Source organism: Sarcophilus harrisii, chromosome 3 (assembly GCF_902635505.1).
Source record: "Sarcophilus harrisii chromosome 3, mSarHar1.11, whole genome shotgun sequence".
In the NCBI taxonomy this organism is placed as follows: Eukaryota; Metazoa; Chordata; class Mammalia; order Dasyuromorphia; family Dasyuridae; genus Sarcophilus; species Sarcophilus harrisii.
The window spans coordinates 608,927,735-609,062,217 of NC_045428.1; the positions used below are offsets into that span (position 1 = coordinate 608,927,735).

At 57.6% G+C, this 134,483-nt stretch overlaps 9 protein-coding genes and 1 long non-coding RNA gene across 10 annotated transcripts in view; 6 read left to right on the forward strand and 4 right to left on the reverse strand.

The window, feature by feature from the left end:
- LOC100935223 (zinc finger protein OZF-like) overlaps positions 1–6,686 on the reverse strand; it is a 10,636-nt gene extending 3,950 nt beyond the window's left edge. Inside the window, exons 1-2 of the mRNA XM_031964095.1 lie at positions 6,115–6,686; positions 5,714–5,809 (exon numbers count right to left, since the gene is read on the reverse strand). Of these exons, the coding sequence (XP_031819955.1) occupies positions 5,714–5,809; positions 6,115–6,250 (232 nt within the window). The 5' untranslated portion in view covers positions 6,251–6,686. The remainder of the gene's footprint in view (positions 1–5,713; positions 5,810–6,114) is intronic.
- Positions 6,687–30,413: 23,727 nt separating this feature from the next.
- On the forward strand, positions 30,414–37,969 carry LOC100934962 (venom metalloproteinase inhibitor DM43-like). The gene is given in 8 exon segments (XM_031964098.1): positions 30,414–30,524; positions 31,131–31,172; positions 32,256–32,531; positions 33,360–33,635; positions 34,147–34,443; positions 37,046–37,128; positions 37,131–37,338; positions 37,791–37,969. Coding segments are annotated over 8 exon segments (1,227 nt in total). The 5' UTR covers positions 30,414–30,490; the 3' UTR covers positions 37,802–37,969.
- Positions 37,970–44,917: 6,948 nt separating this feature from the next.
- Positions 44,918–47,159, forward strand: NR1H2 (nuclear receptor subfamily 1 group H member 2). Its single transcript, XM_031961830.1, is given in 9 exon segments — positions 44,918–44,998; positions 45,351–45,657; positions 45,660–45,735; positions 45,791–46,040; positions 46,142–46,196; positions 46,256–46,296; positions 46,385–46,484; positions 46,775–46,947; positions 47,022–47,159. Coding segments are annotated over 9 exon segments (1,221 nt in total).
- Positions 47,160–47,737: 578 nt separating this feature from the next.
- Positions 47,738–55,632, forward strand: POLD1 (DNA polymerase delta 1, catalytic subunit). Its single transcript, XM_031961831.1, has 21 exons — positions 47,738–47,782; positions 48,170–48,306; positions 48,451–48,680; positions 48,921–49,015; positions 49,413–49,702; positions 50,720–50,972; positions 51,106–51,281; positions 51,341–51,411; positions 51,575–51,777; positions 52,106–52,194; positions 52,268–52,384; positions 52,458–52,571; positions 52,653–52,800; positions 53,167–53,262; positions 53,369–53,506; positions 53,601–53,776; positions 53,850–54,002; positions 54,170–54,272; positions 54,648–54,847; positions 54,947–55,083; positions 55,232–55,632. Exons 1-21 carry the CDS (start codon positions 47,738–47,740, stop codon positions 55,630–55,632), a joined length of 3,372 nt encoding a protein of 1,123 aa, XP_031817691.1.
- Positions 55,633–55,991: 359 nt separating this feature from the next.
- On the forward strand, positions 55,992–59,969 carry SPIB (Spi-B transcription factor). Its single transcript, XM_031961832.1, has 4 exons — positions 55,992–56,089; positions 58,480–58,664; positions 58,795–59,007; positions 59,650–59,969. The coding sequence occupies exons 1-4, from the start codon at positions 55,992–55,994 to the stop codon at positions 59,952–59,954; spliced, it is 801 nt and encodes a 266-aa protein (XP_031817692.1). The 3' UTR covers positions 59,955–59,969.
- Positions 59,970–62,380: 2,411 nt separating this feature from the next.
- Positions 62,381–78,076, forward strand: MYBPC2 (myosin binding protein C2). Its single transcript, XM_031961833.1, has 27 exons — positions 62,381–62,512; positions 63,389–63,487; positions 65,599–65,685; positions 65,954–66,102; positions 66,596–66,730; positions 66,797–66,894; positions 67,554–67,756; positions 68,082–68,214; positions 68,595–68,719; positions 68,803–68,908; positions 69,067–69,239; positions 69,675–69,840; positions 70,460–70,566; positions 71,666–71,695; positions 71,912–72,051; positions 72,313–72,472; positions 72,546–72,650; positions 72,945–73,133; positions 73,216–73,350; positions 73,431–73,598; positions 75,523–75,611; positions 75,692–75,889; positions 76,090–76,182; positions 76,273–76,609; positions 77,061–77,197; positions 77,430–77,616; positions 77,925–78,076. The coding sequence occupies exons 1-27, from the start codon at positions 62,494–62,496 to the stop codon at positions 78,074–78,076; spliced, it is 3,720 nt and encodes a 1,239-aa protein (XP_031817693.1). The 5' UTR covers positions 62,381–62,493.
- A 1,130-nt stretch (positions 78,077–79,206) lies between these two features.
- On the reverse strand, positions 79,207–82,188 carry FAM71E1 (family with sequence similarity 71 member E1). The gene is made up of 6 exons (XM_031964107.1): positions 82,109–82,188; positions 81,402–81,535; positions 81,131–81,255; positions 80,559–80,565; positions 79,720–79,961; positions 79,207–79,631 (listed from the first exon to the last, which is right to left on the reverse strand). The coding sequence occupies exons 1-6, from the start codon at positions 82,152–82,154 to the stop codon at positions 79,391–79,393; spliced, it is 795 nt and encodes a 264-aa protein (XP_031819967.1). The 5' UTR covers positions 82,155–82,188; the 3' UTR covers positions 79,207–79,390.
- Positions 82,189–82,577: 389 nt separating this feature from the next.
- Positions 82,578–85,857, forward strand: EMC10 (ER membrane protein complex subunit 10). Its single transcript, XM_031961834.1, has 6 exons — positions 82,578–82,765; positions 83,069–83,126; positions 83,572–83,681; positions 83,767–83,962; positions 84,430–84,662; positions 85,710–85,857. The coding sequence occupies exons 1-6, from the start codon at positions 82,682–82,684 to the stop codon at positions 85,815–85,817; spliced, it is 789 nt and encodes a 262-aa protein (XP_031817694.1). The 5' UTR covers positions 82,578–82,681; the 3' UTR covers positions 85,818–85,857.
- Positions 85,858–86,446: 589 nt separating this feature from the next.
- LOC116423069 lies at positions 86,447–88,262 on the reverse strand. The gene is made up of 2 exons (XR_004233551.1): positions 88,172–88,262; positions 86,447–87,875 (listed from the first exon to the last, which is right to left on the reverse strand). It is a non-coding gene; the product is annotated as an uncharacterized LOC116423069 (long non-coding RNA).
- Positions 88,263–108,810: 20,548 nt separating this feature from the next.
- Positions 108,811–111,161, reverse strand: ASPDH (aspartate dehydrogenase domain containing). The gene is given in 7 exon segments (XM_031964100.1): positions 108,811–109,393; positions 109,395–109,479; positions 109,562–109,782; positions 109,862–110,011; positions 110,329–110,413; positions 110,633–110,777; positions 110,892–111,161. Coding segments are annotated over 7 exon segments (1,128 nt in total). The 5' UTR covers positions 111,001–111,161; the 3' UTR covers positions 108,811–109,060.
- Positions 111,162–134,483: the final 23,322 nt, after the last annotated feature.

Genomic DNA, 134,483 nt, shown 5'->3' on the forward strand with positions numbered 1-134,483 from the left:
CGCAGCTTTGTCTCCCATCTCCCCATTAGAGACACAAATCAAGAGTAGAGTGAGAAGGGGACCTGCACAGGAGCATGGCCCTGTCAGGAAGGAAGGGCTGGGAAATTCAGAAGGTATGAAGCAGCAATAGCATTGGGGTGGCTTAGACCTGAAGATCAAGGAAGTTCTCACTCCCAGCATCTAGCCCAGGGAGGTATCTCAGACTCCAGAGCCAACAATTCTGCAGTTTTGAACCCACAGAGCTCAGTGACAAGCTAATGGAGAAGAGTCATGCAGCAGTCACTTCTTACATAGATTGAACCCAGTTCATAGACTTGTTGAGCTCAGATGAGGTGGGCAATAGTCAGATTCTCCCCTAGAGAGAATACCGTGAAAGCCTACTGGTCTTTAGCTTGAGATGTTCTTGGGATACTTGAGTAACACAATGCCCAAGGCCTTTCCTCCCAAAACATGGCAGAGTTCAGACCTAACAGCAAATCCTACATCAGAAAGTAGGCTGGAAGAATGAGCAAACCAAAAAAAAAAAAAAAGTCCCTCAGAAAGAGCTGCTATGGTAGCAGAGACACTCAAGACACAAACCCAGAAGACAATGACTTCCAAAATACCTACAAGCAGAGCCTCCCAGAAAAACACATTTTGGGCCCAAAGAACAAACTTCCTGGGAGAGATGACACAAGAGTTTAAAAAAAAAAATCCAAAAATGTTTTTAAAAATAGAGTGAAAGTCAACTCGAAGGCTACCACAGAAGATGAAAAACTTTAGAGCAAAAATGGTGATGGAGACAAACAAAAGACCCAGTGAAATAATCAACTGGCTGGTGAGAACCAGACTGCTGGGAAGCAAGTGTCTGAGCATCCGCAGGAAGACCTGGAGCGGGTCTGCAAGCCCCTTCTACACAGTGCCCAAGTGCAGAGGGCTGCCAAGGGCACCCCGGGTGGCTTCCGGGGCTGGAGAAGCACTTCTGCAAAGAGGTCGACTAAACACCAAGAAGAGCCAATACGAAGGACTCAGATTTGTAGCCAAGGCAGCAGTGGTTTTAAAAGCAACAATTCAGCTACTGTGTAAACCTGGGCATTCTGAATCCTTGGGAGAGAAGCAAACGACATTGCACTTTATTGGCGCTACTGTAATCAACGAGGGAAGAGCAATTCTTGTCCTGGAGAATGACATCTATCTAAAATTGGCACCAAAAAAAAAAAAAAAATGGAATGAAAGTGCCTAAGGAAAAAATTGGAAAAGGGGTAAAAGCCCTGGAAAAAGAGCTGGAAAGAAAATTAACAGTCTAGCATAAGAGAAACAAAATCTTGTCCTAGCAATGCGCACCCTGATCATCAGAATGGCCAAAGAGAAACCAGTGCTCCATGAAATAAAAAGGAAATTTAAAAACAAATTCAAAAGATCAGGGGAAAAAATTAAGAAATTGTGAGGTATTTTAGAGCAAAAAAAAAAAAAAAATCACCCAAAAACAAAATTGAGGAGAAAAAAATTAAGAATCGTTGGACTTTTTAAGACATTATTCAGTTATGTCCAATTCTTCATGACCTCATTTGAGGGTTTCCTAAGAGATACTAGGAACAGTTTGCTTCTCCAGCTGACTTTACAGATCAGGAAACTGAGGCAAACAGGCAAAGTGACTTGTCCAGAGTCACACAATTAGTAAACAATTAAGAGTTCCAGTAACTGTACCATCTAGCAGCCCCTATCATTGGACTACCTAAATGCAATGTCCAAAAAAAGCTAGACACAATATTAAGAAATTTTAAAAGAAAACTGCCCAGATCTCAAAGACAAGTGGAATAGAAGAACCTACTAGTTACCTCCTGAATGAACTCCAAAACAAAAACGAGATCATTGTGCCTGAAATTCAGTTTCCAGTTTTAAGAAAAATACCACAAGTGTGACTTAGCATGACTTAGCAGCCATCACTGTAAAAGAGAGGAGAACCTGGAAAGAAAATCTAAAAGATAAAAGAATATGGCTTATGGCCAAGGAATAAAACCTGGCAAAACTGACTTTACCAATAGAGGGGGAAAGGGACTTATATCTAGGGAGAGGCACCCCGGCCTTTCTGACAAAAGGACTTGAGCTGTCTAGAAACACAGGAGTGAAGAGAAGCAGAGAAACAAAAATAACCATTTACTAAGTTCCATCTTCGGGGCAAAGTGCTGTGGTAGGTGCTAAGTATGAAGGGGCAAAGGACAGCCCTTTCCCTCAAGGAGTTTGGGCTCTAATAAGAGTCCCATACAAATAAATAGGAGCAAACAAGCTGTATACAGAGACACTGGGAATAATGAACAGAGGGAAGCACTAGGATGGGGGGTTGGTGAAGGCTGTGGGAGCAGGGATTCCCGCCAGCAAAGCCAGACACTGAGGGGGAACCCACTCTGGAGTGGGGAGCAAACAGAGACTATAAGGGATATATGGCCTCGAGCTGGAGTGTGGGGAAAGCCAGACAGAACCAGAAAGGGAGGAAAGGGCAGCCTGGGAGGGGTCTGAAGATCAAACAGGAAAGCACCGGAATGTGCTGAACAGTGGGCTCAGAGCTATGGCATCACTCTGGTGGCTAAAGGGAACATGGCCTGGCTGGGGAGAGACCAAGAGAGCAGGCAGCTCCGCTTCCACCGGCCCTGTAAAGGGCAGCATGATTGATTTAAACAAGGTGTTAACTCAGTGGAATTGATAAGACAATGGTTATCTAGTTTAGCATGTGAGCTCTCTAGGTCAGTACATGTACTTAGTACTTAGTATAGTTCCACAAGTCGACACCTATGATGATGTACTTGTAATAGAGGATATAAGAGGCAACAAAAACTGGGGGGCACTCCATCTTTGAGCAGGCTCCTGGTGGTTCTCCTTCATTTTACCACTGAGACCAAGGCCCATCTGAAAGCCTCCAGAAAGCTAGCCGGGCCCCCGACAAGGAGACAGACTGTGAAGGGGACAATAAAGAGTTTGGACTTTATCCCTGGTTATTCTTCTGGTGATTACTCTGCTGAAACAAAGGCTGGTCCCAAGACCTCCAGAAAACCAACCAGAGCATTACACAGCCCAGCCGCTGTGGTGATGAGGTCGCTGTCTGAGGGGACACCCACAGGCCCTGGACCCATGGAAGGTCCAGGCCAAGGCAACTGCTAGGCTGAGAGAGGGAAGGAGAACGACTCCTGCTGTAGTCAGAGAGCTTGAGACGACTCTGGGATTTCCAATACAGGCCTGGAGGCCTTCGGAGGTCCTGGGGGAGGGCAGGGCCATCTGAGAATCCCCAACAGAGAGATGGCCATTGGGTCCGTGGGAGCCGATGGGATGGCCAGGAAAAGGGGGAGGGGAAGAGGGGCTTGCAGACCTGGAACGAAATGTCTATCAAGGAGGAGAATGGCCAAGAGTGGCCAAGGCTGCAGAGGCCGGAAGGACGAGTCCTGAGAAAAGGACTTGAGAAAGAAGTCACCATAAGGGAAAAGGACCCCCATGGGCAAAACAGAGTGGCTGCCCATTGGCTGAGGAATGGCTGAATATGTAACAGTATCTGAATGTTATGGAATATTATTGTTCTGTAAGAAATGACCAGCAGGATGATCTCAGAGTCCCGGAGAGGCTGACAGGAACTGATGCTGAGGGAAGTGAGCAGAAGAGATCATTGTACACGGCAACAACAAGACTATTCGATGATAAGTTCTGATGGGACGGGGCCCTCTTCAACAATGAAGTGATTGAGGCCAGTTCCATGGTCTTGTGATGGAGAGAGCCATCTGCACCCAGAGAGGGGACTGTGGGGACTGAGAGGGGACCACAGCATTCTCACTCTGTCGTTTGCTTTTTCTTTTGCATTTTTTATCTGGTTTTTCTTGTGCAGCAAGATAATTACGGAAAAATGGAACGAGGAATTGCACACGTTTATCCTATACTGGATCGAGGTGAATACTAAACTATGCTAGGTTTTGAAAATAAAAAGCTTTTTTAAAAAGCGCTCCTCTGGGGATTTTGGAGAGAGTGACTCAGGTGGAATGAGGAGGTCAGGAGCTGGATTCCAGGTGTGTAAGAGAATGAGAGGAGAGGTGCTCGGGGGCCCAGAGTGGGCGGATGGAAGGATCCAGTGAGACCCTGCAGGCGGGGAGACGCGGGCAGGTTTGTAGACAGAGAGGAGGAGAGACTGAAGAGTCGGGGAGTCTGCTGGAGGAGGCTGGCCTCGGTCGGTGGGAGGCTGCCTCTGCGTGCACATGGGGGACCAGGGACAAAGGGCAGCCGGGATCGGCCGCGTGGGCCTGTGTCTCACATGGCCTCCGCCAGTTCTGTAAGACAGGAGTCAAAGAGAAAGGACTGACCAAAGAGAAGAAGCTCCCCTCCCCTCACGGGACAAACCGTCATCATCAGGGCTCAGAGAGAGAGCCCAAGGGGGCCTGAGTGCAGCTTTGGGGTGTCTTAGTGGTGCTCAGAGAGAAAGGGGGAAACAGGGGGGGGGGAAGGAAAACAAACAGGGGATTGGTGCACACGGGGGGGCACAATAGGACCTTACTCATCCCCACTAAAGAGTAGGGGACGTGCCCAGAAACACCCACATGGCCCCCACAACATACAGCCCCACACAGATAGAACACACACAACACCCCCACAACATGCACACATACATAACATACAGCACACACACCCCACACACGACCACATCAGATGCATTTTGCCCAAAAGAACAGAACAGAGACGCATTTGCCCAGAAAGATGGACAGAGGCACCTCCTGTTGAGGAAACGAAGCCGTGGGACTCAAGAGTGTCTGAATCGGGGCACAGGGGACAAGGCAATGGAACCGGATCGAGGCAGCCCTTGGCCGGGCTCAGCAGCGTAAGGGCCTGCTGGGGATGGGAAATATGGGGGGGGGGGCCTATGTCTCCCTCCCCCCAAGTTCCAAAGGACACACAATGGAGGAAGGCCGAGGGCCAGCTCAGACACCCAGGAGATCCCAGGGACAAGGGCCCCTTGAGTGTGGGGACACTCTCGGGGCTCAAGCCAGGGAAGCAGAGGGCTCCCTGCAGGGGAGAGACCTGGGGGCGGCGAACCCCCAAAACAGAGGGGCACGGCTTATGCAGAAGGGACAGGAGGGAGAAGTGGAGGCAGGGGGGCAGCAGGAGAATTTGGAAAGGTCTATTCATGAGGAAACATGAAAGGGAAAAGCTTATGGGGGGGAACCTGGTGGAAGGTCCAAGGGGGGAGAAGGCCCCCATTCTGCCTCAGGAGTCCAGTGCAGACCACCTGGAGAGAGAAGGAGCCTGGGAAATGGAGCAGGAGGCAGGAGAGCGCAGGGATGGGGGCACCGGGTCTGCCCAAAGTGGGCAGCTCGTGAGCTCCTGTCTGGGTTCTCTCCTCCACAGCGGGGCAACCAAAGGGAAATGCTGCTCTCCAGCTGATTCTCCAAAACTAGGGGAGAACGATGGGACCCTCCTCCTGGGTGAGGGACCCCCTAAGGGGTCAGAAAAAGGCTTCCCCCCCCCCAAGTGGGGAGGACACGCCCAGCAATGAGGTTCTGAAAGCACCAAGGGAAAAAGTCTGAGAAAGCGGCTCTGGTCACCTTCATTTCTCAGTCCTGTCTGACTCTTCTTGGCCCCATGTGGGTTTTCATTTACAGAAGAGTAAACTGAGGCAAGCCAGCTTGAGAGAGAGCTGCCTGGGTCACCCAGGCAGCGAATGAAGCCAGAAGAGGCACAAGGCCGGGCACTGCGGCTCACTCACCTGGGCAGGGGCCTCGGGGGACTCCAGCCGCGGGTGTCCACGGTGCTGCCCCTCTCTCCAACAGGCAGATCACCTCAGGCTTGGCCATGGGAAGCCCTGGGCATGGGGAGAGAGCAGAGAAAGGGCTGAGACCCCAAGCCCCGGCAGTCCCGGCCAGCCTCCTCCTCAGGCTGTGGGGAAGGGCACAGGACAAAGGGCCGCCCGCCCCTGTGGGGTTCGGCCACGGGGAGTAAGGCTACGGGCTCCTGCCAGGACGGGGCACCTGGGCACTCCGGATGACTCTGGTCTAGGCACAGGAAGCCGAGCCCCAGGGTCAGCCCGGGGAGTTGGGGGGTTTCCAACCACACAAAGCAAAGGCCGCCACCCCTGGGCCCTGAGTGAGCCGCGGGGGCCGCGCTTACCTACGGACACCAGGTTCTCGTAGGTCTCCAGCATCACGTCCCGGTACAGGGCCCTCTGGGCCGGGCTCAGCCGCCGCCACTCCTCCCATGAGAAGTCCACGGCCACATCCCTAAAGGTCACCGGGAGCTGCAACATGGAGCACAGCCCTGACTGAGCAAGGGCTTCCTGTAAGGGGTGGGGGGCCCAGGGAGGGGACTTGGGGGGGGGCAACTCGTGCTCATGCTTCACTACTGAGGCAGTGGGAGAGGGGGGGGGAAGGAAATGGGAGGTGGGAACCCGAGAAGGCCGGGGAAGTAAAGGGAGAGAAAGACACGGGGTCTGGGAGGGAGAGCTTGGCTACATGTCTGTCATGTGTGGGAGAGCTCAACAGAAGTAGCCAGATGGGCACCGAGGGCTGGGCACCAAGGGCTGGGCACCAAGGACCGGGCACTGAGGGATGGGCACCGAGGGCCGGGCTGGAAAGAGCTTTGGGGCCAAATACAAGGCGGAGGTCACAGGCCACGGAAGAGGCCCAGGATGGTCAGCAAGTGGGGAGAGGGGGCCTCCGTGGCCTGGGAAGTGGGGCAGTGACACCGTCCCAGGAGGAGCAGGGCCCACCCGCCCCCCCTCCCCCCCTTCCCCCCTCCACCAGGGGAACAAGAGTGCCCACGGGACCTCCGAGCAGGCGTCTCAGGCCCAGTGGGAACGACCCCACAGGGAGCCGGCTCTCTTCGGAGCCTTGGAAACAGCAAAGGCACCAAGCCCTGGGGCACCTGGGGGACCATGGGAGGAGGCTGGCCCAGCAGGCATAAGCCAGCAAGTTCACCCTGCACGGAGCCCTCGAGGCAGGCACGGGACCCCAGCCCGCAGCTGCTCGGCAGCCCCCCCGAGGGCTGGGGAGGCCAAAGACCGCGGCTGCCTCCACTTCCCCTTTCTCACCTCCCCAGAGTCCGGGTACAGCGAGTCACCCCTTCCCCAGGGGCCCTGATGGCCCAGCTCACCCCTTCTCCGCTCCCGGAGCCTCCCCTTGGGGGTCCTCTGGGGCCCTGTCTCCCCTCCCGCCTCTTCTCCGAACTAGGGGGGGCACAGAGCCTAAAACCAAGTGGCTCCATCCGGCTGCCTCAGTTTCCCCAAGCATGGAAAGGAGGCAAGCACCTGCCTCTGCAGACCTTAGCAATGGCTGCCCCTCCGGCCACGTGGGGGGCTGGGCTTGGGACTGACCAGGAAGGCCGCCCCCAGGGCCCAGAGCCCAGCTCCCCGCCAGCACCTCCCCTCCCCCCCTCCCCTCCCCCCCACTGACGGAGGATGGAGCTGGGAAGGGCCATGGACAGCCAGGGCCCAGGACAGCGCAGAGTCCTGGAATAAGGGGCAGAACCAGGGTCCCAAAGCCCCGCATCTCCTCCGGGGGCCGGCCCGGAGAGGGGTGGGAGGGAGCTGGTCCCCAAGGAAGGGGCTGGGACCAAGCCCGGAGCAGAGGGGGGCCAAGATCCCCAAGGGACAAGAGGGCCGGGGCGGCCCCCGGTTCACCCAGAATCTAGAGGGGAGAAGAAAGGAGCCGGTCCCCAGCTCCCAAGTACCATCTCCGGGGGGCTCCGGAGGGGAGGCCACAACAGTTACACCCCCACCCCCCAACGGGGGGCAGTCGGGCAGTCACCCCCCAGGGCCCGCAGGCCCCTCTGGGATGACTCCTTCTTGCCTCGCCCTCCCCACGGAGCGCTCCCTTCAGATTGTAAGCTCTTTAAGGGCAGCTCCTCCTGCATCCCTAACACCGAGCACACAGTAGGCAGTTTCCCCAAGCTCCGTGCCCTCCCCCACCTGGGTCCTTCAGGCCTCACTCAGAAATGTCCCCCACCCTCAACAGACCTTTCCCACCCATCTCGAGCCCCCAGAATCCCAGAACCATGGGGGAGGGAGGAAAGGGACCAGAGGCCGCGCATGCTCAGTCTCGCCTCCATCCCAGGCACCCGACAGAGGGCGCCCCAAGAAGATGCCTGCCAAGCCCTTCGGGGTCAGCCTCTGCGCATGCTCGGTCTCCTCGGGAGCCCTTTTCCCCAACCCCCCCACTCCTTCCCTGATGTGTCCGCAATCCGGGCCTCTGCGCAGGCGCAGTCTCCCACGTACATCAGGGCCCCCACGTACGCCCAGGCCCAGGGGGGCGCTGCAGCTCCCGCGGGCCTGCGGCTGTGCGCGCATCCCCACATCCCCCCACACACGGAGATGCCCGGGCGGGCTCCCAACGCCCCCCCTCCCCTCCCGCAAGGCCACGTCCCCTGGGCCCGGGCCAAAACGGGGCCCGCCCGGCGCTCGCGCTCTGTCCGGGCCTCATCCCCTCCCGGGGCGCGCGGGCCCCGGGGCTCCCGGCGCGGGGCGCGACAGACTCCCACCCCCAGATTTGGGGAACCGGGGGCAGACGGGGAAAGGGACGGGCCGGCTCTCGCCCATACCATCCGGCTCCCTGACTTGAATCCGCTCACCTCCCCCCTCCCCAGAGAGACCAATCACAAGCCCGGCTGCCCTCTCTGCCCCGCCTCAGCCTTTAAACCCCCCCCGCTCCGCCTCCCGGCGGTCCCCCTCCCGGGGTTTGAGGGCCCCCAATCAAACCGCCCCGTCCCCCCCTCAATCACGATGGACGCCCCCCTTGGTCCTGGCCCTGCCCTTTGTTGTTCTGTCCCAATCCTCCAATCGCAGGCCCAGCTTCCTAATCCCGATCATAAACCCACGTTCCTGATCCCCAATCCCAGGCCCGGCCCCCCAACCTCCAATCCAAACCCGATTCCAACCCCGGCCAGGTCCCCAATCCCCAATCCCAATACGTTCCTAATCCCCCAATCCCAGGCCCGGCCCCCCAATCCCCCAATCACAGGCCCAGGTCCCCAATCCCAGCCCAGGTCCCCAATTCCAGGCCCGGCCCCCCAACCTCCCAATCACAGGCCCAGATCTCCAACCCGGCCAGGTCTCCAATCCCCCAATCCCAGCCCACGTTCCTGATCCCCCAATCCCAGGCCCGCCCCCAACCCAATCCCAGGCCCAGATCTCCCGCCAGGTCCCCAATCCCCAATCCCCTCGTTCCTAATCCCCAATCCCAGGCCCCCCCAATCCCCAATCCAGGGGTCCCCAATCCCACCGTCCCCAATTCCAGGCCCCGCCCCCAACCTCCCAATCCAGGCCCAGATCTCCAACCGGCCAGGTCTCCAATCCCCAATCCCAGCCCGTTCTGATCCCCAATCCAGGGGCCCCCAACCTCCCAATCCCAGGCCCAGATCTCCAACCCGGGTCCCCAATCCCCCAATCCCAGCCTACGTTCCTAATCCCCCAATCCCAGGCCCGGCCCCCCAATCCCCCAATCACAGGCCCAGGTCCCCAATCCCAGCCCAGGTCCCCCAATCCCAGGCCCGGACCCCCAACCTCCCAATCCCAGGCCCAGGTCCCCAATCCCCAATCTCAACTCTGAGTTCCTAATCTCTCTTCCCCCTCCCCCCTTCCCAATCCTTCCCCCATCCCCGCTCCCCATTCCCAACCGCCCCACTGTCTTTCCCTGTCCTTCTGATGGTGCCTTTGGACCCCGAGAATGCTCTGCTCCTTTCCCTGTTTCCCCCTCAGACCCCAGCCTCCCCCCAGGCCTCCTGCCTCCTTGCCCCTGGTCTCCCCCTCCAGGCCTTCCATGCTGCCCTCAGCTGCCAGAGATGGAGCAGCCAGGCCCCCTCCCCTGCTCATGGAGGCCTGAATTCCCTATTCCCTCCAGGACTGGGAATAAAACAGGGCCTGGGCTTGGCCGGCAGTTAAGGCCCACCGGATGGACAGAGATCCAGGCTGACTTGGGATGACCAGGGGGGTTAAGAGGATCAATGAGATGGTCACCATAAGGTGGCCCATGGTAAGAGCCATGTAAAAATGAGCTATGCTCTTCTTGATGAAAGTAACCCTCCCCCCTCCCCCCGTCCCTCTCAGTACTCCCTCTCTTTCCCCAGTCTGCCCCCACTCTGTCCCCCCTCTGTCTCCTCCCTCTCAGCCCTCCCTCTCTTCCCCCCCTCTCCCTCCTCCCTCTCTGTTCCCCCTCTCTCCCTCCTCCCTCTCTGTTCCCCCTCTCTCCCTCCTCCCTCTCTGTTCCCCCTCTCTCCCTCCTCCCTCTCTGTTCCCCCTCCCTCCCCCTCTCTTTCCCCCCTCTCCCTCCTCCTCTCTGTTCCCCTCTCTCCCTCCTCCCTCTCTGTTCTCCCTCTCCACAGTGCAGGGCCGAACCACCCCAGCCTGACTGCAGTACTTCCCTGAACACCTCCATTTCCCAATGCCACGCCCTTCACCATCTGTGCCCCCCTCCAGTTATTCTCTCCCACTTGTTTTAAGGCTCCCTCAAATGCTTCCCTCAGCAGGGGGGTCTTGAATCCCTGTCTCTCCAGATTCCATTTTAAGGACATGTACGTACCTTGTGCACACATGGGCATGAGTGTGTTGCGTGTGTTGCGTGTGTGTGCACATCCTAGGTATCCATTAATTTATGGGTTGACTGACATCCTTGAAGACAGGGATTGCTCTCATGTTCTCTTGAATCCCTAAGAGCACAGAGCCTGGCATGTCATCAATGCTGAATACACTTGGGGCCACCTGGAAGTGAAAACTGGCCTAGCTGATGGCTTAGAGGTCACCTAATGCCACGGGGGTTACCATGGTTCTCCCCTTCTCACATAAGTGTATCTTATACACTTTAGTGTAAGTGTCTCTCTGTGTGTGTAAGTGTGTGTGTGTGTCACTGTGTGTGATTAGTAACAATTTGGAGGAAATCGTGCCCCCTTGGGTGAGACCCGAAAAGCTTGGGCTTCCTGGGTCACCTGGTGATATGCTTCCCAAAAGGATTCCCAGGGTTCCAGGTCAGCTCTTAGTGGGTCCCCTCCACTAGAAGCGAGCCATTTACTCGGGGGAGGGACTTGGGCAATGGCAGAATCGGGCTTCATCCCGCTAGGATTGATCCGCCCTCCACGGGTGTAGCCCCAACACGTAGTGAGGCTGGAGAAGCGGCTCACGATTGTTCTAGCAAAGCAGAGGGCCACGTGGTCCCCCACACGGCGCTGCCCAGAATGGGGCTACCGTAGCCTAGTTTGGGGTCATCCCCCTCTGGGTTGGAGAGAGGGAAGCCCAGGTCTCTTTGGCCACACCCTGAAGGGGCATTTTCCCCATTCACACCCAGAACCAGAGCTCCCCAAAGCCTACCCTCAAATAAGAAATCCATCCCAGGCGTGTTTCCAGGGGCTGCTTAAAGGGACCCCACGTGACCCGGGGGGAGAGCACACGATCTGAGTTCTTCGTTCTGGGGTTACATGGCCCTCAGGTTTGTGTATGTCCCTCCCCCCCCATCTCACTGCGGCTGGGGGAAGTCCGTGTGGTTTTCTGTGAACAAGGCGCTCTCAGGCTCAGTGTTTGTAGCGCTCGCTCTTTTGCGCCTTTCCTCCCAGTCTCCCTCCATCCCCCCCCCCCCCCCCCCCCAGGCCGACGACCACGCCCCAAGCAGACTCCAGACGGTTTGTCCCGGCTTTCCTCAAGAGGGGCTCCAGGAACATGCCTCGTGTTTCAGCACCACCCCCCACTCCTTCCTGCCCGGACACCGCACGGATCATCCATCTATTTCTTCTCACGTTTGATTCCGAGCAACCCTGTTTGGCTCATTTCTGGTGGGATTTCTTCCCGACCTCCTTCGCACAAGCCTTAACTGTGGGTTTAGGTCTTCAATCCCAGCCGACTAGGTCACTGCGTTATCAAAATGTACTAAGACCCAGGCGAGGGCCCCCAAACAGCCCGCGGAGGTCCCTTCCGATGGGCAGGGGCCAACCGTCCCAGGCCGAACAGGTTGTGCCTCAGATGACGGATCTCAGGGGCGCCCCGACGGCCGCCTGGGCTTCCTGGAGCATGAGTGCTTCAGGCCGACCTCTGCTCATCCCCCTTGGCCGCCCACCTGTTACCCCCTTCACCTGGAGCACACACAACAGCCACACCCTGATAAATCACCTGCATAGACAAGCTAACCCAAGGTTGAGAGTAACCGAGAGGACAACGGATGGTACGCTATCGGTGATGAAGTGGGTTGAGGGGGTTTCTACCCCAAGCTGGTGAAGAACTCCCCAGTCAAGTGGGGAAAGGAGAACGATTTATTCCAACAGCCCTGAGGGAGATAGAAGCAGACCCTGTAGGGACTTGGAGCTTGGTCAGACCCCAAAGACCCCAAGGTCATAACTGCATCCCAGGCCATGGCCAGAAGTCCTCATCTCTGTCTCGCCACCGGACTTCCACAACTCGGGAAGAGAGAATTGAATCTCTCTGCCTCACTTAGATTCAGTTCACATACAAGCCAAGTAGATCACTGGTCCTCTGAAAATGAAGGGAGAACAACAATAACAGGCTGGGCTGCCTCGCTTTCTACTGCCATGGGAAGGCTCTGGCCACCCATGGTCCAATCCAGCTTGAATGCCATATGATCTCCATAGTGAAACTGAGTGGATCCTTCAGCCTCAGACCCAGATAACTTCATACCATCTGCTCCTCTATCCCATGACCAAACCACTTACCCAGGAATGGATCTCTGGTTGGGTGGGTGATTTTTTCTGTCTGTTTTCTTCTGCCATATGGCTAATATGAAAATGTTTTTCATGACTACATATATATAAAATCTGTATCAAATAGCTTACCTTCTCAAGGTGGGGGAAAGAGAAGTAGAGAGAAAATCTGGAACTCAAAATTAAAAGAAACAGTTAAAATTGTTTTTTACATGTAATTGGGGAAAAAAATAAAAATTTTAAATTAAAAAAACTACCACTGTAATTATGAGTGATTTGGAGCCTTTTTCACATGGTTATTGAGAGCTTGGATTTTTTCATTTAAACCCTGCTTATTCATATCCTCTGTTCATTTACCTACTGGAAAATGATTGTCTTATAAACTTGAAAAACTTTTTTTTCCTTTATTTTACTAGAGAAGCTTATCTGCAAAAAAATTTTCCCTTCTAATTTTAGTGGCCTTAGATTTGTTTGTACAAAACCATTCAATTCTATATAGTCAGTTATCTATTGTATTTTGTAATTCGCTCTATTAGTTGTTGCCACAAATGTCATGCAGCCATAGATCTAGTAATTTCTTCTTTAAACTTCTAACTTGCTTAAGACATCCTATTAAGTCAGCTATCCATTTGGAGTCTATCTTAGCATATGGTGTGATGTTGATCTATACCCAATTCTTGTTCAAAATAGTTTTCCTGAAAGTTTTTCTCCATTGGTGGGGCTAAGGCCATTACTTAAAATCTTTGGGTTTATCAAACACCATAAATTTGTGTTCATTTACTTTTGTATGCTGTAGACATAAATATTCCTTGAGAAACATATTTTAACTATTTTATGATGACTTTTAACCATTGTGATTGTTTTGTAATATACTTTGATATCTAATATTTATAGACAGTTTCTTCCAATTTTTTTCCTTATTACCTCTTGAGTTTTTTGACATTTTTCCTTCTTTTTTTTTTTTTTAAATTTAATAGCCTTTTATTTACAGGATATATGCATGGGTAACTTTACAGCATTAACAATTGCCAAACCTCTTGTTCATGTTTTTCACCTCTTACCCCCCACCCCCTCCCCTAGATGGCAGGATGGCCAATAGATGTTAAGTACATTAAAATATAAATTAGATACACAATAATTATACATGACCAAAATGTTATTTTGCTGTACAAAAGAATCAGACTCTGAAATATTGTACAATTAGCTTGTGAAGGAAATCAGAAATGCAGGTGAGCATAAATATAGGGATTGGAATTCAATGCAATGGTTTTAGTCATCTCCCAGAGTTCTTTCTCTGGGCGTAGCTGGTTCAGTTCATTACTTCTCCATTGGAAATGATTTGGTTGATCTCATTGCTGAGGATGGCCAGGGCCATCAGAACTGGTCATCATATAGTATTGTTGTTGAAGTATATAATCATCTCCTGGTCCTGCTTGTTTCATTCAGCATCAGTTCGTGTAAGTCTCTCCAGGCCTTTCTGAAATCATCCTGTTGGTCATTTCTTACAGAACAGTAATATTCCATAATTTTCATAGACCACAATTTATTCAGCCATTCTCCAACTGATGGACATCCATTCAGTTTCCAGTTTCTAGCCACTACAAAAGGGCTGCCACAAACATTCGTGCACATACAGGTCCCTTTCCTTCTTTATAATCTCTTTGGGATATAATCCCAGTAGTAACACTGCTGGATCAAAGGGTATGCACAGTTTGATAACTTTTTGAGCATAGTTCCAAACTACTCTCCAAAATGGTTGGATTCGTTCACAACTCCACCAACAATGCATCAATGTCCCAGTTTTCCCGCATCCCCTCCAACAATCATCATTATTTTTTCCTGTCATCTTAGCCAATCTGGCAGGTGTGTAGTGGTATCTTAGAGTTGTCTTAATTTGCATTTCTCTGATTAATAATGACTTGGAGCATCTTTTCATATGACTAGAAATAGTTTCAATTTCTTCATCTGAGAATTGTCTGTTCATAACCTTTGACCATGACATTTTTCCTTCTATATGAATTTTATGCCCCCTCCCAATTTTGTAAATTAATCTTTTGATAGTTTTATTAGCATAGCACTGAATCAGTAAATAAATTTATGTAATATTGTCATTTTTATTATACTGGTTCAAACTATGCATAATTATTTCTCCAATTATTTAGGTCAATCCTTACTTCTGAAGTGTTATTAGCTGGAGTCTTATATTTACTGAATGCATCTGAATAGATACATTTCCAAATATATTGTCATCTTCTATAATGGTTTTGAATGGAATTTTCCCTTCAGATTATTCCTCCTTCCCACATCACACCTATAGGATTGGTTAAGATGACAAGAAAAGATAATGATAAATATTGGAGGGGAGGTGGGAAAACCACTAATACATTGTTGGTGAAGTTGTGAAATGATCCAATCATTCTGGAGAGCAATTTGGAAGTATGCCCCCAAAGCTATAAAATTGTGCATACCCTTTGATCCAACAGTGCCACTACTGGACTGTATCCCAAAGAAATCAAAAAAGAGGGAAAAGGACCCACGTGTACAAAATGTTTGTAGCAGCTTTTTTTGTGATGGCAAAGAACTGGAAAATGAGTAGATGCCCATCAATTGGAGAATGGTTCAATAAGTTAAGGTATATGAAAGTAATGGATAATTGTTCTGTAAAAAATGATAAACAGGCTGATTTTAGAAAGGCCCGGCAAGGTTTACATGAATTAATGCTGAGTGAAACAAGAAGGATTAAGAAGACACTGTATACAGCAACACAGTAAGAGTGTGTAATGATAAACTATGATGGATTTGCTTGTCTCAGCAGTTCAGTAATCCAAGGCAATCCCAGTAAACTCTGGATGAAAAATGCCACCCAAATCCAAATTCAGAGAGAGAACTATGGAGACTGAATGTAAATCAACACATGCTACATTTATTTCCTCCCCCCCTTTCTGCTGTTTTTGTTTCTCTTTTGTGTTGTTTCCCTTTTGTTCTGATTTTTCTCTTTCAACATGATTCATAAAGAAATATGAATGTATAAGCAAAAATATGTAGTTTCTATATGTAACTGGGGAAAATACCAATCTTAAATATTAAAAAAAATAAAAGATTATTCCCTCCTAGGTTTTTTTGGTAATGTATAAGATGACTGAAGATTTCAATCTATTTATTTTAGATCCATATCTTTACAGAACTTATTTCTATTAATTTTTGATACCTAGGAGTTTTCTAAATAAATCATATGTTCAAAAACTCCTAAGATTGTTTTCTCTATTCTATGTCTATTATCTTGATATTTTAAGAGTACAGTTGAAGCATAAAAGATTTACTCTAGAGGACTTCTGGCCAAGATGGCGGAGAGGACACACACATCTACTTAATCTCCATCTTTGCTCTCAGAATTTATTTCATGACAAGCCTTGGAGTTAGTGCTTGACTGGGAAAAAACCCCCCCACAAATAATCACCAACAGAAGACATCCTTGAAATTCACCAGAAAAGGTCTGTTTTTGCTCTAGGGTGGGGACAATTAGACCAGGCGCAGTCTGAAGGCAGGTAGTGAGAGCATGGCAGGCAGCTCACACTGAGCAGACCAGAGGGGGTAGGATGTGATCTCAGCCGTTTCTGCGGGGAGAACCTTACCACAGTGTGGATACTTTGCCCTGTCAGCAAGCCAGTAGACAAGCAGAGAAGCTAAAAACACAGGGGGTAAAGACTATAACTCCCAAAAGCTAGGGTATCTCTGGACCTGGCTACACCCACCCGGAGTGTCTCAGCCTGCTCTCAGAGGCTCAGAGTTTCAGAGCGCAGATGCAGTGCAGCCATTGCTGTCCTGCTAGTGCCTCATTGCTGCCCCCTGCAGTCTGCAGAGGAAATTCTGTAATACCATCCAGCCCCCCCCCCCCCAAAAAAAAAGCAGACTACATTTGTTTTTTTGCTAGTTTGTTTTCTTTGACTCTTCTTTGACAAAATGAGTAAAAAATTAAAACGGACTCTAATTATTGATAGCTTCTATATGGATAGAGAGCAGACTTTAAACCCTGAGGAGACTAAAAACAAACTGTCTCCAGATGAATCTCCAAAGGGGGAATATGATCTGATCCTCAACACAAAAGACTCTCTAGAAGAAATTAAAAAGGCTCTCACAAGAGAGCTAGAAGAAAAATGGGAAAAGGAAAGGGAGGCAAGAGAGTCTGGATAAGTCATCCCACTCATTTAAACATAGAGTGGACAAAGAAATCAAATCCTTGAAAAACAGAATTAGTGAATTGGAAAAAGAAAATAGCTCTCTAAAAAATAAAATTGGCGAAATGGAAAAAAATTCCATAGAACAAAACAACTCACTTAAAAACGCAATTGGACGATTAGAAAAAGATATTAAAAAAGTGAGTGAAGAAAATAATTCATTGAAAATCAGAATTGAACAAATGGAATTCAATGACTCGAGGAGACAACAAGAATCAATCAAGCAAAACCAAACAAATGAAACAATTAAAAAAATGTCCAATACCTTCTTGGGAAAACAACAGCTCTAGAAAATAGATCTAGGAGAGACAATCTGAGAATTACTGGACTCCCTGAAAAATATGATGAAAAAAAGATCCTGGACACTATTTTCCAGGAAATTATCAAAGGGAACTGCCCAGAAGTTATAGAAACAGAGGGTAAAATAGACATTGAAAGAATTCATTGATCAGCTACTGAAAGGGACCCTAAAATAAAAATTCCAAGAAATATAGTGGCTAAATTCCAGAACTATCAAACCAAGGAAAAAATACTGCAAGCTGCTAGGAGAAATCAATTCAATTATAGAGGAGCCACAATAAGGATTACCCAAGATCTAGCAGCATCCACATTAAAAGATGAAGGGCCTGGAATCTGATATTCCAAAAGGCTAAGGAACTTGATATGCAGCCAAAAATAACTTACCCAGCCAGAATGAGCATTTTTTTCCCCAGGGAAGAAGATGGACATTCAATGAAATAGGTGAATTTCATCTATTTCTGATGAAAAAATCGGAACTAAACAAAAAGTCTGATTTCTTTTCCTTTCCCCACCCTCAATCGCCTAACTCCATCCCTCTCTTCCCTGCCTCTACTTCTCCAATCCTAGGCCAGACTCTGTCTGGGCCAATCCCTCTGACCTGCCCCAGCCCTCTGTTCACTGGCCGGCATTGCTCTCACTGACCGCCACCCACTATCAATCGTCCAGCTTGTGGCTGTCAAGGCTCCATAGGCAGACCACGTGTCCCTGCTGCACTCAGCTGCATGAGAAAGTGGCTCCAGCACGATCTCAGCCTCAGTACTCTAGAAGCTCCTGGGGCTCCCTGTTACCCCAGGATGGAAAGGGAAATGTGCTCTGTTCTGCGTTCTGGCTCTCTCCTCTCTTTCACCTCCATACTGTCTAGGCCATCCGTGGGCCAAGTTGCTCCATTTCCCAAATCCTGTCCTTTGCCTTAGCTGTGCTCCACACTCGGGATCTAGTCCTGCCTCAAATGCGGCTTCTGGGCGTCCCAGCTGGCTCCAGGTCCAGTCCCATCCCCCACTCAGCCAGATTACCATCCATTTACCCTGGATGGATGGTTGAATGGATGGGTGGACAGACAGATTACTCAGAAGGAAAGCTAAATTCCTGAACTTCAGGCAGAGGCAAAGTCAGTTATAAAATTAATGTGGCATAAAATCAATTACATTATAGAATCAATACAGAAGAAACTAGATGTAATTTTAATTCTGATCTTCTCAAAAGAAACCTTACAGCTTACCACAAAGGGGATTAAACTCAGGAGGTCCTGAGTTCAAATTTGATCTCAGTGAGTTAACACTGCCTAGCTGTGTGACCTTGGGCAAGTCACTTAACCCCAATTGCCTCAGCAAAAAACAAAACAAAACAAACAAACAAAAGAATACCAAAACAATAGACAGGGAGAAAGAAAGGTGGGATGGGATGAAGTGAGGTGGGGTGGGGTGGGGAAGAGGGAGAAAAAGAAAAAAAGCTCCTAAGAATGCAACAGCCAAAGTTCAGGACTTAGCAGCCAAAAGAAAAATCTGGGTAAGCAGCCACAAAGAATCCAAGTACTGAGAAGCTACCCAATTTAGCAGGCACCAGTGAAAACAAAAAACAATTTTGGAAACTCCATTTTGTGCTTTTTTACAGCACATTAGTATCTCATCACATTTACATACCAAATCGAGCAAAACCGAGCATAAGCATGGAAGAGAAAAAGTGGATTACTACTGACATGGATCAAGGCTTCTTAAACTTTTTCCACTCACGACAATCCCTTTTGGCCTGTTGGATTTTTATGTGACCCCGGGGTACAAACCAAACATTTACTGATAATAAATCAAAATTTCAAGATCCCCAAATTCATTTGGGGTCATAACCACAGCTTAAGAAACTGAGGCGTTGAAGACTTCCAAGCATCCCTGATGAAGAGACCAGGGAGACCAGTAGAAATTTGGAAATATCAATACAGAAGTCAGATAGAAACGTAAAAAATATGAAAGAACAGTCATAAACTAAACAATAGATCGCCTAGATTCTACTATGGCAAGATGCTACATGTGTCTCCTCTGAACCATCAAGGGCCATAGAAAGAGTCTGGTTAGACAAAAATGGTTCTGGAAGTGATTCTGCCATATCTTGATGATCTTAAAAAAAAAGAAAGACAAGGAAGAGGAAGAGAAATAATAGAGCAGGAGAAGGAGAAGGGAAAAAAGAAATAGGGAAAATTATCTTGATATTCAAATTAGATAGAAGTCTATTCAATTAAGGAGGAAGTTAACACTTGACTTTACCCTCATCTGAACAAAATAAAGGCGAACACACAAACACGCGGGACTGAGTATAGAAACATTTCACTCAACAGGGAAATAGGGAAAGGAAGATGGAGAAATTGAGGGACGAGATTAGGGGAGGGATTTGTCCTAAGCAAAACAAACTCTATGTGGCCATAGAAAATATATATGACTCATTTCAAGATGGCAAACAATTGAAATAAGAGGGGGTGCCCATCCACTGAGGGATGGCAACTATGGGATACATACATTTCATGAGATACTAATATGCTGTCAGAAATTACAAAGGGGGAGATTTCAGAAAAGCCTAAGAAAACTTATACGAACTGACACAAAGAGATGTGAGCAGGAAAGCATTATAACATCAAGATTTTAAGGTTAAGGCTGTGCTGCCCTCATTGCCATATGCCCATGAAAGCTGAACAGTCTCCCAGTGCCAGAACTGAATGGCTGCCATTTGAATTGTCTTAGGAAGATTCTAAAGAATCTGAAGATCATCTGTCCCTTTGCCAAACTGAACTGCCAAGCAAGGTTTCAACGCTGGCAGAGGGCGCACTCCATTGGGCTGGCACATCGTACACATGGCAAAAGTATGTTGGGCTAAAAGACTGTTTTGTGGAGAACTCGCACAAATTCACATAAAGCAAATGCTCCCCAGAAGGTCCTTCTGAAGAACCCTGAAACTGATTGTGAGACATGGGAGACACTGGCACAAGACTACCCAGCATGGCGTGCCCTCATCAAAGACACTGCTCTACTCTCTGGACAAAACAGAACTGCAATAGCTTAAAAGAAATATTTGATGGGCAAATTTAGAGACAGCTCCACTCCAAATGTTTGTATGAGTTATTTGTGCCCGACCTGTGGTAGATCTACCAAAGGCCCCATGATGAAAATGTTATTGTTGTGCCACAGTTCTCTTTTATTGTCCTGACTCAGTTTCCCTGAATTGTTCTGCCTCAATTCCTAATTGTTCTGTTCAATCCTGCAACATCACTCCTCCCTCCTAATCATGATGATCCAGATAAAGAGAAAGACCTTCTATCTTAGACATCATCAGAATGTTGGGTGCCTCTCCCCACTCCGTAATCCCAATTTATCAGAATGTCCTGTGCCCCCCCCCCCCGCCCTGTCAGAACCAGATTGATCATTCACTCTCATCACTCTCATTGTTCTGACTCTGCCCCTGCCTTGGTCTACCTCTGTACCTGAGCCACCTGTATGTATGTGTATATATATATATACACGCATATACGCATATATATATATGTCATTGAGAACTCACATTGCTGAGTTGCCTTGGACATCAGCCCGGGGGGCAGCATACCCCCAGCACAATCTCTCCCTTTCAAATAAAATATTAAAAACTCTCTAATCTTTATCTTGCCTCAGTTTCTCTGACATTACATTATCTACCTGCAGAAGGAGAACAGGTGAATTCTAAATGCAGAAGCAAACTTTTTTTTTTTTAAACTTTCTTTACTTTTCTTTGTGTGTATTTTATTTTTGCAACATGGCTGATATGGCTTCACATGTATAATCAATATCATATTGTTTGACTTCTGAATGGGTGGGGAAGGGACAGGAAGCAGGGAGAGAATTTGGAACTCGAAATTTTAAAAAATGAATGTTAAAACAATTTGTACGTGTAATTGGGAGCTATTTGATCACACACACACAAGAAGGACAGAAAAGCTTTTAAAAAATGATGAGAGAGATGGTTTCTGAGGGTCTTGGGAAGACCTAGATGAACTGATGCAGAGGGAAGAGAACACAAACAAGAGAACAGAATATACAAAGAAAAAAATATAGAAAAAAACAACCTGGATAAACTTGAAATTCTGATTAGCACAATGACTAACCATGAGTCCAGAGCACTTATGTTGAAACATTCCACCCACATACTGATAGTGAGGTGAGGGTCAGAGTGCAGAAAAAGACCATTTTTGGATATGGGTAATTTGGAAATTTGTTCTGCTTAACTGTTAGATATGGGTTTGAAACTATACAGGATTTTGTTTTTCTTTCTCAATTGGAAGGCAGGGAGGGAGGGAAGTCAGGTTTTTGCCAATTAAAAAAATAAAATTCAATAAAAATGATTTTATTAGGAAAAAGCAAAATGAGAGTATTAGACTAGATTAAAAAAGAAAAAAAAATCCTATTCAATCTAACAGGGAAACAGGAGGGAGCAAGGATAGGAAAAGAGGAGGAAAGGGGCTGTGGGCGTAGAGAGTAGAGCAAGGAAGTAATTACTCAAGCTCACAGCAAGGAACAGGGGGCTAAATGGGGAAGAAAAAAAGATAGAAGGCAACAGTGGTAGAGATGCACCAAAGCATCCCTGACTCTACCTCCAGAGGAAGAATCCTGGCTAGCCACGCTCACTTCAAACTCAGCTCCACATTCGAAAGACCACTTGACCACCTCTGTCCCAGAGGTTCCTCGTGTCTGAAACGTACAACCTCATCTCCCAGAACTTCCATTTGGGCAAGGACCCACGCTAGCCATGTTCCTTCTACCCCAGCTTGGCCTCTGATTCCCTAGCTACTTTCCCACAATTCTTCCATCACCAATTTCATCTCTTCTTTCTGGCTCCATTTTGTGGGTTACCTTCCTCCATTAGAATATTAGCTCCTTGGGGGCAGGGGCTATCTTTGCTTTGAGCTGTATCCGTGTCCTGGTGCTTAGCAGGTTGCCCATTGTAATAAAGCTTTATCTGTGTTTTTGGAGTCAGTTCAGAACATCTCAACCTTAGCAAATCTCCCATAGAAGGACCATTTGAGAAAAAATTCAGAGTGAGAATGTACATGTTTTTAATTCATGACAGAAATTTGCAATATGCTTGAAGAGTGACTCGACCTTTCTGAAAGTGATCTCAAACCCGATGCTCTTGTGGAGATGAAAGCCCTTGGGAAAACCATTTCCAAAATCTTTGTAGATGGCATCCTTATGGAGTCTCTCGGTCTGTATACCTCAACCGTGCTGATAGTTCAGAACGATAGGAGGGTCCACAGGGGCAGAGACTATTAGATGTTGAACAGGAGAAACAGAATGGATCAGTACCCCATACCATGAGTCCCTGCTACCTGAAACTAGTAGCCGGGCAGCCTATTGTTTTCAGAGTAGGACCCACGTTGCGGATACTGTCAGATCAGACTCTCAGAGTAATAGAATGCAAAAATGGGCTTGTGTTCAGCTGGAGGCTCCCAGTTTGACTGTAAGTTGTCTCGGAGATGCCTGCCTTCCTTCAGTGGTATATGAACAGGATGGGCACATGGACTATTTGAATAGGTTGTTGTGTCATCACCGTTGGGAAGACCAGGAAAGAGTGGAAGAAGACAGTAAGTGCCTTCCATTGGTCAGGTTCCATAGATGCTGGTCCAAAGCCCTCCAGAGCTTTGGTCACGCATGTAAGTCACACTGTGTCAGACAGGGAGATGGAACTGAACCAGGAAGGCTAGATGCTCTCAATCAGCTGGCTTTACTCAAAGAGTATTTCTGACCTAGGACTTGTCCCTGCTATCAGAAACACACAACGGGTTGTACAGTCATCAACTAAGACCTTCAATTCTCGCACTCATGTGACTAGAAAGGATCAGACCAAGAGGTCAAGAAAAGCCCTTGAATAGCTATTGGAAGGTAAGTAGGATAAGAGCAGTATTGAAGGCCCTTTTCAAAGGCCCCAATAAGAAATCAGCTTTGGCTCACAACAAGAAATGGCTCTACTGATAGTCTAGAAAGCAGACTTGTTGCAAGAAACAGTGGCCAGAAACTATCACGGAGAGGGACAGAAGTCTCAGAAGGAGGTTCCTTCTCCTCCACTAGAACTGGTTTGGGGTGTAAAGGGAGCTGTCAGCAAGTTCTCTGAACAAGCATATTGTCGCTGACCATAATCCATTGATACATTCTGAGCAGAGCTAAGTCAACCTGGACTCTCTTCACTGGGGAAGGTTAAATGGGTAAACATGGTCACTGTTGTAACTTATATTTGCAGATTAAACATCAGGGGGGTGTTTTGTTTGTGTGTGTGTGTGTGTGTGTGTGTGTGTGTGTGTGTGTCTGTGTGTGTGTCTGTGTCTGTGTGTGCCTTTACCTTTAATGAAGACAAGCTGCTCCAGGAACACTCTGGTCTCCTTATGAAACCAGCTGGTCAATCTAACATAGCAATTATTATCTATCTACCATCAAGACCAGCCAAGCTGGTGGAGTGACAACACAATCAAGTTCTAGAAAACTCAAAAGGTTCAACCATAATCAGTAAAAACCAAGATAAAAATACTCATATTTCAAGGCAGCTAGGTGGCGCAGTGGATACAGCACCAGGCCTGAAGTCAGGAGGACCTGATTTCAAATTTGACCTACACCTAATACTTCCTAGCTGTGTGACCCTGGACAAGTCACTTAATCACAATTGCCTCAACAAAACAAACAAACAAAAAAACCTTGTATTTCCAGCCCAAGTTGACAAAGGAAGACAGGGAGATCTGTGAACACTGGGGACCAGCTATAGCCAAGAGCACGTCTATGCCCTCAGAGTTTTCAAGTTCAAAGGTCGGGGGCAAGAAGAGTTCCGAGATTGAGCCAGAGACCAGACCTGATGCAGAGAACTAGAAGCTCTGTTGCTCTCTTTCATACTCTGAAGCTGGACCACAGATTCAGCACAGGCTGAAAAGGGGACCTGCCGTGGAGATTGATCCTGGGCAGGGAGCAGTGCCACAGGGAGCAGTGCCAGGCGCAGGCTGGACCACGAGCAAGAAGCAAGTAGAGAGCGCTAAACCCTAATCCCAGGAGCAGAGTGGGGTCTCACTACCAGGCCGGCACAATCTGAAACCCACAGTGGAATAACTAGCGCGGGGATTCCAAACCCGAGGGGAGCCCCCACTTCTCTCACTGAGCCTGCAGAACTTTCCAGCTGGCGACTGAGTCCGGAAACCAACTATTAGGACTATAAATAAGGGCAAGCTCCAAGTGTTGGCTGGACCCAAACCCAGCTCAGGAACCTGCAGAGCTCAAGCACTCCGACTGCCTCCTGACGGGATTGCTTCGGGAGGTCCGAAAGCTTAGCCGTCCGGGTTCCGAGTCCCCGTCCTTGAGTAACACTGCTTTCCACAGGCAGCAGCAGAACACCAGAGAGCAAACAGGCCCGAGACTCCCTCCGGCAGTGAGCAGATCCTGGTCCCAGCATAGCCCCCTGTGGGAGTCCCGATGCGTGTGCTAATGAAACTAAGGTGCACGAGCGGCCGGGATCTGTCCGAGCGCTCCATTCACTGATCTGAGAGCCAGAGCTTATGTTCTCTCTGAGCCCAGGCCACCATAATACCAGGATGCGGCTAGTGATGCATTAACACCGCCTGTCTCCAGGTGGCGCTGTGTACACCCCAGGTTCCCGCCTATCCCACACTTGGACATTTCAGTTTGTCATTAACTTTAAACAGTAACTCGCGGTAGCAACAATCCTAAGTAGCAGTAACAATGTACCTGATCCTAAAAGGGCCGTAAACAGTGTAGTTCGGGGCGCCTTGGTCCTGTGGAAGCAAGAGGACTCCGTGTCCCCCTGATCTTTGCGGGAGGTGGGCCGGGCTTAGAAAAATCCGGAATCTCAACCCCTCCCAGCCTCGGTGAAAATTCCTCAAAAGATCCCCAATCAATCTCAATCTCTCCCCTCCCTCCCACTTGGTTTCAGGGAAACTCCCATCCTCAGTTGATCTGGAAATTAGTCTGGCCTGGGAAACAACAACCACCCTTTACTGATCTGGAAATTAGTCCCTCAAATCACTTCCTAGCCCCGGCCATCGAAAGCTAAATAAAATCAAAACTCTGTACCCCAGTCTTTGCTAACTTCCTAATTAGGAACTAGCCTACCGAGACGAAGAGCTTCTCGAAAATAAACCTATTTTTGCCAAACCTCCCTTGGAGACTGGGACTGAGAATTCTTCTGCAAAACTGGCGACACCGGCTGGGGACCCCTAAATGCTGTTAGGGTATCTCACCCCTCAACACGGTCACATGCATTCTTCACCAAGATTATCCTAAAATTATCTAGAACATGTCTTTCATTCATTATTACCAGAGGTGAACCAATGCTTTGAACTGCCAGCCCTTACAGAGAGCAGATCTCAAGTAATACCTGGACTGGACACTTCCTGTACATGTACAGTATTCAGTACTGGCCCTCTACAAATCCCAAAGTCTTCTAACGGAAGAATACGAAAATAAGAAAAATTCCCCACTCAGAGAGCTATTATGGCAACAGTGATCTTAAGCTATAAATCCAAAAGGAGAGAATGATTCCGAAACACCTATTAATAAAACCTCAAAGAAGAATGTAGCTCAGGTACAAGTTCATGTAGAATTCCTAGAAAAAAATAAAGAAAAGACTTTTTTTTTTAAAAATGTAATATGATTTTATAAATTAAATGAATTGTAAAATATGGACTAGCTCCCTGGAGGGCCTCGGGGTCAGCCAGAGTCAGGATAAATTTAAGTCGTTGGTCTTTAGGGGGAGAAGTAAAGGAGGCAGACAAGCAAAATCCTGGATTCTGGAATCCAGAGTCATCAGCCTCTCTCCTCCTTGTCCTGCTGCCAAGTGCTTCTAGCCTCTCTCCCTCTACCCTCCAATCCTTGCCTTTGATTATCTTAACACCAAACATTCAGCCAGCATCAACTGTGAGAAGAGCCATTTATACAAATATACGTGAATAGAGTCATTGTCTCACATGGAATACGTAAGTAGTCTTAAGTGCTCAGTTGTCTGATTCAAGCACAGCTAGTAAGAATCTGAGATCATATTTGAGCTCAGATCTTCCAGACTCCGGGTCTAGTGCTCTATTTGTGATTCTACTTAGCTGCCTCTAAGGCATCCTTAAGATCCTTAAGAAAATAATTTAAAAGTAATATAGATTAAATGACATATTCCCTCAAACGAGTTTGTCAAAGGACATATATAAACAAAAGAAAATTTCACTAGAGAATATTACCATAGGGAGATAACATAGCATAATTTTTAGGATGTGAGGGAACACACTGGATAGAGGTACATAAGTGATCATTTCACTAGGGGTTACTCCTAAAATATTGAAAGCATGAATAATCAGCCACCCTCTGGGAACACAACCTGCCAGCACGATGTGAACTGGACCAGAAGCCCCGAAGAGGTGTAGACTCTTTTCAAACAAAGTGGATGAGAGCATCCACACACTAAAATTGCTAAGGATTCCCTATAAGATAGAATTTCAGAAATAACCTTATTCAGTGATTCCTTAATCCACATATGTGAGAGAACCGGTTTCTTCTTGCCCATAGGAAAGACCAAAAGGATGAACAACATGATTGGTCCCATCCATCAAGCATTTGAGCGAACACTCTAAAGAGTTTATCAAGCACTTTGTGTATCTGGGACAGACTCGACAAATGACCTGTACAGTCGGACTCAGATCTGAAAGGAAGAGAGAGGGCTGGATTGCTCTGGGGAAACTGCAACCCCTTTTAATGTATCCCATCTTTTTAATGCCGAGATATCGTGGATTTCAGCTATGTGAAATTTAACAAAAGGGTAAAGTGAGGTTGATTCTGAGTAAGATAAAATTTATGAGCAGGGCCATGCTACTCGTCAATAAGAGGGTTAATGACTTGCCTCCATTGATGCCAAAAACTCCAAACAAAAGGACGATTCTCCTTCTAGACTTTTTAGGGAGCTTAAAAAGCGTAGCCGACATCACGGGATCGGGGCAACATGATTAGTTCCAGAGTTGAGGTGCAGGGAACGACCCGATTGGTTAGACGTTTGGTAAAGGGGGAAGGGGGTCAGTAACGACCCCCCTCTCCTGGGAGAAATGCTCGTTGTTTGAATCCCTGGACTTCTGGACAGCAAACCAGAGGCCCTTGAAGGAAAACTTGGCCCAACTTCCTTGCTTTCATACACATTCTCCAAGGTTAACAGACTTCTCTGAAGCAAGATTCTATCAGTAATTAGCAGGGAGGCTGGATTTCTAAAAACAATCCATTGCTGGCCAGTTGAGAAGAAACTCAACTGTAAGTTGGATCGGTAAGAAAACCGTACAGGATCCATCTTAATCTTCTCAGAGGGTCTCAGAGCCATGGAAAGGCTTGTGGTGTTAGCGAGTGTAAAGACCAAAAAAGAAGCCAGAGAATAGGAATGGAAAACCCCATCTAGGCAGAGAGGTGGGGATGGGCACATGCTAGGTGGGGGATGACAGCTGGATAGTCAGAATCTCCCTGGAGATCAGCGGAAATCAGAGGTCTCCAGGACGCTCTTCCGGACTGTTCTCCATGAGCTGACCTGAATTTCACAGCATGGGCAGCGCCAAATTTGGTATCATGAGCCCAATTCTGAGGAAACTTCGCAGTGGAGATGGCGCCTCCCTTAGAGCATCTGAGTCTCCACGGCACAGTAACTGAGACATACCGAAAAGCAGATGGCACAAACGTGGCCCATCTGAGGGACTTCCTGTGAGCTGACGGCCGGGGGACTTTGGGGGTGTGGGGCCGACTTACATCCCGGCCTTTCCCTCTCCTCCTGCAACACACCCTGGATCCTGAGGAGGAGCACAGCTCCCCTTCCACCACAGCTCCCCTTCTCTTCGCGCTTCCCCCAAAACTTGGCCTTTGGAACCAGTGGGGCTCATTTACCAGGGGGAGCCTTTGCAGGCTGGGTAGGGACCCCCTACGTCACCCCGGGCCCGGTCACTTGGTTATTCTCAAAGCTGAGACGGCTTTAGCCGGACGCGGCCGTGGGGCACGTCCCAGCCTCTCAGAGCCACGGGGGAGAGGGGGCCTCGAAGGGAAGGAGCAGCACCCACGCCCCGCGGCTCCGGGCCCCCCGGCTTCTGCCCTCCTCGCACCTCTGGGTGCTGAAACACGGATTGGCGGCGGGCCGGGAGCGCCTTCCAGGCTTTTTGCCGCCCCCCCCCCCCGCCCCGCTGACACTGCCCCCCTTCTCCACCCTCCCTGCGGGTAACGCGCCTGCAAACACGGACTGCTCCGGGGCCGCGGCCCTCCCCGGGCCCTCCCCTAAGTGTGCTGGCCGTCAGTAACCTTTCTGGGACCGTGGTGTTCCCCAGTGCTCACTAAGAAAGGTGCCGCCCGGCGGCCGCCAGGGACGCTGCAAGTGCTGCCCGCCCGGGAAAGCCAGGAGGCCTTGGATGGGCAGCTCCCCCGGAGGGCCCCCCTCCGCCCCCCCACCCCCACCCCGGCGGCTCGCGCCAGCCCGCCCCCGCCGGAGAGTGAGCCAAGTGACTTCCTGCCTGCCCACGGGCTTCCGGAGTCAGGGGCGACGGCCGCTTCACATCCCTCACTCCGGGGCTGGGGGGGGGGGGGGGAATTGGCAGGTTCCCTGCGTGTCCTCAGCCCCCACGCGGGTCTCTCTGCCTCGGGCTCTGGGAGGCTTCCTTGTGGTTGTTCAGGGCCGTTTCTCCCTTTCTCTAGACTCTGAACGTTCCTGTAAAATCTGTGCCTCTTGCACAGACTGTGTGAGTGTATGTGAGAGAGAGACACAGAGACACAGACACAGAGAAGCCCCTCATGGTTAGAGGGTTCCAGACAGTCTGGGACCGAGTCTAGCTGCCAGCTCAGCCTGTCTCAGCCTTCAGAATGTCTCCATGGGGCCTCTGTCCTCCCTGCCTCTCTCTCAGACGCCTGGACCGTTATTCCCCTTCTCTCTCCAGTCCTTATCCCTGCTCTGACCCCCCCACCCACTCTCCCTCTCCAGGTGACCCTGCCTTGGACCAAGGCGGCTCAGTGGGTAGCGCCCTGGGCCCGAGTCAGGAAGACAAGTTCTTGTCTGGCCTCCGGCACTTTCACCTACGTGAGGGCGGGCGAGTCGCTTGCCTCAGTTTCCTCATTTATAAAATGGGGCTCATAGGAGCCGCTACCTCACGGGGCTGTCCGAGGACCAAACGGGACGGGTCTGCGGCCCCTAGCAGCGCCGGCCCCGGGTCGGGCTCCCCACCTCAGTGTTGGTTATTCCCGCCATTGCCGGCCCTGCCCCCCGCAGGACTGCCTGGCCCGCCGGCCCGGATTCCTGCCTTTTCCTTGCACTGCCCAAAGCCCGGGTCGCGGCTGCCTCCCAGCACCTGCCTTTGGCAGCCCCTCCCCCACGCTCCCTCCCCTTCCCTGCCCCCACCCTGGGGCAGACCCCGACCCCTCCCACAGCATCCGTCCTCCCTCCAGCAGCCACGGAAGGGGCTTCCCAAAGCCTGCTGTCTCCAGGCCCGGGATCAAAGACAACAAGCTCTGTTTGGCGTTCAGGCCCTTGTCCCCTGCCCAGTCTCCCTCCCCCTTCCTTCCCCCCCCACCCCATGCAGTGGGCCCAGCTGCCCCGTGGCTCTGGCCTCTAGCTCTGCTGCTGGGCGCCGCCCTCCCGCATCTCTGCCCCCGGCAGCGTCCTGTGGCCCACCGGGAGCGCCCCCCCCCTTCCTGCTCCTTCCTTCTGTCTGCTTGCTGCTTCTCCCGCACAGCCCCCTCCCCGGCAGCTTGTGACCGTCTGGGGGCGCCTCCTTCTGCACCCGGGGGCCGGCGCACGTGCTCAGGACTGGCGGCCATCCCGGTCAGCTCTGGGGACCCGCGACCCGCCTCTGGGAAGGCTGCAGGGGGGAGACGCATTAAAGCCCTCCCCCCTTCCCCCCCATCCCCGCAGCCAAGAAGAGGAGGGAGCCTCCAGTCCCCGGAAGTCTCAGAAGGGACAGAGGAGCCGAGGTCCCCGGGGCCCAGGCCCAGCTCCCTCTCCCACAGGCGAGGGAGCCGAGCCGCCCAAAGGGACTTTGGCCCTTGCACAATCGCAGCCTCAGGCCCGGGGTTGGGCAGCAACACCGAGGGGCTGGCAGGCGGCCCAAGGCTAGCCAGCCTGGGACAGCCAACAGCCATCGGGGTCACCGACCCCTCGTCTCTCAGTGACCCGAGGCCCACTGTCCCCATTGGCCACAGGAAGCGTGAGGTGGGCCTGGGGGCGGGGAGCTCCCAGCACCCGCTCTCTTAAGACTTGCCACCCATCCCCAGAGCCACAGCCTTCCTGCAGAGACACCCCGGGGCCCAGGCGGGGAGAAGGAAGGCGCCATGGTCTCCCGGCTGGCCATTGTGCTCCTTCTAGGTGAGTCCAGGGAGCCCTGTGGACTTCTGGAGGCTGCCCTTTCCTGCTCCCACGGCTTCCCCATCTTGGGCAGCCGGGGAATGGGTGACAGGCTGCCTTGTCCCCGCCGGGATGGGGCACGGCCACCTCAGCCTTCTCTCCTCAGCACCCGTGGCCCCACTCTGGCAGGGCCCCCAAACCGGAGTTCGGAGCTCCCCTTCCTCAGTCACCCCACACTCCCCCATCCCTGAAGCTTCGCCCAGGACGCTGTCCACTCCTCCGGCAGGCTCGGCCTCTGACCTCCTTTCTCCTTCCCGGGTCTCCCTCCTGCCCTGGGAACTTCTCCCCCTTTGGGAGTTTCCCAGGCCGCCTCCCCCCTGCTCTGCCCAGATCTCTCCCCAGGCTGGACACCTCTGGGGCCATCTGACACCCACTGATCTCACTCCCTAATTTGCTCTGGCTCAGTGCCCACCTCTAGGAACTCTGTCACCTGTAAAACGGGAAGATAATAGCCCCTGAAATGCGGCTCACAAGGCAGAACTTCCCATGCCCATCTGGCACCCCCCTCTTCCTGCCCTATCTTTTCATTCAAACTCCTGGTGACTCTGTTCTGTCCCATTCCCCCAGGGCTTTGGCTGGACCCACACCCGGAGGCGGAGGCAGCCTTATGTGAGTTCTTGAGATCCTGAACCACAAATGCAGGGGAGCCAAGGGGCACTGGAGACATGACGGGGCCGAGGGGGACAGAGGGACAGCGGGAATCGAGGGGGCCAGAGAGACAGAGGGACAGCGGAGGCCCAGGGGGACAGTGGGACAGAGGGTCTGCGGAGGTTCAGGGGGACAGAGGGATGGGGGGACTTGAAGGGCACAGAGGGCCTGGGGGGCTGAGGGAGATGAAGGAACGCAGAAGTGGGGCAGAGGGACAGAGGCACTGGGGGAGGGGCCCAGGCAGGGCTGAGGCCTCCCCTACGCGCAAGGGGCCCTGAAACGGGCTGGAGGAAGGCCATGTCGCTGAGCTGACCAAGAGCTTGGATATGCCTTTGACCCAGTAGAACCTGCAGCGTCGGTCCTTCTGTCCAGCCACCCTTTGACCCCAGACCTCCCCGCCCTCCAGACACGGCTGCCGTATTTTCCCAGACACGGCTGCCCCGGCCCTTGCTCCTAAGCAGCCTGAAACTCAGGCTCCCTCAGCTCCAAGTCACCAGGTAGCTCAGCGGCGGAGAGAGAAGGGGGCCCGGAGACAGGGGATCTGAACTCAAATTCGACCTCGGACATTTAAGTAACCGTAGGGCCCTGAGCCACTGGCCACCCTCTGCTCAGCTTCCTGGGAACCAGGGCCAACAATGGCGTCTCGCCTCCAGGGCAGTCCTGAGGATCAAGAGATGATTTTTGGAAAACAAATGCTCCTTTTCTTTCCTTCCTGCCCCTTCTGGCCTTCTGGGTTCTAGGTCCCCTCCCAGCTCTCTACCGAAAGGTTCCACGGGCTCTCACATTCTCTCGATTCGACACGTTTAAGGTTCCTGCTCGGGCTTGGCACGAAGCCTGGCATCCAGTCCCAATAATTATAACTAACATCAGATGGCGCCTACTCTGGTCCAGGCACTAAGTGCTAAACGCTTAACAAAGAGCATCTCATTTGATTCCCGTAACAACCTTGAGAGCTAAGTGCTGTTACTGTCCCCATTTTAATGGATGAGGAAACTGAGGCAGGCAGTGGCAGACTCTTAATCAATTCTCTGGGAAATCTTACAGATGTAGACCCAACTCCTAGGATCTGGATAAAGCCTGAATCCGCGTCCACACCCTGGGCCAATGTGACCATTCAGTGCCTGTCGATTAATTCTCTGGGAAGTACATTCGAGCTGTTGAGGGATGGGAAACCCTTCGCTTCGCTTCCTATCCTCGATCCCATTGTCATGTTCCCACTGGGGCCAGTGACAGCGGACAACAAGGGCACTTACCAGTGCCATATCCGAGAGAAGACCAGCTGGACTGCAACGAGTGCCCCAGTGGAGGTGACAGGGACAGGTGAGCGGGGACAGGGCTCAGGCTTAGGAAACCACTTCTAGACCCTGGAGCCAGGCAGGGGGACCAGTAACCGCAGGCTGCCTCCCACCATCCCCTGCCCCTTCCCAATCTCTTTTTCTCTTCCTGCTGCATCTCTCCTTCTGCCTCTGTTTCTCTGTCTCTCCCTCCTCTTGGTTTCTCTCTTTGTTTCTCTGTCTGCCTCCATGTCTGTCTGTTTCTCTGCATCCTCTTCTCTGCCTCCTGGCCTCTTTCTGTCTCTCTTCCTGCCCCCTTGATTTTTTTCTGCAGGAAAGCTGCATGATGTGAAGGAAAGGAGTCCAAGAGTGGGAGTGCAGAGCTCTGGGTTCTGGTTCTGGCTCTGTCCCAAACGCTGTATGTCCCCGTGACATATCCCTTTTTGTGCCTCAGTTTACCCGAGTGTAAAGTAAGAAGCTAGGAGGCAGTCAGATGTAGTCACTGTGTCGATTGGTTTGTTTCACTTGCTTTCCTAAAAGGGAGCGTGCGGAAGGAGCGGATAGTGCAGTGTGATTCCCACGCAAAGGGAGGGTGGATAACAAATCCCCAAATAGTGACCCCAGCTCGCAGCCCATGGGCAGAGATCTCTCTGTATGTACCCAGACAGCCACAGGCGGCCACCCGATCTCCTCCCCCGTCCTCACGATACAAAGGACAAGCAAGGGGGCGAGGGAGCGACCTCCAAGGAAGCTTCCCGCCTTCCAGTTCTTCCTCAGGCTCCTTCCCCCTTCGGTTCCCTCATCTGCTGCTCTAAGATTGTGAGCACAGACATTCTAGGTTCTCAGATATTCTGACGTTCTGTGATCCTCACAGAGCCCCTCCCGGCACCCTCCATCACGGCTGAGCCCGGACCTTGGATCCTCCAAGGGGTGAAAACTGAGCTGCACTGCCAGGGGACACTGCTGGGCATGACCTTTGACTTGTACCAAGAAGGAGAGCCGGAGCCTGTGGCCAGCTCCCTCCCCCCCCAAGCGGAAGCCATCTTTCTCATTAAGAGCCCCGGAAACTACACCTGCCGCTACCGAGCACCCACAGCGGCTCCCAGGGTGGGGTCAGCCCCCAGTCAGCCCCTCCACTTTGTGGTGCCAGGTAAGGGGAGAGCAAGGGAGCGGGGCTCGGGGCCGAAGACGCACACTCGTGCCAGGGAGCTGCTTTCCAAACCCAGCTGCTCCTGGGCAGGGAGCTCCCCAAAAGCCTGCGAGGAGTTGAGGCAGGGACTTAAAGGGAGCCACAGGAAGAGATACCGAGGGACCAGAGGGAGCAAGGCTAGCGGATACCTGGGTGGCTCCCTCGGAGCTTCAAGTCCCCTGAGACTCCCGGCTCCTCTTCACAGGCACATCTCCCTCCCAGCCTAACCCTGGCTACCCCACATGTCCCATCCGCCAGACTTTGCTGAGACTTCCCCTCCTGTGGCTTTTGGCCCCGTGGGGGCCACTCTGCCCCCCTCGGTTTCCTAGACCCCTCTTGTCTCTCCTCCCTCCACAAGGGCACCCTGGGGTCTCCTCCTCGTGCAGCCCCCCAGAGGCCCCGATGCCCGGCGGGGGGGGGGGGGGCTGAGGCTGGCGCGTGGACGGCATCGCCTGTCTGGTTTCCCATCCAGATTCCTTGCCAAAACCTTCTTTCCAAATTCGGGCGGATGATTTCATCTTCAGACCCGGAGCATCTATGATCTTGCGGTGCCGGGGAAAGTTCCCAGGGCTGAACTTCAAGCTGTACAAGGACGGGAAGGAGGTCTTTGTGTCCCGCATGTCTTCTACGGACCCTCTGCATGTCGACTTCCACCTGGACAACCTGAAACCCGGGGCCGGGGGCAAATACTACTGCCGCTACCGCTTCCGGGACGGGCCGTCCATCTGGTCGGAAGACAGCCCCTCCCTGGAGCTCATCCTGACCACAGGTGAGGGGGCCGGGGAAGGGCTCTGGGGGAGCCGGCATTTGGCTCCTCACTTCCTGACTACTCCATACTGATTAAGCACCTACTGTGTGCCAGGCACTGTGCTGAGCACCGGGGAAACAGAGGTAAGAGACACCTCTGCTCTAACGGGAGAACAACAAATAGTCGAGTAGACCCAGTCAGGGAAGGGGCTCACAGAGATGTCAGTTGTGGAGCTTGTGGAGCCGTACCCAGGGACAATGCATCAAACCCAGAGCCCAGGGCTCAAGACTCAGCAGCGAGCTGCCTCCTCACCTCTGCCATCCGGCAGTCCCTCTTTCTGAACCTCGTGCCCTCCCAGAATTCCCCTTTGAGCCCTCCCAGCATTCAGTCTGGCATTGCCTGCCCCAGCCCTTGGCCCCAGCGGCCAGCGATCCTCTGCCTGGAAGGGTCTGGATGGGTCACTGGTGTGGGAAGGAGGCCAGGTCGGGGCCCCGGGGCCCCAGGGCCCCAAAGTCTCGCTGGTCCCCACGATGCACTTAGGAACGGGACCTCGGTGGGATGGGTCGGCTTCTCCTCACCTTCAGCTCCCTTGCGGCTTCAGGGAGAGGTGAGCCGGCAGGAAGGGAGGTACCGTGGACAGCTCCACAGAGACCTCCCCTCCGCCTCCCCCCACCGGGCTGTCTGCCTCCACCCTGGAGGGGCCGCGGGGTTCAGGCCAGTATGTGTGTGTGGGGGGACGCTGCAGGTTCACCGGGCTCGGGGCCTCCCTCCCCTCCTCTCCCGCTCCCCCTGCCCCGGGGGATGAGCTACCTCGGCTCACTCCGCGGTTCCCCCTCTGACCCCCTCCGCCTAGCCAGGCCACCCACTTCTCAACCTCAACGTCCACCCTCTGGATGGAGGTCTCCTCTCCGGGCTGCTCATGATTCTCAAACAGATGGACACACACAGAGAGATAAAGAGACAAGAGACAGAGAGAGAGATAGAAACAGATGGACACACAGACATAGACACAGACAGCTAGAGACAGATAGAAACAGATGGACACAGACAGCTAGGCAGACAGACACATCGATAGGCAGACAGATGGATGAACAGACAGGTAGGGAGACGGATGGATGTATAGACAGACTTGTAGACAGGAAGAAGACAAAGATAGATACAAATAGAGACAGATATAGGCAGATAGATGGATAGACAGGTAGACAAACAGATACAGACAGATATGGATGCATAGAGTGACAGTAAGGCAGACAGGTAGGTAGACAGACAAACAGATATAGACAGAAACAGATGGATCTATTGATCGACAGATTATGACAGACAATCGGCCTCGGTCTCCCCTCGGAGCTTGTCATGCATCACGCCTCGGCTCCCTCTTGCAGCTTTTCCGCTTGTGCCAAAGGTCCTACCACCTTTCCAGGCTCCCAGGTTTTCTGGCTTCATCTCCCTCTCCCCTCACACCCTCAATTTGTTGCCCCATCTTGCCACTCTTGCCTTCCCGGCAGCTCTGTCCCACCTGCCCCCTTCTCTCCCGGACTCCCCTGTGGCCCTGGTCTTTGCCCCCGCCGGGGGCTGCTGTCCCAGCCTCCAGTCTCTCCCTGCTCCAGGCTGTCCCGCCCCTTGCAGCACCTTGCTGAGGTGCAGGTCCCACATGCGAGTTGCTGTTCAACCCGCCCATTGCTCTGAAGTCTAACGAGATGCAATTAGCTCTAATTAACACCCAGAGCCCTCTCTTCTCCTCGTAAGGCCCTTCAGAGACGGTCCCAAGGCAGCCCGAGCTGCTCCCTGCCATCCAGTCCAAGTGACCCCTTTGTCCCTCGCCAAAAGCTCCCCCCCCACTCCCGGGTGGCTTTGCCTTCCTCGACTTCCTAACTGCTGTGTCCGTTTTCCACGCTCGTCTCCTCACGGGAAGCAGGAGCGCTTTCATTCCCTGCCTGGCTGTAGTTCAGTGTTTGGCAGACAGTAGGTGCTCAATAAATGCTTGGTGATGGTTGATGGGGCTGGAATCAGCTAGAAACTGCGGTAGAGGGTATGATAACGCCAGCGCCCGTTTCCTCTGCGAATCGCTGGGCACATTATCTCATCCTTCCCAGAGCCCTTCGGGAGACAGCCCAGTCTGTAAGTGACTTGGCTAAGGGCACGCGTCTGGACTTTGTCCCAGGAAGCGTTCCGCCAGGCCCAAAGTCAGTGCTCTGTCGGCGACTTCATGCTGCCCCCTCCTTCAGGGGGACCAGGCATCCCTGGGCCTCTGCCCCCTCATTCATCAAAGGGGACGATGATGGAGAAGCAGAGCCCCCCCCCGTCGGCCCCAGGGCAGGCTTGGGCCCCACCCCCAGCTCTGCTGCGGATTCCAGGGGTCCCCCGGCCGTTTGCTGCTCTGTGAGACGGTCTGGATTTCGTTATCGGAACGGCCTTTCCTGACCTCAAAGTTTTATGTTCTAGGCTCCCTCCCAACTCTGTGACTTCTCTCCCCCCCCCCACTTTGCACGTTCTGTGTCCCAGCTCGCCCCCCACCCCCACCCCCACCCCCGTCTGACTTTGGTCGTCCGTGTGCTAGGGCCCCCTCCCCTTTGCCCCTCCCCCGCTCCTGCAGCTAACACCGTGTGGCCTTTTCTGCGTCTAGAGACCCTGCCCAAGCCGACCCTGCGGGTGCAGCCCCCGGACGCCGTGATCGCTCCCGGCACCAACGTGACCCTGCAGTGCCGGGGGGGGGCCGGCCCAACGCCAGGTTCGCCCTGCTGAGGCAGCACAGCAGCCGGCCCCTGCAGGTCCTGAACGCCCCCAGCCCGGAGGCCGACTTCGTCCTCCGCGAGGTCTGGGACTTCCACTCGGGCAATTACAGCTGCCTCTACTTCGAGACGGCCGCCCCCTTCGCCGGGGCCCCGCTGAGCGACTACGTGGAGGTCCTAGTCGACGGTGAGGGGGAGGGCCCACGTTTGCCAGGGCGTGGGGGGAGGGACGATATCTGAGGAAGCCAATGGGCGAGAAGGGGCGGGGTCCCTACGGCCACGCCGGCCGATAGAGTCTGGCTGCGTTCGAGGCCGGCCGGGAAAGCCTCCTTAAAGCTCGTCTCCCAGTACAGGCCCTTAAGGACGCCAGCCCCCTCCCCTGGGGAGGTCACCGGAGCAGGAGCCTGCGTGGGCCGGAGCTGGGGAGAGCCTCCTCCCCCCGCACTTCATCTCACGGCGGGCCTGGTCACGGCGGCCTGGTCTGGCCGGCCGGCTCCCCCGGCACTGGGCCTCCCGAGCCTCGGCTCGGGCCTCCCGGAGCTTCGGCTCGGGCCTCCCGAGCCTCGGCTTCCTCCTCTGTGAAAGGGGGGTCACACATGCTGCGGCCTTCAGGCTTGCTTGCTTTTTCTTTTTTTCTAGAAAAATCCTAGAAAAATTAGAACCTCGGGACGAGTGAATTATCGAGGCTGGAAACCGAGATCCCCAGAGCGCAGGACGGGCCGAGCCCCACAGATCCTGAAGAACAATGTCAAACACAAGAGCTTTCCCCCGGCCTATTAATCAGCCTCGGAAAATAAAAGTGATTTGCTGTGTCTAGACAGACGTGCTGAATTTTGGGGGGGTGGGAGTAGACCCCGAGGGATGGAGCCTAGTCCTCCGGGAGGAACTGAAATCAGCAGCCCTAGGCAGGGCCACCTCCAGGTCAGCAGGGCCAGCCCACGATATGCTCTCCAGCCAAGAAGCACTTATGCAGCGCCCACTGTATGCCAGGCACTGGACCCAGCTTGGGGGACACCCAAGGCTCTGGCCTGGAGGAGTTCATGATATAAAGGGGGGGCTTAGGCAAGGAGCCAAAGTACACGTTCAAAAAAGATATAGGGAGGATCATGGGGGGAAAGCACAGAGCAGAGGCTGGGATTCAAGGGTGTGAGGGGGCAGGCTTCCTGGAGGAAGGGGATTTTAGCTGGGACTTAGAGGGAGGTGAGTGGTTAGAGCACAGGAGGGAGAAGCATGGGGGAGGGTGCCAGAGAGATGCACACAGCCAGCAGGTCGGGTCAGTGTGGGCCAGCCTGTGGTGAGCAGCCAGGCAAAGACACTGGAAAGTGGGGGGCTCAGGCTGGCAGGGCCCCTCGGGCCAGAGGAGAGGCTGGAAAGTGGGGGGCTCAGGCTGGCTGGGCCCCTCGGGCCGGAGGAGAGGCTGGAAAGTGGGGGGCTCAGGCCGGGAAAGCTTGTATTCCAGAGCATCTGCGTTTGCCCTGCAGGGGGCCGGCCCGAGGCTGGGCCAGAGGGGATACCTACAGTTAGCATCCCCTTCGGGCCTCCCACAGCCCCGGGAGGTCGGCGCTCTATCAGCCCCATCCCATCTGAGAGGCCTGAGGCAAACAGGTCGCGCAGACTCCAGGCCCCGCGGGGGAGGACGGCGGAGGGACACGGCCAAAGGAAAAATCTACCGCCGGGCCCCTGCGGCTGAAGGCCCGCCCCTGCGGCTGAAGGCCCGCCCCTGCGGCTGAAGGCCCGCCCCTGCGGCTGAAGACCCGCCCCTGCGCTGTCACTCATCACCCTGGGTCACGCCCCGTACGGCCAATCAGGCCCTTCCCTGTTACCCCGGGCCCGCCCTTAATCTTTTTCTGCGCAGCCGCATATCACGCGAGCCACCGTGGGCGAAAGAGCTCCTCCCCGCCCCCGACAAAAGAGCCCTCACGCGCGTGCGCCGATGCCGCGCGCTCGTTTCCTAGGGAGCTCGCGGGGCCGCGGCTTCAGCAGCCTGTGCTGGGACCCTGAGCCGGGGCCCTGGGGAAGCCCGCCCGCTGTGGGCCCGGGTTTGAAGGGGGGTTGTTGACCCCGGGCCAAAGGGTCATTTCCCCTGGGACACCCCCCCCAGCCGAGGTGACTCGGTCCGACCTGCCCCCTCAGAGCTCAAGGGCTGGGGGAGGAGCAGGGAGAGACCTCCGCCGAGAAAGTGGGGGCGGGGGGGGGCCCGGGGACAGAGGGGGGGCTGGGGCAGTGAGGGCCGGCCCCCATGGCCAGACCAAAGCTGCAGAGGCCCAGGCAAGAACGGCCACACGCTCCCTGCCCCACCTCTGGCCTCCCTTTTTCTACCAGGGACAGGGGGTGGGAGGCCTTCTCGGGGTCAGGGTCCTTCTCGGAAGGCACTGGGCCGCTGCTGACCTTCCCGGGACTCGGTTTCCCCAAACGGACACACGGTTTTCCTGGGCTCAGAGGAGGGTCCTCAGCCCTGGGGGACTCCGTGGAGATTTCTCCGGCCCCACAGCCCCTCCCCAGCACCGGGGGGGCCCGGACCCGGGGCCACCTCTGACTGGTGTGGGGCGTGAGGCTGCGAGCGGAGATTGGGGGGCGCCTCCCACCAAGTGCTTCATCAAAGTTCTCATCAGGAGGGGGCCTCCCGAGCCCCCAAAAGGAGGAGCCGAGGGGGTTCCCGAGGCAGGGCCCCCAAACACACACGGACACCCCCTTCTTCCCAGAGCTTCATCAGCTTTATGCTTGGAGCCGAGGCCGGCCCACACGAGCCCTCCAGCCGGGGGTCTCCGCCCCTCTCAGACGGGGCCTTCCCGGGGTCCCGCGGAGCGCCGGCTCCACAGGAAAGCCCCGAGCCCCAAGCTCAGGATGCCCAGGATGCCCACGGCCCCGGCCAGCAGGGGCACGGCGGCGCCTGCAGGAGAGGGGGAAGGAGGCGGGTGAGCCCGAGCGGCCCCCTCCCCTCCCCCCAGCCCTCGGCCCGCAGCGGGCCCACCTGGAGGGGCGGCGTCCTCGGCGGGGGGGCGGCAGGGCGGCCCCCCGGGGGGCGGGCGGACCGGGGCGGTGAGCCGGCGGAAACGCCCCAGCGGGCACGGCGAGGGGCAGCCCAGGAGCTCCAGGGTCAGCGGGGGCCGCGAAGAGTCGTTCCGGTAGAAAAGAGAGACGGTGACGTTCCTGGAGACAGAGGGCGGGTGAGGGGGCGCCTGGGGGAGGGGAGGCTGCTCCACCCCCTCCGGGGCTGAGCCTGGCCAGACCTGGGCTCCGGGGCCAGGGTCTGCCTCAGACCCCTGCCCGGCCTCCCTGCTGCCTCCCATCAGAGCACAGGACACCCCAAGAGGGAGGTCTGCAGGAGGGGTGGCACCCAGCGGGCACGGGAAGCACCGGGGGCACGGGAGGCACCGGGGGCACGGGAGGCACCCAGCGGGCACGGGAGGCACCGGGGGCACGGGAGGCACCGGGGGCACGGGAGGCACCCAGCGGGCACGGGAAGCACCGGGGGCACGGGAGGCACCGGGGGCACAGGAAGATTTCAGGGGTCCAGGAGGTGCTCAGCACAGCCTGGAGCTCCCTTCTTGCCTACCCCTCCTCCTCCTCCTCCTCCTCCTGTTCCAGCTGACCCAGATGTTTCCAAAATTCAAACCCGAGGCAGGCAGCGTAGGGCGGATGGTGCCCATCATAGAGGCCCAGGGCGCCCTGGAGGGCCAGCAGCGTGCTGTCGTGCTGGGGGAGGGAGCCCAACGCTCAGTGCCCCAGACCTCGGCGCCTGGCCTCCCCTGCCCCCAGATTCCCTCCTTGGGTCCTCCTGAGACCCCTCCCTCCTCCAGGCCCTGCCTCAGAACCCCCCCACACTCAGAGCATGAATCCTGAGGGGCCCGGGGCCTTCCCCTGGGGTTGGTCGAATGGACGAAGGGACCGGGGACCTGAGTCCTTCCCCTCTGGCCCTGCCCCGCCCCCCCCATCACCTCCAGTGAGCTGGGCCTTCCTTCCCGCGGGGGCCCACGGGCCGACGTCCAGGGCGAACCTCCCAGAGGCCCAGACCGGGGTGGCCCAGGCCGAGGGGAGCCGGGAGCCTGCGGGGAGGAAGGCAGGGTGGGGGAGGGCGCCCTTGGGGTGGGGGCAGGGGAGGGGGAGGGGGTTTCCACCCTTTGACCCCAGGCCCGGGGTTCCCAGTTTCCCAGAGCCTGGGGAGTTTCCCCAGTCCCCGTGCCCCCCCCAGTGCCCCAGGGTCCCTCCCCCAGGGCCCCCAGGTCCCCTTCCCCTTTCATCTAGTTTCCTCCAGGGGTGTTTGGTATTTTCCTGCCATTTCCTCCAAAAGCTTGGTACTGGGGAACCCTTGGTCCGGGAACGAGAGTGAGGAAAGGAGGGAGTGAGGGGAGGGTGGTAAGGCCCCCGAGAGATCCCCTTTGGTCCCCCAGCCTCCCTTGAAAGTTTCCTGTTGGAGGTCCCTCCTTCCTTTCCTTTCCCTCCTCCTTTCCTCGTCCCCCCTTCCTCTTTCCTCCTCCCTTTTCCCCCTCCTCCCCTTTGGGTGCCTTGCCAAGGCCCTGTCCACCCCTGGAAGGACAGCACCCCAGTTTAGGGACGCCCCAAAGTGTCCTTGGGTTCCCCCATCCCCCGCCGGCCCCCCTTGTTTTCCGGGCCGGACCGGACGGACGGGCCCCCGGGGGGGAGATGGGAAGACCCGCCAGCCTGGGGATGCAGGGTCGGCTTTAAGCGTGTGAGGCAATGGGGGGGGGAGGGAGGCATGGGGCGGGGAGGCTGGGGGGGAGATCACTTTCAGGAATTCTGGGGTGGGGCCCAGGGTTCCCTTCCTTTCCCGGGGACGAACCCCTGGTCAAATGGGGCTGGGGCCCCCCCTTGGTGAGTCCGAAGTGGGAAAGGTTAATATGGGGCCACCCCCCAGTGTCCCTCACCTGGGTAACTGGACCCAACCAGGCTTTCCCGGTGAGGGTCTTGGGGTAGGAAAGGGGAAAGGGCCGGCGATCCCGGAGGGGGGTTGGGATGGAGGAAGGGTGGGACAAGGGGTTACCAGGGTCAGAAAAGAAGGGCCCCTCGGGCCACCTAAGGCCAAAGGGCCGGACAAGGGGCTTGGGCCAAACCCCATGGCGCCCGTTGGCCCGGGCAAGAGGGAATAGGCCCCCCCGGCCTCCCCCGCCACTTGTGCCCCCCACCCAGCTTACCTCCCCACAACCAACCCCTTATCAGCCCAATTTCCCAAGCCAGCCCCGGACAGGACCGCCCAACTTTCTCCCAGCCGCCTGAAACCCCCAAAACCAGACGACCAAAACCACGGGAAGGGCCCCAGGCAAACATCCAACGGACAAAAACCCAAAGAAAGGAAAAATGGACAAAAAATCACGGGCAAAAAACAGCAATAAACAAATTTGAGAAAGGACAGACAGAGAATGGGCAGAGGGAGAAAAAAGAAGCAGAAAGGGAACGACAGAAAATAAAAAGGGACAAAGATAATAAAAAAAAGACAGAAAGGGAAGGGGGAAACAAAAAGGGAAAAAAAACAAATGGAAGAAAAGGAAAAAGACAGAAGGACAAAATAATGGACAGACAGATGAATGGAAGAAGAAACGGCGGGAATGGAAAAGGAAGAAGGAAAAAGGAATGAAGGGAGGAAAAAAGAAGGAAAAGGGAAGACAGACAGAAGGGGAGGTGAATGGGGAAAGAAAGGGGAAGAAAAAAGAAAAGAAGGACAAAGGGGAAATGGGAAGGGAGAAAAATGGGGCAGATGGGAAGAAGGGAGAAGAAAGGGGAGAGAAGGGGCAAAGAAGGACAGAGAGAAGGGGAATTAGAATGGGAAAAGGGGGGAAAAAAAGGGAAAGAAGGAAAAAAATGGAAAAGGAAGAAGGGAAAGGGAAGAAGGAAGGGAAGACAGAAGGAAAACATGAAGGAAGACAGAAGAAGAATGGGAAGAAAGAAGGAAAATAATGGGAAAGAGGAGGAAATTGGGAAGACAGAAGAAAACGATGAATGGGAAGAAGGACAGAAGGACGGGAGGGAGGGAAGAGAAGGAAGAAAAGGAAGGGAAATGAAAGGGAAGAGAAGGAAAGACAGAAGGAAGAAGTGAATGGGAAGACAGAAGGAAAAAAGAAGGAAAAAGACAGAAGGGCAGACGGGGAATGGAAACAGAAAAAAAGGGCGGGAGGAAGGGAAGGCAGAAGGAAAGACAGGTGGGGGGGGGCCCGGGAAAAGGGCGATTGGCAGAAAAAGACAACCGAAGGAAGGGGGGGAAAGGGGGACAGAAGGCGCAAAGGGGCGGGGGAAGGTGAAGGGACCCGGGGAAAATTAAAGAATGGAAACAGGGGGACGCAGGTGGGCAGGGGGAGAAGGGGGGAAATTTGTGGGGGGGGGACGTGAAGGCCCCCGAAGGACAAACGGAAAGGGAAACGACGGGAACCGAAAATGGGAAACGGGACCTGGAATTTGGGGGACGGGACCTGAATGGGCAGGGAGGGAAACAGACAACAAAGGGAGCGGAATAAAGGGAAACAAAAGGGAAGGACGGGCGGGGGGAAGTGAATTTTGGGGGGAAGTGGGGGGAAGGGGGGGACAGAGGAAAGACAGGAAAAGGGAAAAAGGGGGAAGGGAAACGGAAGGGGCGCGAAGGAAGGGAAAGAAGAAAGAAGGGGAAGTAAGGGAAGGGGGGGGTGAAAACAGGGGGAAGGAAGGGAAGACAGGAAAAGGAAGGGGGGGAGAAGGGGCAGGGGAAGGGCGGGAGAAGGGGAGGGAAAAACCCAAAAGGGGGAAGAAGGACGAAAATGGACGAAGGGAAGGGAGGGCAAAAGGGAAAACCGAAGGGGGGGGGAAGACGGAGGGGGAGGGCTGGCCCAAAGGCGGGGGGGGGGTTCCCCCAGAGGGCGCTCGGCTCGCCCCTGGGTCAACGCTCCGCCTCCGATCCGGACCCGCGCTGCTTTTACCCCCCCCGAGATTCCCACGTGGCCGGGAGGAGGGCAAGGGGGGCAACTTTTGTTCCGCCCGGCGCGGGAACTGGGAGCCGGGCCTCCCCCTGACTCGGACCAGCGCACCGAGCGATCTTCCGGGACCGTCGGGACCTTCTTCCGGGACCGTCGGGACCTTCTTCCGGGACCGTCGGGACCTTCTTCCGGGACCGTGGGGACCTTCTTCCGGGATAGGGGCAGGGAGGGGGGGAAACCAGACCCCCTATGGCGGGGGCAAAACGCACTCTGTCCCAACCCGGAAGGACGCGGACCGGGCGGAAGAAGTGGGAAGTTACTTTGGGGGAGCTTGGGGGGGGCCTGGGGGGCGGGGCGGGCCGGAGGCAACGCAGGGAGCGAGGCCGAGGGCGACCCCCAGGGCAGCCGCGAGGGGGGCCCCCACCCGGACTGGAGCGGGCGCGGCAGCCAGCCGGGAGGGGAGGGGCAAGAAGGGTGGAGGGTCCAGGAGGGTCCGGGGGGCCCTGGGATCCCGGGGGGAGGAAAAGGGGAGAGAGCAGAGGAGGGGTTTGGGGGGGGGGGCAGAACCGAGACCGAGAGGGGGGCAGCAGGAAAGCAAAATTGGGGGGGGGGGACCTAGGGGGCGGGACCAGGACGGGAGAAGGACGAGGGCGGGGCTGGGATCCGTAGGGGGGAGGGTCCGAGCTGGGGGCCGCCGGGAGGGCGGGGCCCCATCGATCGGACGGGAGGGGCAGGAAGGCTGGCCCGGAGGGGGGGTGGGGTCAGAGGGGTGGGGGTCAGGGTCCGAGGCCCCCATGGGGAATCAAGACCTCTTCTTCCCCTCTGGGGCCGCCCCTCTCCCTCAAGGCTGGCCTGCGGTGACCCAGCATGGCTTCCCCCGGGATCCTCGGCACCCCCGTGGCCCCAGCCCCACGGGGTGTTTGGCCCGGCCCCCGGGAGCCTGCCCGGGTGAGGGGGTCCCCACCCTGGGGGCGGGACCCGGAGCCCCGGGGGGGACGGGATTTGCCCCGGGTGGGCCCGGGGCCCCGTGGCCCCCGGGGCCCCTCCTGGCGGCCTGCCGCTCCCTCCCTGGCTGCGGCCTCGGGGCGCCCCCCCCCAGGCCCTCAGGCGGGTCTCCCCCCCCCCCCCCCCTCCTCTCCCCTTCTTCCCCCCCCCCCCCCAAGGGAGGGGGCCCCCAGGAGCCCGGGACGGCCCCACCCCGGCCCCCGCCTGGGGGGGCCGCTCCCCAATGCGGGCCGGCCTCGCCTCACTTGTCCCCCCGGCCCTGGTTTCTCACCTCCCCAACCCCCCGCCCCCACAGCCTCTCGCCTTCCCTTGTCCCCCGGCCCACTCGGCCCTTGCGCCCTCCCCGGTCCCTGCTTGCCTCTGTCAGGCGCCCTCATCCCCAGCCCGGGCCTGCTCCCCCTCCCCGGCGCTCACACCCACCCTCTCCTCGCCCCCCACAGTGGAGGAGCCCGAGCGGAAGCGCAAGAAGGGCCCGGCCCCCAAGATGCTGGGCCACGAGCTGTGCCGCGTGTGCGGGGACAAGGCGTCGGGCTTCCACTACAACGTGCTCAGCTGCGAGGGCTGCAAAGGCTTCTTCCGGCGCAGCGTGGGGGGGCGCCGCCACCCTCCGGGGGCGGCGCCCCCATGAACGCCTTCATGGCGCAGTGCCGGGTGCCAAGGGGCAGGCGGATGAGGGAGCAGTGGGGGCCGGGGGCCGGGGTCCCGGGCCGCGCTCAGGCCCCGGCCTTCCCCCAGGGGGTCGGAGGAGCAGATCCGCAGGAAGAAGATCCAGAAGCACCAGCCCTCGGGCTCAGGGCCCGGCTCGGGGGCCACCCCCGGGGCTCCCATCCCCGGGCCCGTGGGCTCCCCGGCCGCCTCCTCGGAGGCCCCCGCCGACGGTGGCAGCATCCAGCTGACGCCCGACCAGAAGCTCATGATCCAGCAGCTGGTGTCGGCCCAGCTGCAGTGTAACAAGCGCTCCTTCTCCGACCAGCCCAAGGTCACGGTAATGAGTGTGGGGCTGTCGCAGGGGCGGGGGCCGGGGAGGGGCCGGAGGCGGGGGAGGGCCCCGGCCGGCCCCCGCCTCACCGGGCCTCTCCCCGCCAGCCCTGGCCCCTGGGAGCGCCCCGCCGACCCCGGGCAGCGCCGCCCACTTTACGGAGCTGGCCATCATCTCTGAGGGAGATCGTGGGACCCCGCCAAGGGTGCCCGGCCCCGCAGCTGGGCCCAGGGACCAGATCGCCTGTCGGCCCACCATTGAGGTTCGGCCCAGGGCAGGGCTCCCAAGGGGGAGGTTGGGTGCCGGAGGCGGGTGCCAGGCGCCTGCCCACACCCCCGCTGTCCCCCCAGATCATGCTGCTGGAGACGGCGCGGCGCTACAACCACGAGACGGAGTGCATCACCTTCCTCAAAGATTTCACCTACAGCAAAGATGACTTCCACAGAGCCGGTGCGGGGGCTGGGGGGAGGGGAGAGCCAAGGGTAAAGGGCGGGCCTCTGGCGAGTGCCCACTGTGCGCCACCCCCCGTGCGTGCCTACTGTGCGCAGTCCCTGGTGAGCCTTCCCCAGTGAACGCCTGTTGTGCGCCATCCCCAGCAAGCGCCCCCTGTGCGCTGTCCCTGGCGAGTCATCCCCAGCCATGCCTGGAAGGCTCCCAGGGGCTGCTGACCTTGGGGGACGTGTCCCCCCACCTCCCAGAATGGAGCTGGCCAGCAGGCCTGCCCTCTGCCCCTCCCCCAGGCCTACAGGTCGAGTTCATCAACCCCATCTTCGAGTTTCCAACCGCGGGCGGTGGGTCGGGACGAGCCGGACGCGCGCAGCCATCAACTCTTCCCCGCCCGCCCAACCGGGCCGGGGAGGCCCTGCAGCAGCCCTACGTGGAGGCCCTGCTCTCCTACACCCGCATCAAGATGCCGGGGAGTGAGCGCACGGGCGCCCCCCCCGGCCCGGGCCCGAGGCCGGGCCCCAACGGGCGCCTCTCCCGGGTCCCCAGGACCAGCTCCGCCCCCGGATGCTGATGAAGTGGGAGCCTGGGACGCTGGCCCGCTCACTGGGAGCAGGTGCGCCTGCCCCCAAACAAGAAGCTCCCCGGGCTGCGCCGGAGACTGGGATGTTCCCCCGGTGAGGGAACCCTTTGGCCCGCCCCCCCCCCCGCCCTTGGCCCGCCCTGGTCCAGCCTGGGCTCCGGCCCCAGGGGGGCCCAGGGGGAAAAGCCGGGAGGGGCCCGGTCCCGGCTCACCTGGCCCAGAGCCTCTGGGGAGGGGTGGCGGCCCAAACCTTACCATTGACCCCCGGATTACCTTTGTTCCCTGCTTCACGCAATGCATTTGAAAAGGTGCTTTGCCCGCCGGGGTCCCGGGGCCAGCCCTGTCCTTTTGGGAGGGAATAAAAGGGCCCTTCCCTCCACCTTTTATTTTCCAAACCAAAAATTAAAACCGCAGGAAGAAGTCTGGTCAGTAGTTCCCCGGCTGGGAGAGAGGGGCCCAGGGGAAAAAAGGCAGGACAACCCGGGGCCTTGTGTTTTGGAAAGCCAGAGGGGAGGAGTTACTGCCCCCGAGCCCAGGGAGGGGGGGGTGGCCCCCGCCCCATTACACATTGGCAGACCGAAAACCGTTTTCGGGAAGTTCAGGGCGTTTCTCCAGGGGAGCCTTTTTAGGTGCACGTATGCCCCCCCGGGGTCCGGGGCCCAAAGCGCCGTGGGCGATGAGGTTTAATCAGCCCAAACGGTCAACACCCGTTGCCAGCCCGGTGAGCCCCGCGAACAGGGAGGAAGCCCAGCCCTAAGGTGCCACAAGTTTGGGTAACGGGAGGGGGGAGCCAGATGGTGGCAAAAAGGCCGGAAACAATCCTCCTTGGGGTGCACTAGGGTGATGCCCATTTTGCAGAGGAGGCCACTGAGGCAAGCAGCCCCGATCACCCGGCCTCCCTGACCGCCCAAGGGCCCAGGACGGGGCTTCTCTGCCTGGGGATGCTGGGCTCGCTTTCCCAAGGCAGGACACACTCCTCTGGCTCAGCAGCCGAGAAAGGGGCGGGGGAACCCGGGGGGGTTGGACCCGGGGCGTCCCTGCCACGGGGAAGGCTGGTTTAGCTTCCCCACGCTCAACATGGCCTAGGGCCCCCCGCCCCCTAACATAGCGACTGCGCCTGCGCGATGACGGGGCGGCCAATCACCCCCAAACGCTCGGCCGCCGCCTGGCTTTCTGCGCGCCAGGGGTCGAAGACAAGGGCCGGGGCGGGAAACGCGAGCCCCGGGGAGGGGGGCTGCTCAGGGGGTGAGGGAGTTGGGGCTGGGGAGGAGGCGGGAGGGGGGGCCGGGGAGAACCGGGGTAAGAGGCGGACCGGAGGAACGGCGAACGGGAACGTTGGGGGCCGGGGGCCGGGACGGGCAGGGGGAGCCTGGGGCCACTTTGGGGAAGGGCCGGGGGCCAGTCAGCCAGGCCCCAAGGGCCGGCGCCGGCCCCCAGCGCCGGGATGCCCGGGGCCAAGCGCCCGCGTGGGGGTGGCGGGTCCTGGGCCGAGGAGGACGAGGCGCCCGCGTCCCAGTTTGAGGAGGAGCTGGCCCTGATGGAGGAGATGGAGGCCGAGCGGAGGCTGCAGGAGCAGGAGGAGGAGGAGCTCCACGTGCCCCCCGAAGGGGCTGCCATGGGTGAGGCCCCGCCCTCGCCCCCCCAGCGGTGGAACTTCCGGGGCTCGGGGAGTGGGCGCGCGAGCATGGGCAGCCCGCCTGTGTGCGGGGCAGAGGGCAGAGGGCAGGGGGCAGGGGGCAGAGGGCAGAGGGCGGCGCCTGCCAGTCACCCCGGCCCTGCCCTCTCTCCGCGGGACATGACCCCCGGGGACCGCCGGCGGGCACTGGGGAGCCACAGCGGGCGCCGTCTCTGACTTGCAGGGCAGCTCCCTGCCTCGGCCCGCGACGCCCGCTGGCTCCGGCCCGCTCCGCCGGCCCTGGACCCCGGGCAGGCCCTGGCTTTCAGAGCCATCAACGTGGGGAGTTGGGAGGGCCCGAGTTCCCCCGGCCCGGCCCCCTGCCCCTCCCCTGCCCGCCCAGGCTCCCCGCTGCTGCCGCCGCCGCCAGGGCCCCAAGCCCCCATCCTCCGGGGGTCACGCAGGCCGGAGCTCCGCTGCTCCAATCCCCCCGGCCCCCACTTCCCCGCCCCCGCCCTCTGGGAGGACCCCCCGCCGGGTCTTGGGGGCGGGCTGGGACGGGGACCCAGGCCCGCCCCTCCGCAGGCTTCGGGCCCGAGCACCTGGGGACCTCAGGGGATGAACCGGGCCGTGAGCCGGGCAGGGAGGGGCAAGGAGCTGGGGGCCGTGTGGGCTCACCCAGGAGGGGGGGAAGGGGTTCAGGGGGGCAGGGGAGGGGCTGGGGGGGCCGGCCCAGCGGGAGGGGGCGTGGTCAGGGCGGGGCACGGGGGCAGGGGCCGGCCCAGTGGGAGGGGGCGTGGTCAGGGTAGGCAGGGGGCGGGGCCGGGAAAGGCTCTCACCCCCCCACCCCCCCCAAGGCATGTACGGCTACCTGGGGCGCGGCCCCTCGCCCTTTCTGCGGGTGACCCTGGCGCTGCCCCGCCTCGTGGCCCCTGCCCGGCGCCTGCTGGAGAATGGCATCCGCCTGCCCGGCCTCGGCTCCCCCAGCTTCCCGCCCTACGAAGCCAACGTGGACTTTGAGATCCGGTGAGCAGCGGGTCCCCGCTGGTCCTTCACCAGCCCGGTTCTCCCCAGCATGTCTGGGCTGTCCGTCACTGCCCCGCGGTCCCCATCCTTGTCCCGGCTGCCCCTCACCGCCCCCACGGTTCTCCCTGGCCATCCCCGGCTTTGTCAGCGCCGCCCCCAGGCCGCTCTCCCCATCCGCGTCTGTGCCCCATCCCCTTGGTCTCTGGGGCCGCTCTGGAAGCCCCTTCCCCGGCAGGGGCCCCTCCCAGCTCTCACCGTCAGACCCCACGTTCCCAGCAGGGCTCCCCGGCTTTCCCAGATGGGGGGGTGAGTTAGGAGGGACCCACCGAGGCCCTGGGGCTCCCAGCACGCTCAGGCCCGGCCCCAAGGTCCCCCAAACGGGGCCGGGAGGGCCCTGGGACCCACCCTAAAAATTCCTGTTGCCTGGTGGAGGGAGACCAGTTGGATCCTGAGGCCCGCCCCGGCCCCACACCCCCACCCCAGGCCAAGGGGCGCCCGGGGCCTTTCCCGGCGGCCAGCTGGCCCAGGTGAGGGGCCCGGACGGTGGTGGCGGGCGGACGGGGCCCCGGGGCCCCCCCCAGGCCCCCTTGCCAGCAGACGGGCCCCGGGGTGGGGCCCCTTTGAGGCCCTCGAACCCCCTTCGAATGGCCCGGGGAAAGGGTTGGGCCCCTCCCTGACCGGGCTCGCGGGGGGAATTAGCATGTTCATGGGCCCCCCCAGAGAGGGCTCCTAGGGTGCGGCTGTCCCCACTTTGCAGAAGAGGAAAGCTGAGGCTGGGAGGGGAGACCCAGGGCCCCCCCCCCTTGCCAGAACCTGGGCTGACCCTCCTCCCCCGATGCCCCTGGTTTTCCCAAACCCGGGGGATCCTGATCCAGATTCCCCTGGGCCCGGTGGGGGCCAGGCCCCTGCGCCCGCCCCTGACCTTCGCCCCTCCTCTCGCCCCAGCTTAAGCGAGGAAAGCTTCCGAGGGACCCCGGCTCACGGACCCGGATCTCGACCCCGCACCCTTACCCTTTGACTTGTCACCCCGACTGGCCTGTTCTGCCTCTGGGGGGCATTCACTGGGGGGAGGGACTGCGGGGGTCCTGGGGGGCTGGGCTGGCCTGAAGCCTCCCCACTGACCCCTGGACCCGGCTCTTGGCAGGCCTGGGCCTCCTTCGTCCGCACCATGGACCCCGACGTCATAACGGGCTATAACATCCAGAACTTCGACCTGCCCACCTACTCCAGGGACAACCCTCAAAACCCCAGCCCCACCCTGGCTCATCAAGTCGGACTCTCGGCCCGGCCCGAGGTTCCTCCTGGGTCTCTTGGGGGTGGTCCGGCCTCCAGCTCCTTCTGTCCTTCCCCGGCCGCCGCCCTGGCCCCAGCCCGGGGGTCCATGCCCCTTTGTCTCTCCCCAGGTCTCGTCCTTCCCGTTCCTGGGCCGGATCTCCGGCCTCCGCTCCCAGATCCGCGACTCTTCCTTCCAGTCCAAGCAGACGGGCCGGCGGGACAGCAAAGTGGTCAGCATGACAGGGCGGGTGCAGATGGACATGCTGCAGGTAGGGGCCAGGGCCGGAGGGGGCACTGAGGCGGGGTGCCGAGGGGGCCCCACCTGGTCACGGCTCACCCAGACTCCTCCACTTCCCCCTTTAGCCGCCCCCAACCCTCCGCGGGCCGTTTCCACTTCCTGGGGGAGCAGAAGGAGGGGCCGGCCAGCATCATCACCCGACCTGCAGGGACCCCCCTCCTTCCTCCCTGGACCTCAACCCTTGGACGGCCTCCTCCCTGACCTCCTGATCCCAGCCCCCCCCTGCCTCCCAGCCTCACCCCCGACTTCCCAGCCCCCCCCCCACCCGCCTCCTCCCCACAGCCCTTTCTTCATCTCCCCGTCCCCCCAGAACGGGAACGACCAGTCCCGCCGCCGCCTGGCCGTGTACTGCCTGAAGGACGCCCTCCTGCCCCTCCGGCTGCTCGAGCGCCTCATGGTCCTGGTCAACGCCGTGGAGATGGCCAGAGTCACGGGCGTCCCCCTGGGCTACCTGCTGACCCGGGGCCAGCAGGTCAAGGTCGTGTCCCAGCTCCTCCGCCAGGTCAGCTGGGGCCGTGGGCGCGGAGGGGGGCTGGGCCCTGCCCCCGGTTCCTCCTCTTGGGCCTGCGGCGTTCAGGCCTCTGCGACCCGCTCCCCAGGTCCGGGCTCTGCCTCCGTCTGTCTCCTTCCTGAGGGTCCGAGTTCTGTCTCCTTCCTGAGGGTCCGAGTTCTCGCCGTTTCCTTCCCGCCCGGCCCCCACCTCCCCCAGGCTCTGCTCTGTGAGCTGCTCCTCAGCCTCTCTCTCCCCTCTCCTCGCTCCTCCCAGCCCCCTCCTCCCACCGTTCCCTAACTCTCCGCCCCCGCCCCGCACCCCCTCCCTCCTCCCCCAGGCGGTTCGGGAGGGCCTCGTGATGCCTGTGGTGAAGACAGAGGGCGGGGAGGACTTCACAGGAGCCACGGTGATCGAGCCTCTGAAAGGGTGAGCTGGGCAGGGGCCGGGGGGGGGGGCCAAGGCAAGGGCTGCAGCCCCCCTGACCTCCCGGCCCGTCCAGGTATTACGACGTCCCGATCGCCACCCTGGACTTCTCCTCCCTGTACCCCTCCATCATGATGGCCCACAACCTGTGCTACACGACGCTGCTGAGGCCGGGCACCGCGCAGAAGCTGGGGTACGCAGGCCGCCCGCGGTGCTCCAGGGCCAGGGCCGCGGCCTCCTGCTAACCCCGACCCCTCCCTCCACAGCCTGACCCCCGACGAGTTCATAAAGACCCCGACGGGGAACGAGTTCGTGAAGGCCTCCGTGAGGAAAGGGCTCCTGCCCCAGATCTTGGAGAACCTGCTCAGTGCCCGCAAGAGGTGGGCCCGGGACCCCGGGACCCCCGCCCCCCCCCCCCAGCCGCCCGCCCTCGGGCCGCTCTGACTGTCGCTCCCTCCCAGGGCCAAGGCGGAGCTGGCCAAGGAGACGGACCCCCTGCGGCGGCAGGTCCTGGACGGGCGGCAACTGGCCCTGAAGGTCAGCGCCAACTCCGTCTACGGCTTCACCGGGGCCCAGGTCGGGAAACTGCCCTGCGTGGAGATCTCCCAGGTGCGCCGGGCGGAGCGAGTGGGGGGTGCTGGGGGGGGGGGGGGCTTGGCCGCTCACTGACTTCCAGGGGGCCCCCCACCCCCCGAGGGGCTGTGGCCTTCTAGGCCCTGGCCCTGCCAGGATTTACACGGGCTGCTCCGGGGGGCGGGGGGCGGGGGGCGGGGGGCGGCAAGGGCCTCTGTGGAGGTGGGGCTCATGGCTCCGGCTTCCTAGTGGGACCCGGGCAGTGTGAGGGTGGTCGGGGAGAGACAGGGGAGGGGCCCCAGCGGGAGGGAGCGCGGGGGATGGGCCGGGGCATCGGTGAGGGGCATCCGGCCTTCCTCGCCGCCCTCCGTGGCCCAGCCCGCTTTCCTCGGTCGCCTCCAGAGCGTCACTGGCTTCGGGCGACAGATGATCGAGAAGACCAAGCAGCTGGTGGAGTCCAAGTACACTGTGGAGAATGGGTACAGCGCCGACGCCAAGGTGAGGGAGGTGTGGGGGGGGGTGGGGAGGGGGCCCGGATGGGCAGGGGGTATGGCAACCACCCTGGCCAGCCCAGGCCCCACCCCCACCTTGGCCCGACCCCCAGGTGGTGTACGGAGACACGGACTCGGTGATGTGCCGCTTCGGGGTCCCCTCCGTGGCGGAGGCGATGACGCTGGGCCGGGAGGCCGCCGACTGGGTGTCCGGCCACTTTATCGCGCCCATCCGGTTAGAGTTTGAGAAGGTACCGGAGGAGGGGTGGGGCTCCCTGGGCCTTGGGGGTCATGGGGGGGGGGCTCCCCAGCACCAGCAGCCTCACCCCCCGGGGTCTCCCCCAGGTCTACTTCCCATACCTTCTCATCAGCAAGAAGCGCTACGCGGGCCTCCTGTTCTCCTCGCGCCCGGACTCCCACGACAAGATGGACTGCAAGGGGCTGGAGGCCGTGCGCCGGGACAACTGCCCGCTCGTGGCCAACCTGGTCACGTCCTCCCTGCGGCGCCTGCTCATCGACCGGTCAGCAGCGCCCTGGGGGCCGGGGGAGGGGGGCGGCGAGGACCCCTGACCGACTCCCCGGCCTCTCCCGCAGGGACCCCTCGGGCGCCGTGGCCCACGCCCAGGACGTCATCTCGGACCTGCTCTGCAACCGGATCGACATCTCGCAGCTGGTGATCACCAAGGAGCTGACCCGGGCCGCGGCCGACTACGCGGGGAAGCAGGCCCACGTGGAGCTGGCCGAGAGGTGGGGGGCGGGGGGACCCGCCCTGGGCTGGGGGGGCCCAGAAATAGCCTCGGCCTGCCCGGCTGGCCCCCCCCCCCACTTCCTGCGGGGAGCAGCTGCACCTGCCTGGGGGGGAGGGCTCCGCGCCCCTGCGGCCCCGGCGTGACCCCCTTCCCGCCTCCCGGCAGGATGAGGAAACGAGACCCCGGCAGCGCCCCCGGCCTGGGGGACCGAGTGCCCTACGTCATCATCAGCGCAGCCAAGGGCGTGGCAGCCTACATGAAGTCAGAGGTCAGGCCCCTTTACACCCCCACCCCACCCCCCGCCACCTGGGCCCCGGCCTGGCCGCCCTCCCCACTCTCACTTCTCCTTTCCAGGCCAGGGAGGCTGGGCGCGGGCCGGGGGGCAGCTCCTCCCCGGGGGCCCTGGGTGGCTGCCCGGGGAGCCTGGAGCGTCAGGGCAGCTGGCTTCCCCGTGACCTTGACCTCTGCCCTGTGACCTCCCATCAGCTGTGCCCACCAGCTCTGATGGTTTGGTTGGTCCAGTCCCATTTGCTGTGGGGGAGGGGGGGCTGTGGAGGTTGGCCCAACACCAGCAGGATTTACACCCGGGCCCTTTGGCCGCAGAGCCCCTCTGTGCCCCAGCCCCCGCTCCTCCCGCCCCCAGGACCCCCTGTTTGTGCTAGAGCACAGCCTGCCCATCGACACCCAGTACTACTTAGAGCAGCAGCTGGCGAAGCCCCTGCTGAGGATCTTTGAGCCCATCCTGGGCGAGGGCCGGGCCGAGGCCGTGCTGCTGCGTAAGGGCCAGTGGGGAGAAGCGGGGGGCTGGGGGAACCTGGGGGGGGCCCTGGGGATCCTGCTGCTGCCCTGGGGGGGGGGCTGGGGGAAGCTGGGGAGAGGGACCTGGGGGGGGGGACCTGGGGATCCTGCTGCTGCCCTGGGGGTGCCCGTGCCTGGCTAAAGGTGTTCCCCACCAGGCCCAGCCACCCCCGCCGAGGCGGTGCTGGCGGCCAAGGTCGGGGGCTCCTGGCCCCCCAGCAGGGAGCAGCTCACCCGGCTGCCGGGCCGCCCCAGCCACCCGGTGAAGGCTCGGGGCGGGGGCAGGGGGGCAGGGCCGCCCCCGCCGGTTTCCCAGGGGGTTCCCCCCTGGGCCACCGGGCCCTTTCCCTGGGGACTTTCAAGGGGCCCCTGGGGGGTGGCGTCCCCACTTGAGGTCAGCCTTGCCCCTGCCAACCCTTCCCCCCCCAGGGCCCGGTGGCCAAGGTTCTCCTTCCCCGGGGGGGGCTTGCCAGAAGGGAGGGGGGAACCCGTGGGAACCCAGAGGAGGGAGGGAGGGGAGGGCTGGGCTCCCGGCCCACAGGCCCTGCAGCTCCCTCTGCCCCCAGGTAGCGCACCTGAGTGCACTGGAGGAGCGCTTCTCACGCCTGTGGACGCAGTGCCAGCGCTGCCAGGGCAGCCTGCACGAGGACGTGCTCTGTACCAATCTTGCCCCCAAGGGCCCCGGCCCCCGCCCGGCCCTTGGCCCTCCCCCGGTCCTGGCCAGGCGGGGCCGGGCCCTTCCCCTAAGGGCCGGGGCCCGGGTTTCCACCGGCCCAGGGGCGCGGGTGACAGGCGCCAGCCCCCCGCCCGGCCTTATCACCCCCACCTAGCAAACAAGCCGGAGCGGAGCTGGCCAGGGCGGGGCCGGGCTGGAGGGAGGCCAAAGTCCTGGGAACCCAGGAGGGCCTGGGACGTTGCCCGGGCCCCTGGGGGGGAGGGCTCCCAAGGGCAGGGGGTGGGGGTGTGGTGGGCAGGAGGCTGGGCCCCCCTCCCCCAGCCCGGACTGCCCCATCTTCTACATCCGGAAGGTGGGGACCTGGGCGGAAAGAGCAGCTGCTGGCCCCCAAGGGGCCCCCTCCTGGTAAGGCGCTGGGCGTCAATAAAACCTTCTCACAGGCCCCCCCCGCCCCGTGTGCTTCTTTGGGAGGGGAGGGAGCCCCATCCGACAGAACCGGGAGGGGCGGCAGGCATGGGCCGAGGCGCGCAGCCTGGGGCGGGTGGCGGAGAAATCTCCAGGGGTAGGGGCCCCTCGGGGGGCCCTGGAAGTGCTGTGACCCCCTGCCGTGGGTGAGGGCCCCAGGAACCACGCTCCACACGCCCTGGCATTGCAACTGGGGGGGGGAGGGTTTTGTCTGCACCCCCAGGGAGATGGGGGGGGCTGGTGCCCTTCCCCTGTCCCGGGAGCAGCCTTGCCGGCTTCCTCCTCTGCTGAGAGCTGGGAGAGGCTCCAGGGGTCACAGACCCTCCTGCAGGTGGAAGGGCAGGAAGTGGTTCCCCTGGGCACGCCCATTTTATGGATGGGGAAACCAAGGCAGGCAAGTTCTGCCCCTGCCCCCCCCCCCCCCCCTCCTGGCTAGGCTTGGGCCCCTCTCCCCGGGGCTAGTGATGTCCTGACCAAGGGAAGCCCTGGGGAGTCCACTTGCCGGATGGAGGCGCTCCCTGTGCGGGGAGGCGCAATGAGGAGGATGCAGGGGCCGGATGGTCCTGGGCAAGTCCCTCACCTGGGAAGGGAGGGGGCGGGGCGCCCATCGGGTCCAGAACTGGGGGCTTACCCCAACCCCCCTCCGCCCTCCTGGCGAACCCTCGGGCCCCCAGGAGTCCCTCAGGTCGGCATTGCCCTCCTCCCCCAGGGGCTTGCGCCCCGGTACTTCCCCCACGCTCCCAAGGAAGTCCACAGTTGAGCCCCCCCCAAAACAGCCACTCGTCCCCGTGGGGCCCTGGCAGCTGCCCCCGCGCAGCCTGTGGCGGGGCCTCCCCCCCGGGACCCCAAATCTGCCTGAAGAGCCCCTGGGGGAAACCCAGGCTCCCCCCTGCCTCCCAGTCCCTTCACGTAACCCGTTGGGCTCCCCCATCAGCAGCCCCTCCCCCGGGAAAATTTCCAGTGAGGTCACCGGGCCCCGCCCCTCCCGTCTATAAGGTGATGGGCAATGCCAGCCCAGAGCCAGTGCCCAAGAACCCCCCACCAAGCCACCCCTGGGGCTGCGCGTGGGTTTGGGGGCCGGCTGGCCCAGGCTGGCCCCTCTGGCCCGTGCCCCGCCCCCCCACGCTGCCTCCCCTCCAGCCCCCAGGGGCCAGGTCTCTGCTGCTCGATTCTCTTCTCCCCGGCTCCTGCCCTCTCCCCCCTCATCTCTCTTCCTTCCTCCTTCCCTCCCTCTCCCCTCCATCTCCCTCTCTCCTCTCTCTCCCTCTCCCCCTTCCCTCTCTCCCTTCCCTCCCTCTCTCTTTTCCCTTCCCTCCCTCCTGTCTCTCCCTTCCCTCCCTCCCTCCCTTTCTCCCTTCCCTCTCTTCTTCCCTCTCTCCCTTCCCTCCCCCTCCCTCTCCCGCTCCCACCTTTCCCCATCTCCAGACCGGACTGGCCCCTGGGTCTCCCATTTGGCCCCGTTACTTTCCCCGGGGCTGGGGCAGTTCCCCCCCCCCCCACCTTTCTCTCACTTTCCTAGCCGCCCCGCCCCCACCCAGCCAGCCCTCTCCCACCTCAGCCCTTGCCCATGCAAATCTCCCAGGATATTTCCTTGGGCTCCCTCCCCTTCCTGTGGGAGGCTGGGCCGGGGTGGGGAAGGAAAAAACTCCCCCCTTTCAGCCCAGGCCCCCCTCAGCCCCCTGCCCCGGCCCCAAACTCCCCACGGCGCCCAGGCCCAGGCCGGGGCGGGGCCCGGCGAGGATGAGGCAGGGCCCGAGGCGCCGCAGGCCGGGGCACGCCGGCCTCGGGAGGGGGAGCCGAAGGGTGCCGGGGGCGTGGAGATGCGCGGAGGGGCGCAGGCTCCGGGCGGGGACGGGCGGGAGGGAAAAGGAAATGCCCTAGGGGAAGGGCAGGGGGGGAAAGCAAACCTCCCCCCCGCCCTCCCCCGGTTCCTGCTCTCGCCAGGTTGGAGGATTCCCAATTTTCCTGCCAGGTAAGTTGATCTCGCACCCAGTGTCTGCCCATCCCATCTCGGGAGGCCTCCTGCCCTCCCTCCCTCCCCTGCGGCTCCGCCGGCTTCCCGCAGCCCCCCGCCCCCGCCTCCCGCTTCTCTCCTAATGGGAAGGGGCGTCCTCGGGCCGGTGGGCGCGCGCCCGTGACCCTCCCGTGCCCTCCTCAGTACCCAGATGGGGTCTTTCTGATCGGACCAGCAAAACCCCGGTTAACCTGGGCCCAAGGCATGGTGGGGTTGAAACCCCTGACCACCTGTGTTCCTCAGGGTCTACTTCCCTTTCCTCCCCCCCTTGGCTTTGGCCCAGGTGGTTCCATTCTCCCGCCCTGCCCCCCCTCCCCCCCTCAGTCCTCCCTTCCCCTCCCGGCCCCCCCTCTCTGTGCTCCCACTTAGTTCATCCCCATCACTGCCCCTCCAGGGACCTGTCCATTAGCCTCCCCTCTTGCAAACCTTTGCAGGCCGGGCCCCTCCCTCCCCCACAATCCCCTTTTTGCCCAGGGCCCCGGGCCCGGCGGCCCGCTCAGGGCGCCCTTCCTGCCTTCCCAGACTCCCTTGGGGTGGACCAACCCCTTGGCCCCCGGCCTCGAGGCCCTTCGACGCCTCGGCGGCCTCCCTGGGCCAACTGCAGGGCGTCCAGCTCTCCTACCTGCCTGTGGGCTACGCCCCCGGGGGCTGGAGCCGGCCCCGGGCGCGGGGTCGGCCCTACCCGGGGAGGGGACCCGGGGGGGCAGGTGAGGGGAGCAGGGAGCTGGGAGGAAGGCCGGCAAAAGAGCAGGGGGGCCAGGCCCCCCCGAGACCCTCCTCGGGTCCCAGGAAAGGGGGCCGGGGGCGGCTCCAGGGACTTGTGAGGCTCTGGGAGAGGGAGGAGAGGGGAGCTTCTGGGGCTTGGGGAGGAGGGGGAGGGGAGCCGGGGGCCCACCCGCTCTGCCCTCCCCCCTCTCCGCTCCCAGTCGCAGGCCCCGTTCGCCCCCTTCCCCAGCCCCGGCTTGTCTGAGGATGAGGAGTTCCCGATGGACAGCCCGGCCCTGGAGGTGTCCGACGGCGGGGGGCCCAAGGGGCCTGAGGGAAAGGGGGGGCCGATCCAGGGGGGGTGCTGTACGTTGGGGGAGGGGAAGGCAGGGAGGGAAAACAGGTGGGGGTGCTGTAGGGGGGGGAAGGGAGGATGGGGAGGAGGAGGGAGGGGGGCAGGCAGCCGCTGCAGGCATGCTGGGGAGGGGGCTGACCTGGGAGGGCGGGCCAGCCCTGCTCCAGGTGGGGATCACGCCCCCTCTGAGTGGGAGGGCCCCGGGCACGAGCCCCCCTCCTACTTCTCAGCCTGGTAACTCAGGAAATCCTTCCCTCCGCCAGCCTCAGTTGGCGTCTGTCCCTCGGCCCCGATCCTTCCCCGGGGAACGGAGCCCACGGCCTGCTGTTGTCCCCGGGCCGCTGCCTGGCCGCAGGCCGCCTCGTGCCCCTGGGAAGCCCCCGCAGCGCCCCCTCCCCGGCCCCGGGGCCTCGCGCCCCCTCCCGGGCTCTGCGCGACCAGGCCGCGTGCCTGGGGCTCCTTCTGGCCAGAAAGCTGCGGGCCGGGGGAGAGTGGGAAGCAAGGCTGGCCCGGCCGGGGAACCCCTTTCCCTTTAGGGTCACCCCGACTTTGGTCTTGGGCGGGAATAAGCGGTCCCCGGGGCCCCCGAGTCCGGGCCACGGCGCCCCGCGTTCTCCAGGCCCCCTGCCCTCCCCCCGTAGGTGCCCGGAAGAAGCTGCGCCTCTACCAGTTCCTGCTGGGGCTGCTGACGCGGGGGGACATGCGCGAGTGCGTGTGGTGGGTAGAGCCGGGCGCCGGCGTCTTCCAGTTCTCCTCCAAGCACAAGGAGGCGCTGGCCAGGCTCTGGGGCCAGCAGAAGGGCAACCGCAAGCGGATGACCTACCAGAAGCTGGCACGGGCCCTGCGCAACTACGCCAAGACGGGGGAGATCCGCAAGGTCAAGAGGAAGCTCACCTACCAGTTCGACAGCACCCTGCTGACCCCCCGGCGGGCGTGAGGGGCCCTGCGCTGCGGCCCGAGGGTCCCGTGCCCCGGGGGAGCCCCCGCTGTGCCCAGAGATCTGTGCCCAGGGGAGCCCCTGCCATGGCCCAAGGGTCCCGTGCTCCGGGGGAGCCCCCGCTGTGCCCAGAGATCTGTGCCCGGGGGAGCCCCCGCCATGGCCCAAGGGTCCCGTGCTCCGGGGGAGCCCCTGCTGTGCCCAGAGATCTGTACCAGGGATCCCCCTCCAAACCCTGAAAGGGCATCCCTGGCACCCCAGGCCACTCCTTGGCACGGGGAGGGGAGGCTGGAACAGCCCCCTTCCCATCCCGTCTGAGCGAGCCGGCGGCAGTGTGCCCTGGCCCCCCGATGGGCGAGTCCAGGGTGGGGGGCAGGACGACTCAGCCCGACGAGCTCTGGGACTGCGGGGGGGGGGGGGCCACCAGGGCCCCTGCTCCAAGCGCCTTCACCCCTGAGCCTCCCAGCCCGGGCTGGGCCCTCCTCCCTCCTCTCCCCCTCCCCATCAGCACTGAGGCCCCAGGCCCTGGGACATCGCGGGGCGTGGGGTCTGCTGGGCCTGAGACGAGGTGTTGGACCGGAGGGGTGGGGGGAGCAAGGGGACACACGCTCCAGGCGGACCTGGATTCGAGTCCCGGCTCCTCCAGCCCCTTTTCAGCCAAGGGTGTCCTGGCAGCCTCAGTTTCCCCATGTGAAAAGGAGGACTTCCCCTGCCACTCCCAAGTCTCCCTGCGGGTGACCCTCTCTGTGCCTCACGAGGCCCTAAGTTATTGGATGCCCCCAGCGGGGTGCGGGCTGCCCCTGAGGGCGAGGAGCACCCTCCATCTGGGCGCTGGAGCACTCCCGGGTCTGAGCCCCGGGCCCCTCCTCCTGGGTACAGGCCCTGCCCTTCGTCCCGGTAGAGAAGGGCGGCCGGTCTCAGGCAGCCAGGACTGGGGCCCGGCCAGGAGCTGCTCTTGCCCGCCGGGGCCCCGGGGCCACGTTTCACCCTGCACTCGAGGAACTTTGCAAATAAAACACGATGAACACTCTCGAGCCTGGGGTGTCGCTTTGGGGAACAGCCTGGGCAAGGGGGGGCGTGGGGGCACCAGGGCGTTCGGTCCTGTCTGACCCGTGACCCGCAAGGACCGGGGCGGGCGCCGCTGCCTTCTCATCTGAAGGCAAGGAAACTGAGGCAAGCAGGGAGAAGGGACTTGTCTCACGGCCAGGGCCGGTCTGAGGCCAGGCTTGAGCCACACCCACTGCACCCCGAGCCCCTTGTCCCCAGCGCCATTTCTAGCTCTTTCTCCGGGGGCCTCTGGCCCAGAAATCCTCGGGCTGAGCTCCCAGCCTGGGTCTCCTGGAGGTCCGCCTCAGCCTTGGCCCTCGCTCTCTTTCCTCCGTCTGTTCCTCCTGCCTGCTCTCTTCCTCTCTCCCCCTCCGCTGCCCTCCCTTCCTCTCCCTTTCCCACCCCTCCCCTTCCCCTTTCTTCCTTCCCCCTCCCTTTCCCACTCTTCCCCCTTCCCTTCTTCCCTTCCCCTCCCCCTGCTCTCTCCCTCCTCTTTTTCCTCCCTTTCCCCCCCCTCTCCCTCCCCTCTTCCCCTCCCTTTCCCACCTCTTCCCTTCCCTTCCCCCTCCCCTCTTCTCCCTCCCTTTCCCACCCCTCCCCCTCTCCTCCCTCCTCTCCATCTCTCTATCCCTCTCCTGTTCTCCCCTTGCTTCCTTCCCCTTTCCCCCCATCCCCCGGAAGAGTCTAGAAATGTGTCACAGCCTCCACCTTGGATTGGCCAAGCCCCCCGCTTGTAAATTAAAAGGGACTTTTTTTCCTTCCCTTTTTTTGTGTTGGGGGCCCCCCCCTCTGCCCTGGGGGCCCCAGGCCCGGGGGCTGGGCCCTCCCTCCACCTCCCGGGGCCCAGGGGCAAGGGAAGGGGAGGGGGGCCCACCAGGTGGCGGGCCACAGCAATGGCCTGGGACAAAGGCCAGGTGGGCCCTCCCTGGAGGCGGGCTCCCCCACAGGGCCCCCTGGGCCGAGGGAGACCTCCCTCCCCACCGGCGAGCTGGTCCCCGGAGTCCAATTTCTCTGAAGATCCCTGACTTGCAGAAAGCCGGGGCTGGGCCCCCTGCCCTCTCCTGTCTCGACACCAGGCCCGATGCCCTAACTTCCACCTCCTAGAGGCCCCAGTTGTCCGGGTCTCCCAGCCCTACCCCCTAGCAAATATCCTGCTCCCGCAGCTCCCCAAGAATAGGGACCCAGGCGTCCCCTTCCTGAGGCCTCCCACGGAGCTCCAGGTGTCCGGACCCACAAAGCCCTCCCCCCTTTCCCCTCCCCTTGCCTCAGAAACCAGAGTCTTGTGGCCTCTGCCAGGAGCCGGGAGCCAGCCCCCCCCCCCCCCAGCTGTTATTTCTCGCCCTTTAGAGAACGCCTGGGGAATTCGGAGGGGGTGGGGAGGGGGAGCTGAGTCAGGCGTCTCCGGAGGCCTCCAGCCTCCTTAAAACCCTCCCCGGCCACCCAGCCTGGGCCCCGCTGTCTCAGGAGGGTTCCCGGCCGGCCACAGACTAAGATGCCCGTGCCCAAACCAGGTGGGGACGCCCAAGCTCTTCCCGAAGGGGACATAGGCAGGGGGTCTGCTCCAGCCCGGGGTCAGCAGTCAAGGGTGGGGGGGGTGAGGAGGACCACAGCGGTCTGGGGGAGGGAGATGGCCAAGGGCAAAGAAAGGAAGTCTGGGATTAGGGGAGGTTGGAGACTGAGGAGTGGAAAGGGGCCCCCCAGGCTAGGATGGTGTGGGTTGGGGCTGATGAGTGGAAAGGGCCCCTGAGGCTAGGATGGGGGAGGGCTCCTTGGGCATGGGGGGTGGTAGACTAGAACTAGAGGAAAAAGCCAGATACTGGGGAGGGGGGGCTCCGTGCATAAGAAATGAAGGGAAAAGGAGCCCCGGAGCTAGCATAGGGAGGGAGCCCCTGAGGAGGAGGGGAAGGCCCCATCAGGAACAGGGAGCCCCCTTGCACTGCGCAGGAGAAGGGGTCCGAGCAGTGCTGGCAGAGAGTGCCTGAGTGGGTCCCGAGGGCTGGGTGCTGGGTGCTGAGCTCAGCACAGGGGTGTCCAGTTACCTGACCCCAGATCAAGCTAATTATACCCCAGGCCAGCCCATCCGAAAAAGGTCAAGAGCAGTCGGCCTGGGCTTGGGGGAGGCGAGGAGGAGCAGAGGCTTTATTTAGGGGGATCCTGCTGGCCCTGCCCTCTGTCCCCGGAGGATGGGAGAGGAAGTGAGGGGAAGCAGGTGTCTGGGGGGAGGGGCACGAAAACGCCTGAGCTGCGCAGTCCTGGGTGCCGGGGAAAAGCTGGAGGGAGGGGCTCCGCTCAGCACCACTGGGTCCTTGAGGGCATGAGGTACAGGGGACCAGGACTCCCGGGTTCCCTAAAACCTTGTGACCATGCCCCCTCCCTCCTCCCTACAGCTGCCAAGAAGCCCGCTGCCAAAGCTAAGGATGCCTCCAAAGAGCCTGCCCCTGCCAAGGAGGCCCCTGCCGAGGAGGCTCCAGCTGCACCCTCCAGCGGTGAGGCCCCCCCGGGGCTGGGCCTGCCCTCCAGATGTCTACAGACCTCAGTTCCTTCTGGGCCCCCACGGTTCCCTGAAATTGCCTCTCCTCTCTGTCCTAGACTCCTCAGGCTGCCGCCCCTGTTCCTCATGCTCCTTTTCCCAGACTCCCTCTGACTGGGGGCGGGGGGCTGGCTCCCCCTCTGGTCCCTGAGCCTCTCAGATCTTTATCAGGGAATCCCTGTCTTCTGATCCTCCTTTCTCAGAACCCCCAAATTTTGGGGGATCCCATTCCTCATGTTTCTTCCTATTCCCGAGCCTCCCCCCGCACCTATGGGAACCAAGTTGTTCGAGGTAGTGGGACTCCAGACTCCCTCTCAACTGCAGGGGGACCACGCTGTGATCAGGAAGACTTGGGTTCTGAGCTTCCTGCAGCTGCTTGGCACCGATGGGACTCTGAATGCCTCTCTGGGTCTCGATTTCCCCATCTGTAAAATTAGGGGGTTCATGGCCTTTGAAGGGCTCTGATTCTTTGATGCAGCTTGTCCCCAGCCTCCAGATATCTGAGCTCTGTCCTCCCTTCCTCCCCTTTCCTTGCACCTAATTCTGTGGAGACCCAACAGACTTGGGTGAGTGTGGAGCAAGGACATGAAGAGCCACCTCTTGGATAAAAAGGCCACCGGGTGCCCGCTTCAAGCTGGGGGAGGGGAGTCTGTGCCCCTGACAAAGACCCCCTCAGCTTCTCCATCTCAGAATGCAATGACGGGCCTCGGGTGGCCGGGGAGCCCTGGCGGTCTTTCTAGGAGAGGCCCACTAGACACCACTCACTGTCCTGCCTTCCCACCCTCTGCTTTTGGAATCTCCTCTAGCTGCCACATCCAGGAAGCCCCTCATCTCCCTTTCTCTTCCTCTAACTCCTCCCCCTCTTTTTTCCCCTCCTCTTCTTTCCATTTCCCCTCCCCCAGTCTTTCTCCCTTCCCCTATTCCCCCAGTTTTCTAGTCTCTCCTCATCCCCCTCCTCTGATCCTCCTCTTCTACTCCCCCTCTTTCTCCATTCCTCCATCTCTAGCTGTCTACCACGATGATCTGATACTTAATTGTGTAATAACTTCTGCCCTAATTATTAGCAAACTACTCCATGATCCAAGGATTAAGGCAGGAGGATCCAAGAGGCCAATCCAGGTTCGAAGTCAGGAATGGCTTCCTTACAATTAGAGATAACCAGGGAAGATAGTGAGCTCCCCATCACCAGAGGGTCTTCAGTATGTGTCATGGCTGCCACGCCCATCTGATGCTGGTCTTGCCTTAGAGCTGTAGTCCCCACTCCATCGTAGGCTGACAAAAGCCGCCTGGAGGCTGGACAGGGCAGTTTTTGTCTTTGTAGCCTTTGAGTCACCTTGTAGCGATTTTGTATCCATTTCCACACAGCTAAACTTATGCTTTGTAGCGATTTTGTATCTATTTCTACACAGTTGAATGTGAAGCTGGTGTCCTGGGTTACTTTGTATCGATCCAGAAACATTGTTACTTAATTGTGCAATTACTCTCTGAGCCGGGGCTGGCCTGGTGCTTGTTGGCTGGTGGATGGAAACTGGGGGTCAGAGGAGGCCAGGAGCATTATTCGAGGAAAGGGGGAAATAAGGCTCGGTGAAGGTCGGGCGGTCCACTCTCATTCTGCAGAGGAGGGAACTTAGGCAAGAGTGGATCAAGGATTAGTCCGCTCTCTTCCCCACTACTCCCCCCCCCTCCCCCTTTCTCTACTGAAGAGGAAACAGAGTGTCTAGAGAGACCCAGTCTTATTCAGATTCAAATTCCACGTCCAGGAATTTCCCCAGCGCCTTCCCTCTTAATTAATTCCTACTTGTCGGGGACATATTTGCTATATTTGTTTGCATATTGTCCTCCCCACCCCCAACCTACCAGTCAGCTCTTTGGGGACCTGTTTTTGCCTCCCCGGCCCTTGGCTGACACAGCTGGGCAAGGCGAGGGAGGGGGTGTGGTCCTGAGCCCTCCGCCAGTTCTCAGGAACTGCCTCCAAGTAACCTTGCTCCCCCACCCCCTGCTCTGGGGCCAGCCTGACTCAGACTGAGAGGCCCATTTATAACCCGAACCCTCCTGACCTTCTGGCAGAGGCTCCCCCCGAGGACCAGTCACCCACGGCCGAGGAGCCCACGGGGATTTTCCTGAAGAAACCAGAGACTGTGTCTGTGGAGGCAGGTGAGGAGGCTGAGCTCCCTGGGGAGGCCCCGGGCTTGGATCCCAGAGGGAAACCGAGGGCCTGGAAATCCAGGGGCCGGGACGGCCACGGGGCCAGCTCCCTGTATCCCCGGGGGGAGGGGAGGTCGAGGTCCCTGGGGGAGGGCTGCAGTTTTAGAGATGGGGTCTCTGAGGGGGTCTGGGAGGCAGCGCCCGGATGCGCCGCTCAGGGGGTGAAGACCTTGGACCCCTGAGGGTCTGCTTACCCCCCCTTTCCCGCGGGGCCCAGGGAAGGACGTGGTGATCACCGCCAAGGTGAATGGGAAGGAGCTCCCCGGAAAGCCGGTCATCAAATGGTTCAAAGGGAAGTGGCTGGAACTGGGCAGCAAGAGCGGGGCCCGATTCAGCTTCAAGGAGACCCACGATGCACAGAGCAATGTAAGGCTGGGGGGGAGCTGGGGGCGCTGGGCCGTAGGAATGATGGAGAGCAGGGGGGAGGGGCAGCACAGGGGAAGGGGCTGCAGCAGGGGGAGGGGCAGCAGCAGTGCGGGGGGGGGGGAGGGAGGGGGCAGCAGAAGTGATGGAGATGGGGGGTAGGAGGCCCGTCCAAGGCCAGCTCCCAGCCCTGGCTGCCCCCTGCTTGCCGTGTGGCCTTGGCCACGTGTCTGAGCTGCCTTTCCCCATGGCGCGGGGTTGGCAAACTGGCAACCCCCCAGCCCTGGGCTCCAGAGGAAATAAATCGCTTTCTCTCCCTGGGCTGCTTCCCCCTCCTCAGTGTAAAAATAAAATAAAAAGGGCTTCCCAGGTGTCCCCTGAGGGGGCCTGGGGCCCCCCTCAAACCCCCTGCCTTCCGGGCTGTCCTTGGGGCTTCCTGCCCCGGGCACTCAAAAGCTTTCCCCCTCTGCACCTGTCACTTGGGACTTTGTGGCAGCCTCCCAAGGCCCCCGGGAGTCACCCGGAGACGGGTCCAGGGACCCCCAGCCCCCACCATGCTGGGGTCACCTTTGGCAAAGGGTGCCAGGCCCCCTGCCCCCCGCCCCACGCCCCCGGGGATGGCCTCCCCCCAGTGGGGTGGAACCCCCAGGGGCGCCGGGGGGGGAGGGGGCCCCAGGGATGTTGGGCCCCCCCCCAGGGTACCACTGGTGAAGAGGGGGTGATGGTGGGGACCCGAGGGGACACGCGAGGTCAGGCCAAGGGATGCCTGGAAGCCCAGCCAACACGATGTGGAAGGTGCCGTGTCCTGGGGGTGGGGGGGGGGTGGGGGGGTTGGAAAAGTGGACAAAGGAGGCCCCCACTCACTGCCCTCCCCTCCCCTCCCCAGTCCCCAGCCAAGAAAGCCGAGGCAACATCCTGGAAAGCTTCAAGCGCTCGTGAGTGACGCCCCCCCCATCCCTCCTCCCTCCAGTCCCTCCTGCGCCTCCACTCGCTCTGCCCCGGGGGGCAAGGGCCTGTCAGAGGGGAGGGGATCCCAGAGCCGGGGCCTGCCGGGATACTGAGGCCGCGGACCTGCAGGCTCCAGGCCTGCAATTCCCATCAGGCCCGGCAGGGACGAGGCCCCGGACAAGGCCCTTAATCCCATGTCCTCCTCTGTAAAATGGGTATAATCCAAGCCATTGCCTCCCTCCCTCCGGGGACTTCTGAGGATAAAAGGAGTCCGTTTTCTAAGGACGTTTCTAAGGTCGCCCCTTTGGCAGAGGGAGGGCAAGCTAAGATGCCGGGAGTGGACTTTAGGGGCTTTTTGAAGAGGTGAGCCCCTAGGCCCCTGCCCCCTTTCCTGGGGCCCCAGTCTGCCCGAGTGGGATTGGGTGACCTCCCCCACCTAGGAAGATCTGCCGCCCCTGGGTTTCCCTCCCTCCTCCTCCCTGTTCCTTCCCCTCCCACAAACCAAGCTGCCCTGAGCCTGAGCCTCCCGGCTCCAGGGAGGTGGTGGAAGAGAAGAAGAAGAAGAAGAAGGATGACGATGACCTGGGCCTGCCCCCCAGATCGGGAGCTGCCTGGGGCAAGAAGAGAGAGAGGGACGCCCCAGACGGGATCACCGACCGGGGGATGCCAAGGCCCAAGAAGGCCAAGGTGGAGGTGAAGAAGAGCGCAGGTCAGAGCAGGGGGTGGGGGGGGGGAAGCAGCTGCAGGGGGAGAGCTGGGAGGGGGAAGAGCGTCTGGGGAGGGGGAGAGCTGGGAGGGGGAAGAGCGGCTGGGGAGGGGGAGAGCTGGGAGGGGGAAGAGCGGCTGGGGAGGGGGAGAGCTAGGAGGGGGAAGAGCGGCTGGGGAGGGGGAAGAGCGGCTGGGGAGGGGGAAGAGTGGCTGGGGAGGGGGAGAACTGCGAGGGGGAAACAGCTGGAAGGGAAGCTACTGGGAAGCACAAGCGGGGCAGGCTGGTCCCTGACCTTCTCCCCCTGAGCCCCTCCTTGGCCCAACAGCGTTCACAAAGAAGCTGGACCCGGCTTACCAGGTGGACAAGGGGAACAAGATCAAGCTGGTGGTGGAGATCAGTGACCCCGATCTGCCCCTCAAGTGGTACAAGAATGGCCAGGAGATCAAGCCCAGCAGCAAGTGGGTATAGGGGGCACGGTGGGGGTCCCCGCTTGGGAGGGCCCCGACCATGGGGAAGGGCAGAGTTGACAGAGGGCTGACAGCAGAGGACCTAGCAGGACCTCTCACCTGGGAGGTGGGGAGGGGTCCCCCCACCAGGGGGTGGGGCTCTTGTCCCATGAGATGGCCTTTGGGCTTCAGGGGCGGGACTTTGTACTCTGGAGGCGGGGCCGGGACTTTGGGCTCTGGGGGCGGAGCCTGGCCTAGGGGCGGGGCTTTGTACTCTGGAGGCGGGGTCGTGCCCATGGGCGGGACTTTGTGCTCTGGAGGCGGGGCCTGGGCCCGCGCGGGCGGGGCTCGGCACACAGGGCCGGCCCTCAGCCTCCTGACGGCGGGACCAGGTACGTGTTTGAGAACGTGGGCAAGAAGAGGATCCTCACCATCAACAAGTGCACGCTGGCCGACGACGCCGCGTACGAAGTGGCCGTCAAGGATGAGAAGTGCTTCACGGAGCTCTTCGTCAAAGGTGGGGGCCTGCGGCAGGCTGGGGGGGGGGCTGAGGGGCTCCGGGAGCCGCCCCCCACCTCCCCCCACTGACTGTCCCTCCAGAGCCCCCCGTCCTCATTATCACCCCCCTGGAGGACCAGCAGGTGTTTGTGGGCGACCGCGTGGAGATGATGGTGGAAGTGTCGGAGGAGGGAGCCCAGCTCATGTGGCAAGTGTCGCCGGCCCTGGCCCCGGCCCCTGACCGCTCGGCCCCTGCCCTGCCCCCATGGGATCCCCCCACTTTATCCCCTCCGTCCTGCGGGGCCCGACAGCCTCCCCGGGAGCCCCGGCCCGTGCCCTGCGCCTGAGCCCCCCGCCTCCTCCCAGGATGAAGGACGACGTGGAGATGACCCGGGAGGACTCCTACAAGGCCCGCTACCGCTTCAAGAAAGACGGCAAGAAGCACCTGCTGATCTTCACCGAGGTCACCCAAGAGGACAGGGGCCGCTACAAGGTCATGACCAATGGTGGCCAGTGTGAGGCGGAGCTTATCGTGGAGGGTAAGGGGGCCTCTGCCAGGGCCGGGCTGGGCCACTGGGTGGCCAGAGAGTGAGGGGCCACCGTCAAGGGGTCCTCAAAAGGGTTCGCTGGGGTTTGGAAGACCTCTCTAGTCAGCCGAGTTAGCCTTGACCATTTATGAAGCGCCCACTGCATACGGGACTATGTGCTCACTACTCATAGGCCGGTAGGATTGTTTTAGGCCATGCACATTTATGAAGCACCTGCTGTGTATAGGGCCCTGGGCTGGCTTGTGAGGGAGTCAGACTTTCCCTTATCAGATCTCTGCTCCCAAGAAGTGTGTCCTTTAGTAGCAGCCTTCCACTCAGTTCAGGAAGCATTTATTAAGCACCCAAGGTATGCGGATCGCAGTGCCGCTGGAGCCGGGGCCCTCTGGGGCTCCAGGAGCTCGAGCCCGACGCCCTCCCTCCCTGCAGAGAAGCAGCTGGAGGTCCTCCAGGACATCGCGGACCTGACGGTCAAGGCTGCGGACCAGGCCGTGTTCAAGTGTGAGGTTTCTGACGAGAAGGTGACGGGCAAGTGGTACAAGAACGGCGTGGAAGTGCGGCCCAGCAAGAGGATCACCATCAGCCACACGGGCCGGTGAGGGGCGGGGCCGGGGGCGGGCCGATCGGCCGGGGCGGGTGCCTGGCACACCGGGACTCCGCGCTCTCCTCTGGGACTTCCGAGGCGCGGCCGGGCAGGGGGGGCTTCCCGAGGGGCAGCAGGGGCAGAAACAGAAATGTACAGATTGTGGCCTGTGGGGCGGGGCGGGGCGGGGCGGGGCCCAGCCTTGTACCCAGAGCCCCCGACTCACCTGGCTCCCCGCCCACTCCGGGCAGATCCCCCGCCCTCCACCCCCCTCCCCGCTGTCCCAGGGCCGGGTAACTTGCAAATCTCTTCATTTGCCTAAACCCGTGGAATAATTCCCTCCCTCCCTCCCTCCTTCCCCCCCCCCCCCATGTAAGGGAGCCGGAACCTGTGGTCAGCAGCGTGGTCTGTCCTGCGGTCCGTCTGACCCCAGGCTCAGCGTGGAGGGGGAGGGGGGGCCGCGGAGGAAGCCCTCCCCCGCCTCTCCGCTGGGTCCGCCCCTCCCCCTCCCCAGCCTCTCCCCTGGGGCCTCCCCCTCCCCCTCCCGAGCCTCAGTCCCTTTACATGTCATATGGGACGGGACACTTCCAGCCCGATTCCTGGGATCCACGATCCCACGTCCCCCCTCCAGGATCCACAAGCTGGTCATCGATGACGTGCGGCCCGAGGACGAGGGGGATTACACGTTTGTGCCCGATGGCTTTGCCCTGACCTTGTCGGCCAAGCTCAACTTCCTGGGTGAGACTGACCCCCCCCCACCCCGCCCCCTTCCCTCAGTCCTTGTCCCGCTCTGTTGCCGAGCCTCAGTTTCTTGTTCTGTCAAGTGGAAGGGGGATGGACTGGGATGGAATTCCCCGATTTAGAGTCTGTTGCCTGGTGTACAGCAGGGACTTAATAAATGCTCGTTAGAAAGGAGTGAGAAAGGGCTGCCCACAGCGCCGTGAAAACTTTTAAATAGGGTTGGGGGGGACTGCCCTGCCAAAAGTTGGAGCAGAGGGGAGCAGCAGGAGCCATGGACAGCGCCCTCCCCCCAGAAGCCTGCGGCACCCGGGCACGGGTGCGAGTCATGGTGGCAGCCCTCCCGTGCACCCGGCTGCCGGAGACTCCTGAGGACGGGGGGTGCATTTCTGGGGGCCCCCAGACTGCTGGGACGAGGCACTGAGTCCTGCGGGGGTGCGCTCTGGGCTTTCCTCACTGTGGCCCCCCAGGGAGAGTGATGGGATTTGGGAATTGAAGAGCGGCACTGGGAGGTGGGACAGAGACTCTGGGATGACAGGCTCCTGGCCAGGGATGGAGCCCCCCAAGCAGGCAAGTCAGCAAGCGCTGAGTGAACACCTACTGTGTGCCGGCACTCTGCCGAGTGCCAGGGACCCCGGGAACATATTGGCCGAGGCTTTAAATTGGAAAGGGGCAAGATAGAACCCCCAGCGGCTCCCCGGGGGCCTGGGCACATTCCCCAATGTGTTTTGTTAACTTTTCAATGCAGGCGATTTCCTCTGTGATCGTGTCTATAATTACTTATTTAATGGGGTTCCCAGAAGAGGGAGGGTGACTGGCAGCTGGGGGGTCCCCACCCTGCCCACTTGATAGCTTCATGGGGGAGGTGACAAACGATCGGCCGAGTCTCGTTTTTCCGGAGACCGGGCGCCTGCCCCGGCCCTTCATGGCTTCCTGAGAAGCCGGGCGGAGGCCCCGGGCTGACGTCTGGGTGTCCCAGAGCTCCAGGAGGCCCCGGTTCCCCATCTTCTCCCTGTCCGGCTTCTGCCCTCATTCTCCACACTGGGAGGCCCCCAGAGAAAGCCCTGTTTCTAATAGCTTCCTCTCCTCTCTCTCCCAGAGATCAAGATCGATTACGTGCCCAAACAAGGTTAGTCGTGCTGATGAGGGGGAAGTGGGCCCCAGAAGGGAGGAGCCCACCGGTCAGAGGCCTGGGGTTCCCATGATGGGGGGCTGGGAGTCTGCTCTGCCTCCAGGGGGAGCAGTGACAGCGGCTCCTGAGGGGGCTCGGGCCCCCTCCCCCGGCCTCAGGGAGGCTGCCTTGGGCTTCTTGGGTGTGGTGGACCTAACTGTCTCCCTCCCCCAGAGCCCCCCAAGATCCACTTGGACTGCTCGGGGAAGATGTCGGAAAACATCATCGTGGTGGTGGCCGGCAACAAGCTGCGGCTGGACGTGGCCATCACTGGGGAGCCCCCTCCCACAGTCACCTGGCTGAAGGAGGACCAGGTGGGGGCCGCTCCCTCCCTGCTCCGCCTCACTTGCTCTGGAAGGGGGTGCCAAGAGCTTTGCTCACCTTGGGCCTCTTTATTTAAAAAAAGGAGGGGAGGAGGGAAGAGTGGGGGCAGATCCTGGGACCAGGGTGGACGATTGCAGGCAGGTCCCCTGCGGGGGAGCCCAGCGGGACCGAGGACAGTGGGGGCGGCTGCACTCAGAGCGAGGCTCCCTGGCCCCCGCGGTCCCCTGCAGGCTCCCCATCCCCTCCCCCAGGTGTTCTCCGACACCGAGGGTCGCGTGCACCTGGAGCAGAGGCCGGACAACAGCAGCTTTGTGATCGAGGGGGCCGAGCGGGCCGACGAGGCCCGCTACACCATCAAGGTCACCAACCCCGTGGGCGAGGACACGGCCTCCATCTTCATCAAGGTCGTGGGTGAGTGGCCCGGGGCGGGGCTGGAGAGGGGGGCTTTGGGCTCCCTAGGACTGACCCTCTTCCCCTCCCCCAGACGTGCCGGACCCTCCCGAGGCTGTGCGGATCACGTCAGTGGGGGAGGACTGGGCCATCTTGGTCTGGGAGCCCCCCAAGTATGATGGCGGCCAAGCTGTGACCGGTGAGTTACCTGGGACTCCCTCCTTGGGGCTCAAGCGCAAACCCTGGCCCAGCTCCCTGGTCCCGTCCAATGTCCTGGTGACCCCCGGGCTGACTTCTGCTCCTTCTGTGGCCCCCACTCCTGGGGGGCGGCTCCCCTGCCCGGCCCTCAGGGCCCGACTTCTGCTCCCCCTGTGGCCCCCACTCCTGGGGGAGGCGATCCCCCACCCAGTCCTTGGGCCCCCTCTCCCTCTGTGGCCCCCACTCCGCACCCCCCACCCAGCCCTGTGTCTCTGCTCTGCGACTTTGGCCGCAGGCTACCTCATTGAGAGGAAGAAGAAGGGCTCCCAGCGCTGGATGAAGCTCAACTTTGAGGTCTTCACGGAGACGACGTATGAGTCGACCAAGATGATCGAGGGCGTGCTCTATGAGATGCGCGTCTTCGCCGTCAACGCCATCGGCGTCTCTCAGCCCAGCGTGAACAGCAAGCCCTTCATGCCCATTGGTAAGGGGCCGGCCCGACCTCAGTCTCCCTGTTTGCACTTGGGGAGCCCCTCCCCGGTGACCCCCTTCTCCGCTCCCCACAGCCCCCACCAGCGAGCCGCTGCACCTGATGGTGGAGGACGTCACCGACACCACGACCACCCTCAAGTGGCGCCCCCCGGACAGGATCGGGGCCGGCGGTATCGATGGCTACATCGTGGAGTACTGCTTGGAGGGCTGTGAGTGACCCCGCCCCGGGCTCAGCCGCCACCCCCTGGGGTCCGGCCGGGGCCTGAAACCCGCCTCTCTCCCCCCGCAGCCGAAGACTGGGTGGCCGCCAACACGGAGCCCGTGGAGCGCTGCGGCTTCACGGTCAAGGGCTTGCCCACGGGGGCCAGGATCTTCTTCCGCGTGGTCGGGGTCAACATCGCCGGCCGCAGTGAGCCGGCTACCCTTGTCCAGCCCGTCACCATTCGGGAGATTGTGCGTGAGTGAGCCCTGACCTCTCCCTGACAGAGAGCAGCCACGCCGAGGCCCGGGGTCAAGTAGGGGATCCAGAGGGGTCATTCAGAGATGGGATCCAGAGGTAGGATCTAGAGAGGTCATCCAGAGGTGGGATCCAGAGGAGTCATCCAAGAGGTGGGATCCAGAGGAGTCATCCAAGAGGTGGGATCCAAGAAGTGGATCCAAGTAGGATCCAAGGGGGTCATCCAGAGGTGGTTCCAGAGGGTCATCCAGAGTGGGATCCAGAGGTCATCCAAAGTGGGATCCAAAGGTGGGATCCAGAGGTAGGATCCAGGGTAGGATCCAAGGGTCATCCAGGAGGTGTTCCAGAGGACATCCAGAGGTGGGATCCAGAGGGGTCATCCAAGTGGGTTCCAGAGGGGTCATCCAGATGTGGGACCCAGAGGAGACATCCAAGAGGTGGGCTCCAGAAGGGTGGGATTCAGAGGGGTCATCCAGAGGGGGAATCCACAAGGGGGATCAAGAGAGGTCATCCAAGAGGTGGGATCCAGAGGGGGGATCCAGAGGGGTCATCCAGAGATGGGATCCAGAGGTGGGATCCTGAAAGGTCATCTCGAGGTGGGATCCAGAGGAGTCATCCAAGAGGTGGGATCCAAGAGGTGGGATCCAGAGGTAGGATCCAGAGGGGTCATCCAGAGGTGGGTTCCAGAGGGGACATCCAGAGGTGGGATCCAGAGGGGTCATCCAAGAGGTGGGTTCCAGAGGGGTCATCCAGATGTGGGACCCAGAGGAGACATCCAAGAGGTGGGCTCCAGAAGGGTGGATTCCAGAGGGTCATCAGGAGGGGAACCACAAGGGGGATCAAGAGAGGTCATCCAAGAGGTGGGATCCAGAGGGGATCCAGAGGGTCATCCAAGATGGATCCAGAGGTGGACCCAGAGGGTCATCCGAGGGATCCAGAGGAGTCATCCAAGAGGTGGATCCAAGAGGTGGATCCAAGTAGGATCCAGAGTCATCCAGGGTGGGTTCCAGAGGACATCCAGAGGTGGATCCAGAGGGTCAAAGAGGGTTCCAGAGGGTCATCCAGATGTGGACCAGAGGAGACATCCAAGAGGTGGGCTCCAGAAGGGTGGGATTCAGAGGGGTCATCCAGAGGGGGAATCCACAAGGGGGGATCCAGAGGGGATCCAGAGGGGTCATCCAGAGATGGGATCCAGAGGTGGGATCTAGAGAGGTCATCTCGAGGTGGGATCCAGAGGAGTCATCCAAGAGGTGGGATCCAGAGGAGTCATCCCAAGAGGTGGGATCCAAGAGGTGGGATCCAGAGGGGTCATGCAGAGGGGTCATCCAGAAGGGGGATCCACAAGGGAGGATCCTGAGGAGTCATCCAAGAGGTGGGCTCCAGAAGGGTAGGATTCAGAGGGGTCATCCAGAGGGGGCATCCACAAGGGGGATCGAGAGGTCATCCAAGAGGTGGGATCCAGAGGGGGTATCCAAGAGCTGGGATCCAGAGATCCAGAGGTGGGAGCCTGAGGAATGAAATCCAGAGGTGCCAGAGGTAGGATCCAGAGGGTCCATGCAGCCCCTCAGGGTTCCTCGACTGGTCTCCTTGAAGAGGGGACCCTCATCCTCACTAAGTCTGGTCTTGCCTACTTTGGTCTAAGACCACTATCCCCTGGTCATTCCAGGATGACGGCGGTTGCCTCTGGATGACCTGACTTCTCATAGTAGCCCCCGGACGACCGCTGACTTTTTGTGGTTGCTTCTCAGCAGACATGACTGAGCAGCCAGTTTGATCTCCCACTGATAATGGCCACCATGAGCCAAAGCCAACCTCCTGAGCCTCCACTGACCTCAGCCGAGAGTCCCCACCTTCCGTGAGTGAGCCCCCCTTCTTTGGACTCTGAACTCTGACCCCCTTCCCACCCCTCTTCTCTCGCCTCCAGAACAGCCCAAGATCCGGCTCCCGAGGCACCTCCGGCAAACATATATTCGCAGGGTGGGCGAACCGATCAACCTGGTCATTCCTTTCCAGGTAGGATGCTCTGGGGCTGGGGGGGGGAGGGGGGGGCGGCAGAAGCCAGAGCGTCCCCTCACCTCTCCCTTCGTCCCCAGGGGAAGCCACGGCCCCAGGTCACCTGGACAAAGGATGGGGCGCCCCTGGACACGTCCCGTGTCAACATCCGGACCAGTGACTTCGATACTGTGTTCTTCGTGCGCCAGGCAGCTCGTACAGACTCTGGGGAGTACAAACTTAGTGTGCAGATAGAGAACATGGAAGACACGGCCATTATCCGGATCCGAGTTGTGGGTGCGAGACACGAGGAGGGGCCGGGGAGGGAGGAGCCGAGCTGGGGAGGAGGCCGGAGGAAGGAGGGCTCATAATGGGGGGAGGGATGAGCTAGCTCAGTGTGGAGGGCAGGAGGTGAGAATGAGAGGAAGGGGCGGGAAGGTGGAAGAACCCCAGAGTGGGGGAAGAGAGGCTTTGAGGAGGGGGAGGTGTGGGGGTTCCTAAGGCCGGGCCGGCAGAGAACGTGATGGTGGGAGGTGGGGACCAAAGGGGGTGGAGCCGCCCAAGGAAAGCCACGGGCACCCCCATCCAGAAGGCCAAAGGAAACCAGGGGGGGGCCCGGGCCGGGGGCTGGACCTGAGGTGGGAGGCTGGCCGGAGCCCTCCCTCTCCTGGCCACGCCCCAGCCCCCCATCCTTGCCACTGCCCAGCCCCTCCCATCTCCTGGCCCCTCCCTCTCTTGGCCATTTCCTAGCCCCTCCCCGTCCTGGCCACTCCCCAGCCCCTCCCTCTCCCGGCCACGCCCCAGCCCCCCCTTCTTGCCACACCCCAGCCCCCTCCCCAATCCTCCCGCCTCCCCCCAGGAGTGGTTCACAGTTTACGAGCACAGCCGGCCCACCAAGTGCACCGTCGCCGACCTCATCATCGGGAACGAATACTACTTCCGCGTGTACAGCGAGAACATCTGCGGGCTCAGTGACTCCCCGGGGGTGTCCAAGAACACGGCCAAGATCCTCAAAACAGGTGCCGCGCCCTGGGCCAGCCCGCGGGGCTCCGAGGGCGGGGAGGGCCTGTGAGGGTCTCCGAGGGGTGGGGGGGGCGTGAGGGTCCCCGAGGGCTCACCCCACTTCCCCCCTCCTCAGGGGGAGCTCCTGGCTGGAGGTGCCGTCGCCCATAGAGCCCAGAGAGGGGGCTCCCTAGGGGCCTGTGGCCCCGCGGGTGATGAGCTTCCCTAGGGGGTCTCTCCCCCCCCCCCCCAGCTTTCTGGTCCAGTGCTACTTGTCCCTCCCGTGTACCAGGGGGGCCTGGGAGCAGATGGAGCCTTTATTCGGCCTTTACAGCTGGGGGGCTTTGGGGGGCTTGGGGGCTGGGGGGGAGCAGTCCCCTTCCAGCTGTCTCTCAGCCCAGCCTGGCCGGGCGTGGGGGAGGGGGGCAGGAAGGGCCAGGGGCTGACCCACTGTCCCATCCTCCCTAGGGATCACCTTGAAGCCTCTGGAGTTTCAGGAGCACGACTTCCGCTCGGCCCCCAAGTTCTTGACCCCGCTGCTGGATCGGGTGGTGGTGGCGGGGTACACGGCTGCCCTCTACTGTGCTGTGCGGGGGTACCCAAAGGTGGGCCCAGGCCCCCGGACCGGGGAGGAGCTGGAGCGGGGGAGGGGAGGGTTCCGCCCAAGGAGTCCGGGAGCCAGGACTCCAGGCTTGCTGAGCTACTTACTGCCAGGGCCCAGTCCCCCACCCCTGCTCGGGGCCTCAGTTTCCCCCATTTGCGAGGGGGGGCACGAGCTTCCAGGCCACGGCCAGCTCCCGCTCCAGCGGTCCGTGGCCGCGCTCTCTCTCGCTGCAGCCGAAGGTGGTCTGGATGAAGAACAAAATGGAGATTCATGAAGACCCCAAGTTCATCATGACCAACCAGCAGGGCATCCTGACCCTCAGCATCCGGCGGCCAAGCCCCTTCGACGGGGGCACCTACTCCTGCCGGGCCGTCAACGAGCTGGGCGAGGCTCTGGCCGAGTGCAAGCTGGAGGTCCGAGGTGAGGCGGGGACGGGGCCCGGAGGCGGGGGGTCTGCGCTCCAATCCCAGCCCTGACACCAGCAGTGCCTTTAGCCCCTCTAGACCTGTCCCGTCCTCCTAAGGGGGGCAGCCGAGCCAGATGACACCTTGGAGGCCTTCCCTCCTCTTTGAAAGGCAGCTGGGGGGCACCATGGGGCCTGCAGCACTTAAGTGAGCCCGGGCACGGCACTTAACCACGGCCCACCTCAGTTTCCTCATCTGTAAAAGGGAGATGAGTAGCATCCATGGCCTGCATCAGAGATGGTCTCTGCTTGACTGCTTGAGCAGAGCACGGGCCACAGGCGGCACCTACGCTGACACTCCATCAGGGCCTGAGGCGGCATGAACCATCCCCGGCTGGGAGCCTGGGGGCTTGCCACAAGCCGTCGAGACTTGGGGGCATCTGGACTGAGGCAGCTGTCCCTCTCTGCATTGACTAAATGAGCCAAAGGTCTCGCTGACCTCAGACAGACGGGAGGGCTACTCAGCGAATCCACGGTCCTGACGGCACAGAACTATCCCGCCAGATGAGGGATGCCCCACACTGGGGCTGAGGGGACTGCCATTCCTTTGTATAAATGAGGAAACAGACCCAGGAGGACATCTGAAAATGGAGGTCGCTCATGCTCACAAGCTTCATGCTTCCCACCTCCAGATGCAGATGCTAAATCTGGGGCTGAGGGACCTGGCCATTCCTCTCGTTCTGGGACTCGGTTTCAACATCTGGAAAATGAAGACCATGTTATCTCTGACTTCCTCCTCTCATGCGACACCATCCCTTCTCTAATTTATTATCAGACATGAGACTTGAACGATGCTTGTTCCTGTTGTCAGTGTTTGCTTATGTGAACGGATGGATGAAAGAATGAATGGAGGGAGGGAGGGAGGGAGGAAAAAGGGAAGAAGGAGGGAAAGAGGAGGGGGAAAGGATGGGAGGAAGGAAGGAAGGAAAGGAAGAGGAAGAAAAGGGAGGGAAGGAAGGAGGGAGGGAAGGAAAGAAAAAGGAAAGGAGGGAGAAAGAAATGAGGAGGGAAAGGAAAGAGAAAAGGGAGGAGGGAAAGGATGAGAGGACAGAAGGAAGACAGGAAGGAAAGGGGGAAAGGAAAAAGGAAAGGAAGAAGAGAGGGTGGAAGGAAGAGGGGAGGGAGAGAGGAAGGAAGAAGGAAGTGAGGAAGAAAAGGAGGGAGGAAGGAAAGGGAAGGGAAGAGAGAAGGGAGGGAAGGAAGAAAGGTGGCAGGAAGGAGGAAAGAAAGGAAGAAAATTTTCAAAGGAAGGAAGAAGTGAGGAAGGAAAGGATGGAAGGAGGAAAGGAAGACGGGAAGGAAAGGAGGGAGGGAGGAAAGAAAGGTGAGGAGGGGGGAAGTAAAGGAGGAAAGAATGTGAGGGAGAAAGGGGGAAGGAAGGAAAAAGAAAAGGGAGGAATAGAGAAGAGAGGGAGAGAGGAAAGAGAAGGGAGGGAGGAAGAAAAGAAGAAAGGGGGAAGGAAGGGAAGAGAGAAGAGGAAGAGGAGAAGGAAGGGAAGAGAGAAGAGGGGGAGGGAAGAGAGAAGGGAGAGGGAGAAAGGAGGGAGGGAGAAGAAAAGGAGGAGGGAGGGATGGAGGAAGGAGGATCCGGTGACTTCCAGGCCGGCGCTGCCGCCTCTCACCCAGCCCCCGGGGTGGGCCGGGCTCAGGGCCCCTCAGACCCCTCCTCCCCCAGGACGGGCGCCCCCACTCTGAAGGTTCAGCCCTTCGTTCTGACGTTCGGCGTCTTTATTAATTTGTTATCCGGTTGGTCCCTGACCGGGGAAGGTTCCTCTCTGACCCTTCCGTGTCCCGGGGGGGGGGGTGTGCGCGTCCCCGGGCCGCTGGGGGGGAGGGGAAGACAAGATTGGCGTCTCCGGAGGTCGGGGAGCACTGGGGTGAAGGGCTCCGCGTGGGGGGCGGCAGTAACAGGCAGCGGCGTCTCACATCTGGGGTGTCTGCAGGATTGGGGGAGGGGGGCTCCTGGCCTTCACTAGGAAACAGAAGGAAGAGGGGGTGAGGCTGGGCGGGGGGGCGGGGCCGGGAGCGCTCGGGTGCCCCGCTGCCCAGGCCAGGCTCACCCTCTGGTCCGGCGGCACGGCCCCTCCTCCTCCGGGGGGCCGGGGGCCTGGGTGAAGGGCACCCTGGTGCCCGAGTGAAAGCGCAGGCGGTAGAGCAGCCGGACCCAGCGGCCGAACTCCTGGTCTTCCGAGGCCGGAGCCCTCAGCTGCAGGTAGAAGGTGCGGCCCGACCGGAGCTTCACCTTCAGCTGCTGCCGTTTCTCATCGTGGATGAACAGCTCCACAAACTGCAGGGGATCAGCCTGCCCCCGCCCCCACCCCCGGGATGGGATCAGGAAGGGGGCGGCTGGAGGGCGGGGCCTCGCTCTGGAGAGGGGTTGGCCCAGGAGGGCGGGGCCCGCCCTGGAGGACCACCGGCCCAGGAGGGCGGGGCCTGGCTCAGGAGGGTGGGGCTGGACCAGAATGGGAGGTGGCCCAGGAGGGCGGGGCCTGGCTCAGGAGGGTGGGGCCTGGCTCTGGAGGGGGGCCGGCCCAGGTGGGCCCACCTTGGTCTCGGGTCTGGCTCTGCGGGGTAACCTTGGGGAATCGTGGAAAATAAGAATCTGCTTGGGAGCCAGGGGCCACCAGCAGGATCTAGGAAGATGTCGGAGGTAGGAGTCAGCCAGCCGTGGGGGAGTCACACCCTCTCGGCCTCAGTTTCCCCATCTGTAAAATGACAGAGCTGGGTAGGTAGACTCCAAGGACCCCCTAATTCTAGATGAATGCTCCCTCCCCGACCTCGCTGAACAAGACTGCGGGCCCTGCTCCTGAGGAGGAGGAGAAGAGGGGGACTCCTCCAACACCACCTCCAGCCCTGGCCAGAGCAGCCCTTCTCCCGGCAACCTCTCCTTCCCTGCCACAAGCAGTCTTTTCCAATTCCCTTCCGTGTCCCCCCAAGTCCTCCAGGGCTTTTGTTGTGTCCCACTCTCCATGAGCCCATTTGGGATTTTCTTGGCAAATCCTGGAGCAGTTTGTCATTTCCTTCTCCAGCTCATTTGACAGATGAATAAACTGAGGCGCACGGGGAGAAGTGACTTGCCTAGGGTCCTTTGGACACTAAGCTTCTGAGGCTGCATTTGAACTCGGGGAGATGACTCCCAACCCAGAGGTGTGAGCACTATGGCGCCTCGAGCAGCCGGCTCAGCCCCCTAAGCCTGAGGAGCAGTCAATGCGAAGCTATTGGCCCCGGGGAAGGCACACAAGGATAGGGCTTAAATACTAGGCAACCCTGCTCAGCGGGGGGCCTCCGGCTTGAGGGTCGACTTCAAAGCTCTGACCACCTGGCAGGGCATCTTACAGATGGGGAGACTGAGGCTGAGAGGCACAGGGCCGATTCAGACCTGGGGTGAGCTCTTCCCGTCCTGACTCTGGGTCCCAGGAGAGGAGGGCTGGGGCTATACAAGGAACTGATTTGGGGGGTCCTCACTCAAACAGCTGTAGGCCCCCCTTGTCCGGGGCCGGCCCGGCCAGCAGCAGTATGTCGGGCAGCTCCAGGGCCGGGCTGGTGGCGGCCACGCCCATGGTCACCTTGTTGGCCACCTCTCCGAACCGAGTCACCTGCGACAGGAGCTGACGTCACTTCACGGCAGGAGGCCCTGGCTCAGCGCGTGGGCAGCCGGAGATTCCGTGTCTCCGGTGGGGGGGGATAGGGGGGAGAGGGTGTGGGTCACCCCCGGGGGGAAGGGCTGCCGCTGGACTCGCACCTGGACGAAGTTGCTCTCAAATATGGGGAAGTCGCAAAGCTGGTCGAACTCCCCGTTGGACAGGTAGCGCTGGAGGCGGCCGGGCCTGGGGGAAGTGGACTGCAGGGGCCTCGGCCTCGGGACGACCTTCGCCCCTGAGGAGGGACCGGAGTAAGCAACAGCCTCCCTCCCCCGCCCTGTCCTCCCCCCCCCCCCCGGGGATCCCTGCTCCATCTCCAGCCCCCGCCCTCACCTGGCCCTGGGGGGGGGCCCGGCTCCATCTCCAGCCCCGCCCTCACCTGGCCCTGGGGGGGGGGGCCCTGCTCCATCTCCAGCCCCGCCCTCACCTGGCCCTGGGGCCCTGCCCATCTCCAGCCCCCGCCCTCACCTGCCCTCGGGGCCTCGGCTCCATCTCCAGCCCCCCGCCTCACCTGGCCCTGGGCTGCTCCATCTCCAGCCCCGCCTCACCTGGCTCCTGGGGCCTCTGCTCCATCTCCAGCCTCTGCCCTCACCTGGCCCTGGGGCCTCTGCCCATCTCCAGCCCCGCCCTCATCTGGCCCTGGGGCCCTGCCATCTCCAGCCCTGCCTCACCTGGCCCTGGGGCCTCTGCTCCATCTCCAGCCCCGCCCTCACCTGGCCCTGGGGGGGGGGCCCTGCTCCATCTCCAGCCCCGCCCTCACCTGGCCCTGGGGGGGGGGCCCCTGCTCCATCTCCAGCCCCGCCCTCACCTGCCCCTCGGGGGCCGCCCGGTTCCGGCCGTCGGCCCGGCATCATACCCGCTCCCTTTGGTCCTCGCGGGCCTCGGGGAGTGGGGGTCGTTTCTGGGCCGGGGCTCTGGGGGTGGCCGGGAACTACCGAGAGGAGGCGGTGGAGGGTTTGCTCCTCTCACGCTCAGAAGTTCGGCCCCCTCCCGTCACTTGGCACTTCGCCCAAATGCTACCATGTTGCTATGGGGACGAGGGCGGGGCCCCAGATTCTGTGATATCACGGGGAGTCGTTGCGCACGCGCAGAAAGCGGGGTCGAGAACGCCGGGAGGCCGGAAAGCCTGGACTCGGGTACTCCCGAGTGGGAATCACTGCGCACGCGTACCACGAAGAACCGGATGAAGGTTGTAGGGAAGGACCGGCTTCAGGCGCAAGAGTGGTGTGACGTCACGGAGAGGGAGGAGCTAGAGGGAGGGGGCCTCGGGGTCCAAACGCAGGTGCCGGACGGAGCCCGCAGAGCGGCGCAGGCGCAGAGGCTTCGTCCGTCCTCTCCCAGAGTGCCCCGCGCGTGATCACGTGAACGCGGGCGAGCGGCGATGGCTGCCCCCTGGCTCCTGCTCCTGCTGCTGGCGGCGCCGGCCGCGGTCCAGGGGAGCGGCTGTCGGGCCGGCGCTCGGGGGGTCAGTCCCGCGGGGCCGGGGGATGGGGCCGTGGGCGGCTTGCGGCATGCAAATGAGGGGGGCCGGGCTCTGGGGGCCTGCTGGCATGCAAATGAGGGGGGCCGGGCTCCGGGGGCACAGCGATATGCCAACGAGGCGGGCGCTGGCGCCCCCCATCCCTGCCCGCTCTAAGCGCCTGCGGGAGGCCCCGGGGGAAGGGGCGGCCCTTCCAGGAGCCGGAAGCTGGGCCTTCGGTGGGCCTGGGACCCCCGCGCCCGGCCGCCGGTTGGGGGTGACCCGGAGCCGCGCTGTCTCCCCCCTCAGGCTGCTGCCGAAGGCTGCGGACCCGCGGCGCTGCTGCTGGAGCACTCCTTTGAGACCGGTGAGGGGGCGGGGGGCGGGGGGGTCCCCAGGTCCTGCTGTAGCCGTTGGGAGGAGCGGGGCCGGGCCGAGCCGCGCCCTGGCGCGGGGGCAGAGCCGTTGCCGAGCGGCCGCCGCGGGAGGAGTCCCCGGCTTCTGGCGCAGCTGCTGTGGGCCCGGGGCGGTCTGGGCCCGGAGCCTCCGCACCTCCCCCAGCAGATCCCGCCCGCCTCGATCTGCAGGAGTTGCCTGGGGTCGGGATCGGACGGATGGGGGGGCCCCCAGTCCAGGCTGCCGTTTGATCGGCGGGAGTTGCCTGGGCCCGTTTAGAGAGGGGGCCCCCTGCTGGGGAGGGGGGAGGGCGGCTCTCCCGGCCGGGCCTGTGGTGCTGTCCCCGCCCCCGAGACGAGGGGCTTGGGCCCCTCAGCCTGGGGGGGGTCTCTGAGCCCCGCCCCCTCGGCCCCCAGATGACAGCGTCCACTTCCGGAAGCGGGGCTCCCTGACGTGGAACGTGCAGGATGGGACGGTCAGCCTGACCCAGCGGCAGCTGACGGAGGACGAGCGGGGCCGGCTGCGGGTGAGCGCCCGGAGGAGGGGGGCGGGCTCGGGGCGGGCTCGGGGCGGGCCGGACGGGCTAAGCGGTCTCCCCGCTGTCTCCCCAGGACGTGGCAGCTCTGAACGGCCTGTACCGGGTCAGGGTCCCCCGGAAGCCCGGGACCACCGAGGGCCCGGCCACCGCCGGCCACGTCTCCTCCTTCGTCCCCGCGGTGAGTCCCCCGGGAAGCCCCTGTCTTTGCCGGGGTCGTGGGTGGTCGCCTCCAGTTCCCTGTTTGGGGGGGCCGAGACCCTGCCTCAGAAGCATTTCCCCCCGCCCCAGGGGGGCCCCCCCATACCCCCCTGGCCCGGGAACGCCCCCCCCTCCCTGGGGCCCCTCCCGGGCGCCCCAGGGCCCCAGGGGTTTCCGTTGCAGGGGCTCCGGGGGGTGGAGGGCGGGACCTCTCAAAAGGCCGCTGGCCCCGCCCCCGGGGGGCGTGGCCCCCCCCGGGGGGAGGTGGGTTTGGGGCCTGCCTGGTTAACCCGGAAGGGGGCCCCCGGAAGGGCGTCCTGCCTTTCCCACCCCCGGGTCCCAGCTCCCCCCCTCCCCCGGGGGCCCCTTCTTGGCCTTGGGGAAAAGGGCCCGGGCCCCCCCGGGCCCTTCTTTCCCCTACCCACCCGGGGGGGAAGGGGCCCGCCCGCCCCACCCCCGCCCCTCCTTCATCCCTCCCCTTTTCCACCCTTTGGGCCGGGGCCAGGACCTGGCCAGCCCCCCTCTCCTTGGCCCCCAGGGCCCCTTCCTGCCCGGAGATTTGCCCCGCCCCCGAGCCCCCAGGCAGAAGCCCCCCCTTCCCCTTTAAAACGTATGCCCGGGGCGGGGTGGGGGGCCCCACCAGACCTCCCCCCTTGGTCCCTGGCCCCTCCCACCTCTCAGGGGGCTAAGGGCCCCCAGGGGGCCGGACCCGGCCCCTTTACCATTCCCCCTTTCTGGGGGTTTCCCGGGGCCAACCCCACCCAGCCCCAGGTTGCAGCAGCGGGTCCCGCAGCCCTTGCCCTCCCCCAGACCCTCAGGGGGGACCCTCCTCTCCTGGGTTCTCCCCGCCTCTGCCTCCCCCTCCCCCCTTAGTCTGGGACCTCAGCCTGCTCTCTCAGCTTTGCCCCCGCCAGACCCCGCCTCCTCGGCTGCGGTTCTCCCCCCCCCCCCGGGGGTCTTGTCTTGGATCTGCCGGCAGGATGGAGGTCGGCTCCCCCTGCTTGGTGTGTCGGAAGGCCTGGGGCCTCAGCACTAAGGGGGGGGGGGGAAGAACTGGGGAGGATCCCTGGGGAGAGCGCCCGCCTCCTGGGGAGGGGGCGGTCCGGGAGGCAGACCAGACAGATCCAGGCCCCCGGGCTGCCCTGACCCTGCTCCCCATCTCCCTTCTCAGTGGCACCTCATCCTGGGGGCGCCCTTTCCTCAAGCCCGCCGGGCCCGCACCATCGCTGAGGCTTGGTGAGGCCCGTGCCCCTTCCCCTCCCTCGGCCCCGCCTCCCTCCGAGAACGTGGGGACCCTGGGCCCCTTCCCCACTGCTCCCCTGCTCCCCCACACGCGGGTCCCCCTCCTCCCGGGGCTGGGGGGCAGGAGAGGGAGTGGCGCCAAGTCTCACCGATGTCTCTCTCTCTCTCTGTCCCTCCTCCTTCCCGCCTTCCCTCTGTGTCTCTCTTGTCTCTCTCCCTCCCTTCCCCCTTCCCTTCCTCCCTCCCTCTGCCTTTCTCCCCCTCCCATCTCCTCCCCTTCCTTTCTCTCTTTCCTTCCTTCTTCTTCCCTCCTCTTTCCCCCTTCTCCTTTTTTCTTTCTCCCTCTCTTCCCCTCTCCTTCCTTCCTATTCCCCCCTCCTCCTCTCCCTTCCTCCCTTTTCTCTCTCCCTCTCTCCTTTCCTTCCCCCTCCCTTCCTCTATCTCCTTCCCTCCACGGGCGGGCTCTGGGGTCCCTCTGGGCTTGCTGTCTGTGTCCGGCTCCCGCACCCCCTTCCCTGCCTTCGTTTCCCTCCGGGCCTCCCCCCTCCCCTCCCTCCTGCCCCGGTCTCTCCACAGTGGATGTACATCGTCCCCATTGTCCTGTTCCTCATGATGTCTGGAGCTCCGGATGCTGGTGGCCAGGGAGGGGGTGGTGGGGGCGGGGGCGGGGGCAGTGGGAGATAAGGGCTGACCTGTCACTAAATAAAGTTCCCATTGGACCCTGCTCTTGTCTGCAGCTTTTGGCCCTGGCGGCCCCCCTCCCGGGGCCCCAGCGCTGTGTGACCTGCCTTGGGGCTTCAGTGAACTCTTCCACTGAGGGAGTCAGGCTGGAGGAGGCAGGAGGGTCTGAGACCCGAGTCACATGAGGGCGGGGGCTGCCATGGTCTAGACTGCCTGTAGTCAGGAGAAGGGGCCAGGGGGCAGCTGCTGTGGCAAGAGACTCAAGGGGGCCTCTAGGCAAGGGGAGCCTCAGTGGTCGCCAGTGTAGGCCTCAGGCCTTGGGCAAGCGGGTGTAAAGCACCCACTGTGTGCAGCGCGCTGCCCTCAAGGACTGGTCATCCAGGTCTTGAGGAGCCCCGACTTCTGAGGACATAGGGGTGATGAGGGCCCCCCTTTGACAGAGCTGGGGCGCCTTAGCCTGCTTGGGCTAGAGGAGGTGGGGGATTGGGTCCCCGAGGGTGGCGGGGGACCCTCATGGGCACTGGCAAATTCTGGGACCCAGGTTGGGGAGGGGACACCCTGGAGACCCGCCAGGACAGCATCAGCGAGCTGGGAGCCCGCTGGGCGGACAGAAAACGGTTTCCACAATTTCTGTTGGCAAAGTTCAAAATGTACCAGGAGCATTTATTTGTTCACTTGGTAACTTAGTCTGAGAATAACGGAACTGGGGGGAGCGGAAGCTTCATCGGGTTCAGAGTCGGTGCTCGCCGCTGTCCGGCTGTCGGCAGATGCTCCTGCTGGGCTGCGCCACGTGGCTCCACGGGCGCGATCTCGAGAAAGGAAGACGCTCTCCCTGAGCGAGTCTGGGCCCCACGCCGGGTAACTCGCCATCCGGGGCGGCGACTCCCCCACAGCAGCCTGCTTACGGCTGAGCCGGGGGTGGGCCCTCCGGGTGAGGGCTCAGTGCCAAGAGGCACCGCCCCGAGGGTCTCCCATGGCCCCAGAGCTCTGCAGACCGGCTCCCTGAGGAGCACCAAGGCTTTGTGAAGGCCCGGAGCCGCTTGTCCTCATGGCTTTAGAATGCACACGTTCTGCGCCGGACAGAAGCAGGAGGGGGACCCGCCTTGGGCCCGGCCATCAGAACGGAGAAAGCCTCCGCCGATGGTCCGGGCTCAGGGTGGCGAGCGCCCCACCCCCTGCTTTGTGGTCCACAGAGTCCAGCCCAATGTGGGCACTGAGGGGGAGCCCTAGCGAGCAGGAGGCGCTGGGCCAGTAGGGCCTGGGGGAACTGGCAGCAGCTGTAGTGGGGACGGCGTCATCCAAGTCTGCCCCAGCAAGGTGGTCAGCCAGGGACATTCCCCTTCCCTGGTGCAGGGACAGGGGCGAGGGGCCGAGAATATTGGGCTTCTGGGGACAATGTCAGCCTCCACCTTACAGGACTTCCCACAGAAGGGGGGTTCAGGGGAGGATGGTCTGGATCTGGTGGCTCGCACCCCAGCTCTGAGCCGGCCGCTTTGGGGGTTTCCCATCAAGGGCTTGTGGGTGTCTAAGAGCTGGGGCGCAGTTTCAGGTTTTACCAGGAGGTGGAGCTGGATGGCCCGAAAGTCCCCTTGGGGATGGAAGCTGGTGCCCTCTGGGTCAGTGTGGGGAGACTGGGGGAGGGGCTTCCTGCAGTGGCTGGGGCAAAGACAGCCTAAGGGCGATCACTGGTAATACTTATCCCGTCCCCATGCTCCTTGTATGGAGCACTCATGATCATGGGTAATCAGGCCAGGGCAGCGCCAGGCTGGCCAGAGAAGCCTCCGGCTCAGTTTGTGCCCTGCGGCTGGCGTCCTTTCCAGAGCTTCTTCATGCCTCCTCTGGGACCACGGCCGATGGTCTCACGGCTCCTAGTCCTCAAGTCTCTCAAGTGGGCACTGTTACTGTCAGCTGCTCTTCAGCGGGTACTCTCGTCATTGTAAGCTGCGCTTGGGCGGGCACTCTTTCCCAGGGGGTCCGAGGAGCAGGCCAGCCTAAGGAAGGGGCGGTGGGGGCATCTGTGTCCTGGAGGCTGCTGTGGAATCCCAGATGGTTTTTGTCCTTCTGAAGAAGAAATGGCCTTTAGCCCCAGAATAGACAATCTGGGGGGAGGGGATTCTTTATCTACAAGGGGCTGGGTGGGGGGGAGGCCTTATGGAATGGTCTCTGAACTGGAAAGGATTCTGAGGTCCAGCCTTCCAGGCCATGCAGGAGCCTAGGGAAATGGGCAGCTCGGTACCTATTTAGGTGGCCCAGACAGGTCCAGGGGAGAAGGCTGTGGGTGCTTGAAAGGTAAGGGAGGGGGAGTCAGGGAGGGTCCACCAGGTAGCCCTTCCCCCCAGCAGGTACTTAGGAATCACCCTTCCTGAGGTTGGGGCTCTGGGAGGTGTCTTCTTTGTCCTCATCCTCACTGATTAATGACTTTGTCCAGGGTCCAAGGCAGGTGTCCCATAAAAGGGAGAAGGCAAGAAAGGTCAGAAGGGCTTCCCCTTTCCGGTCCAACCCTCCCAAGGCCAGTTTTTCAGTCCACCCAGGCCCCCTGGGGAGGGAGAAGAAAAGGGGAGGAAAGAGTTTAGAGAAAGAAGGCCCGGGGAAGAGTGCAGGGAGAGGGGTGTGAGCAGTAGGGGACGGGGGGGAAAAGAAAAAGGAGGGGGGAAGGGGGAGGAAAAGGGGAGGAGGGGGGAAAAGAGGGGGAAGGGGAGAAGAAGGCGAAGGAGGGAGGGGGGAAAAAGGGGGAGAAGGGAAGCAAGGAGAGGAAGGGAGAGGAGGGATAAGAGCCAGGGAGGAGACAGGAAAAAGGGAAGGAGGGGGGGGGAAGAGGGGGAGAAGAAAAAAGGAGAAAAAAAAAAAAAGGAGGAAGAAAAAGAAGAGGAAAGAAAAAGAAAAAAGGAATAAAAAAGGGAGGGAGAGAAAGAACAAAAAAAAGGAAAAAGGAGGAGGAGAAGGAAAAAAAAATGGAGGAAACAAAAAAAGGAAGAGGAAGGGGAAAAAAAGGGAGGGGGAAGAAGGAAAAAAAAGAAAGGAAAGGGGAAAAGGAAAAAAAAGAAAAGGGAAAGGAAAAGAGGAGAAAAAAAAGGGAAAAAGGGGATGAAAAAAGAAGGGAAAAAGGAAAAAAGGAAGGAAGAAAAGGGAAAAGGAATAAAGGAAAGGGAATTAAAAAAAAGGAAAGGGGAAAGACAAGAAAAAAGGGAGAAAAAAAAAAGGGGAAAAGGAGAAAAAGAAAAAAGAAGAAAAAAGAGATAAAAGGGGGAAAAAAAGAAGAGAAAAGGGAAAAAAAAAGGAAGGAGAAAAAATTTGAATGAAAGAGGAGGAGAAAAAAAAGGGAGGAAAAAAAGGGAAAAGGAAAAAAAAAAGGAAGGAAAAAAAAGGTGAAGAACCGGGGGGAAAAAAGGAGGAAAAAATGAAGAAAGGGAAAGGGAAAAGGAGAAAGAAGAGAACGAAGGAAAAAGGAAAAAAAAGGGAGGAAGAAAAGGAAAAATGGAGGGAAAAAAAAAAGGAGGGAAAGGAAAGGAGGGAAAAAAAAAATGGGGGAGGAAAAAAAAGGGGAAAAGGAGGACAAGAAGAGGAAAAAAAAAAAGGAGGAGGGGAAAAAGGGGGAAAAAAGAGAGAAGGGGAAAAAAAAAAGGAAAAGGGAAAAGGGAAAAAAAAAAGAGGAAAAGAAAAAGGAAGAGAAAAAAAGGGGAAAAAAAAGAAAAAAGAAAAAGAAAAGGGAAGGAAAAAGAAGGAAAAAGGAAAACAGAGGGGAAAAGAAGAAAAGGAAAAGGGCAGAAGGAGGGGAGGAAGAAAAAAGAGGAAATGTTTGAGAAAGAAAAGGAAAAAAAAAAGACGAAAAGGGAAAAGGAGGGAAAAAGGGGAAAAAGGGAAGGGGAAAAAAGGGAAAAGGGGAAAGCAGGAAAAAGAGAAGAAAAGAGAAGGGGAAAAAAGAAAAAAAAGGGGAAAAGAGGAAAGGAGAAAAAAACAGGAGGAAAAAGAAGAGGAAAAGGAAGAAAAAAAAAGGAGGAAGAAGGGGAAGAGACAAAAAAAGGGAGGAAGAAGGAAAAAAGGGAAAAAAAGGGAATGGAAAAAAGGGGAAGAAAAAACCAAAAGGAGGGAAAAAAAAAGAAAAAAAATTGGGGAAAAAAGGAGGAAAAAAGGGAAAAAGAAAAAGGAGGAAGAGGAAGGAAGGGAAAAAAAAACAAGGAGGAAGGGCGGGAGGGAGAAGAAAAGGGGGAGAAAAGAGGAGGAGAAAAAGGAAAAAAAAAAAAAAAGGAGGGAAGAAAAAGGAGGGAAGAGAAAAGAAAGAAAATGAGAAGAAAAAGGAGAAACAAGGAAAAAAAAGGAAAAAAAAAGAAAACAGGAAAAAAGGAAGGGAAAGAGGAAAAAGGAAAAAGAAAAAAAAGGAAGGAAAAAAAGGAAAGAAGGGAAAAAAAAAGGAGGAAGGAGGAAAAAAGGGAAAAGGAAGGAAAAAGCAAGGATGGGAAAAAAAAAAAGGGGGAAAGAAGGGGGAGGAGAGGAAAAAGAAGTGGAAAGCAAAAAAAGGGGAGGGGAAAATGAAAAAGAAAAAAGAGAAAAAAAAAAGGAGGAAAGGAAGAAAAAGAAAAAAAAAAGGGAAAGAAAAGGGGGAAAAAAAAAAGGAAGAGAGAGAAGGGGAAAAAAGAAAGGAGAAAGAAGAGAGAGGAGAAAAAAAAGGAAAAAGAAAAAAGGAGGAAAAAAAGGAAAAAAGAAAGGGAAAAGGAAAAAAAGGGGAAAAAAAAAGGGAAAAAAGAAAAAAAGAAAGGGAAAAGGAAAAAAAAAAAGGAGGGAAGGAAAGAAAAGGAAGAGACAGGGTTTTAAATGAAAAAAAAAAAAAAAATGGGAAAAAAATAAAAAGAGCAAAAGGGGAAAAAAGAAAAGAAAAAGGGAAAGAAAAAAAAGGAAAAAGAAAAAGGAAAAAAGAAGGAGAAAAGAAAAAAGAAGGAGAAGGAAAAAAAAAAAGGAAAAAGGGGAAAAAGGAAAAGGGAAAAAAAGGAAAAAAAGAAAAAAAAAGAAAGGAGAAAAAGAAGAAAAAAAGAAAAAAATAGGAAAAAAAGGGAAAGAAGAAAAAAAAGAAGGAAGAAAAGGGAAGAAGAAGGAAAGGAAAAAAAAAAAAAGGGGGGAAAAAAACAAAAAAGGAAGAAAAAAAGGAAGGGAAAAATGGGAGAGGAAAAAAAAGAGAAATAAAAAAAAGGAGGAGGAAAGGAAAGAGAGAAAAAAAAAAAAAAGAAAAAAAAAAAAAAAAGAAGAGGAGGAAGAAAACAAGAAAAGGAAAGGAGGAAGAGAGAAAGAAAGGGAAAAAGGAAGAAGAAAAGGAAAAAGAGGAGAAAAAAAAAAAAGGAAGAAAGGAAAAAAAAAAAAAAAAAAAGAGAAAGGAGGAAAGAAAAGAAAAGGAAAAAAAAGGGAAAAGAGGGGGAAAAGAAGAAAAGGGAAAGGAAAAGGAAAAAACAAAAAAAGGGGGGGAAGGAAAGGGGGAGAAAAAAAAGGGAAAGAAAGAAAAAAGGAAAAAAAGGAAAGGGGAAGGAAGAAGAGAAATGGAAAAAGGGAAGAGGGAAAAAAAAAAAAAAAAAAAGGAGAAGAGGGAAAAAGGAAAAAAAATAAGGAGGAAAAGAAAAGGAAGAAAAGGAGAGAAAAAAAAAACAAGAAAAAAAAAAAAAGAGAAGAAAAGAAAAAAGGAAAAAGGAAAAGAAAAGAAGGAGAAAAAAAGAAAAGGAAGAAAAAGGACAGAAGGAAGGGGAGGGGGAAAGGAAGGAGAAGGGAAAGAAAAAAGGAGAAAAAAAGGGAAGGAAAGGAGGAGGAAAAAGGGGAAAAAAAAAGGGGAGGGGAGGGGGAAAAAAATGAAGGAAAGAAAAAAAAGGAAGAAAGGGAAAAATAAAAAAAAAAAAAAAGTGAAAGAGAAGGGAAAAGGAAAAAGAAAAAAAAAAAAAAAAGAAAAAATAAGAGGAAAAAGAAAGAAAAAGGGAGGGAATAAAAAAAAAAAAAGAAAAGGAAAAAAGAGAAGAAAAAAGAAAAAAAGGAGAAAGGGGGAAAAGAATAGGAAAAAAAAAGGAGGAGAAAGAGAAGGAAAAAAGAAAGAGGAAAGGAACAAAAAGGGAGAAAGAGAAGGAGAAAAAAAAAAAAGGAGGAAAAAAAAAAGAAATAAAAGGGAAGAAGGGAAGAGAAGAAAAGAAAAAAAAAGAGAAGGAGAAAAAAAAAAAGGGGAAAAAAAAAAGAGAGGGGAAAAAAAGAAGGAAAAAAAGGGGGAAAAATGGGCGGAAAAAAAAAGGAAAAAGGAAAAGGAAAAAAGGAAGGGGAAGAAAGAGGAGGGAAAGGAGGAAGAGGAAAAAAGGGAAAAAAAAAGGGAGAAAAAAGGAAAAAAAACAAGAAAAAAAAAAAAAAAAGGAAAAAAAAAAATGAGGAGAAGGAAAGAACAAAAAAGAAAAAGGAAAAAGGAGACAAAAATGAGGAAGAAACAGGGGAAAGGAAAAAAAAAAAAGGAAAAAAAGGGAAAAAGGAGAGGAAGGAAAAAAAGAAAAAAAAAGGAAAAAAAAATGAGGGAAAAAAACAAGGAAGGGACAAAAAGAAAAAAAAGGGAAGGGGTTTAAAGAGGAGAAAGAAGAAAAAAAAATAAAAAAAAAAAGGAGGAGGGAAACAAGAAAAAGGAGGAAGAGTGAAGAAAACAAGAAAAAAGAGGAAAAAAAAAGAAAAAGAAGAGGAAAAAAAGAACAAGGAAAAGGGAAAGGAAAAAGGGAAAAGGAAAAGGGGTGGAAGAGCAGGAAAAAAGAAAGGGAGAAAAAAAGGGAAAAAAAAAGAAAAAGAGGAAAAAAAATAAGAAAAAGGGGAAAGAAGAAAAAAAAAAAAGGGAGGAAAAAAAGGGAGAAAAGGAAAAAGGAAAGAAAAAGGGGAAGAAAAAGAAAAAAAAAAGAAAAAGGGGGGAAAGAGAAAAAAAAAAAAAAAAAAAAAAAAAGGAAGGAGAAGGAAAAGGAAGGAAAAAAAGGAAAAAGGAAAGGAGAAGGAAGAAAAAGAAAAAAATAAAGGAGGAGGGAAGAATAAAAAAAAAAGGAAAGGGAGAAAAAAAAAAAAAAAAAAAAAAAAGGAAAAAAAGGAAGGAAAAGAAGGATAGGAAAAAAGGAGGAAAAAAAAAAAAGAAAAAAAAAAAAGGGAAAAGAAAAAAGGGGAAGAGGAAAAAAAAAGGGGGAAGAAGAAGAAAGGGAAAAAAAAAAAAAAAAAGGAAGGAGGAAATGAGGGGGAGGAAAAAAGAAAAGAAAAAAGGAAAAAAAAAAAGAAAAGGAGGAGAAAAAAGGGGGAAGGAAAGGGGAGGAAAGGAAAAGGGAGGAGGAGGAAAAAAAAAAAGGAGGAAAGGATGGAAAAGGGGAGGAAAAGGGAGGAGGAAGAAAAAAAAAGGGAAAAGGGAGGAAAAAAGGGAAAGGAGGAAAAAAAAAAAGGGAAAGAAGGAAAAAGGAGGAAAGGAGGAGAAAAAAGGACAGAAGGAAGGAAAGAAAACAAAAAAAAAAAAAAAAAAAAAGGAAAAAGATAAAAAGGAAAAGAAAGGAAAAGGACAAAGGAGGAGAATAAAAAAAGGAGGAAGGGGAAAAGGAAAAGGAGGAGGAGGGAAGGAAAAAAAAAAGAAAAGAGGGGAGGGAAAAAAAGAGGCGGGAAAGGAGGGAAAAAGGGAGGAGAGGAGGAGAAAGGGGAGAAAAGAAGGAGACAGGGAAAAAAGGAGGAGACAGGAAAGGAAGAAAAGGAAAAGAGGGAAGGAAGGAGGGAGGGAGGGAAAGAAAGAAAAAGAGGAGAAGGGGGAAAAAGGGGAAAAGGAAAGAAAGGAAGAAAGAAAAAAAGAGAAAACAGGAAAAAAAAAGACAAGGAGGCAGGGGAAAAGGGAGGGAAAGGAGAAGGAAAAGAGAAAAACAAAAGGGGAGGGGGAGAGAGGGAGGAGGAGGAGGGAGGAGGAAAGGCAGGGATGAGGGAGGTTGAGGATTGGGATGGAACGGGTCACCTCGAAAATTTTTAACGGCCCAACCCATAAAAAAAAGGGAAGGGAGAGGAAGGCAGAAAGAGACACAGAGAAGAATAAAGGAGGGAAATGAGAAGAGAGAAGCTTGACTGCCTACGAGAGGCTCTCTGGAGGCTTGTCACAAGTGGAGAGAAGAGGAAAGGGGGAGGAGAGAGGCCAGAAGGGGAGCATGGGAAGAGAAGGCTGGCACAGGAACAAGAGCCAGCTTCCTCTGACCTGTGCTGCTCTAGATTTGCTTGAATCCCTCCCTGTTCCCTTTTGACACCCCCCTTCCCCAATTCGTTGAGGCATGTGGAGTCCCATTTCACAGCTGAGAAGACCAGGCCAGAGAAGCGGAAAAAGCTTCCAGCGTCACTGGCTGGTGATGTCCAGGACTCTGGACTCTGCTTCCCTCTGCCTTCCAGGGGAGCTGTCTCTCATCCCTCCCTCGGGCTTTTGGGAACTGGACAGGGCAGTCAAACCTGCCAGTTAAACCCAAGGCAGGGCCGGTTTTTGGTCCGCCCCAGGGGGCACAATTCGGCACAGAGGTTTGGGTTAAAGGTAGGAACCAAGGGGAGAAAACAGAAATCGAAGAGAGGGAGAAAAAAAAATAAAGAAAAAGGGAAAAAAAATAAGAAGAAAAAAGGAAGGGTAGGGAGGGATGGAATCGGGAGAAAAAAGAAAAAGAGAAAAAAAAGGGGATGGAAGAGAATGACGAGCAAAAAAAGTAAAGGGGGAGGGTGGGGGTGAAACCAGGAAAAGAAAAGAGAACGGGACCGGGGGGGGAAAAGAAGGATGGAAAGGGAGGAAAAAGAGGGAAAAAGGAGAAGGAAGAAGAGGAAAAAGGGAAAGGAAGAGGGGGAAAGGGAAGGGGAAGGGGAAAAAAGAAAAGGGGAAGGGAAAGGAAGGAGGGGCAAGGGGGAGAGAAAGGAAAGAAGGAGGAGGAAAAACAAAAAAGGGGAAAAGGAAAAGGAGAAGAAAAGGAGGAGAAGAAGAAAAAGGGAAAAAAAAAAGGGAGGGGGGAGGAAAAATGGAAAAGAAAGGAAGGAAAGGAAAATCCGGGAAAAAATAAATCACACAGTCAATTCTTTTAATTTTAGGAGAAGGAAACCGAGAAAAGGACCTAAGGAAAAAAGGGAGAATAAGAAAAGGAAAGGGATTGGGAAAAAGGGAAAAATGGAGGGGGAAGGGGCACAAAAAGAAGAAGGAAAAAGGGAAATAATCCAGGAGAGGGGAGGGGAAAGGGGAAAAAAGGAAGGAGACCGAGAAAGGGGAGGAAAACAAGGAGGAATGGAAGAAGATGGACAAGGGGGAGTGGGAGAAGGGAGGAAAGATTAAAAAAGGGGAAAAAAGGAAAAAAAGGGAGAAAAAGGAAAAAAAGAAAAGGAAAGGAAAAAATAAAGGGGAGGGAAATAGAAGAAAGGAAGAGAAAGATGAAAAATAGAAAAGGAGGAAAAGGAAAAAAAGACAGAAAAAGGAGGAAAAGGAAAAAGGGAAGATGGGAAAGAAAAAAGGAAAAAAAAGGGGGAAAAAAAAGGATAAAGAATGGGGAAGGGGGAAAGGAAGGAAAAGGATGAAGAAAAAAAAGGAAAGAAAGGGTGGGGGAAGGACCGAAGGGGGGAAGGAAAGAAGATTTAAAAAGGAAGGAAAAGGAAGGGAAAAAGAGAGAAGAAGAAAGGGAGGAAGAAGAGGGGGGAAAAACAGATGAAGAAAAGGAGGAAAAGGGAAAGGAAAAAAGGGGGAAAAAGAAGGGAGGATTCAACAAGAAATGGAATTTGGGGGGCAACGAGCAAGACTGATTTGGAATTTTGTTTGTTAATTGGGAAATTTTCTTCTGGAGAGGTTAAGGAAAAGGATGATAAAAAGGAGAAAGCCATAATATTTTAAAAATCAAAAGGAGGGAAAGTTAGGAAAAAAAAGATGGAGAAGGAAGAAAGGGAAGAAAAGCCTGAGGTGAGAGAAGAAAATGATGAAGGCAAGGGAATAAGAAAGAGGGATAAATAAAAAAGGGAGGAAGGGGAAAAGGAAGAGAAGATTGTATTGAGTGGGAGTGAAAGGAAAGAAGAGAAGGATAAAGAAGGGAAGGAGGGGGGGGAAGAAACAGAGAGTGGAACAGAAGAAAGGAGGGAGGAAGAGGGGGGATATGGGGCAGGGGGGTTTTAACCCAAGGCTTTCTGTTATTCCCTTTGAGGTTTGAGGGGGAAGAAAGTAAGAGGTGGAGAAAGGGGACAAGAAAAAAAGGAAGGGACAAGGGGGAGAGGGAGGGGGAAAAAAGGACAAATGGGAAACAAGGGAGGGAAAAGGGATGAGAAGGAAAAAGGAGGGGAAAATGGAAAAGAAAAAAAACAAGGGGGGGAAGGGAAAAGGGGATGGAGGGAAAGGAGGAAAAGGAGGGGAGAAAAAAGGAAAGAAAAAAGGAAGAAAGGAAAGAAATGAGGGGAGGAAGGAAAAATGGAGAGAGGGGAAGGAGGAAAGGGAAAAAGGAAGGGATTAAAAGGGGGAAACAGGGGAACAAAAGTTGGGAAAAAAGACAGAGACGAAAAAGAAAACAGAAAAAGAGATCAAGGGAGGGACAAAAAAGAGGGGGAGGAAAAAAGGGAAGAGGAAAAGAAAAAGGAAGGAAAAAAAGGGGGAATGGGAAAAGGAAAAAGGAAAAGAGGAAAAAGAATGGAAAAAGGGGGAGGGAGACCAAAATGGGGAAAAGGAGGGGAAAAAAGAAAGAGGAAGGAAAAAAAAAAGAAAAAAGAGAAAAGGAATGGAAAGGGGGAAAAGAAAAAAAGAAAAAGGGAGAAAAAAAAAAAGGGAAAAAGGGAAAAAGGAAATGGGAAGAAAAAGGAAGAATAAAAAAAAGGAAAAAAAGGAAAAGAATAAAAAAAAAAAAAGGAGAAATAAAAAAAGGAAAAAAGAGAAAGGAAAAAAAGGGGGAAAATAAGGGGGAAAAAAAGGAAAAAAGAAAGGAAAAAAAGGGGAGAAGAGGGAGGGAAAGAAAAAAAGGAAAAAGGGAAATAAAAAAAAGAGGGGAAAAGGGAAGGGAAAGAAAAAAAGAGGGGAGGAAATAGGGGAAGAAAATGGGAAAGAGGGAAAGGGGATAAAAGAAAAAAGAAAGGAAGGGAGATAAAAGAAAAAAGAAGGAAAGAAAAGAAAAGGGAAAAGGAGGGGAAAAGAAAAGATAAAAAGGGAAAAGGAGTGGAAAAGGGAAAAGGGGAAAAAAGGGGAAGAAGGAAAAAGAAAAGGGGGGGAAAAAAGGAAAATTTTAAAAGGGAAATAAAGGAAAAAGGAATAAAAAAAAGGGGAAGATGGAAAAAGGAAAAGGAGGGAAGAAAAAAGGAAAAAGGGGGAAAAAGGAGGAAAGAAGGAAAAAGGGGAAAGGGAAAATGAAAAGAAGGACAGATTACAAAATGGGAAAGGGAAAAGAAGAGGAGGAAAGAGGAAAAGCGAAAGAATGGGAAAAAAAAAGAAAAAAAAAATGGGGGAAAGGAGGAAAAAGAAAAAAATTTTTAAGGGAAAAAAAAAAGGGAAAAGGGAGGGGAGGAAAAGACAGTAAAATGGGGGAAAAAAAGGGAAGAAAAAAGGGAAAAAAAAGGGGTAAGGAGAAAGGGAAAAAAAAAGGAAGGGGATAGGAGCCAAAAAAGGATGAAGGGAATTTGATGGCCAAAAAAAGGGTGAGGGGGGACAAAAAAAGGAGGGTTTGGAAAGAAAATAAGGAATAAATTTTGGGGGAGGGCCGAGGAGGGGAAAGGGAAAAAAAAGGGTGAAAGAAAGATGGGGAGGGGAAAATAGGAAGGAAAGGGGAAAAAAAAGGAGGAGAAAGGAGAGAATGGGGAAAAGGAAAGAAAAACAAGGGAAAGGGAAATGAAAGGAAAAAAAGGGAGTGGAAAGAAAGGAAAAGGGAAAAAGGGGAAGGAAAAAAGGGGAGAAAGAAAAGGGAAAGAGGGAAGGGAAAAGAAACAGGAAAGAAGGGTGGGAATAATGGGAAAAGGGAAGAATGAAAGGAAGGAGAAAAAGGGAAAAGGGGGGAAAAGAAGAAGGAAAGGGGTAGAATAAAAGGGAAATGAAAGAAGGAAAAGGAAATGAGAAGGAAAAAAGGGAGGAAAAGAAAAAAAGGAAGGAAAGGGAAAGAGAAAAGGAAAAAGAAATGGGGGGGAAACAAAAAAAAAAAAAAAAAAAAGAAGGGGAAAAGGGAAACCAAAAAAAATAAAGGGGTAAGGGGAAAGGGAAAATGAAAAAAAAAGGCAATAGGGGAGGGGGAAAAGGAAAGGAAAGGGAAAGAAGGGGGAAGAAAATGGGAGAAAGGAGGGAAGGAAAAAGGGGGAAAGGAAAAAGGGGGGAAGAGGGGAAAAAAGGAAAAAAAAGAGGGAAAGGGAAAGGGGAGGAAAAAAAGAAGAAAAAAAAAAAAAGGGGGAAAGAAAGGGAAAAAGATGGAAAGGGAAACAGGAAAGAGGGAAAGGGGAGAAAGAGAGGAAAAGAAAAGGCAAAAAAAAAAGGAAGGAGAAAAAAAGGAAAAAAAGAAAGAAGGAAAAGGGAAAGGGGAGAAGAAAGGAAAAGAATAAAAGGGAGTAAGGGGAGGAAAATAGGAAGGGAAAAAAAGAAGGAAAGGAGGGAAAAAAGAAAGAAGAGAGGGAGAAAGGGAAGAAACCCAAAAAGGGGAAAGGAAAGGAAATAAAAAAAGGGAGGGAGGAAAGAAAAAGGGAAAAAAAGAAAAGGAGAAAAGGGAAGGAAAAAGGGGCAAAAAAAATGGAAAGAAAAAAGGGGAAGGGGAAAAATGGAAAAGAAAAAAAGGAAAAGGGAAGGGAAGAAAAAAAAGAAAAGGAAAAGGGGGGGGAAAACAAAGGAAAGAAAGGGGGGGAAAGGAAGGGGGAAAATAAGAGAAAAGGAAGGGGGAAAAAAAGGGAGGAAAAAAAAAAACAAAAGGGAAAATTAAAAGGAGAAAGGCCGGAGGGAGGGAAAGGGGGAAAAATGAAAAAGAGGGAAAAGGAGGGAGGGGAAAAAGGGGAAGGGGGGGGAGAAAATGGAAGGGGGGAAAGGGGGGCAGAGGGGAGGGAGAGAGAGGTTAGGGTTTGGGAGGGGAAGGAACCAGGGGAGTGGGAAAGTGGGGGGGAAGGCGGACAGGGGGAAAGGGGGTGGGAAATGTTGGGAAAGGTTTTTAAAGAGGGGAAGAGGGAAAGTATAAAAACTGGAGAGAGAGACCCAGGAGGGGGGGACATTTGGGGGGGGGAGGGGAAAGGGCAGGTGCCCGGGGCGGGGGAGGAAAGGGGAAATGAAGGAAAGGTTGGAGAAAGGGCCAAGGAAAGAAGGGGGGAAGAGGGAAGGGGGAGACGGAGGAAAGAGAGGGGGGGGGGAAAAGAAAGGGGAAGGAGGGGGAAAAAAAGGAGGGAAAGGAGCAGAAAGGAGGGGGGGGGGAAGAGGGAAAAATGGGGGGGGGGAGGGGAGGAAAGGGGGAAGGGGAAAAAGAAAGGGAGGGGAAAGAAGGGGGGGGACGGGGGGGGAAGGAAAAAGGGGAAAGGGAAGGGGGGGAAGGCGACCCAGTCCCAAGGGAAACCCCCTCCCGGAACTCATCTCTTCTCCCCACCGGCCCAACCCCGGTCACCCGTCCTTTTTCTCAGGGAGGCCTGGGGAGGGGCCCTTCCTCCCATGCCTTTGAGGGCGGCCTGATTTCCCCTGCCCTTTTCTTTTTTCAACCCCTCCCCAGGGGCCCCCTTGGGGACCCCGAAACGCCTGGCACCTTAAAGGTCAATGTTGATGGATTGGATTGAAAGAAGGGAGGGGGGGAAAGGAAGAAAGAAAAAGGGAAAAGGAAAAGAAAAGGAAAGAAAAGGGAGAGGAAAGGGGGGGGGAGGAAAAGAAAGAAAGAGGGGAAAAAGGGAAAGTTAGAAAAAAAGGGGAAGGGGAAAGGGAAAAGAGAAAAAACTAAAAAAGGGAAAAAGAGGGAAAGAGGAAGAAAGGGGGGAAAAAAATTTGGAGGAGAAGGGAAAAGGGAAAGAAAAAAGAAAAAGGGAAAGGAAGAAGGGGAAAGATAAGGAAATAAGAAAAGGAGGTTTAAAGAAAGGAAAGGGAAAAGGAAAAATGGGGAAACTAGTTTTTTAAGGAAAGGAGACACAAAAATGGAAAAATGGATCCCAGAAAGGGGAAAAAAAAGTTTTGGGAAAAATTGGGGAAAAGGGAAAAAATGGTGGAAGAGGGAAGGAGGGAGGGTGGAGGAGGTGGGGAAAAGAAAAGGGGTAAAAGGGGGAGAAAAGGAAAAAAAGGAAAAGAAGGGAAGGAAAAAGAGGAAAAGGGGGAAAAAGAAGGGAAGAAAAGAAAGGGAGGAAGAAGAAAGGGAAAGGGGAAAAAAAAAGGGGGAAGGGGAAGGAAAAAAGAAAGAAGAAAATAAGGAGGGGGAAGAGGGGAAAAATTAAAAAGGGGGAAAAAAAAAAAAAAGGTGGAAAAAAGAAAGGGAGGGAAAAGGAAGGAAAGAAAAAAATGAAAGAAGGGAAATGGGAATGGAAGGGGAAAGGAAAGGGGAAGAGGGAAAAAGAAAGGAAAAAGGAAAATGGGGAAAGAAGGAGGAAAGGAGAAAAAAAGGGAATAAACAGGGGGAAAGAAAGGAAAGGGGAATGGAAAAAAAAATTTAGGGAAGAAGGGGAGAAAGGAAAAAAAGAGGAAAGTTGAAAAAAAAAGGAAAAGCAAAGAAAGGGGGTTAAGAAGGATGGGAAAAAGAAAGAGGGGGGGTGGAAGGGAGGAAGGGAAGAAGGGGGGGAAAAGGAAAAAGGAAAGAAAAAAGAGGGGAGAGGAAAAGGAAAAAGGGGAAAAAAAAGGGGAAGGAAAAAGAAGGAGGAAAAGAGGGAAAAAGAAGAGAAAAAAAGAAAAGGGGAGAAAAAAAAAAGGGAAAAGAAGGGGAAAGGGAAAATTTAAGGAAAGAAAAAAAAGGGAGGAAAGAAGAAAATTAAAAGGAAAAAAAAAAAGAAGAGGGAAAATAAAAAAAAAAAAAAGGGGGAAAAGGAGGAAAGGAAAAAAAAGAGAAAGAAAGGGGGAAAATGGAAAGGGAAAAAAGAAAAAGGAAAAAGGAAAGGAAAGAGGAAAAAGAAATGGGAAAGGAAAAAAGGAAAAAAAAAGAAAGGGAAAGGGGGGAAAAAGAAAGGGGAAGGAAGGGAAAAAAGGAAAAAAGCAAAGAAAGGGAATGGGAAGAATGAAAAGGAAAGGAATAAAAAAAAAAAAAATGGGAAAATAGAAAAAAAAAAAAGGAAAAAAAAAAAAAGGAAGGAAAGGAAAAGATTTTTAAAAAAGGAGGAGGAGGAAATTTTAAAAGAGGAGAAAGGGGAAAGGAAAAAGAAAATAAAAGGTAAAAAGGGAGGGGGGAGGGAAAAAAAAAGGGAAAAAAAGGAAAAGGAGGGGAAAAAAAGGGAGGAAAAGGGAAGGAAGGAAAGAAAAAGGGGAAAAAGGGGAAAGGTGGGAGGAGAGGGAAGAAGGGAAAGAAAGAAAAAAAAGGAAAGGGGAAAGGGGAAGAGAAAAAGGGGGAAAGGGTAAAGGGAAAAGGGGAAAGGAAAAAAAAGGGGAAAGAAAGGAAAAAAGGGGAGGAAAAGTTAAAAATGAGAAAAAAAAGGAAAAAGAGTGGGAAAAAAAAAGAGGAAAAAAAAGTGCGAAGGTAAAAAGGGGGGAAAAATAAAATCCCAAAGGGAAATTTTTTGGGGGGGAAAGAAAGGGAAAAAGGGAAAGGGGGGAAAGGGGACGGAGGGAGAAAAGGGGGACGGGAAAAAAAGGCAAAAAGGGAGAAAGGGGAGTGGGGGGAGGGGGAAAGGAAAAAGGGAAGGGGGCCCCGGGGAGGGGAGGGAAAGGTGGCGAAGGGGGGGGCCCCCCGTAGGGAAATTTTAAGGAGAAAAAAAAAAAAAAAAAATTTTTTTTTTCCTTTCCCCCCCCCACCCCTTTTGCCCCCCCCCTTTGGGGGGGGGGGGGTTTTTTTTTAAAATTTTTTAAGGGAAGGGAAAAGGGAAAAAGGGAAGGGGAGGGTGGGGCGGGAGGGGGGGGGGAGGGAAAAAGAAGGAAAAGGGATTGGGGAAAGAAATGGGAAGGGCTTAGAGGGGGAGGGAGGGGTGGAAAGAAAAGGGAAAGGGAAAGGGGTTTTCCCGGGAGGGGGGGAGGGAGGGGGAGGGTCTGGAAAAGGGGGGGGGGGGGGGAGAGGGACCCCGGGGAGGTTTAGGGGGGGAGGGGGAAAAACAAGAGGGGAAGGGAAAAGGGAGGGGGGCCGGGGAGGGGAGGGGAAAATTAAAAGAAGGGGGGGGGTGGGGAAGGGGGGGGGGGGAAGGAAGAGGGGGGGGGGAAAAGGGAAGGGGAGGTTTAAAGGAGGGGTGGAGGCCCAGGATGGAGAGTGTTTAGGGGGAGGGGAAGAGGGAAGAAAGGATTGGGGAGAGATGGAAAGAAATCTGGATAAGGAGGGGAGGGGAGGCGGACCCCCGGAGGGCCGGAGGAGGGAAGGGCAGGGAGCCCCTGCCTTCCCATCCGGTGGGGGGAGCCCCGGCCCTTCCACAATTTCCATTTGGGGTGGGGGACATGGGAATGGGAGAAGAGGGGATTGGAGGAAAGCAACAAAGAGTTGTGAGAGGGAAAATGGAGCAAGGGGGTTGGGGAAGAAGGAATTCTGAATCCGGGGGGGGGAGGGGGGTGGCCCCAGGGCACGAGGCCCGGGCCCCTGTCCTCTTCCAAAGGGGAGAGAGCCCCGCCTTCTCCCAGCCCGCCAGGGGGGTGGGGGGAGGCTGGGTCCCAGCGAGCCGAGAGGGGGATCGAGAGGAGGGACACAAGAGCCGTCCGCAGAGGCAAAGGAGGGCCGGGCCGGGAAGGCCGGAAACCTTCAGGAATTGGGGGACTGGGGGGGAGGGCGGGGGGGCCCATCCTGGCCCCGGGCCCCTGGAGCCACGGCCCTCCCGCCCCGGCCTCCGTCCGGGACCCAAGACCCACCTGAGCCAGACAGGGACGAGGCAAAGGAGAGAAGGGAGGGGGAGGGAGAGCGACAGAGGGCGAGAAGGGGAGAGAGAGGAAAGGAGGGAGACAGAGACGAGTGAGAGAGACAGGAGAGAGATGGAGAGAGAAGGACAGGAAAGACAAGACAGGAGACGAGAAGAGAGAGAGATGGAGAGGAACAGAGAAGGAGCACCCTATTGAAGAAAGAAAGAGTGGGAAAGACAGAGAAAGAAAGAAAAAAAATAGAAAGAGGGAGATGGAGAGAAACAGAGAGATAGAGTGACGGAGAAAGGGAGAGACAGAGACAGAGAGACATACACAGAGACAGGTGGAGAGAGACAGAAAGGAAGAGAAGGAGATGGAGAGAGAGACAGAGACACAACCAGAAAGATAGGGAGAGAGAGAGAGAGGCAAAACAGAGAAGGAAGGGGGAGGAGAGAATCTGACAGAAGAGGGCAAGAAAAGAGAGAGGGTGAGAGAGAGGAGAAAGAGAGAGGGAGAGAAGAAAGAGATGGAGAGAGACAGAGAAACAAAGGTAGAAGGAATGGGGGAGAGGGGGAGAGAAACAGAGAGAGAGGGAGAGACAAAGAGGGAGAAAGAAGGAGAAAGACCCAGGGAGAGACAGAAAGAGGGAAACGGAGAAGGAGAGAAAGAAAGAGGGAGAGAAACAAAGAGGCAAAGGGGAGAAGAAAGGGAGAGGAGAGAGTCTGACAAAGGAGAGCAAGAAAGAAGAGGGTGAGAGACAGAGAGGAACAGAGAGGGAAATGGAGAGAGACAAAGGGGGGAGAGAGAGAGAGACAGACAGAGACACAGAAAGAGAGGAACGGAGAAGGAAATGGAGAGACAGAGGGGGGAGAGGAAGGGAGAGACAAAGAAAGAGAAAAACAGAGGGGGAGGGAGGAAAAGGGAGAGAGACAGTGAGAAACAGGAGAGAGACAGAGAGACAGGGCCCGGCTCCCGCCGCCCGCCCCTCCCGGCCCAGCCTCTCACCTGCGAGTCCGTCTCCGGGGCAGCCCCAGCCCAGGCAGCCCCAATATAAGGGCCCGCGGGCCGGGCTCCCGCCAATGAGGGGCTGCCTCCACCTCCGCCTTATCTCGGGCCCAGACCCCCCGGCTCCGCAGATGCTAAATCGGGCTCCTCAGCTGTCATCGGGCCCTGCCCAGCCTGAGCCCCACCAGACAGCTGGGCCTGCCCTGGGGGGGGGGGGGGCACCTGTCCCAGGCCCATTTTTGGGCAGGTTCTCGGCCCAAGAATAGAAACCCCTGAGCTGGCACTGAGCTGGGGGAGGGGCCTCCTCTCAGCTGTCCGGCACTCCCTGCCGGGCCCCTGCCCCCACCTGTTCTCAGCCTGACCCCTTTTTGCCAGCGCCCCCCATGGGACCCACACGAGGCTCCTCGTGGGTCACGTCCCTCCCAGCCCTGCCCCCACACTTCTGGCTTCCTTCCCCTCTCACCGCGGAGGCCCCGCGGTCCCCCGCTGTCCCCCCAGCAGCTCCCCAGGCCCGGGGCCCACAGGCTCTGTCCCTGCCCCGCAGCCCCTGTCCCCGGGGCCCCCCTGCAAGGACCATGATCCTCAGCCCTCAGATAGCACTTGAGAGGTTTTTAATGCGCTTGTCAGAGAAACAGTGCGGCCGTGGGGGCAGTACCAGGATGCTGCGCGGAGGCTGTGGAGGCGCTGAGATCGTGGAGCTCTCGCCAGCCCTGGGAAGCGGGGGCCACACTTATCCCCGTTTTACAGATGAGGAAAGTCAGTCTCCAGAGGGGAACGTAATTCGTGGGGGCGGGGCCCAGGAAGTCCAGCATAGCGCCCCCCCCCGTCTGCCCCCCAGCACCTGGCCCTGGGCCCCCAGCACCTGGCCCTGGGCCCCCAGCTCGCGCCGCTGGCTCAGGGGAACCTGACTATAAGGGAAGGGAGAAGTGGGGGAGCCGCGGGGGTGGGGGATAAGGCTGAGGAGGGCCCCCCCACCGGCCCCAGCCGCCCCCCGAGGGCGCCTTCAGCCTCTGCCCCTCTCCCGGCGCTGAGGGCTGGGCAGAGGCAGAGGGCGGCGCGGGGAGGCCAGAGGCCGGGGAAGGCACACTCACGGCGGCCGAGGCCGGCAGCAGAGACAGGGAGAGGTAGGCGCCCGGCGGGCCGGGCCGTGGGGGCGGGGCGCTCAGGCCGCCTGCAGCCAGCTGCCCGCGCCCTCCACCTCTTTGGTGACCACCAGAAGCACCTCGCACGGGCCCCCGGCCAGGGCGGCCGACAGGAAGTCCCTGGGGGAGAGGGGCCGCGGTGGGTGCCCGGCCCCGCCCCCCGCGGCCCACTGAGCCCTCGCCCCCCCGGCCCCTCCCCTCCGCGGCCCCCCGGGCTCCCGCCAATGAGGGGTTGCCTCCGCCTCCGCCCTTATCTCGGGCCCAGACCCCTCGGCTCCCCAGATGCTAAATCGGGCTCCTCAGCTGTCATCAGCACCTCCCCCTCCCCTTCCTGCACTCCCGGGGCTCAGCCCCTCCTCGGCTCGCTGGGCCCTCGCCCCCCCGGCTCCGCCCCCCGCCCCGCCCCCTCAGCCCCCGGCCCGGCCCTCACCTGAGCTCGGCCTCGCCGCCCAGGGCCACGGGCTCCCGAAGCTTCGAGTCCAAGTTGTAGTAGACGTTGCCCACCTGGCGCAAGGCCACCCAGTGCCGCCGCTGCAGGGGAAGGGACAGCACGCCCAGGGAGACAGGGGAGGGCAGGTTCAGGATGAAGCCCAGGACCTGGGGCAGGGCCAGCTGGGTCAAGGGCCTGGGGAACAGTGCAGGGAGCGGGCTCAGCCGGGCCTCCTCCTGGGCCTCCCCCTCCCCTCCCCTCCCTCGGCCCCCCTCCGCCCCCTCCTCCTGGGTCCCCCTCCCCCCAGATGAGCCTCTCACCGCCGCCGGTCCCACCACACGGCAGCCAGCCCCAGGCCCTGAAGAGCAGCCATGATGACGTTCACATCGTAATTCCCCGTGCCCAGGAGGCTTCGATGAGGGTTCAGGCGGGAATCGGGGGCCAACCTGGAGGGGGCGGCAGGGAGGGCTCTCACGGGAGGCGGCTGGGGCTGGGGGCTCCCCCAAGAGGTGGGGAGTCCCCGTCTCCATCCAGGCCCAGGATGAAGCAGGCCCCGCCCTTCCCCTGCCCCGCTTTCCTCTGTGACTCCCCAGACCCGAGAGCACCCGGAAGGGAGGGGGGAGAAGAACGGAGGAGAAACCTGAACGGGGAGCCCCGTGTGAGCCTCGAGCACAAGAGGAGCATAATGAATGTTTTTGAAGAATGGACCACAGGAGCCCCGGCCACACAAGGTTCCTCCTCAGATCCCAGCCAGCCCTCTGGGATTCTTCCTTGCTCTTTCCCACCCTAGGCAGGGCCGGCCTCGGCTCAAGCCTCCAGCGCCCGGGCCTCCCAGCGCCCTCGCTCGCCTGTTCTCCCAGCGCCCTGGTCGGCCTCGGGAGCCCGCCTGGCCGCCCGGGCTTCCCAGCTGGGCCGGCCAAGCTCTCCAGCGCCCTGGGCCGGCCTCGCTCCCCCAGCGCCCCGGCCGCGCCTCCAGCGCGGCCTCCCAGCGCCCCCGGTTTGCCTTGCCCGCCACCGGCCTGCCTCCCAGCGCCCCGGCCGCCCCGCCCAAGCCTCCCGGCCGCCCCGCCCCTCGGCCAAGCTTCCCAGGCCCTCCCTGGCCGGCCTCCGCCTCCCAGCCCGGCGCCTCGGCCAGGCCTTCCTCCCAGCCGCCCGGGCCTCCCAAGCCCCCGCGCCTCCCGGCCGCCTCCCCAAGCCTCCGGGCCGGCCTCCGCAGCCTCCGGCCCCGCCCCGCCTCCCTCCTCCTTGGCCCTCCCAGCCTCCCCCGGCCTCGCTTAGAGCCCCTCCCACGCCGGGCCTCAGGCTCCAAGCGTTCCCTCCCCCAGGGCGCCTGCCGGCCTCCCCCTTCCCCACCTCCGGCCGGCCCCCAGCCGGGCCGGGCCTGGGGCCCACCTCTGGCCCCGCCGGCCCTTCCGGCTGGGCCGCCGGCCAAGGCCCCGGCCAAGCTAGGCTGCCCCCCGTGGCCACGGTATGGGTCCCGCCCCTCCCTCGGGGCCCGGTCCCCGAATGGGCCTGCCCCCGGGGGCACACCGGGCGGGCCCTCCCTTCCCACCCGGCAGGGACGGGGCCGGCGAGGCCCGGGGCGAGGCGGGTGGGGGCCCCGGGAGGCGCACCTGCAGAGGCAGGGCCGGGTTCCGGCGAAGACGGCTGGGACGGAGCGGGCCGGGGCAGAGCGGGACAGGGCCCCGGGCACACAGGGGCACTGGGCCCGCGCCCGCTCGGGTCCCGCCCCGCCCGGGCCCCAGGCCCCGGGGGAAACGGGCGCGCCTGAACTCGGGGGGCCCCGGAGCGGAAAGGCCTGCCCGGGCCGACCCGGGGCCGCGAGGCGCGCCGACTGATTGGGGAATCCTAGGCCTTTGACGCAGGGCCCCGGTCCGGGCGGAACCTTTCCCAGAACGGGCTGCGGTGGGAAGGCAGAACCCTGGGCAGGCGGGGAGAAACCAAAGGCCCGACCAGGGGCGGAAGGCTGCGGGACGCGGTGCCCCGAACCCCGGATAAGCCGAAACTTAGGAGCCTGGGCCCCTGGTCCACCCCTCCCGAAGCGTTCAAAGGCCTGCCCCCCCCTCCGGGAACTTGTGGGACCTGGGAACCCCAGAGGCCCTGCCCAAGACTGGAAAGAAATCCTCACGGCGAAACGCTCCCAGAAGGGCCCCGCGTTCGGAACCTTCCAGAAGCCCTTGGCCGCACCTTCCTCTCCCAGAATCGGGCAAACAGGGACAGGCCGATAAAGGCGAAGGTGCATGGGAAACGGAGGCTCTCCCAGAAGCCGCACAAACGCGGAAACTTCCGGAGGAGGGGCCCCGGGCCGGAAGGAAAGGGTTTCCGGAACCGGACCACAAAGGGGCCGGGGAGGTTGAAAAGAACGGGGGGGACCCCGGCAAAGGGCGGGTGGAAGGGGGGCGGAAGGACCGGACTCCCCAGGAGGCATGGACCGGCCGAAACGGGAGGCTGGAGGGTCGGGGATTTGGGTCCACCCGGACCGGGGACTGCGGAGGGATGGACCCGGCTGGGGCGGGGAGGCGACCGCGGGGCTGGGGGGAGGGATCGGACCCGGCGGGGCTGGGGGGGGAGGATCGGACCCCGGGAGGGGCGGAGGGATCGGACCGGACCGGGGCTGGGAGGGAGGATGACCCGGGCTGGGGGAGGGGAGGATCGGACCCGGGGGCTGGGAGGCGAAGGATCGGACCCGACGGGGCGGGGAGGGATCGGACCCGGGACCGGGGAGGCGGGAGGACGGACCGGGCGAGGGCGGAGGGATCGGACCGGACTGGGGGCTGGGGAGGGCGGGAGGATCGGACCACCCAGGGGCTGGGTGGCCCGGAGGGGCTGGGAAAGGATCGGACCCGGACTGGGGCTGCCCTGGGGAGGGGCGGGAGGGATCGGGACGGACCATGGGACGGGGGGATCGGGCTGGGGAAAGGTTCCTGCCTGAGCCTGAGCCCAACCCACAGGAGGCTTGGGTCCTCTGCCCCTGGGGGTGTGCCTCGGTCCCCCACCCTTATCGCCTCCCGCCAAGTCCCAGGGCCAGTTCGAGCAAGAGAGGTTTCCTTGGAGGCGAGACCCCGTTTTGACTGGTGAGGCCGGCGCCCGGCGGCACCGGGTCCTCACACAGGATTCCCAGCCTGGGCCGCCGCGCCAGGCTGAAGGGAGACAAGAAGGACGAGCTTCAGCCCTCTCCCCTGTGCACACCAGATGCATCCTGGTGCCTCAGTTTCCTTCGTCAGATAAAGGGCTTTGACCAACGGGTTCTGAGCCCAGAATCCTCTGATGGGGAGAGCCCGGACCTCTCTGCCCCAACTCTCTTTGCACTACTTATTCAACACTTGATAGGGCACCTGCTGTTGGGGCCTAAGGGGCATGATGGGCAGGGGAAGGGAAGAGAGGAAGAGGAAGGAGCCCAGATCTTGCACTGGGCACTGAGGGGCACAGAGACAGCCTGGGCCTAGAGCCGGGCACTGAGGGGCACAGAGACAGCCAGGGGCTAGAGCCGGGCACTGAGGGGCACAGAGACAGCCAGGGGCTAGAGCCGGACACTGAGGGCACAGAGAGGCGTGCTTGGGGCTAGAGCCGGGCACTGAGGGGCACAGAGACAGCCAGGGGCTAGAGCCGGGCACTGAGGGGCACAGAGACAGCCAGGGGCTAGAGCCGGGCACTGAGGGGCACAGAGACAGCCAGGGGCTAGAGCCGGACACTGAGGGGCACAGAGGCGGCTTGGGGCTAGAGCTGGGCACTGAGGGCACAGAGACAGCCTGGGCCTAGAGCCGGGCACTGAGGGGCACAGAGACAGCCAGGGCTAGAGCCGGGCACTGAGGGGCACAGAGACAGCCTGGGCACAGAGCCAGGCACTGAGGGGCACAGAGGCAGCCTGCGGCTTGGGCACAAAGTTGGGAGGAAGCAGTCTCAGGGATCCTACCCCAGGCAGGTGCAGACCCTGAATTTGGTTCCTGGGATTTCCAGCCCCTCCCCTCCGGGCCCCGCTCCCTGCCCATCCCTGGGCCCCGAGGCCGTCTGACCCACTGCCTGCACTGACCCCCGGGAAGGAGGGGGCGGGCTTACCCAGGAGGCTGCGCCAGAAGGCCGCGAGGGTGGCGGTGCCGGTCACCGCCCCAGGCTCGGCCGGGTTTTCCCCGCCGGGTCCGGACGCAGAAGCTCTGGCCGCTGGCCCCCGGAGGTCCCTTCAGCTCCACGTCTATCACGTGCCGGTCCACCAGGCTGGGGTCACAGGGGTGGGGTCATGGGCGGGGCCGAGGGCGGGGCCGTGTGAGCCCCCGCCCCCGCCCCAGGCCCGGCTCACCTGAGGTCCGCCACCAGGATGCCGACCACGCCGTCGAAGCCGAGGCTCGGGGCGGCCAGAGCCGCGGCGGCCATGGTGTTGGAATTGCGGGGGGCCAAGGGGCAGAGCCCCCGGACGGGCCCCTCGTAGAGCACAGTCCGGGGCCCCTCGGCGGGCCCCTTGCCCAGCGGCCCCTCCAGCCGGAAGCCGTGAGGGTGCGTGGCCATGGTTATGGAAAGGCTCTGGAAGGGGCACAGGTCACGGCTCTACCTTTCCTGGCCGGCCCCGCCCCCTCCGGCTCCAGCACCGGCCCTCCCTTACCTGCAGCCCCCCGCACGCGTCCAGCCGGGCGATGTCCTCCGCTCCCCACAAGGCTCCCCGAGCCACAAAAACCCACCGGCCCGACTTCCTCGAGGCCTCCAGCAGGCGCCGCTCCGTGTCCGGGTCGGCCAGGGCCGAGGGGGACCCCACCTGGGGAGGCGGGAGAGCTGGGGAGGGGGCGGGGCCGCAGACTGCGAGGGTCTTCACAACGCAGGGCCGGGGCTTAGCAGGGACTTTAGAACCCAGAACGGGGGCGGGGGCGGAGAGCGGGGCCTCAGAACACGGGGCCTGGAATGACAGACTGGGAGGGACAGCAAAGCTTCATCCCCAGGACACAGAGAGCCGGAGGTGGGAGGGGCACGACTGGCAGAGCCCGGCGGGGGGAGGGGCACAGGGTCCCAGAGCTACAAGGGACTGGCTGGGGTCCGAGAACCATCATCCGCTCTTAGAGAAGGGGGGGGTCTCACCAAGAGGTCAGCATGGCTCAGGATCTGGGCCCCAAAATCCCGGATGATTTGGGGGTGAGCGACCTCAACCACCAGGTCCGGACTCCTGTGGGGGGGATGGGGGAGAGAACAGCCGTGTTCCGGCCTCCGCGTGCCTAGTGCTGCGCCAAGTGCGGTACAAAGATTTCCTTTGATCCCCCTCCCCCGTGAGGCTGCCCGTTGGCGGAGGGGCCCCAGGAGCCTCGGCTTCTGCTGCATCAGCGGGGGCTGGATCGGAGGGTGCCCCCCCAGTCTCCGGATCCCCCCTGAGAGCAAGGTCACTGACCTCTCCCCCAAGGCCCCGAGGTCAAGAAGCCTCAGGGCGGGGGGCAGGGTGCTCTGCAGCCTCCTGGGGTCCCGGTTCCAGACAAAGCTGAGTTCCAGGCCGTGCTGCGCCCCCTCGGCCAGCAGCCGAGCCGCCAGGGCTTGACCTGTGGGGATGGGGGAGAGGGTGGCCCGGGTCAGGAGCCGGGGGGCCTGGGGCAGGAGGGGGGAGGGGGGGCCGCTGGGGCCGGGGGAGGGGCGGGAGCCGGCCACCTACTCACCCAGGCGCCCGTAGCCCAGCAGCCCGACCTTCTTCAGCCTCCGATCCTGGGCCATTTCTGGCGCTCCTGGCCAGCGCTGACCTTTGGACAGGTGACCTTTGCACCCCATCCCGGACTAGAGAAGGGGGCAGATCCCCGACCTTTGACAAGGGCTCTTCCCCTCGTGGGCCGGGCCTGGCTGGGGAGCCTCGACGGCCGTCTCGCCGGCTCCCCTTCTCTGGAGGTGCTCAGCCCTCCCCTCCCTCATTGCCACTGCCGCCTTTGCGGCCTTCTCCTCCCCTCCCGGGCCCGCCAGGTTACCATGGCAACCTCATCCCATTTAGGGGAGGGGGTTGGCAGTGAGACCCGGGAATGGGAGCTCAGGCTGGCTCTTGCAGGCGGGGGCTCTCTCTCCCCCCCTGCCTGTTCCCCCCTGACTTTGCCCTTTGGGCTGGGTGGCCTCCGCCCCCGCCCTCCCTTTTCCCCGAGTGCCCGGGCTCTTCCCATGGGGGGGCTCCTTTTAGGCTGCGTGGCCCGGTCTTTGGGGCCCATCCTGGTCCCCTTCCTCCCTCCTTTGTCCCCCCTCACCCAGCCCGGCCAGTCCCGGGGCCGGGACATCCCTTCCCAGCCCCCAGGGCCCCCCCCCCGAGTCACCGGGCAAAGGCCTTTGCCCCCAGACAAGGAAGGGGGGGCCTCGTTGGCCCCACCCCAGGACCAGCTTCCAGCCTGAGTTCCGAGGGGCTCCCTCCCCCGCCCGCCCCCCCCAAGCCCGCCCGGGTTTGGGCCGGCCCGCCCTCTGCCCCGGGGCGGAACGCAGGCTGGGCAGGGGTCCCCCCCTTCACCCCCTCCCCAACCACCTGGGTGCTGGTTTTCCCCAAAGGGGACGGCAAGGGGAAAGGGAAAGAAAGAGACGGAGGGAGAGGGATCGCCCACCGGGGAGGGGGAGGAGGGAGAGATCCAAGGATAGGAAACCCCCCCATTAACCTCACAGGGGAACACCCCAGAAAGAAGATGGAAAACACAGAGATGGCAGAGACAAAGTTGCAGGGGAAGGCAAGAGTTTCCCCGGGAAGCTCCTTGAGTCCCAGAGAAAACCGGGCCCCAGGGTGGGCCCCCCCGTTCCCCCCCGCTCCCCTTCCTCATGGGGGCTGGGGGACCGGCAAGAACCACAGTCTCCCACCATCCTTCCAAGTGGGCCCGGCCCCCCTCTCCCCCCTTTTGGGAGCCCCTTTATTCTTGGGGTCCCTCTGACTGCACCTGGGGTCTCTTCCCGTGTGGCTTCGGGCTTCTTGAACCACCCTCCCTCCCCCTCCCCGAGGTCCCCGCCCCTTCCCGGCCCCGGGCAGGCCCCCACCTGCGTTCTCGCCCAAGGGCCCAATCCAGGAGGGGGATCCACCCACTCCAAGGGGAAGTGTGCCAGGCCAGCCCCGGGGCTCTCCCGGGGACACGTGGCTAAACCTCTCCTGGCCCCCGCCCCAGGCTGGGTTTCAGGGCCCCCCCATGGCCCCTGCCCCCGCTCTCATGGGAATCTTTCTCACCCCTTCTTGGTCAGACTGAGCCACGGGCTGAAATTCTTCTCCCCTTCGTCTGGTTCTTTGTGTCCTCTGTTTCTCTCTTTGTTGTCTCTGTCTCGTCCTCTTTTCTTTTGTTCACTTGTGTTCCCTCAGTCTCTGTCCCTCTCATTCTGTTGTCTCTATCTCTATCCTTCCTCTTTCCTCTGTTTCTGTCTCTGTCCTCCGTTTGTCTCTTTCCCCTTCTGTCTGTCTATATCTGGTTCTGTTTTTCGGCCTCTGCCTCTGTCTCCCCTGTGTATGTGAGATTGTCTCTGCCCCCTTTTCTCTTTGGTTTGGTCTGTCCTTTCTGTGGTGTTCTCTGTTCTGTTCCTTTGCCCTTATCTGGGAAAGTTCCGAGAAAAGGGTCAAGCTCATCTTTTCCCCCTCCCCCATATTTGGGCCCTTCCTTTCCCACAGAGTGCCTCTGGCCCCGGGTCTCTTTCCCTCCTCCTTCCCTTTTCCTCCCCTTTCCCTTGTGGCCGAAACAGGGAAATGGGGCCCCTTTGGGGGTCTTCTAGCTTTTCCCCGTCCTCCTGCTGTCTCCCCCCTCCCCCCTCTCTGTCCTCCCCGTCTGAGCCCCACCGCCTTATTCTCTCCTCCCCAATAGCCCTCAACTGTACCTCTTGGTCTTCCCATTCTGCCCCCTTCTCCCCAACACTGCCCACAGGCCTCCCCCTCCCAGTGAGGAGGAAACGAGAGAGCCAACATCAAAGAACCCAAGGAGGGGGGAGAGGTTGGGTCGGGAGAGTGTGGGGGAGCGCGGGACAAAAGATTTGGGCCCGCCCGGGCCCGGCGTCCTCCTGCCTGGTCCCTGTCTCCGTGGGGACCTCTGTCATCCCCAGGCCGAGGGGGGGGGTGCCCGGCCCCCAACGCCACGACCCAAGGAGGGTGGCCCTTTGGGCCCCCCAAAGGGAAGGACTTTACCAGAAACCCCAAAGGAGGAGCGGCCACCACACACAAATCTCTCTCTCTCCCACACACACAACACACACACACACAGAGCCTCACAAAGATCCTTTCCCTTCTTCAAACCCCCATCAAGCCCTGCTCCGAAGGAATGGACACAGTCCTGGGGCCCAAAGGGTAGGGACCGGGTCCCTGGTCTGATGCCTCCCTTTTGCAGGAAACAGGTTGGGGCTCAATCCGAGGGAGGGAAGGGCCCAACCCCCAGTCTCCGGCTTCTTAAAGGCCAAAGGGGGCCCCCTCAAAGAACTCCCCGCCCATTCTCTGAGATTGTACTGGGGGCCTGGGAGAGCCCCAAGCCCAGCAGGTGACCTCAGTAATCACCTCATCTTCTGAACTTGTGGGCTGGGAAGGAGGGGTTTGATACAGGTCCTCTCTCTCCCTCTCCATTCTCTCTCTCTCTCTCTGTCTCTCTGTGTCTTTCTGTCTCTCCCTCTCCATTCTCTCTCTCTGTCTCTCTGTGTCTTTCTGTCTCTCCCTCTCCATTCTCTCTCTCTGTCTCTCTCTCTGTGTCTTTCTGTCTCTCCCTCTCCATTCTCTCTCTCTGTCTCTCTCTCTGTGTCTTTCTGTCTCTCCCTCTCCATTCTCTCTCTCTGTCTCTCTCTCTGTGTCTTTCTGTCTCTCCCTCTCCATTCTCTCTCTTTCTCTCTTTTTTTTCTCTCTCCCTCCTTCTCTCTCCCCTCCCTCATGAATTTTGCATTTCTATTTTCATGACAAAAAATTTTTTTTACTTTTTCTTTTTTTTTTTTAAAGTAATTACAGAGCAGGGTTAAACCCACCTCCCCTTCAGTATCAAAGTCTTGGAGCAGGTTCGGGGGGGAAGGATTTTGGGGGGGGGGGCCCCTCCCCATCCGATGGGCAGGGTTTAAAGGCCAGGGCTCGGAGCTTATGTGGGAGGGACCAGGCCGGGGGGTTGGAGCTCAGGTATCGGCTGTCTCTTGGTTTGGAGGAAGGGATGGGAGGGAAGGCATCAAACTCAAAATGAACCATGGGGTGGGGTGGGGAGGAGAGGGCCCCTCAAAAAAGCCTCCCTTGAGGGTTTCAGGGGGTGGGTGGGGCGGGAGGGTGAGGAGAGACCTGGAGGGATCTGGGCCATCTCTTCCGAACCCCACTGTCCCTTGGGGGGCTCTAGAGAGGCTGGAGGGGCAGTTGTTGAATCCCCAGCGGGTCCAGTTTCGTGTCGCTCCCATCCCTCCCCCCCCTTCCCATCCCCCCCCCAGGACTACACGGGGAGGGAGTAAAAACCAGGACAAATGGTCAGGGTTTTCCCCCGCCCCTCTCCCTTCCCGCGGGCTTGGGGAAGTCTCAGGTCCCGGGGACGGGGTGGGGGGGGAAAGGGTCCGAGGGCCGATGGCGCCCCTCCCCGCGTGGGGGCCGGGGCGTCCGTTCCCCACCGCGTTTCCCCCCCGCGCCCCCCTGACGCCGGGGCCCCGCCGGAGGGCCTCCCGATCTGGTTTCCCCTTGCGTTCCCTCCTTGAGCTGCCTTGAAGAAAAGGTTCGTGGGGGTTGGGCCGGGGGGCCCCCCCAGCCCCGCCGGGTGCTGAATGGGCCTTGAAGGGCCCAAGTGGTGGTGGTGGAGGTCCGCCCAGGGGAGGGCTGGGTGTCCCCGCCCCCCCCCGACCGGGGGTACCCCGGAACGCGGAGGGCGGCGGCCCCTCCCGTTGAGATCTCCACGGTGCGGCGGGGGCCTGGTGCTTTGCGCTGGTGCTGCTGGACTTGTAAAGGGCCAGCATCACGGCGATGAAGGGTCAAGGGCGCCGGGGTGATCTTGGTGGTCTTCATGCGCCCAGGTCCTTGAGGGGCGCTCGGTCACGTCCTGATGGGGACCCCGGAAGGCCCTCGGTGGGCGCGGGACCGGGCGGGCCGGGGAGGGAGGGGCGGGCGCCCCCGGGGGCCCCGGGCCCGCCCGTGGGCCCCGGGGCCCTTTCCCCGGGGCAGCAGGATCCGCGCCAGACTGGGTCTCCCAGCTCCCACCGCCACGGGTGGGGGTAGCCTCCCCCCCCCGCGGACCGCCCAGGGTGGGGCGGGGGTGGGGCGGGGTTGCCGCCGAGGGTCCCATGCGGTTTGGCCCCGGGTCCTGCCCCGGGGTGAAGTTGAGGGTGCCGCGCGGGGGATGGGAGCGAGGGCCGGCTATGGGTCCGTTGGGGTCAGCCGTTGACGGAGCCCGGGAGGTGCCCTGCCCGGGCTCGCCCCATGCCCTCGGTGCGGGAGGTCCGGGGCGTTTCCACGGCGGGCGTAGCAGGTGAAGGCACTGGTGGCCCCAATGGCGGCCCAGGCCGGGGGGCGGACGGGGGCACGTGGTGTTTGGGGCACCGCTCCGGGAGCCCCAGCTGAGCCGAGCGTCGCTGCAGTGCCACGGGTTGTGGTTGAGGTGCACGCGCTCCAGCCGGTGCAGGGGCGTGAAGAGGTCGTGGGGCAGGGACATCAGGTTGTTGTGGGACAGGTTGAGCTCCTCCAGGGACTTGGGTCGCCGGGGGCGTTGGGCCGGGGTTGCCCACCTCGGCTCAGCCACGCTTGAGGCTGGTGAGGGCCCTGGAAGGGCCGGGCCGGACACCACGGGCCCGACAGCCGGCCCTGGGCCGGACCCGCCGCGGGTTGGGGTTCCTTCCGGTTGCCTGCCCAGGTTGGGTGCGGGTTGGAAGGCCCCGGGCCTCCCTTCCCGGGAGGGCCCCCAGGTCGATAGGACGGACCCCGGTTGAAGGCGGGGGGTTCGATGGGGTTTTTGCGGCCCAGCCCCGACGGACGGTCTGAAGGCCTGCGGGGGCCCTGGGTCCCGGGGTTGGGAGCTCCGGGTGGAGGGCTGGGCCGGAAGGCGCCCCACCCGATCTTCCTCACCAGGTTCTTGTCAGCTGGGATCTCCGGCCCGGGGTGCAAGGGTCGGGTCCGGGATCCCCGGGGAAGGGGGGAAGCCCGTTGGCCTTGCTCTCCCCCCTTGGGGCTCGCCCCAAGGCGGATTTGGCCCCCCGGGCCCATTCCTGCCCACCACGGGCCCTGGCTGGGGGCCCCCAACCGGGGGGGCTCTGGGCCCCCACTGCCTGAGGGGTGGCCCCCAGGCCCCCTTCGCCCGCCCCTCCCGGGGTTCTGAGTCGCTCCCCCCCGGTCCCCTGGACCCCCCTCAAGGATCCCAGCGGCAGAGTGGCCCCGCGGCTGTCTGAGTACCCTCCAAGCGTCATTTTCTGAAACCCGGGGCAGCAGGCTTAGGTAATCCCCCCAGGCAGGGTGCCCAGAGTCCCCAAGTTCAAATGCAGCCTCAGGCCCCTGGGTAAGCCTAGGGTACTCTGCCTCGGTTTTCCCAACTGTACTTCCCAGACTCATTGTAAGGACCAAATGAGATACTTGGGCAGGGGCAGCATTAGCTCAGTGCCCGGCACGTGGTGGGCCCCAGGTAAGCCCCCATTTCCTTCCTCGGAGGTCCCTTGTGACTCCAAAGCTCTCGGTCCCATGGCTCGCCACTCTTCAGCCCAGGCAGGGGCCTCCTGATACTACAGCCTCAATCCAGTTTAGCCAGGAACTTGGAGAGGGGCAGGGGCAGGGGGACCAGAAAAGCAGCTGGGATGGGCGGGGATCACATGTGCCAGAGGATGCCAGGCTAGTACGAGGACCCTTATCCCAGCCCTCTCCATGAGGTTGGGTCAGCTCACCAGGAAGTGGGCAAGGGGGGGCCCTGGAGAAGGGATGGGCGGGGGAGGGGAGGGAAGGAAATCTGCGATTCTGGAACGATTCTGGAACCTAGAAAGACGCCCTGGAAAGAAAGAGCTAGCCTTGACCCTGACTAGCCACCAATTTGTGGGGGACTCTGGGTAAATCATTTCTCCTGCTCACTTTCTTCACCAGTCCCTGTGCTATATGAATAGCAGCATGGCCCTAGGGAATGGAGGGTTAGGCCTAGGGAAGCGCATTTAGGGTTCAGATCCTGCCTTTGAAGGTTATTAGCGGTGTGACCTTGGGGAAATTGCATAAGTAAGTCTCCATTTCCTCCTCAGTGAAAGGGCGGGGGTGGTGGTCTGGCCTCTATTCCCATCTCCACTTTTACTATAGCCCTGAGCCTCCTGGGAGAAAGTGGATGGGAGGTGTTTTGCAAGCCCGGAAGCATCCTGGGGCCTTTGGTTCCCATCCCCACCTCGGAGGGTTTCTCCGACATTCAAGGACTAGGAGGATTGTTTGGGGAGAAAGGCTCGCAGGCTTGGCAGGGAGGGCCCTGGGGATCTTGGGCCTTCCCATGGGCTGAACCTTGGGGAACAAATCTCACCTCCAGATGGGCTCACCGGCAGCTTCCTTTAAACCGGAAAATGCTGCATCCACCACAGCTGCGCCCAATTTCAGAGAAAGGCTAGAATCTCGGCACTGGAGGTTCAGAGGCCATTGCAGCCAACTGTGACTGACATTTATGCTAGCTCTGGGACCCTACACAAGTCGCCTTTTGAATCCTGGGTTTTCTCATTTGTAAAATGTGGATAAATTAGGATTATCCTCCCTGGATCCTCAGCTTTGTAAGGGAAATGTTTCGTAAGCCTTGATTTACATTATACACACATGTATGTTGGGTCCAATTCTTCATGACCCTAGTTGAGGTTTTCAGGGAAGATACTGGAGCTCTTTGCCATTTCCTTCTCCAGCTCATTTTCCAGGTGAGAAAATGGAGGCAGAGGAGACATGACTTTTTCAGGGTCACACAGCTAGGGTCTGAGGCTGGATTTGAAATAAGGTCTGACTGTCAGGTCAGTGCCCTCTCCAGCTGCTCACAGAGAGATGGTGGTCCAACTCGGGCCCCCAAGTCTTTTTCATAAGTCCTACTGCTGACCCAGTCAATTTGCATTCATGTATTTGAGGTCAATTTCTTGACCCCAAATCTCCATTTGTCTATTGAATTTTCTTCTCACGTTCAGGTGGGTGCTCTAGCTTGCCAAGAGCCTTTTGGATTCCGACTCGGTTATCCAGGCTGTTAGTTTTGTGTTATCTGCAAATCTGATGATGTACGTGCCATCGCATCGTGCAAATCACTGGTAAACGATTTACTCGGGTGAAGGATTTTATATTGACACTTACTCAACATGATCTTATTGGATTTTGCCCGTCACTGTGGCCTGCTGAGATCTTTTTGGGTTCGGATTCTAACATCCAAATCAATTGAACTCAATAAACATTTATTATAAACCGGCAAATACTGTGCTGGATTTGGAGATATAACAAAGAAAAACTGACTCTTTGTACTCAAGAAACCCAGAACCCATTAGACTGGGAGCTAGCTCCTTGAAGGTAGGCTGTCTTTTGTTTTTCCTTGTAACCCCACATAGCAGACACTTACTAAATGCTTGTTGGCGCAAAGACTGACAATCTAATGACATGTATACACGATCCCAGAGAGTATTACGGAGTCATCGAATGGACTTTCTTGCTTCTGAGATCATTTTCCATTTACGCAACAAATATCTCATTTGTATGCATTTGTTTGCTTTTTTTCTCCCTTATTAGACTAGAATTTCCGTGAGAGAAAGCACTGTCTTCTGCCTTTCTTTGTATCCCCAGGGCTTAGCACAGGTCCTGGCACATAGTAGGTATTTAATAAATATGTGTGTCGACGGTGACGTGCCTTTGTCACAGCCAAGAACGATGGGGGTGCCCATGCACTGGGGGATCATTCATGAATGTAATGGAATCATGTTGAAAAGGATGGTTTCTGAGAATCCTTGGAAGACTTAGCTGAACTGATGCAGACGGAAGTTGAGCAGAATGGGAAAACACTCTATATTATTAAGGACAAACAGCTTTAAGATCCCTGATAAATGCAAGGATCGCCCATGATCCTCAAGCATCCCTTCCTAAGAGAGAAATGAGACTCAAGATGCAGAGGAGACACAGATGGCTAAGTAAGATGACAAGTTTTGCTTTCCAATAGATATCTGACACAGCAAGGGCTGTCTTTATGCATTTTCTAATTTGGCGTGTGGTCTGAGGGAGAAAGGGGATGGGGTGGCAACTTTGTTTTTAAAGCACAGATATATATATATATGACCCTAGTTGAGGTTTTCAGGGAAGATACTGGAGCCCTTTGCCATTTCCTTCTCCAGCTCATTTTGCAGGTGAGAAAATGGAGGCAGAGGAGACATGACTTTTCAGGGTCACACAGCTAGGCTCTGAGACTGGATTTGAAATAAGGTCTGACTGTCAGGTCAGTGCCCTCCCCAGCTGCTCACAGAGAGATGGTGGTCCACTCTGGCCCCCAAGTCTTTTTCATAAGTCCTACTGCTGACCCAGTCAATTTGCGAGAGAGAGAGAGAGACAGAGAGAGAGAGAGAGAGACAGAGAGAGAGAGAGAGAGAGAGAGAGAAAAGCAGGAATCTAGACAAGGTGTTTTAGGAAACTGAAGAACTGAAGGAGGAAGAGATGATGACTTTCATCTAGGAGGAGGAGGAAAGGCTTCCTGGAAATACCTGAAGAAAGAGCAAGATTTCTCATGGCATCATGGAGTCAGAAGAACTAAGATTGAATCCAGTCTTGGACACTTTTCTGACTTTGTGCCCTGAGTCAAATAAGTCTCCTGTGCCTCAGTTTCCTCATTTGAAAAATGGGAATCAAATTAATTGTATCATCTATGTCTCCCAGTTGCTGTGAGGAAAGCACCAGTGAAATATGAATTGTGATCATTACGGATGAAAATGAGAGAAATTTCTTGCCTGGATATGGGAGAAGGAAAGACAAGATAAGGAAATATTCTGCTGTGTGAGGGAAAGGGATTAACAACAGGCTGAGTTTATATTTCATCCCTCAGGTAAAAAAGGGGGCATTGAAGGATTAGGGGATGGCAGTCCTGTAGCTTGTGTGGACGGAAGTGCCTGGGGTCCAGGAAGCCAAGCTGAAGGTTATTATTATGGTCCAGGAGAGAGTGATAAGTGTTGAGTTTAATCTATTGGCTCAGAGAATGGGAGAGAAAGGACTGGACTGAGAGTATCAGGGAGCTTGGATTTATAGGATTTAAGCCCTCGGAGGTGATGAGAGGTGGGAGCGGGTGAGAGCCTCAGCCCCCAGCGGAGGGAAGGATCAGGTCCAGAATGGAAGGCTGAGAGTTAAGGGACCAGTAGGTCACAATCCATGATCCGGAGTTTCCAAAAACCAGAAGAGGAGGCTATCTATATATCCCCCAACTCATTAATGAAACTGTAAATAATCCTCTCTTCCTTATAAATACATTCTGGCTAAATTGAACTATGGTTGAGAACTAAACGGAGAAAGTGATTTGAAAGCCCATCAAGGGGCTCTGGGAGTAGCAGCAAAGTCTTGTGGGTACAATAAGGATGAGAACAGGGCAGTACCCAGCAATCCTAGTGGGGCAGATACAAGGAAAGGGAAATATCTCCCCTTTCTTCCAAATCTGGCCTTTCTTTAGGAAAGTCTCCCTAGACTGATGTCAGCCAGGATAGCATCCCCAGACTCGGGGATCACCCTCGGGGGGGGCAACAAATTAACTAGAGCTGGGAGGAGCTAGAAGTCAGGGTCTGCCTGAAGTCTTCACTTCTCCATGGATACCCACTTTATTCTCTGCCTCAGTTTTGCCTCGATGAGTGTGGGAGAAAGATCCTTGGCAGGGCAGGGTAGAGAAGCAGCCAGGATCTGGGGAGCTCCTTGGTATCCTTTGTCCTAACTGGGGACGGAGCGGAGGGTAAACGGAGATTTGTAAAAAGATGGTCAAAGGAGGAGTGAGGAGGGTTAAGAGGAAGGCAGCCGGTGCATCCATATTTCTTCAAAAGGAGGAAGGAGAGCCCTGGGAAAGCTGACCCCCCCCCTCACTTAGGTGCTCCCACCACCTAACTCTCTAAGGCTCTAAGTCTCCTCTAAGCAGAAGCTGACCCAACAAGGACACAGGGCATTCCTCACCAGAGAAATAGAGACACAGAGACAGAAGCAGAGAGACAGAAGCAGAGGCAGAGAAATAGAGAGAAACAAAGTGGCAGAGAGAGAGAGAGAGAAACAAAGGGGCAGAGACAGAAAAATAGAGAGACAGAGACAGTAACAGAGAGACAGAGAGAAAGGGACAGAGACAGTAACAGAGAGATAGAGACAGAGGCAGAGAAATGACATAAAGGGGCAGAGACAGAGAGGAACAAAGGAGCAGAGACAGAAATAGAGACAGAAACAAAGGGGCAGAGACAGACAGAAAGATGTAAAGAGATAGAGATAGAGCAGTAGAGAGGCACAGAGGGAGACAAGAGGCAGAGACAGTAACAGAGACAGAGGCAGAGGCACAGCAATAGAGAGACAGAGACAGAGACAAAGGGGCAGAGACAGAAATAGAGAGTCAGAGACATTAAGAGAGAAAGAGAAATAGGCAGAGTGAGAAACGGACAGAGAGAAAACAAGACATGGCAATTGAGGAGGAATGAAAGGAGGGAGGGAGAGAGAAGAGAAAGAGATACAAACACAAAGAGACAGAGGAAGAGACAGAGAGAAACACACAAAAACAGACGACAGCAAGAGACACACACAGAGTTTGGCAGAGCAATTTCTGATGATCCTGGCTTAGGAAACTCATTTTCATTATCCCTTCCTCCTGGGATGAAGCCTTTCAAATAGGATGCTCTCTACCTCTCATCAGCCCTTTTTCTTTGTTACTTTTTCCTTGTTTCACTTGCATTCAGATTTCTGGAAGAGCAGGGGGAGCAGCAGTGGCCAGAGCACACAGGGAGGCTTGGACACCAGAACCAGAAGCAGCTAGGAACGACAGTACCAGAGGAACCAGTAGCCAGAGAGACTGAGAAACATTCTCCCCTGAAGCAAAGCCTTTAAGTTCAGGGGTCTCGAGAAGAGATGTTGAGAGTCGCTGGGACTGCTGAAATGATGACATGAGAAGCTAATCTCTCTTTTAGTCTCTGGTTCTGGACGGACTTTCAGTGCCTCATTTCCTCCTCCTTTTACATGAGCCACAGAACTGAAGACCAGAAGGAACTGGGAGGAGGGACAGGAGATGACAGGAGGTGGATGTGTTCGATAGGAGAGTGTTAGGCTTCTATTCTTTAGTCTATGTATGATCAGTCAGGAGATCTGAGCACACAGACCCTGAGTTCACCGGGCAGGGAATCCAGCTAGGTTGGGAGCTGGAGAGCCGGTTACAAAGAGTCGGGCGTGTATTTTAATATTTAGAGCAACATTCTCTATTTCCTAAATTAAATTCAGACCAGACCACTGAGAGATAAATGCAAAGTGTAGTACACAGTGTGGTTTGATGTATATTTGCAGAATGAGGGTCCCCTGGGGGCCCAAAGTCATAGTCTCTTAAGTGTCACCGCTCACGTAGGTCACAATACCTCCTGGTGATCGCTTCCCGCCCCTGGCTGGATATGGAATACACACTGTCTTTCTGGGAATAGTGAAGACGGCTCTCGAGCCACACAACCCAATGGCCTGAGTGACAGCTGTGTCACTGTCTCAGCATGGGATGCCATGTCTTTTGGCCTAGGGAACTAGAATGGCAGATTGGGGGAAAGAGCGGAAGTGGAGGAATTCAATTTCATTAAGTATTTCACAAGTTTCTCACACTATCATTATTCTTTACAAGGTGGAGAAAGGTGGCCTAGAGACGGTTCATTTGTTTGGATTTGGAACCGGTTAAAAAGTCCAGAGAGCAGACAGTAAGCGGACAACGTCGGCTTGGAAAGGGGCTTCCGGGGGAGGGCCTTAGCAGTCTGGCCCCTGGCCGCTTTATCGATGCTCTGGGGAAGGCATAGAGAACACGCTGATCAAGGCTGCAGATGAGAAAGAAAACGGGAACGATGGCTCCCAGGCTGGCCGATGAGTGAGGATGTGGGCCGGAACGCCGGGCCGAATCTACTCACATAAAGCTTGATAGAGATGAAGGGTCCCACACCCGGGTTCTCAAAGCCCTCTTCGCACGTGCGAGTCGGGGAGGGAGAAGGCAACACGACAATATGAGAAAATGGCCAAGCGAGGGGGCTCTGACGCAGCTCGGGGCGAGCGGGCTTGTGGCCCGAGGAGCTGAGCCGGACTTGGGCTATGCGGAGACAGGACCGGTGCCAGCCGGAAGCAAGAGCTCTGTGGCCCTGGCCCCGTCTGGGGCGCCAACCCTGGCTCTGAGAGGCCACCGGCAAGGAAGTGCCCCGCGGCGGGCCCTGGTCGGGACATCCGAGAGCCGGACGAGTTGAGCTTGGAGAAGAGAGGAGACAAAAGCTGTTCTCCCATATGGAGGGAAGCAGCAGGACACGTCTACCGCGCCCCAGAGGGATGGGTGGGGGCTGCGGAGAGCCAGGCTGAGGCCCCAACTCGAGGAAAGCGGCCGTCCCTTGCTCTTAGAGCTCCCGGAAGGAGCAGTCAGCCTCGGAGGGCTGTTCTGTGACAGCAGTGGAAGGGGATGGGGACGGCCTAGAAGGGAAGAAGGGAAGTAGCAACGGTGGCCCCGGGCTGGGGCCTGACAAAGCAGTCCCCCCGGCTCCTCTCGGCTGATCATCACAGCTCTGGCTGTTGGCGCTCTGAGCCGCGTCACCCTACCTGGAGCTCGGTGATGCTCGTGCTGTCTCTCCCTGCTGTGGGCACGAAGGGCCTTTATGTAATCCCGGCCATAAAGTGGAATATCAGTGCCCGCTGTTGTTCCCGGTGATCTCATCTGCTCCCACGGGGTTCAGGAGCAGCTCTGCAGAGAGCCTGCTTCTGAAGACCGAGTCCTGCTCCGGGCCCACGGGCCGGCCGGATGCCATGGTCCGTACACCCACAAGCACGGCACGTCCACACGGACAACCCGGTCCGCTGGTCGCTAATGCACCTCCCATTGCCAAGTCCTCAGCTACACTTGCCTCTGCACCTCCACCCCCTCAAATCCTTAGCTTTTGTGGAGGCCCAAGTCAGATGCTGTCTGCAAGGGATGGGGAGAATGAAGGAAGGAGAGGGAGGGAAAGATAGAAGAGGAAAGGAAAAAGAGAGGAAAGGAGAAGAAGGAAGGGAAGAACAGAGGAGGAGAGGAAAAAGAGAAAAGGAGGAAAAGAGAGAGAGAGAGAGGGAGAATGGAAAGGAAGGAAGTGAAGGACACGGGAAGAAAAGAAGAGAGGAAAGAAGGGAAGGAGAGAGGAAGGAAGGAAAAGACAGAGGAAGAAAAGGGAAAAGAGGAAAGAGGAGAGAGGGAGAGAGGAAGGAAGTGAAGGACAGAGAAAGGAAAGGAAAAAGAGAGGAGAGAGGGAGCTTGGAAGGAAGGGAAATGAAGGACAGAAGAAGGAAAGGAAGAGGAGAGGAAAGAAGAAAAACAGAGAGGGAGAGTGGAGGGAAGAACAGAGGAGGTAATGGAAGAAGAGAGGAAAGAAGGAAAGAGAGGGAGAGAGGAAGGAAAGGAAAAAGAAAAGGAGAAAAACGGGGAAAGTGAAAGAAAGGGAAGGACCGAAGAAATAAGGGAAGAGAGGAAAGATAGAAAAGAGAGAGGGAGAGCAGAAAGAAAGGAAGTGAAGAACAGAAAGGAAAGGAAAAAGAGAGGAAAGAAGGAAAGGAGAGAGGGAGAATGGAAGGAAGGGAAATGAAGGACAGAAGAAGGAAAGGAAGAATAGAGAAAAGGAGGAAAACAGTAAAAGGAAGGGAAGGTCAGAGGAAATAATGGAAAAGAAGAAAGAAGGAAAGGAGAGAGGAAGTAGAGAGGAAGGAAAGGAAAAAAGAAAAGGAGGAAAACAGAGGAAGAGTGGAAGGAAGGGAAGGACAGAGGAAGTAAAGGAAGAAGAGGAAAGAAGGAAAAGAGGGAGAATGGAAGGAAGGGAAGGACAGAGGAAGGAAAGGAAAAAGAAGAAAGAAGAGAAGGAGAGAGGGAGTATGGAAGGAAGGGAAGGAAGGTGGGAGGGAGGAAACAGTAAGTTCCTATTAGATGTCGGGCATTATGCTAAACTCTATATAAATATCACCTCATTTGATCCTTACAACAAACCTACATATAAGTGCTGTTTTATTTCCATTTCACTGTTGAAGAAACTGAGGCAGACAGAGAAGAGGCGCCCAGGCTCACATAGCTAGGAAGCGTCTCAGGCCAGAGTAGTGCTCAAGTCTTGCTGAGTCACTGTACCCCTGCACCCCAGGAGGAAGCCTTTCCAAGGTCCCCCTGCCCATTTCGGAGAGTACAAGCCCTATCTTCCAGCCGGCCCGGCTCTGGCGCCAAGACATGGTCCACGGCCTGTCTGGCAGGCACTTGGCATGCCGGCCGGAGGCCGCTGAAGGGACTTGGTCCGGGCCGCACGGTAAGTGGCCAGTGAGGCCTGAGCACAAATCCTCTGCTGCCCGCGGGACCTCGCCCCAGATGCTCAATCTCAGAGCCCTCTCTGGCCCTTCGCTCTCCCTTGTCCCTCAAGTCCAACTCACGGCCACATCTCAGAGGTTCTCCTCCCGGGACATCCCAGTCTGTCCCCGTCACTGCGCTCACTGCGGTGCAGTCTTCAGGCCCTCAACTGGCAAGCCAACTCCCCTCCAAACCGTCTCAGTGATCAGCGGGATTTCCTGTCACCCCAACTATTCCTGTCTCATAACTCCTGGCACCTGCCCCTGCCACACAATGCCCCTTCCCCCGGCATCTGCCCCCTGCCACACAATGACCCCCCTGGCACCTGCCCCCGCCACACAATGCCCCTCCTCTCCTGTCAACTGCCTCCTCTGTAAGGTTTATATGGTCATGTTCCTCCTCATCTTCCAGGAGAAATAAACTTCCGCTACTTTTCATCCATGCTATTCCATCTCCATGCCTTTTCCCAGCAGTCCCCCACACCAGACACGCCATCCTTCCTCACTGCTGTCTTAGAATTCCCAGCTTCCTTCCCATCACCGCCTGTCGCGCAGGAGCTGCATCCCCCGAGACCCTCGGCGCCCTCCACCTCCCAGCGATTTGTGCTGTCCCCTCAGTGACGCACTGTGACCTTCACACACAATGTCTGCCCCCCCATCCTAGAGTCCGGGTGGTTCCCCAACAGAGCGGTGCCTCCCTGAGGTGAGGGCCTGCTGCCTGTGTTCTCAGAGCCTCGCACAGAACCTGGTATGTAGTCGATGCTCAGTAACTGCTGGATGGTAAACAAGAATCCTAGTTGTCTCCTCCTTGCCACACACGGCAGCCTCTTCTCCAGGCTCCTCATCCTTGGCCCCCTGCAGCCTCCGACTCTCAACCCCCCTCAACCCCTCCCTGGGTCTTTGGGGCATCCCTTTCTCGCGTTCCCTGCTCTCCTCTGCGGTCATCCAGGTCACGCCCCACGCGCTGCCCTCCGTGCTCGTTCTAGGTCCTCTCTGCTCTGCCTTCTCCTTCCTATCTACAAGAGCGTTTGGGAGGCCTGACCCCATCCCGAGCCTCCTCAGCCAGCCCGAGGCAGCATCCCACCAAAATCGGCCCTGGTCCCATTGCCTGGATCGGTAGTCCTGCTCCCCCGAGTCCCAAGCGTCTAAGGCTCCCCGGCCTTCCCACCTCCAGTGGTCCTAATGAAAACACAAACAGAAAGCCATCCCACTCTGTCCTGGTGTCGGGCCCCCAGAGTGACTAAGACCTTGAGTCCAGGCTTCTGAGCTCTTGCTATCGCACCGCACCCATGAGCCTCGGGTTCCAATCCCATCGGGCCAATTTAGAGCTCTGGGAACTTGGGCAATTCTATGAACCTCTGTTTGCTTGTCTGTAAAATGGCAGCAATGAAGGCGCCCAGCGTGAGAATCCCTCCCAGCTCCAGGTCCCGGGTCAGCCCTGTCAGATAGTGTCCTTTGCCTTTTTCTAGTGGGTTCCCACCCAGCTACACTGCTGGCTCCGGGGCACGCCTTTGGCGGCGTCTGGATTACTTAGAGCTCGAGGTTTGCCAAGTGCTCTCCACTTGGGCTCCCCTTTGGTCCCCTTGATGAACCCCAGGAAGGGAAGGGTTTTGGGGAAGGCCCGGTGTGGGCCCAGCTGTTTCAGAGGATTTGAACCCAGGTCTTCCTGCCCCTCAGCTCAGCCCTTGCTTTGTCGCTAATTCCTCACGGTGTCCGGCCCATAAGAAATGTCCACTAACCACAAATTCCCACACGCCTGACCCCGGAGACTGTTACAAAATGCACCCTAGAACACAGAGCCTGGAGCCCGGAGTGGGACTCTGGAACACCGGCATGCTGTAAGAGGAGAAATCCTCTCCCTTTGAGTTCTAGGCTCTTTTTCTCCTTGTGGTTTTCAGGAAGCCTCATAATTCCTGGGCCACCTTTTCTTGGTCTGTTTTTCCAGGAGCTAGTTTACATTTTCCTCTCCCTTTTCCCTGGTTTTGTTGGACTGTTGACGTCTCATCGAGCCGTTCATTCCCATTTGTCCAAGTCTAATTACCTGTTGATTTCTAAAGTCATTAAAGTCTAAAAGCTCAGAGCTGGTGTTATTTTAGGAACTTTCATGGTGCGGTATCGATTTAGAATACAGAGACCCGAGTTCAAGTCCTCCTCTGACCTTTAACATCCCTCTTACTCTGGACCGATCACTTAACGCCCTTCACCTTAAGCTTTCTCATCTGTAACATGGAGGAGCTGGGCCCCTTTGTGGCCCCTTCGGCTGATCCTCAGAGTGCACGGATTAAACTTAAACGGGATTTGTTGGTCTCCACGAAACAGGGGCGAACTGACCGGGCCGAGATGGAGCCCCGGAGCCCGGCGCCGCAAAGCTACAGGGTTATGCTTTCTGGTAACAATGTATCACCGCCCCGACCCAGAACTCCGACTTTCAGGGGAGTCAGAAGCCTGCCATTTGTCCCATGCTCTGCAGGCTTGGTGAGGGGCTGGGGATTAAGGGAAGGAGAGCAGGCATTTGGGGCCAAACCCAAAGGTTCTGAGGGCTACAAACATTTCCAGAATCCCTGCTTTGCTTGCTTTGTAAGTGTCACATGATCTCGGCTACTACTCCTATTTACCCACATGACTGCCGGATCTCCAGCCCTGAGCGCTTTTCCGATTTCCTGCGTCCACTTGGCTATTCCTCCAGTCTCTGACCAAGGGTGTGCTGGTAAATGTTTAACAACTGACTGGGATGGGGGGACGTACCCACAACACACTTTTAAATTTAATCTCCATTCCACAATTTTCTCCAGTACTTAAGTCTAGTAGGTGAACAAAACAATAAAATCAGCACGAATTTATACCGCTTGCCAATTTCCAAAATATAAATGCTCTCCCTGAAAATTTAACAATCAGCTCTCCAGAGCCCATATGAGGCGGCCCCGGCACATCGCTCCTTTAAGAACCGCAACCTCTCTAGCACCAACAACAGAAACATCAGCCCATCAGAATTGCACAGACCTTACAGTCCCAACTTGGCCAAATGCAACATGGAAGAATCCCCTCAACACAATTCAGCGAAGCTTCTGCTTGAATACCTCTAGTGACAGGGTGCTTACTACTGCACCAACCGTTTAATTTCTAGAATCACGGAATTGAACTTCAAAGGAACAATTCGAAATCATTTTGTCCAACACTGGAACTTAACCTGTAAGAATCTGAGTTTATCCACTTTTCCCATGATTGTCACTCCCCCCCCCCCATCTTCCTGGTCCCTCCAGGCTTGAAACCTCAGAATCTGTCACCTTTGAGGTCCTGCCTTCTTCTCATTCTTTAACAACCCACTAGAAAGTCCCACCCTTCTTTCTTTATGATTTCACACTGGCTTTCCCTCAGTTTCCCAAACTACCTTCATTACTGCCTTTTATCTCATGACCACACTCCTTAGTTGCGTTCAAATCTCTCCACAATCTGGACCCATCCTGCTGAGCTTATTTTCTATCTCTCTCCACTATACGGTGAATGCACCCAGAATTTCCTCCATTCTTCAGTCTACCCTTGCTTAAGCTCTGTGTTCTTGACAAACCTTCCCCCAACTACTTCGGCTCTGGCTTCTCGGTGTTCCCTGCTCCAAACTCCCACGATCCTGTGATCTCCCCTCATGTGTCCAGACTGTGTCCTAATCTCTCTAACACTGGCTTCCTAGTTTGTCTCCTAGCGCCTCTCAGAATCTGGGATGAGGACGTGTTCTATAAATAACAAAGTATCCGGCTGTTATCTCATACTGCTTGCTCAGGGATCAAGACTGGAATCTCCTTGAAGTCAGGGACTGTCTCCTAAGCCTGCCAGACCCCCAGAAGGCACCGGCTTAGTTTCTAAGACCGCTCGGAAGTGTCCTCGTTGATCTCCAAGTCACCTCCTACATCACTGCCTTCCTCAAAGGTCTCTAAGAACTCCTGGAATCATAGGAACTCGGAACTAGAAGAGCACAGAATTACCTCAACCCATCCCCACTGTCAGAGCTGCCATTTATCTGAGGCTTTTAAGGTAGATAAGACACTTCATGTTACTCTCACAACAGTCCTGTATAACTGGGAAGTTGAAGCTTGGGTGACTTGCCCAAAACCATGCATCTGGAAGGTGCAGAACTTGAACTCAAGTTCTCACTTGAACTCCACAATCAGTATTCTTACCACTGCACCACAACGATTGTTCCCCAGGGTATTGAGAAATGTTTTGTTTGCACAACTGGGGTGAGGAACTCCTCAGTGACCAAAGAGCCTGTTCTCCCTCATGTGGAATGGAGATTCCTTATGTTGGCAGGGTGGAATTGGCCGGGGTGAAATCTTCACCTGAGGTGAAATGATATTACCAAGTCTGTCTCTTTGCACCTTCCCTCCCTGGATCCGTCTCTTCCCTCGAAGGCTACGCAGAACAAACAGGTTCATCCTCTTTCACGTGACGGCCTTTCAGATCTTAAGGAAAGTCTATCTCTGCTCCTCCTCCTCTCTTACCCAATCGAAACATTTCCAGATCCTTCAAACATCTCTTCAGCAGAGTTGGGAGTGCTCTCGCCAGCCTAGCTGTCCTCCCCAGACATGGTCCGCATATAAATTCTCTTCCTACAATACGGTGACCAGAAGTAAATACAATCTTCCATCAGTCGATCACCAAACATCTATACGCTCTTGCTACTGACCGATCATTATAAGCTGCTGAGATTGGGATCCAGATACAGAACAGAGGCTGCCCTCAAGGAGCTTGCACTGTGCTAGAGAAGAAAACACGGGTGTGAATGCACAGTAGACGCAAAGTAGTTAGTGGAAGGGCACTAGGGATTGAAAAGCCGGGAAAGGCTTGTGAATCCTGAGCAGACTCTAGGCGGCCTCCATCCAGGTCAGAGAATGGCAGACCTCTCCTCCCTGGTTCTCAACACTAGACCCTTAGTCCAGCACTCAGATCAGCTCACCTCGTTTGGCCTGTTTGCCTCCCACTCTATCCAAACTCCTCTGAGCCTCCTTAGTGCTCCATAAGTGGCTCCGTGCGAGCAGGGTCTGGAGCAGCCTGAGCAAAGCAGAATGTGGTGGCTCTGCCTGTAAACTCCAGACCGGCCCTCCCCCTCAGGACCTCTCTGGCCTTCCTCGCTTACTCTTCTGCTCCTTGCTCGAAAGACTCACTATCCTCCAAAAGTTTCCCCCTCTCTGTGCCGATCTCCTCGGCTGTCTGCTCTTTGGGCCTTCTTCATTGAAATCCTGGCCATTTGCTGAGGTCTGAGATGAGTCGTAAGCCCTTCGGGGCTCCCTAGTCTCTAGGAACTTTTCCGGCTTCCTATAGTCGAGACTGGCTTCGCCTCTCACCGATTATTCATTATACGCTGCCAACCGTTGTCTTTTCGGAGGTTTGTGTCTTATCTCCCCAATTGTCCTGTGAGCTCCTTGAGGATAGTGGCCTTAATGTTCCATTTAGAGGCAGCTGGATGGCCAAGTGGGTAGAGCTGCTCCTGGGGTCAGGAAGACCTGAGTTCAAATGTGGTCTTGGTCTTTATTATCTGGGACTCCCGTCAGGTCACTTAATCCTCTCTCCACCCTTCCTCTCTTCTTTTCTTTCTCCCTCCTCCTTGCTCCCTCTTTCCCCTCCTCCCTCCCTCCCTTCCCTCTTTCATTCCACGTTGAGCACTAGGCCTCAGACTCAGGAAGTGATCAGTATTTGCTGAATAACTAAAGAGACAGATGACACGATTAAAAACTGAGTCAGAAAAGCCCCACCACACACCGCCTGACTCAGTCTCTCTGGAACTCCTTTTTTGCTTCTGTCAAGTTAGAAGTTCTAGCACCCTGCCCCCTCAAGGAAAACCTCACTTGGAGTTATAGTAAATTTTCCAAAAGTATGTTACAGAAAGCACCACTGGGATCTCATTAAGAGTCAGGAAAAAGTCTCCTTGACAAGTCGGCACAACTTCTCTGCCCTCTCCTGCCTCAGAAGAGTACCCCAGAAACCAGAAGCTTCCAGGTACCCTCCTCAAGTCGAACAACCAGGAAGAAGCTCAAGTAAGAGCACAGACCGCAAATCTCTAACACCACTGGCCAGCACTCTCAACACAACACTGCCTCTTCCTATCGCCACACCCCAGCATGAGAAAACCCCTAGAAGTAGGGCAAGTAGATAGAGATGTTTAAGAGTAAACCTACACAAGACTGTATGCACCTTCTCTCCAGAAAAAAAGAGGCCCAATGGGAAAGGCAGCAGCTAAGTAGCACCAGTAGATAAACACCAACCACAAGTCAAGGGAAGATCCCCAAAATTCCAAATCAATGTAAAACACTTAACACTTCCTAACTATGTGACCCTAGACAATTATTTAACTCAGTACATAAGAAAAAAAAAGAAACAGAATAAAAAGTCACTCTGAGAAATTCCCCTTTAGTCTAACAAACCCAATTTTATTGTTATTATTTTACAAACCTCCCAGTAGCTCCCCATCCTTCCTATTCACAATACAATTCCCAAACCAATCCATACACAGCTTCAGAAATCAGAAATTACCAAATTTTAATCCCTTCAATCACTAACTAGTAGCAAAACCCAGAACAAAACCATTTCTTCATCATACACCAACCTCCCCTTGTACCAATATTCAAGAATACTATTTATACAGCAAACACCTTAATCCTTCTAAGAAATGCGGTAATCCATATTGCCCCTAATTTACAAAATTTCCATCCACCACACTCAAACACTTAGCCAACTATAAAACCTAAACACCAAGTCACTTTGCTCTGCCTACCTCAGCTTCCCTCATCTGCAAAAGTAAAACAACAACCCCTATATCCCAAAATTTTGAAAGAATCAAGCAAAAATATAACAAAAACACACAAACTCCAAAAACATAGAAACTATTCTTTATAATATATAGCAAAACCACTATTAAATATTACTTATTATTATTACACAAAATACTCAGTAATTTGCCTGTAAACATCCCAACCTTTATTCCAAAAAACCTCCCCACAATCTGTACCACTCTACCTCTTGCCTTCTGTCCCAATATTTCCACTTACCAAAAGTGAATACTCACTCCTAAATTCTCCTCCTACCCTCTCCCACATTTCTCCCACTACCAACTCCGTCATCCCTACATAACTTTAACTTCCTATTCCTTTCCCTCACAAAATTTCCATCTGCCCCATCCACCTTTCACCTCTCTCAATTCCCACTTGCTCCCTCCATAACCTTCATAATACTCCAACTACAATTTCCCCTTCTTCTCTCACTCTTTTACAACATGCCTTCCCGGTATGAACTTTACCTTTCCACTTACTCATTATTTGCCAAATATATACTCCACACCGCAATTTCCCAAACCCCAAGACGAAAAGCAAATCCCTCCCAATTATTATCCCGTAACACAACCTACTCTCACCAATCCAAATACATAAAATACTCACTTAACCTCTCTAATACAGCAAACTCCATCCAACTTTTACATTATTCCATATCATACAAAACATCTCGCTTATTTAAAAACACACAACCCTCATCTTTTGAAACTTCTAACATATTTCTTCTCTGCATTACCAATTCTACCCAACATGCCATTTACATTTATCCCCTACTACATTTACCTTTAAAATATATATATATATATATATATATATATATACCTACATACCTTAACCAAATCCCTCAACAAAATAAATTTTACACTCCAGAAACTGCTGAACAAATATACAGAAAAACAATCAATTCCATTCCATTACATACATAAATCACTATACAAAACCCTGAAAAACTCAACACTCAAGTAAAACAAACAACTTCCTATTCTCAAAACTCCAAGTATAACAAATACATAAATCCTACAAAACACCAAATAATTCCAATAATAAAACACACATACACAAGGCTAAAGCTCAAAGTAATACATCGTAACTCCAAAATTCAAAAAACCTACCAAACAATACCTAAAAACCCTCTGCTTTCATCCCACAAGAAAAATCCAAAGCAACACACACAAACAACAAGCAAAACTGGTATAACTCCCAAATTTACTTCAATTTCCCTCCATATAAACCATCCGTAATGCAAAAAACCTTTACAGGCTACACTACCAAACCGTGAAATAAATTCTAACCTATAAAAGTATTACTCTCCCCTCCCAACATACCCCCTAACACCGCCGTAACCCTATTTCTACTATACCATTATTCACCCCAATCTCACAACAACTCCCAAACAGAAATACTGTGCCTTCCACAAATAAAACAAAAAACAAAACAAAATACAGCGTAACACCAAAATACACAACCTACACAAAAATATAACCCAAACGAACACACTAAACACCTAGCCGTCCCTCATACTCAGCAACCGCGCTTCCCCACTATACCACATGCAAAACCCCACCAACCCTCTCTCCCTCCTCTACCGCTTACCGCAGCAACACACCATCCAACTGGCCCCGTCCACTCACAAACACTCCCATCCCATCGCGCCCCACCACCTTCTCATCTCTACGACTCCGCTTTCTCCCACGCCGCCGCCATTATCCACTCTTGCCAAAAAATACCCTACGCTCTCCGTACCGCCACCAAAAAACAACAAAACACATAATACGCTTACACTAAACTACTCTTCCTTAAATTCACACACAAAACCGTAAAAAAAGAAAAAGAAAAACAAAAGTAAAAGAAAAACAAGAAAAAAGAAAGAAAAACAACCAAAGAAAAAAAGAAAAGAAAGAAAGAAAAAGAAAAAGAAAGAAAGAAAAGAAAAAGAAAAAAAGAAAAGAAAGAAAAAAGAAAAATGCCAAGAAAAACAAAAAATGAGAAAGGAGGAGGGAGGAAAGGCTAAGAGGCTGTGATGTGCGGGG

What these genes read in the sequence shown, in the direction of transcription:
- POLD1 (XM_031961831.1), top strand. Translation starts at nt 47,738, where the DNA reads ATGAGGTTTAATCAGCCCAAACGGTCAACACCCGTTGCCAGCCCG. An exon ending in GGTACAGCGCCGACGCCAAG is followed by an intron (nt 53,263 to 53,368) that starts GTGAGGGAGGTG and finishes CCCGACCCCCAG; the next exon opens with GTGGTGTACGGAGACACGGA. An exon ending in GCCCTGGGGATCCTGCTGCT is followed by an intron (nt 54,848 to 54,946) that starts GCCCTGGGGGGG and finishes GCCTGGCTAAAG; the next exon opens with GTGTTCCCCACCAGGCCCAG.
- SPIB (XM_031961832.1), top strand. Translation starts at nt 55,992, where the DNA reads ATGGGCCGAGGCGCGCAGCCTGGGGCGGGTGGCGGAGAAATCTCCAGG. An exon ending in GCTGTGACCCCCTGCCGTGG is followed by an intron (nt 56,090 to 58,479) that starts GTGAGGGCCCCA and finishes CTGCCTTCCCAG; the next exon opens with ACTCCCTTGGGGTGGACCAA. An exon ending in GGGGCCTGAGGGAAAGGGGG is followed by an intron (nt 59,008 to 59,649) that starts GGCCGATCCAGG and finishes CCCCCTGCCCTC; the next exon opens with CCCCCGTAGGTGCCCGGAAG.
- MYBPC2 (XM_031961833.1), top strand. An exon ending in CCGGGGATGGCCTCCCCCCA is followed by an intron (nt 66,731 to 66,796) that starts GTGGGGTGGAAC and finishes GCCCCCCCCCAG; the next exon opens with GGTACCACTGGTGAAGAGGG. An exon ending in GGAGTACTGCTTGGAGGGCT is followed by an intron (nt 73,351 to 73,430) that starts GTGAGTGACCCC and finishes CTCCCCCCGCAG; the next exon opens with CCGAAGACTGGGTGGCCGCC.
- FAM71E1 (XM_031964107.1), bottom strand. Translation starts at nt 82,154, where the DNA reads ATGATGCCGGGCCGACGGCCGGAACCGGGCGGCCCCCGAGGGGCAG. An exon ending in GGGCGGCCCCCGAGGGGCAG is followed by an intron (nt 81,536 to 82,108) that starts GTGAGGGCGGGG and finishes GTCCCTCCTCAG; the next exon opens with GGGCGAAGGTCGTCCCGAGG. An exon ending in CCGTGCCGCCGGACCAGAGG is followed by an intron (nt 79,632 to 79,719) that starts GTGAGCCTGGCC and finishes TCTGTTTCCTAG; the next exon opens with TGAAGGCCAGGAGCCCCCCT.
- EMC10 (XM_031961834.1), top strand. Translation starts at nt 82,682, where the DNA reads ATGGCTGCCCCCTGGCTCCTGCTCCTGCTGCTGGCGGCGCCGGCCGCG. An exon ending in GTCGGGCCGGCGCTCGGGGG is followed by an intron (nt 82,766 to 83,068) that starts GTCAGTCCCGCG and finishes CTCCCCCCTCAG; the next exon opens with GCTGCTGCCGAAGGCTGCGG. An exon ending in GGAGCACTCCTTTGAGACCG is followed by an intron (nt 83,127 to 83,571) that starts GTGAGGGGGCGG and finishes CTCGGCCCCCAG; the next exon opens with ATGACAGCGTCCACTTCCGG.